At 49.1% G+C, this 123,688-nt stretch overlaps 1 protein-coding gene and 1 long non-coding RNA gene across 28 annotated transcripts; one reads left to right on the top strand and one right to left on the bottom strand.

Annotated features, from left to right (window-relative positions):
* Positions 1 to 2,095: 2,095 nt before the first annotated feature.
* MAPT (microtubule associated protein tau) lies at positions 2,096 to 119,879 on the bottom strand. Of its 27 annotated transcripts, XM_081576467.1 has the most exons (16): positions 88,636 to 88,865; positions 65,312 to 65,414; positions 52,769 to 52,885; positions 47,350 to 47,436; positions 44,035 to 44,121; positions 39,595 to 39,660; positions 34,603 to 35,700; positions 31,715 to 31,770; positions 28,432 to 28,629; positions 27,281 to 27,413; positions 25,759 to 25,812; positions 22,932 to 23,197; positions 11,917 to 12,009; positions 8,499 to 8,580; positions 6,887 to 6,999; positions 2,096 to 2,572 (listed from the first exon to the last, which is right to left on the bottom strand). In XM_081576467.1, exons 3-16 carry the CDS (start codon positions 52,866 to 52,868, stop codon positions 2,357 to 2,359), a joined length of 2,649 nt encoding a protein of 882 aa, XP_081432593.1. In that variant the 5' UTR covers positions 52,869 to 52,885; positions 65,312 to 65,414; positions 88,636 to 88,865; the 3' UTR covers positions 2,096 to 2,356. The 27 variants fall into 27 exon arrangements, with proteins under 27 accessions (XP_081432593.1, XP_081432605.1, XP_081432592.1 ...); XM_081576479.1 differs by lacking the exons at positions 34,603 to 35,700; positions 65,312 to 65,414; positions 88,636 to 88,865 and adding exons at positions 35,852 to 35,961; positions 119,538 to 119,725 and having other exon boundaries at positions 28,432 to 28,528; XM_081576466.1 differs by lacking the exons at positions 65,312 to 65,414; positions 88,636 to 88,865 and adding an exon at positions 119,538 to 119,725.
* On the top strand, positions 9,494 to 17,576 carry LOC145541085 (uncharacterized). The gene is made up of 3 exons (XR_014078768.1): positions 9,494 to 9,693; positions 16,293 to 16,442; positions 16,550 to 17,576. It is a non-coding gene; the product is annotated as an uncharacterized LOC145541085 (long non-coding RNA).
* Positions 119,880 to 123,688: the final 3,809 nt, after the last annotated feature.

The following is a 123,688-nucleotide window of genomic DNA, read 5'->3' as shown; positions in this document are numbered from 1 at the left end:
ACTCCGACCCTCCTAGCCCCACAGGGTTGCCTTTGTCCCCACACCAAAAGTGGCAGACCTGGACCGAGGCTGAGATTTCCTTTAAACAGCAGATTTTGACAAAGGCTGCTTCCCTTGTCCCCGTGGCAGGAGAGAGTCGGCAAGCGTTTCCTGACTTGTTACCGTGTCAGGAAGCTGGGGCCCCTGGGGCCAGTCGTTCGTCCCAGGCCCTGCTGTGGCCGTAGGGCCCCGGGTGGGCGGCTGGACCATCCTTCCTGAGGGAGAGCTTAGAGCTGAGGGGTGGGCTGCAGACCTTGCCCCAGTGGTCACTCGTGATGCGGGGAGCTGTCCGACCCTCTTTCAGGGCTGCTATGGGGCTTCTCTGGGGCCATCTTCACCGCAAGGCACATGCCCTCTGCCTGACAGAAGGGAGCCCTGGGTCAGGGAGGGGGTACCGGAGCTGCTGTCCTCTCCTGGGCTTCAGGTCTTCACGGCCAAGGGTTCTCCAATGTCAGGATCTGGTCTCTGTTGGGTCCCCAATGTGGACGGAAATCTTTCATCAACTGGGAGGGCCCCCCAGGGGAGAGCCACATGGGCCTTCTGGATCTGAGTCCCCACTGGGGGCTGAGAGACACCTAGGACTCCCACGAGGGCGGGTTAGAAACCTCTTTACAAGCATTTCAAGATACATGCGTCCTTTTTTTTTTTCTTTTCACTATCATAGTCACTCCGGTGAATCCAAGCATAAACAGACAAATCCGACTACAAGGCGACAGGGTGTGGACGGGGAGGGAAGGGTGACATCTATGTATACGTTCAGCTGCTCCAGGACAGACCACCTTGCTTCCCGCTGGGACGGGGGGAAGAACCAGTTCCGAGGGGGCATGTTTCCCTTTTCGGGGTGCGGCTGGCCTCTGAGAGGCTGGCAGTCACAAGCTGGGGCAGAAGTGGGGGACGAGGGCGTGGCCCTGCCCTGGGGGGCCTTGCCTGCCTGCCCCAGTGCCATTGCTGGCATCCGGGACGGCCAGCCTGCTGCCAGCTCGGCACTGGACGGGGACCAGACCCAGACAAGGCATGAACATCCAGGGTCACTGCGAATCCCACCCTGGCTTGTTACTGTGATGGTGGCGGGGTCCACTGTGAGGGACACAGCTGGATGCCTATAACTCAGAGAGATGGATGGTCCCCAGGGTCCAGACCTCACCCTCCTTGACTCCCCTTGGTATAGAGCAGGTGTCTCCCCCTCGGAACAATGTCCATGACCGAGAAGGGGTGGGTGGTGAGGCGGGGAACTCGGGACAGCGTGATGTAGTGAGGGGACAGGCAGTGACCAGGCTCCGCACGGCAGACACACAGGCGTGGTGGGGGCAGACGGGGGGCTGCGTGGCCGTGGGAAGGAGGAGAGGTTTAGGACCGGAGGCCCAAGCTTGGGAACAGGCAGGTGCTCCCAAGAGGCACACAAGTCCTTACAAAGAGAACTGGTTAGCCCTAAGTCCCAGATCTGTGAGGTGGCCAAAAACGTGGCTGTAGTTCCCACCTTCAGAACTCAATAAAACGGGGCTTCCAGGGGGTTGAGGGAAGCCCCTCAGCTCAGGAGCCCCCACCCACCCTGCGAGAAGCAAGGAAGAGGCCAGCGGTCGGTGGTCTTTTCCAAGGAGGTGACCCACACCTTCCCATCACCTTACTTCTCCTGCCCTGTCCCTTCTCCCTGCAGAGGGTAGGGACCTCAGCCAATCTGAGCCGCCAAGAACGGGAAGCCGCTTGGTCCAGAGTTTTCGGTGGGTGGTGGAGGCTGTGCCCCGCCCGCTGCCCTCCAGGCAGGCCTCCGCACCCCCCCACCCCCCCGCAGGCCCTTTCTGCTTCCCTCCCCTCCCCCCGCCCACCCCATCCTGCTCCAAAGGTGGCCCCGTGCGTCTGTGGCTCCACCAATATGCCAAGTTTCAAGTCCCTTGCTGCCACTGCTGCCTCGGGGACACCCCCAGAATGGGGCACATCCCCCAGGCCTGGAGAGCCCCCGGAAGCAGCTTTCAGAGCCTCCCTTCTCCCTCTTCCACTCAGAGGGGGAAAAAAAAAGAATCAAAAGTAACTGCCCAAGGAAGTTCTGGGTGGGGCCCTCTTTTGGAGTGTTTTTAAAAATACTTTATTATGATTGGCCCACCCATCAATTTGGAAAGCTGAACTTGGCTCTGTTCCGGTCACTGATTTGGAAGCCCCGAGCCAGAGCTGAGCGACAAGCAGGTTAGTGATTAACCGATGAACCGATCTGTGAGGAGCAGCTGGGGGAGGGCAGAGGGCGAAGGGCCAGAGCATTATTCTTTTTTTTTCCACACTCTCTCATTCTCTCCTCTCCACGATTATTGACTGCCCCGGGGCCTGATCACAAACCCTGCTTGGCCAGGGAGGCAGACACCTCGTCAGCGAGGGTGGCGAGCTGCGGCGAGTCCACCATGTCGATGCTGCCGGTGGAGGACACGTTGCTGAGGTGCCGGGGGGAAGTGTCCCCCGACACCACAGGTGACTTGTACACGATCTCTGCCCCATGGTCGGTCTTGGCTTTGGCATTCTCGCGGAAGGTCAGCTTGTGGGTTTCAATCTGTAAGAGAAGAGCAGGCAGGGTAAGGAGGAGAGCTGGGTCAGGTGACGGCCCGCTGGCCTTGGGAGGGAGGGAGCCGTGGTGGCCACAATGGTTTATGGCTTCCCAACAGCTAAGCTGCAGCATCCTAATCACCTGCCAGCCAGCCCCCCAGGTCCCCTCTCCAGAAGCAGTGACCATTGTGGATTTCTTCTGTACCCTTCTAGGAATAGCCCACACATGCAAACATGTGTATGTGTGAGTAGAGAAAAAAATACATATACATGTACATATATGCATATATATGGCAACAGTATCCACATGCTTTGCACTCTGGTGTTTAGGCTTAATACCTTGCATTGTCCCTACATAGCTCCCTCACCGCTTGTTGAGGCTGTGTGCTTTCCCATCACAGCAGATGTACCAAAATGTATCTACTCCCCTGTGGGTGGATATTCAGGTTGTTTCAATCTTTTGCTCTCACAGACAATGCTGTGTATGAAAAATGTTGAATAACCTTGTACTCACATCATTTCACATATGTACCGTGTCTCCTAGAAGTGGGATTGCTAGTAGGTCAAAAGGCATGCACATTTCACGTTGATGTGCACACACCCTTTGCCAGATAGCAGATGAAAGTGTGGAAAGAGAAGCTGGAGGAGATACAGGGAGGGGGGCCCAGATCCCCAGCCATCCAGTTGTGAGCCGAACACATTCCTCCCCTTTGCCAATGACTGATGAGGACCCTGGAGGTGGCAGCTGCTGTGGGCAGCGCTGGCAGGTGTACCAGAAAGCATGATGCAATGGAGCCCTGTTCAAAGCAGTGCATTGTTTTGAAATATACTAACAGCTCATACAACTCGTTATCAAAAAAGCAAACAACTCAGTCAAAAATTAGGCAGATGATCTAAAAAGACATTTCTCTAAAGAAGACAAGGATGGCCAAAAAGCACGTGAAAAGGTGCTCAACATGGCTAATTATTAGAGAAATGCAAGTCAAAAGCCACACGAGGTATCACCTCACTCTAGTTATAATGGCCATCAACAAAAAGTCTACAAATAAGAGTTGCCATATGATCCAGCAGTCCTATGTTCACAGCAGCACTATTCACAATAGCCAAAACGTGGAAACAACCTCAATGTCCATTGACAAATGAATAAAGAAGATATGGGAACTGAATTCAGCCACAAAAAGAATGAAATATTGCCATTTGCAGCAACATGGATGCAACTAGAGAGTATCATACTAAGTGAAGTAAGTCAGAAAGAGACAAATACTATATATATCATTTGTATGTGGAATTTAAAATATGGCACAAATGAACCCATCTACAAAACAGAAACAGACTCACAGACAGAAACAGACTCACAGACACAGATCAGACTTGTGGTTACCAAGAAGGTGTGGGGGAGGGATGGATTGGGGGTTTGGGATTAGCGGGTGCAAACTAGTATATATAGAATGGATAAACAACAAGGTCCTTCTGTATGGCATAGGGAATTCTATTCAGTATCCTGTGATAAACCATAACGGAAAGGAATACAATAAAAAAAGGATGTATGTATATAACTGAGTCATTTTGCTATACAGCATAGATTGATTGGCACAAGATCATGATTTGCAATTAAAAAAAAAAAGATACAAATGAACTTCTTTCCAAAACAGAAAGAGACTCACAGACAGAAAACAAACTTATGGTTACCAAAGGGGAAGGGGATAAATCAGGAGGTTACGATCAACATATACCCTACTACATATAAAATAGATAAGCAACAAGAACCTAGCACAGGGAACTAACTATAGTCAATACTTTGCAATAACCTATAAAGGAAAAGAATCCAAAAAAGAATATATGTATGTATGTATAACTAAATCACTGTGCTCTACACATGAAACTAACATGACACTGTAAATCAACTAGACTTCAATTTAAAAATAAAGAAAAAAATATGTAGAGCATCCTTGACCTGGAGGTCTTAGCTCCAAACGATACCTGGAAAGCTCAGAAGCAGACAGTTTAGCTGCAGATGCCAAGCAGTACATAGTTATTCTCTCCTGATGAGCTTTGAAGTGGTGGACACAGTAATCCTCAAACTTTTGAGGGTCTTAGGACCTCCTTGGGGGCTTCCCAGGTGGCGCTAGTGATAAAGGGTCTGCCTGCCAGTGCAGGAGATTTGAGAGACACAGGTTCGATCCCTAGATCAGAAAGATCCCCTGGAGGAGAGCATGGGAACCCACTCCAGTATTCTTGCCTGGAAAATCCCATGGACAGAGGAGCCTGGTGGGCTACGGTCCGTAGAGTCACAAAGAGTCCGACACAACTGAAGTGACTTAGCACAAACACAAGACCTTCATGAGCATCTGATGAGACCAGGAAAATGTATACACCTGCCTGCCTGCTCTCACACACATATGACAACTTCTCCCCACAAGTTCAGAAGTCCCTGGATCCCAAGAAAAGAGCCCCTATAGTAGGGGCATTGAATGTAGAGAAAAATCAGGCTCCCATCTAAGCTATATGCTTATTTGGGGTGACTGCTTTGAAAAAAGGACTCTTCCTTATTACTGTAACTGAAAGACCATTTTGTCGTACGTTTATGTTAAAAAAAAATGTGACAGCCTCCTGGGAATGTCCCCAAACTCCCCAAGCTGAAAGGAACTCGGGTGGTGGGGTTCCTGTACTCCACTGCTTGTCAGCAGTGTTGCTCATCACAGAGGGAAATGGGACTGAACACAAGGAAACCCTCTGGGACCAGGACAATGTCTTGCAGGCAATGGGCAGGGCCCTCCCTTTCTGAGGCATCACAGAGATGAGTGAAAACAGAAGTCCAGACCTGGATTTACATCTAACTCCTGTTGTTTGATGACTACAGAGCTCCAGGCAGCCCCCTGAACCCTGCCTCACCCGGGGACGGGGATGTTTCCGTCTGTTTTGCTGAAGGAGAACCCGAGGCTGAGAGGGCTCACGGAGCTTCCCTGGGTCACGCCTCCAAGCAGAGTCAAGCCCAGAGCTTTCCCCCAGAAAGAGAAGCTTCCAGAGTCGGGTAGAGGCCTTCCTTCACCCGGAATCACCAACACCCAGCCCTACCCACTCATTCCATATATAATCAGTCAGACTCTCCAGGGTGGGACGAAGTTTCATTAAGCTCCCCAGGGCAGGGAGGCCCTGTGTTAAACAGGGTGGGGGCCAGCGATGGAAACAAGCTGGCCTTTTGCAAAAAAAAACCTTCTCACCTCCCTGGGTCTCATGTCTGATGGGAGACTCAGGCACCCTGTATGTAAAAGCGTGATGGTCAGGGAGACCTGTGGGGAGCCTGGACCCCACCCTCCCCTCAGCCTTCGCGGGACTCCATCACTGGTCATCAGGGCAGCCCCGAGGTCTCAGTGCCAACCGCTGCTTTAAGCACACACAGTCCAGCAAGTGCCACTCAGAAACCACGCAGTCAGGCTTTCACCGCAAAGGTGGAGTGTGTCTGTCGGTCCAGACCAGAGGAGGAGGCGGTGGTGGGCAGGTTGGGGGGGAGGGAGGTGACTGCATGGGGACCCCGGCTCCTGCCAAGCTTGGCCCAGCTGCCACTTCCAACTAGTGGGCCCCTTTGCACCGCACTGCTGGGTTGGCCCTTCCTTCTCCCATCCTCCTCAGTCAGCTGCTGGGAGGTACTGAACCACTTGCAGAACTTCAGGGCAGGCATGGGCAGGAAACCCCAGAGGGCATTTCGCTGAATTTATGAGGAGAAAAAGCGTCACCACATGACAGAATTCTGTGATGAGCCCAGAGGGAGGCACTGGGGTTCCCCAGCCCCCACTGCACACAGACATCCAGACCCAGGGCTTCTAGGAACCATGGGGAACACCCAGGTTCTCGGTCCAGTGCCTCCTCATGGACACCTGCAGAAGCTTTGTTGAAACCTGGATTCCAGCATCACTGTTTGGCTCTAACTGCCTAGTGACCTATTTAGAAAATTAGGTTATGTTCCCATGACTGGCTCTTGGTGACTGAGGCTGGCTTTGGCTATGGCTACTTCCTTTTGGGGGTGCTGGCCAACCACGGGGCCGAGGGCAGTAGCTCTCACCTTTAACTGCACTGAAGAGTCACCTGGGGGATTTAAAAGCTCCACTCCAGGTACCCAGATGGCTCCTGAGACAAACTAGTCAGAATCTCCAAGGTGGGGCCTGGCATCAAGGCTGTTAAAGCTCCCAAGGACGGCAAAGGGCAGCCCAGGTGGAGCCCCGCAAGTAGTTGAGAATCCACATCAAGCCAGTCAATACGAGACCCTCAGCTCTCCTGCTCTGGGACACTGGACTCTGTTACAGCCTTTGCTCCGCCCCTTTACCTTTTTATGCCCTCCGCCAGGGACGTGCGTGATATTATCCAGGGACCCAATCTTCGACTGGACTCTATCCTTGAAGTCCAGCTTCTCAGATTTTACTTCCACTTGGCCACCTCCTGGAACACAACACACACAGGGCACTGAGGCTTGAGTGAGGGCTAACCCGGTGACTGCATGCAGACGCCAACCTTGAGGAGGAGCTAAGACCAGTTTTTATTTAGAGTGTGGTTTGGAACAAGTAGGTACTTCCAAACGGCTTGAAAACAATTTGCTTCATCTTCATTTTTTTCTTTTTATCTCACTAATCGGGGTGTACATCAAATATCTACTCAGCAAACTCTTCCTCCTTAGTGCAAAGGTAAAGGACAGCTCAGTTCAGGAAAAATTATTCTAAATTCTAAATTAGTCGGCTTCCAAGGACTCGAGCCTTTCTATGCCAACATCCTGTAAGATCTCAGAATTAAACTAAAGGGCAAAATGCACCCTTCATAAGGAAGGGCCCTGACACTTTCTCCCTCCTCAGACAGTCGATGCCCTGTCCAAGTGTGGGAGACATGACCTGAGGAAGAGATGAACTACATTACTTTTTTTGGAAGGATAAAGCCACTCAACAAAATTGCTCCACAGCGTGATGGGATGGTGGCCCCACGAGAGACATAGAGACTCAACTCCCCCAAAATGTCCAAGGGAGACAGAAAATAATGACATTCTAGACTATACTTCTGACCATCTCTCTTCCTGCTGTAACGGTTCAAGCCCCAGGGAGGACCTAAGGCAGAAGCCCTGCTCTGGACTCTCAGGCGGGAGTTAGAATCTAGGTCTGGGCTCTCCAAGATGGTAGCCTGTGGCTACTTAAATTTTATTTATTTTTAAATTTTAATTTTTTTGGCTGCACCGCACGGCTTGTGGGATCTTAGTTCCCGGATCAGGGAACGAACCTGGAACCGGCAGTGAAAGCGCCAAGACCTAACCTTTGGACGGCCAGGGAATTTCCCAAATTTCATTAAATAAAATTGGTTCATTTCCTCAACTGCACCGGCCACATTTCAAATGCTCAGCAGCCGTATATGGTGAATGGCTACCACAGTGAACAGGACAGGTACAGAACGTTTTCACTGTTGCAGAAAGATCTACAGGCAGCACCAATTTCTGCATGGCATGAGATAGAGAGGGGAAGGGTGCGCACGGAGAGTTCCACAGTATCATTTCGGCAGAGACATGGCCATGACCCAGGAGTCCCATGTTGTAGCTGGAGGGTGAAATGTCCCTCCTGTTGGCTGAGGACCAAACTGGGGACCAAATCCATGGAGGCAGTCTTTGCGGGCCAGATCAGGTCCTTCCTCAGCTTCAGAGGCCCTGTGCGCAGCCAGCTTGGAGAGCCGCAGGTCAGGGTTTAGATCAGCATCTGCCCTCCCTTCTTACCTTGTCTTGGGCAGCCTGGTCCCACTCAGGAGCTACACACAGAGCCACACCTCCCACCAGTAAGCTCCACCCCCAACACTCTCCTTGATGGCCCATCCCGTCCGTCCTTCCCAGCCACTTCCGGAGAAGGCACCGCCCCATCCGGTCCCGCCCCCTGACCACCCCGCCCCGTCTTGCCTTCTACTAGGGCTACCTGGCTTATGATGGATGTTGCCTAATGAGCCACACTTGGAGGTCACCTTGCTCAGATCCACTGGTTTGTAGACTATTTGCACCTGGAGGGGAGAAAGAACGAGAGAGAATAAAACAGGATTATTTTGTTGGGATTAAAACAGTGAAAAGCAGCAGGCCCTGCTCGGACAGCATTTCCGGTCTGCCAGGAGGAACACATCCTAGTACTGATGGGAAAATGTGTTGGAATTCTGCCAACCCTGCCCTGGGACTGAAATAAATGGAGTGGCTTCGATCCCATAGGACAAGGACCCTCAGAGAAATACAGGGCTACCTCCCCACTGGGGCAGGGCCCATGCCACTGGTTTGGCAGACACACGTGAAAAGGTCATTCTCTTTCCTGACATGAAATCGATAGATCGCATTCAGTGAAGACAGAAAGAAAAAAGGGGTCCGTGTGTGCAGCATCTGAAAAATCTTGGCAAAGCAAGAGTCTGCTGGGCCTCTCAGAGCAGAGGGCGGGGTGGGGTGGTTAGGAGCACCTTCTCCCAGGAACCCCACGAACCCCAGCACCCCTACAGCAGAACAACGATGGTCAGCGAGCGGGGCCCAGAGCACTTCGGCGACCCGAGAGGAGTGAAGCGCCAAGCGGCGCTCTGGGCACACAACGTCCTGGACGGTTTGGTTCTTTACCGAAAAGAGCAAAGCAACGCGAGCAGGACGGTCAGGCGGCACAGCAGGAATCACGGGTTTAGTGTCTCAGGGAGGGTCAGCAGACACACGCGGGGAGGCCTAAGGGCCCCAGGGCTCAGAGCCGGCCTGAGGGTCCAGCATGTGGCCCAGCCACACAGCCACCCCCCGGCCGCCTGGAGGAGACACCCCACAGGGACCCAGCGTCAGCAGAGGGGGTCTCCTTGAGGAAGTCTCCACAAAGCCATGACTGTGGGGGCCCCCGATGGTTACGGGGTGACACGTCCCTTGTGTGAGGTCACCTGAGGACACAGGCCAATCACCACTGAGCCAGTGGGCTCCTGCTCCCCGCCCTGGAGTTACCTGGAGAGAGGCATGGCCTCGTGCCCAAGAATGGGTTTAACAAGCACATCAAGCAGTTTTTACTTAGGTCTAAATCATCTGGAATAATCCCAATCACGTTCATCAAAATCATGTTGGCGTTTGTCAATTACTGGCAGAGAGCTGATGGAGGCTGACAAGGGGAGGTAGCCTGTGTGCGTAGGTGTGGGGAGGGAGGCGCGGGGAGCCCGCGCCTGTGGGGGTGGGTGGGTTAATGAGGGGTTCTGAGCCTGCGCTCCAGGTGGGGTGCTGGAGATGGGGGGCGAGAGGGCTGTGGAAACTACCCCCTCTTTCCTCGCAGGAGCAAGATGAAAGCAAAGGCTGGTGTGTGCCAGGCTTCCCTCTCTTTTCAGCCTCAGTTTGGGGGGGGGGGGTGTAACCAGTTGCCAGGAGGAGGGTGGCGCTGTGTAGAAGGGAGAGCCTGGATTGGCCGGGAGGAAGGGGGGAGGTATGATGGAGGGGGAGTGAAGAGGAGGGGAGGATGGGAGCCAGGACCAGGAGGTGCTCAGGCCGTTGAGGCTGGGGAGGGAGGAAGCCAGGCTCCGGAGTAAAGCCGGGAGTCAATCAGGAGGCAGGGAGAACCTCAGGAAGGAGCAGGGCCTGCCTGCTGGGGAGTTACATCTAAGCTGAGGAGGGGCACCCTGCCAGGCCAGGGGCCCACCGCTGCACAAGCGCCTGAGGCTGACATTGCGCAGGGACTTATCACCCTCAGCCACTTTTCACCAGAAGAGCTATGACAACTCCTACTGCAGCGGTCACGAGCCAACATCCTGTGGCTCTCTGCCGGGTCCCAGGCTCGTCCACCAGCCTGCAGAGTGCTCCTGGGGAAGTCCCTTGAGGTCGTAGGCACTGCCCTCCCAGCAGCAGGCATGTACCCCCTCCCCCAAGCTTCCGCTGGAAGGAGCGGTCTGCTGACTGTGGCCACTGGACCCCACGGCTCCAGCCCCAGCAGCACAACCTCCCATCAGCCGACCAGACACGAGTTAAACCGGAAAGCACATGTCTTTCCTGCTCTGGCTGAAGCCCGCTGTTGGCAGGGAAGCCAGGAGTCAAAGCTTAAACAGCAATGTCACCCAGAGCCTGCGGTCAGGCCGGGAGCGGGTGCGGGTGGTCTTCACCTCTTCTCTTGGCAGAAGACAAGGTGGCAGTGGGACAGGAGAGCAGGGACGGGGGGGCACCGGTGGGGGGGACACTGAGCAGACACTGGTGAGGAAGCGTTAGTGAAGCACCATGCAGCAGCCTCGGGGTGAGTGCCCACCACTCCGGGGGCAACAAGGAGTCAGTGGCAGAGCCTGCCCCAGGTGCTCAGGGCAGGAGGCAGCAGCACATTGCAAGAATAAACCCTCAGGTCTGGATGTGGATGATGTATGGGTAGAGGCTGGGCACTTTCTGGACAGGGAGCACACCCCCAGGGCTTCCACTGTCATATAAACCACCCCCCTCCCCAGCGCTGCCAGCTGGGGACCAGATGCCTGCTCTCACAAGCCATCCTCCTCCCCAGGGGTGGACCTCAAAGGGGCTTGAATCTCCTGCTCCCCAGAATGTTTCAATATTTGCCTACGGCCGACCAAGAGAAGCTGGGGGAGCAAGGGGGCTGTGGAGAAGGGGGGCCGAGCCTCAGGATGCCGAATCTGCACCCAGTTTGGTCACTTAGAAGATACTGGTAGAGCTGATCAAGTGGGCAGGCGAGAATGAGGATGCCAGCCCCAAATCTCAGAGATGCATCCAGTGGGGACTCAGGGAGTCCCCAGGGACACCTGGAGGCGGCCAAATTTCAAAGGGCTCCAAGCAGGCTGCAGGCCGCCCCCTGGTGTACTTTTGTTGGGCTCTTTCGCATCTGGAGCTTCCGCCAGGGGTGAAACTGGTTTCAAACAAGAGCCAAGAGGCTTACGAATCAGCTCATCCCTCGCAGACGCAGAAGACAAACGGGAGCAGAGGCTGGCTGGCCTCTGTTTGTCCCGAGGCAGGACTGTAAAGACCTTGGTGTGGGCCAGCTGTTCCCAGTGGAGCCCCTTAAAGTGAACCTACCCAGCTGATGGAGGAGGTGGTGTCAGAGCCCAGTCTCAGGTGCCACCACCTTCAGCTCTAACTCAGATGGGCTGCGGGGCTCCCCGTGAGCAAGCACGATGATGGGGCTGGGAGGACCCTGCTTCCAGGAGTGGGTCGGAGGGCCAGTCACTCGATCTGCCCATGCAACAGGGCACCCCTCCTGGACCCGTGGGTGCGGGGAGTCTGGGCTGCGTTTCCTTGGGGACCTGGATAGACTCCGAGCCTGAGCGTGGTTTATGCTATGCAATGTCTCCCAAGTACAAACACTCATGCCACTTCTCAAACCCGGAACCACAGCTGGAAAGTGTGACGGTACTCACACTGCCGCCTCCTGGCACGTGTTTGATATTATCCTTTGAGCCACACTTGGACTGGACGTTGCTAAGATCCAGCTTCTTATTAATTATCTGCACCTTTGACAGCCAGAAAAAAGGATGAGTGACACACCACACCCAGACGCGACTGCCCCGCACAAACACACTCGCCGCTTGGCTGCAGGCCGGGGGAGAGGAGGGCAGGCTGATTCACATCTCCCCAGGGAGCATTCCAGAACTGTGAGTGGTTGGAGATGGACCCCACCTTACAGCCCTGGGCTTACAAAACACAGCCATCAGAAGCGGCTCTTCCCTTCCCGGGAGGACTGCAGTAGGGAGGCCTCCCCCGTCAGAGACCACCTCAGAGGTGGGGGGCCACCTAGTTGGGATGGAGCCAAATGTGCTCACATTATTAAATGAATGAATAAAAGGTCCCCACTGTGGCCTCATTCATATACCTACCAGACACATCTGAACATTCACCGAGACCTTTACCTGGCTGTTCTCAAGTCTGTTAGGCATTGAAATCACCTGCAGGTATATTGTTAAAATCCCAGATCCCACTTCTGACCTTAGAATCTCGGGCTTCTGAAAAGCTCCCCTGGTGTTTCGTTCTGGTTCAAGAATCCCGGACTTCATGGGGAGGACACGGGTAGATTTACAGAGAAGGTAAATCCAGAGCCCTTCAGGGAAGGCCTGTGTCTCTTGGAAGGCAGGGTGAGTGCCTGCCCTTCCATCCATCAGCTGGTCCTCATCCATGAACCCCCAGGCGCTCAGAGGGAACAGCGCTCCCAGGCAACCTTCCCTAAGTTTTCCCGAGCAGGTGTGGGGATGGTAGAGACCACACTGTATTTCTGCGAGGCTTCTTTTTTTCCAGGCACCGTGGGAAAAAGTGTGAGGCTATTAACATTGGGCGGGGGGGATGATTTTTATCCAATTCGTCTGTGTATGAAATACACAGAGGAGAGGAGCTGAAGAACTCCACTATTTGTCTGCGAGAGCGGCGATCCATCATCACCAGGTGTCCCTCATCAGGAGGCTCACTATTTGCAAACAGCAGGCCTTAGTTTTTATCAATCACAGGTATGAACAACTGCCAACTGAAGTTCCCAATGAAGTACCAGCACACCCTCTAAAATTCTGGAAATGGCAGCAAGACCTCAGTTGCTGCCAGGAGGCCCACTAACCCTGAGGCCAGGGGATGGTCAGAGCCTGGGCCTGACCCATCTCGGGAGAAGGGTCCCAAATCTGACCCCAGAGCCGGCCATCAGGGGTCCACAGGTCCTCAGCCAATGGAGGAAATAAGGACGTGATAACAAAAGTTATCCATCCTACCTTCTGATCTTAAAATGGCCTTTTCCTCCAATAAGATAAATAAAATAAAATGGCTTTCCCTTTATTAAATTGTTAATTATTAAATTACATTGGTAATAGATAATATTTATTTTTAGATATCATTAACCTGGCAAACTAAAGTAATTTAGGCTCCCTGTTTTCCTTAATTTCATTGATCTGGATTGAAAAACCTGGGAAATACATATCTAACCCACATCTTTGTTTTCTTTTATGTCCTTTTAAAGTAAAAAGCTGTGTATTTTTTTCATTAAGTAACATTTTTGAAAAACAGAGGTTCAAGAAAAAGTTTTCTTGCTACTCTAACACAGTCACTACTACATTTTCTTATACTCTTGAACTCTCATATATAAAAATGAAACTACCATTGTAGACATACCAATGTATGAATACTATTTTATATCTTGCTTTACCAAGTATTTGCCGTGTTCTACAGTCATCAGAAGCATTAATTTAAAAAATGTCCCATTCCATTTTGTGTTATCTGTGCTGTCAGATATTTATATTGATTTCATTTTTAATAATACAAACTGTGGACATCGTTCTGCAAGTTTTTCCCATTCTGTGGATTATTTTCAGACACAAAGTCCCAGAAATACAATTTCTGGGCCAAAGTTGTAAATACTCTAAAAACCCTCCACACAATCCTCCAAATGGCTTTTTAAAGAGTCGGATTAATTTCTCCTGTGAGCACTGTTGAGAAAGTTTCACTATATTGACACCAGCATTGTGCAATTAAAAGAAATTGTTTTTCTTATTTTCTTGATTAAAATAAATAGATTTGTATTGCTGGCTTATTCTGCATTTCTTTGATTATTATTAAAATTGTTCCTTTGTCCTTTTTCCTTTTTTTGTTAGTAGTTGTATTTGTTGTATTTATATTTCTAGCATACAAATGCTGACATTTTAATATACTTCCCTTGTAACATTTCTTCCTCTGTAACTTCTCTGTTGTTTTTTTGGGTCGTGTCACGGGGCACCTGGGATCTTAGGTCTCCAACCAGGGATCAAGCCTGGGCCCCCTGCATTGGATGCGTAGAGTCGTAACCACTGAACCACCAGGGAAGTCCAACTTATCTGGTTTTTAAGTGTAAAAATCATCCCTCATTTAGAGGCTGCATAAATACCTAATTCCATGTCACCCTTTTAACCTGTCACCTTACTGATGAAGAGGCCATTTAAAACCCAGAGAAGTTCAGTGACTTTCTCAAATCAGCAACAGAATCCACACAGGAATCGAGATCTGGGTGTTTCTGCGGCCATGGACACCTATGTAACAACAACAGTTCGCCTGAGTTGTCCTCAAGCCTGTTGTCGCATAAACTAAATAGAAACAAGACTCTCTCTAGGTGAACGGTGATGTCTCTCCTCCCAGCAAGGAGACAGTAGGCGGCACCTCAGCCCAGGTTGCAGCTGAGACGAGGCGGTAGAACAGATTTTCTCACCTGCTTCATAGGGAGTTGCTGTCACTGTCTGCATAATGTCTTTGAATCGTTTTGTCCCACCCTCAAATTTCAAGGAGTCCCACATGCACTCCTGCTTTGGGGATCATTTTTTATTCATAACTTTCCACCGAATAAGTTCCAGAAGCAGACTTGCCTACTTTCACAAGAGAACTGGAGCAGTTTAGAATTAGAAAGCACATACATACACAGACAAAATAAGAAAATAAGAAAATTGAAAAGACAGTTAAGAGAAGGGGAGGTCATCAGGACTGAGAGTTATAAGACTGATCGTTACATTCAGCTCTGTGGAGAAGGAAATGGCAACTCACTCCAGTATTCTTGCCTAGGAAATTCCATGGACAGAGGAGCCTGGTAGGCTACAATACATGGGGTCACAAAAGAGTCAGACACGACTTAGCGACTAAACAACATTTAGCTCTGAGCTTCCAGGAAGTCAAAGCAAAAAGGGAAACATGATGGGTTACATAACTCTCTAATCTGACGAAGAACACTGACCAGTTTTTCAAGAAGGATAGCCTTGTTTTCTGTACTAATCCATTCAAGAAAGTCATCAAATGACTCGAAGAGACATGAGGCAATACCACAACATGCAACAGACACACAGAAATGTTTTCTCCAGGCTTCTTCTTGTTCCCACAAAAAAGGCAACAAACTTTTGTGGGATTTGGCAAGAGACATAAGGATACTTAGTAAGCAGACCTGAATTACTGTTAGTCCTCAAATTAAGTCAACACCCTTTACAGAATGGTAGATTTACAGAAAGGAAAAATAAAAAGGGCAATGGTTGGCATTATGAAATTGGAATCCTGAAACTTAATTTCTCAACTAGAGTAAATGTGTGACATTGAGCCTCAGCTCCGGGCGGACACTGCAAATAGCCAAAGGGAAAAGCAATGTTTTGGAAGCTTCAGATTTTGATCCAGGAGACCACCAGGCAAGGGACAAATTCCTGTGGTCAGGGTTTGACCCTGGAGGAGAGGTTGGGGTGGCATGAGGCTGGGAGCAGGTCCATTTCGGTTTAATCCATTTCCTGGAGAACCCGAAATGGTTCCAAACCCACAGCAGATCTTGTTCTGGTTCTGTTTGGGCTCAGATTTCTCGAGGTGCTCCAGATGGCCCAGCCCTCCCTCCACCCTCAGCAGCTCCCAGGCTGGCCAAGTGTCCTTGGGCCGCCCCTGGAGAGGCCTGTCTCCTACACTGTCTTGTGCTGAGCCCGGCTTGGCCTCACTAGGGTCAACAGGCCCAATGCTGAGGACTGGGGGCTGGGATGTTCTGGAGGGAATCTAACCTGGGGTGAGCACTGGACACCCACAGCAAGCCTTCTCTTCAAGTCCAAAATGGTCAGCTTGAGAACTGACACTAGAGATCAAATATTAGGGGAGTCGATTCCATAGACAAACGAGCTTGGCGGGCTACAGTCCAGAGGGTTGCAAAGAGTGGGACACGACTTAGCACACAGAGCACCTCTTTACAACTGTTTATACTGTTCCTTTAAACAGTGACTGATCCAAGAATCTTTAAAATGATGGAATTTACACAAGATTTTTTTTTTCATAAACACAGATGCTGTGTACGGGAAGAGATGTCCAGAGGGTCTCCGAGTTACAAGGCTGTCCCCCAGGAGGGGCCCCGCCTGGCTCTGCACAGCCCAACACCTCAGGTCAAGTTCAGTTGAGTCTCCGGCCCTGATCCAGGACAAGCAAACTATCCTAGGTACAGACTGACTTTATTTACTCCGCATAGATGTTCTACACTTGTACTTTTAAAAACCAGACTTGAAACTTTGTCAACAAATGTAACAAATTTTTAAAACACTTCAGGGCTCCGGAGCCAGACACTTACAGCGTGCTATTGCCATCTTGTGGCCATCTGGAATATCGCAGCCCAAGCCTTTCCAAGCCCCGCAGCTCGGGTGGGTTTCAGTCCTGCCCGGGGGGACCTTTGCATCCCAGCTCCTGGCCTGCACATTCTCAGAGGAAGTGACTTTAGCTCCATCCGCTCAAAGCCAACCAGATCACGTCCCACTCTCTGGTCATGACTCTGCATGTCCCTTTTCACCTTGGAAACCACAAAGATCCCCCCCAGTTCACCTTACCTGGCCGCCTCAGCCCCGATGGACTCCTCTCTCATTCTGGGAGGTACCTGGGACCTCTGCTGTCCACTGACCCCACAGGGAGGCTGTTGAGGTTGGTGCTGCTTTAACCTCGGCTGGGCCCACACTCACCCTCTTATTCAACACCCTCTACACGACTGACTGTGGAGCCTGAGGCTCTGCGGAGGGTGCCCTCCACTCTCCCTTTGTCTTCTCTACCCTGTGCTGTCCTATCTGCACACAAGAGACCCAGCAGGGACCTCCTCCTATCAGCTGTTAACTCTCCAAAGCTCACATGTAAACAAACAAAGCTCCACCCTAACCCACACCGCTCTGCCACCCCAGCTGGTGCCAGTTTGAGCTTTATTTTGCTTTCCTTCTCAGTATCTCCAGGTGCAGTTTCCCACGAGTCTTTCTCGGTCTGCGTCCCCAGCAGTATATGTGTGTGGGGGGTGGGGGCATGGGCACGGGAACTGTCCTTTTAAAGACTTGATGATGGTCCCAAACAAGGATCTGTCTTGTCTTCTCTGCTTTGTTGGTGACAATTGTGTGCAACACTCCACAACACAGGTGACCCTCAGTGTGTGGAACCCTCAGTGGTGCAGGCTGCTCCCTCCTGCATTAGCTTCCCTGGCCAACCTCTCCTTTTGCCTCTGCTTAATCAGCTCAGTGTCTCTCTCTCCTGCCTGGGCCTGGCGCTCAAAGGTACCCCAGAAATGCTGCATGAATGAATAAAGGAAAGAAGGAAGGAATCAGTTTTTGATAGTATTGTATGCTCCATTTTCTAAATTTATTTCTGTCTTCTCTTTGTGTATTATTTCTTTGCTTGTATTCTTTTTCCCCACCAATAAGAACATAATTTATATGCTGCAGTCAATTTTTTAAAAAAGTAAAGCATTTAAAATGATGAATTCCTTCTAAGTATAATTTGGGGGCATTGTCACATAATTTATGGCATTTGTAACAAAGACGCTTGGAAAAGGCATTTTCATTTCTAAGCTGAATGAGCAGTGACAAAGGAAAATTTGATTTTTGAGTATTTGTGGTTATGTTAACAATATGCATACAATGAAGTTCGTGTATCACACTGAGGTTAAAAATGAGAAGCAATTTCTGCTTCTCTATAGGTATTTTTCTTTCTGGACTAAATAGATTATTGACACATCTAAACTCTTAACAGTTAAACCCTTTCCCTACAGTTTGATTCCTCATATTTATTTTTCCTTTTCAATTATATGAACTAGGTCCTTTTATTGTTTTTGTTTTACTAATAAAAACATAGATATTTTACTAATATCTACTGTGACACTTCCAGTCACAACTGTATTTCTATCCAGTTTTTTTTTTTAATTCTTTTTGATTACACTGAATGGCATTTGAGATCTTAGTTCCCAGACCAGTGGAAGCACAAAGTCTTAACACCGGACCACCAGGGAAGTCCCTCCATTTTTTTTTTTCTAATTAGAAATGGTTTCACTATAAAAAATTTAGGAAGAAAGGGAAAAATAGAGAAAAAGAATCAGTCACAATTTCCCTGAGCCACTATTAGCGTTTTGTCATATTTGTCTTCTATACATGGCTTTTGTACAGGTGGTAGATATAACTTACAAAATTTATACAATTTTATTTTTAACTTATTTATGTTTTTTATAATTGTAAAAATTATTTTCAAAGATAATTATTAATGACTGCAAATATTTTATAGTATGGCATCACTATTATTTCTAACTTAGACTTATGAGTTGTTTTGTTTTGCAATTATTAATAAAGCACAATGTGCATTTTTGTGCATGAAACTTTTTCTGAATTTAGAGACTTCTTTCCTTGATTTTGAGTATACAGCATTTACTGTACATCAAGTGTGAAGCCAGAGGGACACAAAGATCTCAAGGTGACCTTCAATCTAGTCCAGAGGAAGGGAACATGAGATCCTTCAACAGACCATTGATTTAGCAGAATTAAACTGTGAAAACTATGAATAATCCTTTATTATATCCAAAAGGACTGCAGAGATTCACACCCTCATCAGGATAGAAGGATGTCAATTTTGTATCGCTTACACCTGCAGTGGGTCCTTTTTGTTTTCGTTTTTTCAGGTGTTTTAAACGCTGGTTCTTCGTGTCTGAACTCCCCCCTCCACGATCCCCCTAACAGGACTGGGAAAAACTCTTGGGGAGGGGGTGCAGGACCTAGGGCCTGACCTGAGTTGTCTCAGGAGCCAGGTGCTTGGAATCTGAAAATAGGGGCAGGGGCAGGACCAGAAGAGGAAAAAAAATCAGTCCCAGATCCAGGGCTCGTGAGAGGCTCTAGCAGTCAAGGTTGAGACCAGAGGTCAGTAGGTAAGAATTCAGGGACATGGGGTTTCAGCCTGGACTGCTGAACTCCTGGGAACCCCTGGGGTGGCCCCCTCAAGATTCTCAAGGTTCAGGGTAAGACCATGGCACTAGGATTTTTTAAAAACACAAGTTCTGTTTCCTTTTTAATTTTATTTTAGGTTGCACTGGGTCTTTGTTGCTGCGAACAGGGCTGGGGGGGGCTATTCTTCCCTGTGGTGCACAGGCTCTGGGCACACGGGCTTAGCTGCTCCCTAGTATGTGAGATCTTCCCAGACCAGGGATCAGTACCCATGTCCCCTGCTTTGGCAGGTAGACTCTTATCCACTGTAACACCAGGGTAGTCTAGGCATTAGGATTTTTAAAAGAATCCTTCCCCTTCCCTACCCCAGGTGATTCTCCTTTGCAGTCACAGGAGAACTGCTGCTCCTTCCTCCCCTTCCCACTTCTGGTGGATCCAGCTGGTTAGGTTAAAGTGGCCAAGTGATTATTTGTATTTTTCTTTCAAAGTAATTTTGTTTTGGACTCCTCATGTTCACTGTAGCAAATCATGAAATCAGAGAAGAGTACGAAGCAGAAAACGGACGTTTTACATTTTTTTTCCAACCAACAAGTTAGACTGGTGTGCGGTTTTCAGTCTCTGCAGGTTTACAAACCTGTCCTGCTCCTCCTTCTTCAGCATGTCACCTACTCAGAAAGTTGGGTTATTCTTCAGACTCTTGAAGTGTTGTCCCTTTTACTATATATGCTGGGCCAAATGAGAGGCCACAGGGACCCAGAGATCTCACAAGGACCTCCAGGGACCTTCAGTCCAGTCATTTTTCTCTTTTTAATTTTGGCTGATCTCGGTCTTCGCTGTGGCACGCAGGCCTCTTCTGTTGCCATGTGTGGGCTGCTTGTGTTACAGGGCACAGGCTCTAGGGTGCACTGGCTCAGTAGTTGAGGCACACAGGCTTAGCTGCCCCGAAACATGTGGGATCTAAGTCCCCGGACCAGGGATCCTCTGCATTCGAAAGTGAAGTTGCTCAGTCATGTTTGACTCTTTGCGAGTCCATGGAGTGTAGCCCGCAAGGCTCCTCTGTCCACGGAATTTTCCAGGCAAGGATACTGGAGTGGGTTGTCATTTCCTTCTCCAGGGGATCTTCCTGACCCAGGGATCGAACCTGGGTCTCCCACACTGCAGGCAGACTCTTTACCATCTGAGCCACCAGGGAAGCCTTTGGAAGGTGGATTCTTAACCACTGGACCACCGGTGAAGTCCCCATTCGAGTCACCTCAAGAGGCCTTCTGCATGGATCCCAGGGACCTTTTTTCCCTTTTCTTTTCTTTTTTTTTTTTAATTTATCTACTTTGTTTTTGTTTTCCCCAGAGATTAATGTGTTGATCTTTGTTGTTATGGCTCAGGTTTTCTTTGTTTCACACAGTTTTCTAAGTTTTGCATGGAATTTACAAGGATGCTATTACTCCCCTCTTGGCCACTTCCCCACATCTCCTTCCCCAATAAACCCCGAGAAAAGTCACCTTTCTCCTTTAACCATCAAGTCTGTAGCTGTGGACACACATCTGCGCCCACGTGGTACAGCCATAACCTGGGGGCAACCTCTCGCTTTCCATCCTAAGCATCGAGTCACTGGCCCTCAGGCCACTGGACTCCTCTCCCCAAGCCACTGGGCCTGGGCAGCTCAGGTGCGAGGGGTGGGGTCCTCCCTGCTCAGCCCTGTCACTGCGGCTCTCAGTAGGGTTTCGAGAACAGGGCCAAATGGTGCCCAAACCCTCCCAGCCGACCTGGGGTGAACTCAGGGCTGACGGGGTGCAGCCTGGGCTGGGGGGAGCCGGTGTGTGACAGAGCCCCGCAGGCTGGGAGACGCTGCCCGTCACAAGTTTCCTCTCGCCGTGAGCCTGCTGGTCATAGCCCCACAGTCTTCTCAGTGATTTTGTTTTTCAGCTTTCAAAACAGAGGCGAACACTCTGTGCCATGAAAACAGGACACACGCGGGACAGCCACAGCGCTGGGGGAGGGGTGCGAATGCCAGTGGGAAACATCCCATCACCTTGGAAACCCTCTCCCTGGGGGTCCCTCTGCCCCCCTCCCCCGAAGCCTCACCAGGGGGTCAGCTTCAAGCCAGCTGCAACAGAGTCCCCTCCATAAGGAGACAGGCATTGTGTCTTTAAGTAGCACAGCAAACACTGCAGGGGGCTCAACACTGCTCAGGCCCAGCCCTGTGGCCCAAAGACCCCAAGAGGCACCCAGACCTCCCTGCTGGGCAGGACCCTTTGGGCCCCAAGGATGGGAAAGGCCAGCAGGAGGTCCTGAAGCTCCACGGGGAGCAAAGGGTAGCGTTTCAGGCAAAGGCCACTGACTTGGACCAAAGGTCTATGAGACCCCTCCCTCCACGGTGACCCAGGCCCCAGGCAAGCGCGATTAATAAAATCGAGTGCAGAGGCCGGGCTCGCGGGTGGGGGTGGGGGAGTGCTCTGGACGGAAGGGAAATGTTGACCCTTGCCCACCAGGAGGCGCTCTGCTCCCAAAACAGTCCAGCTGGGAAGGCCCAACACAAGAGGTGGTGGGGTGTCCTTGTCCTCTGCTCCCCACCGCACCCTCTTCTCTCTGCTCCATCCCCCTCCCCCGGTGCTTGGGGGCGGGGAGCGCTGTCATGGTCTGAACTGTGTTCCCCAAATCCACAGGCTGCAGTCCTAACTCCCAGTACCTCCCAACGGGACTGTGTTTGGAATAGGGTCTCTAAAGAGGTCATTAAGTTAAAATGAGCTCACTGGGGTGGGCCCTAAGCCAATAGAACTTGTGTCCTTACAGGAGGTGGGACTGGGACATAGTGACATCCAGAGAGGGACCAGCGAGGACATGAGGGGAAAGCAGCACCTGCAGGCACATGAGACAGGCCTCAGAGGAAACCAACACCTTGACCTTGGACTTCTGGGCGCTAGGAGGAATTACATCTCTGTTGTATAAGCCACCCAGTCCGTGTTAGTTTTTTTTTTTTTTTTGGTGGGACCCAAAGTTCCCACGACCAGGGATCAAACCCATGCCCTCTGCAGCAGAAATGTGAGGTGTTAACCACTGGACCACCAGGCAAGTCCCCAGTCGGTGGCATTTTGTATGTCAACCCTAGGAAACTCACACGACGGGGGGAGGTGGTCAAAGAGAGGGGGAGGGGTCCAGGCTGTGCCCACATTCCTCCACCCAGACTCCTGGAAGTTCATTTTCTCCACCTTTGGGAGACCCAGAGATGACGTGAGCACCCATTTGTCCCTGGAAGAATCAGTTGTTCAAAATGGTATCACGAATTTCCCCAGAATTGGGACCTAACAAATGTTCAACCAATGCCAGAGACACCCACCTGTACACTGGTTGTCTCATGGTCTCAACCACAAGGCAGCTGGGGAACCCCCTGCAGGCACCCACTTTGAGAACCCCCCAGTCGTGGGGCTACCACGCTGTCACCTGTGATCGATCCATCAGCAGGCGCTGAGGTGACCGAGCGAAGTGACGTCTCTCCTCTGAGATGGCACTCACAGCCTGCTGGTGACCCCAGCACAGAACAGAACCCTAACCCACCGTCTTTCCTTCAAGAGGTCGGGGAGGGGCCTGTGCTATGGGGCGGGGGCGGGATCCAGGCTGGTGGTGGGAGCAGAGGGGCTCCCCCGCCTCCGCCCCAGGTGTACCTCCCCCTGCCCCCTGCCCCACGCCCACCCCCGCCACGCCCGCTCCGGGCGCCCCGGGGCGGACACACGCACAGCCCGTCTCCCACACGCCCTTACCTTGCCGCCTCCTGGCTGGTGCTTCAGGTTTTCCGTGGAGCCGATTTTGGACTTGACGTTCTTCAGGTCTGGCATGGGCCCGGGGGCGGCCTGCAGGCGGCTCTTGGCTGCAGATGGCGACTTGGGGGGAGTGCGGACCACCGCCACCTTCTTGGGCTCCCGGGTGGGAGGGGTCGGCAGGGAGGGGGTGCGGGAGCGGCTACCGGGAGTGCCTGGGGAGCCGGGGCTGCTGTAGCCGCTGCGGTCCCCGGATTTCCCAGATTCACCTGGAAAGGAAGGCGGGCGTGAGACCAGGGCCCAGCGGGGCGGGAGTCAGAAAAAGGGTCTCTGTCCTGCGGTCCATTCCCAGAGTCAGGGCTGGACCAGGCCGGTGGGAACAAGGTCGGAAGCTCAGTCAATCCGGCGGGAGGCTGCCCTTGCCTCCATTTCTAGAGAAATGTCCCCTCTTCCCAGCCTCATTGCTTTGGGACAAAAATATCCTGCTTCCCAGGGAAGCAACAGAGTGGTCGCCAAGGACCACTCAGGACTACTTCCCAGAGGGGAGCAACTCTGCCCAGTGGCCCTGGGGTCGGGAGCGGCTCCAGCCAGCTGAGTGATCTCAGACAAGTCACTTTCCTTCTCTGAGCTCAGAGGAAATAAATATAATGCCGACTCACAGAGGCTGGGCAGGGATAGGTGGCCTTTGCCCTGAATAAGGGTAATGTGATGGTGCTGCTGCTAAGTCGCTTCAGTCGTGTCCGACTCTGTGCGACCCCATAGACGGCAGCCCACCAGGCTCCCCCGTCCCTGGGATTCTCCAGGCAAGAACACTGGAGTGGGTTGCCATTTCCTTCTCCAGTGCATGAAAGTGAAAAGTGAAAGTGAAGTCGCTCAGTCGTGTCCGACTCTTTGCGACCCCATGGACTGCAGCTTGCCAGGCTCCTCCGTCCATGGGATTTTTCAGGCAAGAGTACTGGAGTGGGCTGCCATTGCCTTCTCCGGAAATAGCTATAAGCATAGGAAAAAACAAAATACCTGTATCCCCGCCCTCTTGAGCCTCCCTCCCACCCCACATCCTTCCCCTCTAGGTCATCCCAGAGCACTGAGCTGAGCTCCCTGTGCTATAGCAGCTTCCCACTAGCTATCTATTTTACACATGGTTCCACTGGACTCTAACCACAGGGTGGATTTTGAGCCGTTTTCATCAAGTTCCAGGCCCCTTCCCTGCTAGACCCCTATCCAACCTCCCGACTCCTCTCTGGTACCTGGGTTCCAGAATGGTATGCCTGCATCGTGTGCATCAGTCCCTGGCTTTCCAAACAAACCATGCCGCTTCACAGCCTCCCTGCCCTCCCCAGGAACGCCCTCTCCGAAAAGGCGCTGCTCCGCAAATAGCAGTGAGCCTTTCCGGGCACAGGGCGGAGGCCACGCCCTCCAGGAAGGCTGCGGACACCGCCCCTCTCCCAGCTGACCAGCCCTGGGCTCCTAACACGGGTCTCTTCCTGCACTCTTCAACCCCCCATCACTCTTCCTGGTTGGCTATTCTGTCTGCCTCTTGGATCCGTGTTTCACCAAATGTGGCCCAGGCACTTCTGCGTCGGGATCTCCAGAGCCGCCACCACCACCGTGGCGGTGGCCTTGGGGGAGGGGTGGGGAGGAGGTGGGACCTGTAAGATACAGATTCCGGGGCCCCATCTAGACCGGATAGGATAGAATCTCTAGGGGCTGGGCCTGCAAAACTGGTGGTTCCCTTGCTCCCAGGGATTCTAAAGCAGACTCCTGATTCTTGATTCTTAAGCAGGATTCTTGAGTCTGAGAGCCACCCGGCTGGACACTGTGCCCAAGTGGCGGCCTTGCTCCCCTCCATTTCTGAGGGTGGCCGATGCCCCCCACCACCCAGGAACCATGTGTACCAAACGGGGACCTACTGGGCCCCAAGCAGAAAAGGGCAGCTCTCTGTGGGGAGCAGTGTCTTCTCTTGTCAAAGGGAGGATGAGCACGAGGTTCTTGGTTGAATCTCAGTATCTGTTGGAAATTCCTCAAGGAGTCAAGCTCTGCAGCAACAGGATGAGTAAAGCCTCCAGGCTCAGCGCCACCCCCCTCCTGCCCCCCCCGCCCTCTGCCCCCTGGCACACAGGCTGCCTGGTGGACCTGGTGGTGGCTTCGCACCCCTTCTGCGCCACTGAACTACAGAACGACCTCAGGCAAGTCCCTCGACCTCCCTCCCTAAGCCTGTGTGCTCATCTGGAGAACGGGGCCAGCGGCCGGAGCCCACAGGACAGGGTCCCTATCACTTGCCAGTGCAACCTTCCCCTCCCCTCCTGCCCCCCCCGCCCTCTGCCCCCTGGCACACAGGCTGCCTGGTGGACCTGGTGGTGGCTTCGCACCCCTTCTGCGCCACTGAACTACAGAACGACCTCAGGCAAGTCCCTCGACCTCCCTCCCTAAGCCTGTGTGCTCATCTGGAGAACGGGGCCAGCGGCCGGAGCCCACAGGACAGGGTCCCTATCACTTGCCAGTGCAACCTTCCCCTCACCTGGTTAGGGCCGGTCCTGACTCCAGCACCCGCATCAGCTCGAGGCACCTGCTCCCCTGGCCCCACCCAGAGCCCCCGGCTGACGCTGAGAACACGCAGGATTAGAAAGCCCATTGGACAGACACATCTGCACAAACCACGCGAGAAGAGGAGCAGGAATTCTGCCTGTTCCAACTTCAGGCCCAATGTGGTAAGCCTACTTTTCAAAAGCAGGTCTTCCCGGCTCTAACCACCTCCCTCCCCCACAGCCAACCAACAAGCTGCACGTGCAAAAGGCATGACCCCAGCTGGGCGAGGCAGGCTCAGAATTACCTCTCTCAGATTTTGCCCCTGCAGGGGGTGGTTTTTTCTGCACTTGCATGGTCGCTTAAAAAGAAAAATCCACAGAAAGCCTCATTATTATCAAGGTTGAAAAGGCCTCAATGAGAGTTTGTTTTTTATGCAGCGGGTCAGTGGGGTGGGGGATGGGTGGGGAATGGGGTTAGGGAGCACGGGCACCGGCTGGCAGGAAGCAAGGTCAACTTAGGGGAGGTCTGTCCACTCGAGAGCAGTTAAGATCCAGAGAGAAACACAGGTTCTTGCTTCCAGTTATGACTGCAGTTGCATGAATCAACTGGCATAATGTCAAGTGAAGAAAAGCAGGATCAAAATCATATATGAAATCCAGTCAGGAGTCCGTGAATTCCCCTTGTATCATATGTACTCTATACATGAGGAGAAACCCGGGCTTCCCTGGAGGTCCAGTGGTGAAGAATCCTCCTGGTCAATGCAGGGGACACAGGTTTGACCCCTGGTCCAGAAAGATCCTGCATGCTGCTGAGCAAATAAGCCCATGCTCTGCAACAAGAGAAGCCACCGCAAGGAGAAGTGCATACACCACAACTAGAGTAGCCCCCACTTGCTGCAAGTAGAGAAAGTCCGAGTGCAGCAATGAAGACCCAGTGCAGCGAAAATATAAATAAATAATCATTTTAAAAAATAAATAAAATGAATCCTATGGGAGAAAGTCAACCAACGGGCCTTAGTGAGCGGGTATGCATGCAGGCCCCACCCTATGGCAACCTCACTAAACACCACGGCCAAGACATGCAGGAGACCAGGACTCTGGGCAGCCATCCCTGGAGCAGCAGAGACCCTGTGGTGCCGGCCCAGGCCTCACACAGAGCCCATATAAGATCCACAGGCCCCTGGAGCGCTGCCCTGGATCAGACACCCCGAGTCATGCACAGTCTAAACCCAGGTGCCTGGGACAGTCATCAGGGCAGTGGGAAGGGTGGACCCAGCCTGGCTGTCCCCACTGGAAGCAAAATGGCTCGACTAAAGCTGGTACTCAGAACTCAGTGTGTTTTACTCACAGGAGCCCAGGAGATGGGCCCAGCCTGTGAGTGCTCAGCTAAGACCCTTAGGTTCTGTCAGAAGGTCCCTAACATCTCAGCAAGTTAGCAGGGGCTGCCCCCTGTGTGAGGTCACCCATAGTGACCCACCCCTCATTTGGGGGCTGAAAAATACCTCCCGGTGGGGTGGGCGTCATGGGATTCGAGAAGCTCAGAGAAGCCCCTTCTCCATCAGTTATTAGACTTATGGCTGTATTTTCCTCATGCTTAAAAGGCTGGTTAGACTTAGTCATGCAAACTCTCAGAGCCTCGATTTCTTCACGGTAGAAAGTGGGAATTCAGTATCTAGCTCAGAAAATTAAAAGAATTAGAAAATGAACATTTGGTGCTTCCTGAACCACAGGCATCAGTTGGCTACCAGAGGTTAACCGTCAGGGCCTCCATGGCGAGCTCTCCCCATCCCACCCCCCAACTAGGATTCCAGAGAAAGCCCTTCTCACCAGTGCCTGGCGAGGTCTTCGGGGTGGGAGTTGTTTTTGCTGGAATCCGGGTGGCGTTGGCCTGGCCTTTCTGGCCCGGAGGGGCTGCTCCCCGGGGTGTGGCAATCTTCGTTCCAGGCTTACCATCCGCCCCCTGTAAACCAATGCACAGTAGAGTGTTATTTTTTTACAGCTGGGAAAGGTTTCTGCCACCTGGCATCAGTGCCAGCTCCACTCTACCAGCTTAACTCAAAATGGGGCTAAGATTGGGGTGACGCTCTGCCAGCCACATACAAGTGTCCTTTACCATGACAAAGACACACAAATCCACAGCCCCTCCTAAACTCCTGAGTACCATTTCCTCCTGGACGAACTGTTTACATGAGTTGTCTGCACAAGTGGAGCCAATATATTTCATAAAAAGTCAACAGAGCTCATAGCAACGATCGAGGTCAACATCCACCAGTGTTTGCAGGCAGGATGTCTGAAGACTTCCTACACCATTCTCTGACTCTCTTAGCGGGGTTTATCTGCCTGGTGGTGGTTGGTTTCAGAGGCACGTGGAGACACAGTTTGTTGAACCTGACCGAGAATGCTAAGAGAGCTAGTCCTATCCTTCCATTTGCTCTCAAACAGGTCTCGGGGTTCAGTAACACCTCAGGTGTGCTAACAGCCCTTGGCGGGTGACACCAGCATCAGTTAGCAGATGGGCCAAAGGTGGAGCTCAGGTGCACAAGCACGGTCAGCTGACTGGGGGCAGTGACTTTGACACATAACACAAACTCAAAAAAGAGACTGACGTGAACCGGGGACCACGGGATGGTTCAGGAGGGAGTGAGCTACTGGGACAGGTGTGGGTGCAAGGGATGCTGTCCAACCCAAATGAAGGCAACCCGGGAGCATCCCCGAGTTACTAAAGCCAGGAACAGACCAAGGAAACCCACAGTGATTTTCAAACCAGGGTCCCCTCCCGTGCCTTAGGGGATGAAGGGGAGTTGAAAAGGACGATACTGTGCCTCCTTTCCCCTGTTTTAACCAGAGAGTTTTAACTGTTCTACATGGTGCTTCTAGGTGAGAGCTTATCTAAAGAAAGGTCTTTGCGACTAGAAAAGCATGCTTTTGAAAACTACAGCAGAACAGCCTGATTCTTTCCAAAGGTGGGTTCCTCTTACCTTGACTTTCATCTCCTTTGCTCCAGAACTGCCAGTTCGGGGTGTGACAGAAGAGACGTGTTTAGGAGAGGAAGATGGCTCTGAGCACACGGCAGGGCTGGAGGGTTTGATCAAAGGGTCTGAGCTACCAGGAGTGGGGCGTTTGGGGCTAAGGCAAGGCCTATTTTTCAGGGTTTTAGCGGAAGAAGGTGTGGATGGCTTAAACATAAACATAAATAAAATCAAAATAAAAGTCAGCACATGGGACAAAGGTACAAACTGAAAAAGGACAGTAACTAAAAACAAATAAGGCAGGTAATGGTTTAAAGGCATGATCTCCAAACCATGTGGATCATTTACCCTTAACAGTCATTATCAGGAAGACCAGAAAGTGACCATGAACTTGTAGTTATTCATCAGCTAATGCATTTACTACAATGCTAGCATATGATGTGCATTATGAAACTTACATATGGCAGAGCTGGAGAAAATGATAGGCGTGTTGCTATGTTCTTTCTCCAGCCCACTGGATCTATTTCAGCTCCGCACTTTGGAGACCACTGGTTAAAAGGTGGCTCGCACCCAGAGAGTCAATGGAGATTGCCAAAAGTATATGATTCTTAGAATGTTTCTCAAGAAAACATCTCTAGTGTGTCATGGGTCAGAAGTGCCCCTGGTTCTGCTCAATTCCAGGTGGGGGTCTCATGCTGGCCCCCTAACCCCTCTCCCTCTTCCACTACACTGATAGAATCGTCCTTGCCAACATCAGGACTGTACCTGATTAGGCAGGTCTTGAAGATTCTGTCTGACACCACTTAGAACACACACACACACACCCTTACTTTCTGATTAAAGTCTCAAAACTAAACTGTCTGGTAAATCTCCCCCCAATATTTTTATTTTTATTTTACTTATTTTTTTAAATTTTTTTCCCTAATATTTTTAAAATTAAGTTTTCTTGGAGTGTAGTTGCTTTGCAGTATTGTTTCTACTGTACAGCACAGTGAATCAAGTATATGTATACATATATCCCCTCTTTTTTGGATTTCCTTCCCATTTAGGTCACCACAGAGCACTGAGTAGAGATCCCTGAGCCACACAGTGAAACTGTTAGTTGATCAGTCTTGTCCGACTCTTTGTGATCCTGTGGACTGTTAGCCCGCCAGCCTCCTCTGTCCAAGGAATTCTCCAGGCAAGAACACTGGAGTGGGTTGCTATTTTCCTTCTCCAGGGAATCTTCCTGACCCAGGGATCAAACCTGGACCTCCTGCATCGCAGGCAAATTCTTTACCATCCGAGCCACCAGGGAAGCTATACCGTAGGGTTTGCACTAGTTACTTTATACATAGTATCAATAGTGTATTATGTCTATCCCAATCTCCCAATGTCTGATCAATCTTAATCAGGCCAGTGGTTACTCTTGAGTACCATCTACCTAATGAAGTAGCCTGGGTGGTGTGGGCAGCCAGTGGGAAGGTGTCTGTCAGGTGGACGACCTCATGGAGATGAGAGCGCATGAAGGAGGCTGGACAGCACCTGTGGTTTGTCTGGACCACCTCTGGGGACCTTGGACTGGGATCCATGGCCCTGGTGGAGGAGGCTGGTCTGAGAGCGAGAAGGGCCACGCCTTCAGGAATAAAACCAAGAGGCCAAGTCCAAAGGTGTTCCAAAGAGGGAGTCAGAGCTACACAGGAGAGTCCTGACCAGAGACCACTTCGTTATTGAGATTCGCCACTAAGGTGACTGAGGCTGTCTCTGCACCCAGCCTTGGGAAGGAGTGCAAGAGGGATGGAGCAGGGGTATGAGGGGAGCGATGCGGGCTGAGGCCCTGGGGCTGCTAGCAAGAAAAGATGAGGGTGGGTCCTGGCAAGCCCTCCTTCCCCAGCTTCACAAGGTCCCCCTCCGCTGGCATTGCTCCCTACCTGGCCAAGTGGCCTAGGTTTGTGACAGATCTCACCTCTTGCTGCAAGGCTGTGAGCAACTCCAGGGCAGGGACAGCTTACGAATGGATGAATGAACCAAATGCACATGGGCATGAGGACAGGATTCCCCTGAATGGGCACTGCAGTTGGCAAGGAGCTATTGCAACCGCCCTCCCGCCCCAGCCAAGTCCCTGCAGTAAGTACCCTCAGCTGCCCCACTGGGGTCCTGTGATGGCGAACCCTGACTTCCTCCAGGGCAGGCACTTTGGGCAGCCACCCTCAACACACAAGACCAAACCCTAGGGCTTGATTCTGCATTTGGGGACTCCATCAGGCCTCCAGGACTGATGAACACCCAGGCGTTTCAGGCAGCATAGATAGGTGGCCTCTTGGACGCCTATAAGAAAAACAGGTCTTCGTCTGGGGCCCCAGCGAGGTTTTCCTGAAAAAACACTACTGTGCAGCTATGGGAGCTTTCTCCAAGACGCCCCCTTATGGAGGAGAGTGACAGGGAGCGTGAGAAGGACTGTGCGGTCCTGGGTGCAGTTTGGGTGGTGAGCAGGCTGCTCGGCGTTCTGGTCCTTGGTGGGGGAGGATCTTAAGACTGGCTGGCAGGATTTCAGGACAGCCTCTAGGGCACCACAGCCCACGTGTCCACTCAGCATGTAGGGTGTGTATCAGGCTTCCCTCCTCTGGCCTGCCTCAGCCCTACTCCGAGCTTGGCAGCAACTGAGCCGATTTGCTCAGAACTCCCAAACACGTGATTTGTCTCCTCCTCCTGTTCCCCCACCCTCCCTTTACCTCCACTGATCTTACTCCTCAGAATGTCTCTTCTCACCCCTATTCACCAACCCCACTTCATCTCTCCTTCTCGGCCTGCCTCACAGGTCCTCTCCTCTAGGGCTTTCCAGAACCCTCCACTTTAGGTTGGATGTCCCATTTTTGCTCAACACTCCCTCAGCCCCTTAAGTAAATGGTATTTTCTAGACAGATCTTAAATATATCTCTCTGTGTATATACACATATATCTTTGCTGTGCCTAGACCTGTAGCAGGAAGCATAAAATTCAAACTTCACTGCAGAAAATTCAAACATACCTTCATTTACCATGGAAATCTTAATTCAAACAATGCTGGTACAACTATAATTAGGAGCATTCATTCATTCATTAACCTGCTGACTGCCCTTCCCTGGCAGAAGTATCCAAGGACAAATGCTGGAATTTTAAACGTTTGCATGAAAACACAAAGCACTTTGAATGACAGCTGTACCTCGGGGACCAATGATTTCCACGTCTCATATACAGATTTATTCAGATACAAAGCATGGCTTCTTGGTGAACTTGATGGCAGCAGAGAGGTGCCATGGTTTTCTCAGCTTACCTTGGTTTTTTTGTCATCGGGTCCAGTCCCATCTTTGCCTTTACTGACCATGCGAGCTGATAAAATACAAAATGAGAATGCATGTTACACCCATCAGCACAGCTCATGAGAGCCTGATGGAGGGAAAATGGTTTCTCAGAAACTGGAATGTGTCTTGTTCAGTTGGGCCAGTGGAAACCCAGTTGATTTCTTTCCCCTTGAATCTGTTAGGTGTCTCGTTGTTAGTATCAACACAGCACACTGGGGTCGTTGCTTGCAACATCCTGACAAGAGGGGGCAGCAGGCTGGCCAAGGGCGGGGACATGCAGAGGGGACGCAGAGGAAACTGTTATGGGCATGTGTTGGTACAGGGGTGGTCAGGGAAGGTAGACGGTGCAGGACCACCTCTCACAGGCTCTGCTGGGGTCAGCCTCCCCTGACTGGGGCCAACCCCGCTCCGAGGAGGGGCATTTGGAAGCCCCAGGGCCATGGGCAGGGCAGGTCAGCCAGGCTCTGGCCCCTGCAGGACCCCTTGCTCACATTGTCACCCAAGGGCCAGGGGGAGTGGGCCGCTTTCCCAGAACCTGCCCCTCACTCATGGGGGCTTGGGTGACCAGTCCTAGCTGGCTCTCTGACAAGTCCAAGCCACTCCTGACCCAACCCTGGAGGGTCTTCTCACCACTTACAGACTCTCCCAAGGAGGACTAATGCTTTTCCTTTCTCCAAATTAGCAACAAACTAGCTGCCATCAAATATCCTATAGATCAGCAGTCCCCAAACTCTTTATTTCATGGAAGATGATTTTCCATGGACTGGGGGTGGGGAGGGGATGGTTTCAGGATGATTCAAGTACATTACATTTATTGTGCACTTTAAATCTAATGCCATCACCGATCTGACAGGAGGTATTGAGCTGTAGCCTGGAGGTTAGAGACCCCTGCTATAGATAATCTCTGGATTTTAGGACCAAACCATTGATAGCTTTTGTGTTTGGAAAGCCACACCCCTTGGTGAAACCAATCTGCTTTTCTACCAGCATAACTTCTCACTCACTCTTTCCTGCTATTGGCATTCATTATTGAAAACTGATCATAGGTTTTCATCTGTGGCTTCAATATCATATTTCTCCAAGGACAGTGGAAGCATCTCACTGATTTCTGGAGACCGGATTTCTAGAGTGACCAGCACTGATGATCTAGCCCAGAGATTTTCAAACTTTGTTATGCAGCAGAACCAGTAGGACAGATTCTTGAAATACAGAATCCCAGGTTCACTCTGAGACAGTAAGCCTAAGGTGGGGAACTTGCATTTTAATGAGAGCCCCGGGTGGACCTGATTCACATCCTTTGCCCCAACGGCCATCATCATCTATGTCACAACAAAAGCATTTGCTAGATCAGCATTTCCCAAATTGGAGAAATGGCTACTATGTATCCTTCTCAGAGGGTCAGAATGTACATTAGAATATTAAAGGCTCTGACAAGTTCCCCAGTAGCAAACCCCATTTAACTTTGTTTTACCTGTTTTTTTCCCCCCAAACTAACTAGATCATGGAACTCTTTTTTCCCTGGACACATCTATCAACATCTAGTGGATCAGCATTCAATACAAAACAACATTTCAGGAAACATGTTGTCATCTGTCGAGTCACAGTTACGTGTCCCATATTAGTTTGGAGTTTAGGAGATTTTAAAGTAGGATTCTTTTTCTGTCTTAAATTTTAAAATACAGGTTCCTTCATCTATAACATTTCAAAGTTTTCGTGACAACATTTAACAGATGTCTGCGATTAACAGTTTAAGTAGCATCAATTTCTGGGCCCCGCAAATAATTTTAAAATGCTACAGGACCTAAACATATGAATACGGCTGATATGTGGCCATGAGGCCTCCTCTGGGGTATAAACTGTCCTCCCCAAAACAGGACACAGAGACCCCCAACCTTGGGAACCTCCCTTCCCATCTCTTCAGCCCCTGAAAGGCTGCTGTGGTCACGCTTCCCAGGGCTCGAGACGGGTATGGGGCTAAGATCCCTCCCTGCGATCCCATCAGGGGGACTTGCCCCAGCTCTGCCAAGGGAAGAAGAAGGGCTTCCTTCCACGAGGAGATTTTGTTTCTGCTCACTGTCTCTTCTGCCACAAGGCAGACAGAATAGGGTGGAGCGGTTGTTGGGCCAAAAGTTCAGCATGGGCTCTGGGTCACCTCCAAATGCTTGTGTGTGTGTATGTGTGTGGCCTGCTACATGTGAAGTGCTGTCCACTGACACAGTCGCAGAGGACAGACATGTGTCCTCTGAGTCTCTGGGCTAGGAGGGCACACCTCAGGCAGGACCTCCTGGAAGGCACTTGCAGGGTAGATGGAAGTGCCTGACAAAGCAGACCTACTTGGGTTCCACACCTGGTTCCATTGCCTACTACTCAATGACTTTCAGCAAGATACTCTACCGCTTGGAGCCTCAGTTTTCTCATCTGCAAATCAGGGCTAATTATGTCCACTTGGGAAGGTCGGGAGGGCCCTAGACCACCAATTTGAGACACATAGTGAGCCCTCCGAAGTGGGAGCAGCTGCTATGTTCTTTGTGGAGTGCAGCCCACCAGCCTCCACTGGGCTGAAGAGCCTTGCAGATAAGTCAAGGGGCCAGAGGAGTGAACGGGGCAGAAAGCACTGGGCGGGGGCGTTGGTGACATGCACGACGGTGGGCAAGCGTGAGAGGAGCATGAGCTACCAATGCCTGAGGGACAGGAGGTGGCTGGGAGGGTGAGCAAAGGCCCAGGTGGCTGGTTGGTGCTGTCCCTGGGGGCCTCAGAAGCGGCAGGAGCCAAGGAGGAGCCGGAAGCTGAGTGGCAGTGCCCGCAGCCTGGGTGGCACACGAGGTCGCCAGGCGGGAGCGAAGGGGCTTAAGACACAGACCTTTGAGTTGAGGCACCCTGCTGACGGGCTTCCCTGGCAGACCAGCTGCAGGCTGCTTTCCAGAAGGTTCTGGAAGATCAGTCTTTTTTGTGTCCTCGGCCTCAGAGGGGCTCCGGGGCTCTTGCTCCTCTCCAGGAGCCCCGGGAAGTGCAGTCCCTTCCAAATCCACCTCCGAGGGGGGTCCCTGCTCCTTCTGCAGGTTGGCTGTGATTTCCACGTGGAATGTGAACTCGGGGGACCCAACATGCCCTTCTCCCGGGGGCCCCTCGCTGGGCCCGTCGGGCTCTGGGACTCGGGTCTCTGCAGATGCTTTAGAGAGGAAATCGACAGGAAGCGGGATGGCACTCCTGGCTGGGGACCCCGGGGTTCCAGGGGCTTCTCCGGAAACTGCCTGCGGGGCTGGCCCGCCTCGGGTAGGGGAGATCTGGGAGGGCGGGGAGCCCTGGGGCGAGGACTCATCAATGTCCCGGTCTTCATCCACCTCCTCACCCCCCTGCCTCTCTTTGCCCTGTGCCCCCTTCAGAGGTGGCCCCTCCTGGGGCAGGCCTCCCCAAAGCTGGAACTCTGGCAGCTCAGAGCCGCAGCGGCTGCCCTCTGCAACCTCAGGTCCTGTCCCCAAAGGCTGGCATGTGGCCTCTCTGGGGCCTGCAAGCAGGGTGGGGGCCCCAAACATGTCAGATGCGTGCTGGCGGGTCAGACCTGAGGTCCTCGGCTCCACAGCCTCACCTCGATGGTGGCCCGGCTCCCCGAGGAAGCTTGCCTGGACAACCTCGGCACTCCCAGGCTCCGTCTGCTGACGTCCAGGGGAGGGGGGCTTCGGAAAGGCCAGGCCCTCCTCAGCCCGCTGCCCTGGTTTTGGTCCCCACTCCCAGTGGGGCTCCTGAGGGCCTCCTGGTGGAGGAGGCACTTGGCAGACAGGGTGATGCTGGGAAGGGCGAGAGGTCACCAGGACAGGAGCTTCGGGCTCTTTCTCCCCCAGAGGCAGCTCGGAGACCCCAGAAGCTTCTTGGCCGTGTGCAAGCTGGACCTGAGACCTAAGCCCATGGGCCAGAGGCCTCTCAGACGCTTCCCTCTGCTGACCCGGAACTCTCCTCTCCTCTAGGTTTGAAGAGGCAGCAGCGGCAAAAGGTTAGCAAGAGCGAGTTAGGTGTTTTAAGAGAGGGACACACGTTTGAAAGAAAAAAAGGACATTTAAATGGCATCTCAAGCCCACCTAACAAAGGAAAAGGAGCCCACACTCTGAGCTCACCCGTGTTGCTTTTCTTTGCTCAGAATGAAACGGCTCTTGGTCAATCTGCCAACAATTAGCTGGGTGACCGTGGGTGAGCACCTCCTGTCTTTGAGCCTCAGTTTTCTTATCTGTAAAAGGGGAGCTTAGATCAAGACCCCGTCTAGTGCTGGTGTTCGTCTTCTGCCTATGTTGGGTCTGGCTGGGCTCCGAGCATCCTGCCATATCCCGGGCTGCCTTAGGCTAACTCCACCAGCAGCAGAAACTTGTCCTCCTCTCCAGGGACTGTGAGCCTCCTGAAGACTCTGGCCTCTAGCTGGGACCTGGTTGGGGTGCAGGGAGGGTCTCCTTTCCTCTCCTTCTCTCTCTGGCCCCCCTTTCTGCCCAATAAAACCAGCAGGTACCTACAAACCCACCCTGACTTGGAAAACCCCAAATGCATCATAATCAGGGCTCAGTCTTTCCTAACTGACCTGCCATGAGACCTCTACAAACAGAAACACGGTTCAGATTTGTCCATATTGGGGATTATGAACAGCCTTCTGCACGAGGTGAGGTGACCACCATGGCAGTTAAGGTGGTCTGCACAGCAAAGACGCGGCCAGCCCTGCGGGATGACTGCTTCACCCCTGTCACACTACCTCTCGTGTGCCAGCCCAGTGGATAGAGGGCACACTTCCCTTTTTTTCTGCTTCATTCATGCCGTATTCACGTGACGTGTTAGTCGCTCAATCATGTCTGACTTTCTGTGACCCCATGGACTGTAGCCCACCAGGCTCCTTTGTCCATGGAACCATTTCCTTCTCCAAGGGATCTTCCTGACCCAGGGATCAAACCTGGGTCTCCTGCATGGCAGGTAGATTCTTTACCATCTGAGCCACCAGAAAAGCCACATTCACATGAATCCCTCCTTAAAATATCTGTGTATTGAGGACAGGAGATTTTTTTTCTGTTGGTTCTCCTAATATCCTGTATTTTTTCTAACTCCCAACTCTTCAAACATCCTGCCTAGTTCCAGGACAACTTTGCAGCTCTCCTCTAAATAAACCCTGGAACCCCAAAGGATTGAGGGTCTTGGAAGAGAAAGAGACTGGATGAGGGGAGGGGTGGGAGAACACAGGGGTCCACACACATGGCTAACACATGATGGTCCCTCTAGTCCCAGCTCTACTCAGAGTCTGTGGAGCTGCCCAGCAGCCCCTTATCAAGAGGCCAGCTCTCTCACCTCCCACCCCTATGCTGGGGCCTTGAGCTCACGGTCTCAGTTATCTTGTGTTCCTAGCATAGCCCCAGAGCCTGCCATGTGGCCAGAGCTACACATGATGTCATCAGGGAAACGAGCTGATTTCTGCCTTCCGAGGGGTCTGCAGGAGACTCTCTGGGGCTCTTGGTGAATCTTGGGGATGAACAGACCAAATGACAGAGATGCAAGAAACCAGCTGGCAAGAGGCAACCTGAGCAATCTTCTCCTCACCCCAACTTCTTCCCAACCCACCACTCAACAGACCAGAAGTGGCAGCAGCTGCTGGTCCCTATACCTCTCATCAGGTATAGGGTCTCCAGCACTTTCTGGAAAAATCTTTCCTCCCAGAGCTCCCTAGAAATTGCTTGTGATGTGGATGTTACTGTTATACTGCAGGGCTTTAAAAGACCCTCACTGAAAAAGAGACCAGGGCACCAAACTTGCGTATTAAACATACCCTGAAAAGCTATCAATATAGGATAGTACAGCATGTGTGTGTGTGTGTGTGTGTGTGTGTGTGCTCGCAAGCATGCGTGTGTGTGTGGAACCTGCCATCATGCTGTTACTCTCCTGGAGGAAGGAGCTGGGCCGGGAGAACATTCTATTCAGCTCCCAGAAGACTGAAAAGTGCTCAGTAACTACTGAGTTGGCCAAAAAGTTCATTTGGTTTTTTTTCATACTATCTTATGGATAGCGTGAAAAATATCCAGTATTTTTCAAGTCAATACTAAAGGTACTAAAGGTAGTAATCATCGGGGCTGGATCCAAGGTAAGCAATATCTGGGGAAACACAGCTGGGTGGCCTCAGTAGTGCAGATGAATTGTGTCCCCACACTCCCCAGGAGGCCTGGTCCTGGTGACACTCCCAGAAGAAAGGTCTACTCCTGGTGTGAGCAGGGTGTGGTGGGCCGGGCCCTCCCCACACCCTGCTCCTCTTAGCTCCTCGTAGCTCCATCCTGAAACATCTTTGCTCTCTTAGTCCTTCATGAACACAGGCTGCCAGAGGTTTTCCTTCTGCCGCAGGAAAACAAGGAAGAGATAACAGCTGTGCTTCTGTGTACATGGTTCTTCCTAAATCTGATCGCTTTAGCACAGAACAGACTGCAGGTCTGTGGCAATGCAACGTGTCTGTGGATCGCCAGGGTGTCTGGATTGCCCAAGGCCCCACTGCAGGGAGCTGGGCTTGGCCATTTGGATCAGCAGCTCCAGATGAGACATGAAACACTGGCCTGGGCAGCACAGAGGTAGAAACCTCCACAGGTTCACAGATTTGGTGCCAGTGTCCCATTGCAGATGCTACCTGGTGTTCGTCTATACAGCTCTATGATACTAAGCCAGTGCTGGGAAAGTTAAAAATCCAGTTAGCCCCAAAGGAAGGTTTCTAGGAAAGCTGCTGGCCTGATCTTTTTGTTCCATGGAATATGTTTCAGGGGTATGGAGACATAGCCTACAATAAAAATTTGTAAGAAAAACTCAAATTCACTTCTTTTTATGGAAATAGATGGTCATTTCCAGAGGTTATAAAAACCTCTCATTTTACCTAAAAGCTAGAAATCATGACCTAAAAGAAATAGGAGGCAAGATTCTAGTTATTTAACACATAGACTGAGATTCCCCATTTATAATGATCATTGCTTCTAATATTTTTTTGAAGCTCTTTGTAAACCTAAGAATGAGAACATGTCTTTCCCTGCTGTGTGAGACGAGAAACACTAGCGCACTATGCGGCAGGGAACCCTGGGAGACAGAAATGTGTAGTTAGGCTTCCAAGCACCCTCAAGGAGGCATTTCTTCAGGGCCCAGAGTCTCCCTAAAGCCAGATGGCCCAGTGGCCGTGCTAAACAATGAACAAATCCCAAATCACTTTGTGGGGAAAAGACCAGTACTTCCCGGCTCTCTCACAGTCTAAAAGCTTCCACATTATACAGCAGACTCTCAAGGTCATTTATGCAGCCAATGACAGAAAACATAACTCAGCTGGGTTGTGTTGGAGGTCTCCATTTCCAAAGATAAGGAATCTCTAGGCTTTACAATTTAAGTTCTTAGAAACATTTATGCTCAGTGTTTATACGAAGTTGTTTTTCTTGAGCACAATAATTTTGGTCCCTGAGAAGAAAATCACAATAAAATTTGAAGGCTGAACAGAAGAAATAGTTTGGTGGCGACCGAGTTGAGGCTTTGCTCCTGGGATGGGCCAGAGGGCCGCCGACAGGGAGGATCACTCATCGTACACATTTGTGTTTCTGTTGGTCACTGATTCTCGAGTTCCCAAGCTGGGCAAGGCCAGCTTCTTTCAGAACAAACACGTTGGGAAGGACTCAGAAATGACTAGAAAGACCTAAAGCTCTTTCTCTACCTGAAGAGCCCACCTTTGATGAAAAATCAACTCCTAAAGATCTGGACCCTGGAATTAAGGCCCCGGTCCAAATTCTCTTCTCAGGGTACGGTTCACTTGAGTGTTGCCACCCCCTCTTCCCAACCCCCCACGTCAATGTGTGGCAGGCAATACTAGCCCACTGACCTTGGGTCACATGTCCAGCAGCTTGGTCTTCCAGGTTGGAGGTGTCGCCAATGCCTGCTTCTTCAGCTGGTTTGTACGTCAGCAAATGAAGAGGGTAAAAAGCAGACACGGTTATTGTTTGCCAGAAACAGAGCTCCGTGCCCCTCCCAACAGTTTTCTGAAGTGCTGCACCTCTGGCAAAGGTGACTGCTGGGGATATGGATGAAAACAGTCTACTAAACAACCCCCACACACACACACCCACACACCTTCGGGCAACACAGTCCAGTAGGAAAGAGACCTTCCCCACCGTGGGCCCTGGGTCCTCAGTCCCCCCTCGACAAAGACACAGGGCAGGTGAGGTCGGAGAAGCACTCTGCTGCTCAGCCACTGCTGTGGAGCTGTGTCCTAGTGGAGGCCGCCCTCCCAGTGCCGCCAGCGCTCCTGGGGGAGCCGAAGGTGCAGGAAGGACTAGGTGTGTGGGCTGTGGAGTCCGGCTGGGGTTCAAGCTCAGGTGCCACCATTACTTAGCCTCTCTGAGCTTTAGCTTTCCATCTCTAGAACCCCAAAGTGATAACACCAGCCTGTCTTGTAGGAGAGCAGTGAGGGTTCCTATGAAACTGTGTGCATGCGTTCACCAAAGTGTCTGGTACATGGTAGGAGCCCCCTAGAGGTTCAGTTTCTTTCCTCCAAACTACTGGGCAAACTCCTTCAACTGCCTGCTAAGAATAGGTGCCTTCTGATTAAAGGGGGGTGGCAGTGTCAGTGAGCAGCTTTTGGGGTATCTTGGGCTCCCACTTAGGGAGCCCACTGTCCCTCCCGTCCCTCCCGAACAAAAAAAGATTGAGACAAACTCCTGATCACGTCATCAATGGTACCAAAGTCGGTAAGCTTTCATACAATGCCAATTTCTGCATCATGAAGAAATGGGGATATCACTGCAGGACAAAGGGTATGACTGTCCAGAAGAAAGACCCTCTAAGGCAAGTTGGTCACACACTGACGTGGGTGTGACCCCACACCCCAGGAGGGCCAATGTGCCCTGATGGACAGGGACAGGGAGGCCACCAGCCTGAGAAACGCCCACCAGTGGCTGGCTGGGCCGCCAGTTTTTTTCTTCCAGACCTGTGATGACTCAGTCTCTACAACTAAATCAGAAATGCCAAGTTAGCACCACTTGCCATGCAGGCTCACAACAGAGAACACGGAGGAAGCAAAGGAAAGACTCTCTGGGTCGCTGGACAGATGTATGACGGCCTGATAAGATGCCCAGCCCACTGGCTGGCCCAGGGCCATTGTGGCGAGGGACAGGGGGCTGGCAAGGGGCTCGGCAGCTTCCCCAATGGTAGTTCCTAGGCACGAACACCTCTGGGTGCCCTGCACGCTGATGCTGTACAGCCCATGAGGTCTAACGGTGATAGCTCCATGTCACTTGACAACAGATGTCTGTCAGGGAAGCACTGCTCCGAGCATAGGCTTGGTCTGAGTTTCTGACGAGGTTACAGAAGAGAGGTCCAGGGAGACAGCAAATCAGCAAATCCAGCTACATGGCATGGAGTCCCGAAGACAAGACACAAGGCGCCGTGGTGATGACATCACTGCCATGGCTCTGGGAAGCCCATCGCTTTCACACACCAATGCAGTGTCATGATACGCTGGTCCTGATGCAAATTAGAAACTGCAGGCTGCTGGTATCTCTGACACCCCTTGATCCCAGCAAGAGAGATGCTCAGAGACGCCAGAGAGAGGGAGGGTGTGAGCCAGTGGTTGGGCCATCACCAGCCTATATGGCTTCTCTGACTCCCTGGAGCCCCAGGACGGCTCCATGCAGGGACATCTGCAGGGGGATGGCCACACTGCACTCCCAAATGGACCTCAAATGGGAAGTTTCACAGGAGAACCAAGATACAAACAAAGACATGTGCCCAAGTCAGGTGCTTGACTAAGTAAGGCGTGTTAGTCGCTCAGTCGTGTCTGACTCTTTGCGACCCCACAGACTGTAACCCACCAGGCTCTTCTGTCCATGGAATTCTCTAGGCAAGAATAGTGGAGTGGGTAACCATTCCCTTCTCCAGGGGATCTTCCCGACCCAGGGACTGAACCTGGGTCTCCCACATTGCAGGCAGATTCTTTACCGTCTGAGCCAACAGGGAAGCCCGAAACTAAGGTACCTATTGTTAAAGCCACCAGCCGGAAAAAATGTCCCCTCAACTCTAAAACCTCCCACTTCATTCAGGATGTAAAAGGGTGGAGGGGGAGAGAACTTTTAAGAAGGATTTCTTTAGAGAGAGCAGCTTGGGTGGGTGGGGTGCTGGCTGCCTGGCCGCCTCCCATCTCAGGCCCACTGAAAGGGTTTCAAGGCATCAAGTGGAGACAGGTGGTGTGTGTCCCCTAGGGTTGGGGACACGGTGGAGGGCTGTCAGAACTCCACCTGGGAAAACTCAAGGAGGACAGGCAGACTGGCCCCACCTCGGTGGCGGAGCAAAGCCCGTGGGCTGTCTGCATATGCGTGGTTTGTTCAGGCAAGGAACACCCATGTCCCCCGTGGACCTGTGGTGGGCACAGGGCAGCCATAGTGGAGGGGGCACCTCAGGCCACGTCCAGCAGGGCCACCGATGTGAGCAAGCCGACCTTGGCAGAGGAGAGATGAGACGGATCTTCAGACCCCAAGGGACCCAAGAGAGAGGAATGTCTACTGGAATTGAGAGCAGAGGGAGGGAACTTCAGGAGGACGATGGGGATGGTGGGGGAGGGGGGGCATCTGGAAGAATTAAAAAAAACCCACAGGGAAAGACTCAACTTGCAACGCCTGCAGAAACTGCATGGAGCCAGCTCACAGCAGCCCCAGTGCAGGAATAATTTCCCTGCCCCACTCCTGGTTCTTGCCCCACTCCAGTCCCAGAGAGGAGGATGGACCTGCAGCCTTGAGTGTTACCCTGACTGGACATTCCTTTTTTAAAAATTAATTGATTATTTTTTGGCTGCTCTGGGTCTTCGTTGCTGCGTGCAGTTTTTCTCTAGTTGTGGCCAGGGGCTGGGGGCTACTCTCTAATTGTGGGGCTTGGGCTTCTCATTGTGGTGGCTTCTCTGGCTGCAGAGCAAGGACTCAGTAGTGGCGGCTCTAGAGCACAGGCTCAGGGCATGGGCTTAGTTGCTCCAAGGCACGTGGGAATCTTCCCAGATCAGGGGTTGAACTGTGTCCCCTGCATTGGCACGGGGGTTTCTTAGCCACTGGATCACATGGGAAGTCCCAGACTGCACATTCTCATCAGCATTTACAGACTGCGTTGTGTGTCAGTGGAGACTAAAACACTCGATAACCCAGGAGTGGTGAAAAGTCAAGAGTTCCTTAGAGTTTTTGTCCCAGGCAGAAGAAGAGCTTTGCCCACTGAAAAGTTATAAAGGGACAGTGAGAGACAAAAGTCAAGCTACCGTAATCTCATCCCACAAGTTGTTGGTTCCATGGCCTTCAAATGACTTTCACTGTCAAGGATGAGGCCTGTCAGTACCCAGAACATCCCCCTCCATCCATCTCTGGAGAGCAACTTGCGGACTGGAAACTACTTGGAGAAGTGTGTGGCTCTGCTTGGCCCCTGCCCAGCATCCTTAACCCATACGACTGGGGACAAGGCTGCAGACTTCCCAAACGGCTGCCATTGAGTCCCGCCTTTAGGAAGGAAAAGAACTCCTGCCGGGGGACATTTCCCCACTCTCCACTGCTGCTGAAACACCATCCAGAGCTTGTCCTGCATTTCTTGCTGAGCACCGTCCCCATTGCCAAGCCAATGGCTGGAGTCATGCCTAGCCCAGGGAGGTGGACGTGAAGGAAGTGACATCCAGAGCTCTGGGCTCTGCTTGCTGTTTCCTAAGGGCCCGGGCAGCTTACGGTGACTCTGGTGGCCCCGAGTTCAGTGCTATTCCTGGTCAGTGCCCTGTCTGGGCTGCTCACCATCATTGATGTTGACAGGACAGTCTCATCACGTCTGTTCTATGCTGATATGTTTGAAAAGATCGTCCTAAAATTGGATGCTAGAGTGCATCACTGAGTTCCTGGGGGGTTATCCAGTTACGATCCTCCAAAGATGTGGGTGGGCCATCTGGATGCTGTGACACGCTCAGGTGCTCCCCCCAGGGAGCTGTTTACCCCCTAGGAAGTGACCCTGTCACTGGGCAGAGTCCCAGCAGGACCGTGGACTGACCTTGGCCGCCAGCCTGCCTCCAAGAACTCTCCGGAGCTAAGACAAGGACAGGAGAGGCTGCAAGGAATCCAGAAGGTTCTCTGTCCTCCAGGAGATGGGCAGGCAGCCATGGAGACAACTGGGCATCAAGCTCAGAATAACCCGAGATTTCGGGAGGCTGGCATCCACCCGCATTCCCACCTCATTTGGAGATGGGCAGAACCCCACGTGCTCCCATCGTACAGTTGGGGAGCCCAGCACCCAGCCCGGGAGTCACCCTCACCTGTGGTTCCTTCTGGGATCTCCGTGGGGGCCTGAGCGGCCGCCTGCTCACCAGGGGCTCCCTCATCCACTAAGGGTGCTGTCACGTCTGGAAACCACCAAGAGTGGAAACCACCTTAGGGGCTGGGATGTGCTGTGCCACGCCCCTCACCTTGTGCTCTTTGGGGATGCAAAGGTGCAGGAATGGGGAGGCAGGAAGGGGACTTAGCCGCATGCAAAAAAGCAACCCCACAAAGCAGGGCCCAGAGCCGTGCTCCCGCTTGAAATCTCCCCAGAAAACATGAATACTCTGTCCAAGAGGCAACTGCTTATGACACAACCGGGCCCTCTACCAGGAAAGCCAGAACAGCCCTCCTCTAAACACTGCAGTGAAAGGGACTGCTGGGGATGGTCGCCAGTATTTTTAAGGAAGAAACATTGAAAATCAGGTGACTGGTCACAGATGTTTGATCCTTACAGCAGCGCAGAACAGGAGAAGGCAAACTCTGCAGTCAGGGCTGAAGGCTATGGTTCTGCTGGGAGACCAGCTTTGGGCAAGTCCTTTGTCCTCTTAGGGTCTCGGTTTCCTCATCTGCAAAATGGGAGGTGCCTTGACCTCCAAGTTTTCTTCCAGTTCTAATCCCCCAGCAGTCATGTATAGATGTGAGAGTAGGACCAGAAAGAAGGCTGAGCACCGAAGAATTGATGCTTTTGAACTGTTGGTGTTGGAGAAGACTCTTGAGAGTCCTTTGGACAGCAAGGAGATCAAACCAGTCAATCCTAAAGGAAATCAACCCTGAATATTCATTTGAAAGACTTATGCTGAAACTGAAGCTCCAATACTTTGTCCACCTGATGCAAAGAGTCGACCCGTTAGAAAAGACTCTGATTCTGGGAAAGATGGAAGGCAGGAGGAGAAGGGTGAGATGGTTGGATGGCATCAACAACTCAATGGACGTGAGTTTGAGCAAGCTCTAGGAGATGAAGGACAGGCAAGCCTGGTGTGCTGCAGTCCATGGGGTCGCAGAGAGTCAGACACGACTGAGCGACTGAACAACATCATCAATTCCCTTGTCTCCTGGAGCCCATGACCCTTGGTGATAAAAGCACAGACTCCCCTGGGTGGCAATGAACAGGCCAGCTCTGTCTGAGGTCAGGTGCTTGACAACAGGCTGACAGATGGATCCACCTTCAGAGCAAAGGCCAGAGGGAAAGATTCACCACCAGGAGTTGCTGTCGGTCTCTCATCAAGGTGAACACTTCCAGATTAGCATTCCTCCCCGAGCAATGCGCTGGCATACTACCAAACTGTTCTGGGCAAACAGGAGGAGGTGTCAGCTTTAAACACTTTCCAAGAGCCTGAGTCAGGTTCGTCAATTGGAGTCCTTTTTATTGTGGTTGTCTCAGGAGCAGCCTGGCAGAGCTCCACCCCAGCAGCTCCCCGTCATTCCCCAAGCCATGAGAGCTGAAGCTCTTGGGACCCTCACACGGACAGGGTCCAGAGTGTAGCAAGATGTGGTGGGAAGATTTTCCCAGAATAAAGTAGATTTGGAAGGCTGGCCTAAAATCTGGCATGAGTGCTTCAGGATTTTCTCAGGGCACTAGGCAACCTGTAAAACTGTCTGAACAGGATCAGCAGGCTATGTCTTGCATCACTGGTTCTAAGAAGGAGAGCAAGGAGCATTTGGTCTGGTTTTCTCCTCACTAGTAGGCTGAGAACCTTGGAGGAGGCAGGGAGGGGAGAGAGGGGAAGGGCCACATCCACTATATCCTTATACCATCAATTGGCAAGGAACTTGACAGCCACTTTTTGAATTCATCCAAAGGTGGACACCTGGGGAGATGCTGGGGCCAGGTTCTCACCAAAGTCATGAGCGGGGCCCAGGGAAGTGCTGAGAATAGAATCTTGGAGAGGATGGAAAGATGGAGGGGCATACTCTGCAGACTAGTTACACAAAAGCCATTCTCAATGCCCCTCTCCCTTGATTTTTCCTATGAAGGAAGCTGAAAGGCACAATACTCAATGTTGTAGCCTCCCTTACAGCCAGAAGGTGTCAGAAAACCCAGTTCCAGCCAATGAGACATAGATGGAAGTTGGTCAGGTGGGGCATGTAGAAAAACCCTTGTTTTCCTAATAAAAAGGGAATATATTTGGATTCCGGGCTCTTTCGGTCACTTTGCTTTGCTACTTTCTCCTTGCTTTGAGGTAGATGTGATGCCTGGAGGTGCAGCAGTCATTCTGTGACCATGAGGCAATAATTCAGCCATTAAAGATGGAAGAAGATAAAGACAGAAGAGCACTGATGACACTGAGGAGCTGCTACTCGAGTCCAGATGTTTTATTATGTGAGACAAATAAACCTCTTCATATGCCACAGTTAGTTAGGTTTTCTGTTACCTGTGATCAAACACAGTCTTTTTTTTTTGGCTGTGCTGGGTCTTCCTTGATGCACGGGGGCTTTTTCTAGTTGCCGTGAGCCAGGGCTACTCTCTAATTGCAGTACACGGGCTTCTCATTATGGTAGCTTCTCTTGTTGCGGCTCACGGGCCCTGAAGCGTGGGGGCTTCAGTACTTGTGGCACACAGGCTTAGTTGTCCTGTATGGGATCTTCCCGGACCAGGGATTGAACCCATGTCTCTTACATTGGCAGGCAGAATTTTTACAACTAGACCACCAGGGAAGTTCCTCAAACATAGTCTTGATTGATATAGATGGGAAGCAAGAGAAGATGGTCAGGACCAAGGAACACTTCAGGAAATACATCAGAAGCTTTATAATAATAACCTAGATACCAAATGTCTACAGAGGAAAGGTTAGAAAAGATGGGCTGGAGCTAACACCATGGCCAAAGCCCAGAGGCCCAGGCCCAGCTCAAGAAATGAAGGATACTAAACCAAGAGCAGTCCCAAAGTGTGAGCTTGGAGATGTGCACTGACCTGCCCTTTCCTGAACCAAACCACTGCTCGGGGACCTGGTGGCTCATGGGAGAAGTGTGGAGAGGACAATGGACAAGGAGCAGGGGCTTTGTGGAACTGAGATCAGGCCCTGCCCTGCCACACATCCCAGACTGTTCAAGTGTGGCTGCTTTGAAGCTCACACATGACGAAGCTGCCCGTCCCTGGCACTAGCGAGCAAGGCATGAAGACAGAGCATGGCTCCAACAACATTTGGGGCCCAAGCCCATCCGCAAAGCACTGAGCAGGCATATCTCTCAGCCAGGGGCAGCGGCAAGTGCAGCCAGGAAGGGTGGCACGTATGAGCTCAAAACGTGGCTAAGCGCAGGCTGGAGCATGGAAGGAGCTGTTTGAATGAAGCTGTAAGAGGAGGGGGCCCCACCTTCCGCCGTCGGAGTGCTCTTAGCATCAGAGGTTTCAGAGCCTGGTTCCTCAGATCCATCATCGGCCGGGGTCTGCAGGGGAGACTCTGGAACATACACAATGAACCCCTCAGAATGGCTGCCTCGCTCCATCCCAATTTCGACCTCAGAGGAACTGGGGAACAGTGTCTTTTGGAGCCAAAATCACCCAGTATGGACCCCAGATAGATGGTCTGTGGTCTCGTGATAAAACCACGAAGGGGACCAACCCCACCCCCACCCCACAACTGGGCCCCCACACCAGGGTCATCAGGAAAGACGCAGGTGATGTTTACCTGTTCTGGGGCAAGAAGAGAAATTGCCTTTTAATTAGCTTGTGGTTCCAACTGAGACAAAGGCTCTGATATTGACAAATGGGCAGCAGACACCAGAGAGCTAAGCCACAAGTAAACTTGGGGCTTTGTCTTTCCTTACTGGAGAGGTTCACAGGAGATCATTGCCATGAATTCATGACAAGCAACACCTGGGAAAACACTCAGAAATCAAATTGCTTCCTCTGCAGAGAAATTAGCTCAGGGCAGACACAGGGCCTACTTCTAACCGGACATTGGGTTGTGTCTCCCAGTCCTGCCCAACAAACCTTGAGTTATACCTGAAATGTCAGTCATCACTATTTACAGGAAAACTGCCAGATCAGAATCCAAAGCCAGGGTATCTCTGATGGACTCTGCAAAAGCCACACTACCTGGCAGGGGAGTGGGGGTGGGGTGGGGTTGGGGAGCCTTGGAGGTAGAGGACAGGGAACTGGTTCTGCACGAAGCAGACCCCAGAGATGAAAAGAGGCAAGGGGTGTTTTAGTACACTTTGGGATCAGACATCTTGAATCCTCTGCTGGAATGCCATCCCTGGACACCCACCCTGGCTGCACTGATACAGCCAAAGAAGGACTGATTCTAAAGAAGCTTCTGGTCCTGAAGCTTGGGAAAACCTGCCAACTCCCTCAAGCAGGCTTTGAACACATGGTGAGGAATCATCACGCAGACTGTCTGCTGGGTCTCTTTTTGTGTGTGTGAGCTGAGATTCTTTTATTGGTATAAAATCACAACTTCACATCTATCACTTTAACCACAATTCAGTGGCATTAAATACATTCACCAGCTGTGTAACCATCACCACTATCTATATTCTAAAACTTTTTCATCTTCCCCAACAAAACTCTGTACCTATTAAGCAATAACTCTCTCTCCCTCCCTCCCAACCCCTGGAAGCCTCTATCTACTTTCTGTCTCTATGAATTTGCCTCTTCTAGATATCCTATAAAACTGTACAACATTTGTCCTCTTATACCTGGCTTATTTCACAAAGCATAATATTTTCAGGGTCCATCCATCTAGCATCTACCACAGTGTCATTTCTTTTCCTGGTTGAATAACATTTCATCATATGTATATACCATCTTTTGTTTATCCGTTCATCTGTTGATGGACACTTGGATTGCTCCAGCCTTTTGGCTATTTTGAATAATGCTGCTATGAACAGTGGTGTACAAATATGTGTTCTAGTTCCTAGTTTCGATCCTTTTGGATATACCCTTAGGAGTGAAATTGCTGGATCGTGTGGTAGTTCTATGTGCAATTTTTTAGAAAACCATCAAATTGTTTGCTACAGCTGCTGCATCATTTTACACTCCCACCTGCAATATACAAGAGGTCCAATTTCTCCATATCCTCACTGACACTTGTTATTTTCCATTTTTAATGTTATAGCCATCTTAGTAAATATGAAGTGGTATCTCATGGCAGTTTTGGTTTTGTCTGCTGGGTCTTATTACTCACCAGCCTCGACTGCCAAAGCACAGGAGCCTATGGGTGTGATGGTGCCTCAAGCACTTGCCCCCCAAACACCCCTCTCCCAGTCCATCCCCAGCCTGCCACTGTGATCATCCGCATTATCCATGTTAAATTTTTTGGATGGAGGGAGGAAAGGTGGAAGAAGCCTCTTCTGACTGTCTTAGTTGGAAGGTCTAACAAGTTAACTCATTAACACCTTTTAATGCATGTGGGTGCATTGTTTTATCAGTTAACCAACTTTCACCCACTACGCAGCTCTCTTTGGCTCCATCTAATCCTATTCCAACTTTTAGCATCTACTCAGATGCTCTCTGTTCTAGTATTTTACATGTGGTTTCTTGTCATTATTCAAAAAAGTCTCTGTCGCCTATCTGAAATGTTGCTTGTAAAGTGACACCTTCTGTCAAGTCACACCTTTCACTCTCCATATAAAAACAATTCATTCTAAATCCTTAGAAGCAAGAACAAATTTGAGGAGAACTCTGAAAATCTCTTAGGTATCACTTGCTTTCTTGGCAAGTATATTGTTTGGGTAAGTTTGTTTAAACTATCTTCAAACACTTTCACAGCAGTGACAAAAATGTTAACAACTTAAAATCTGCATTCAGTTCAGTTCAGTTCAGTCGCTCAGTCGTGTCCAACTCTTTGCGACCCCATGAACTGCAGCATGCCAGGCCTCCCTGTCCATCACCAACTCCCGGAGTTTACTCAGACTAACGTCCATTGAGTTGGTGATGCCATCCAACCATCTCATCTTCAAATCTGCATATATATATATATATATATATATATATAATATATTTACACATGTATCTGTTTTAGCATAGAACTTCCAATGACGTTTTATGTTAAAAGAACTGAGGAATTTCAGCAACCTTACTTTAAGCACCTCTAAGGCACAAAATAACTTGGTAAACTTGTTCTTACTTTATAAATTGAATTTAGTTTCCCCTTCAAAAAATAAAAGTGGTTAAAAACCACTTTTTTTTTGGACTTTAAAAAAATTGAAGTTTTTATTTGAGATCAGTTTTAGATTTACAGAAAAATTGCAAAGATAGAACAGAGGATACCCCACTGCTAGTTTCCCTAGTTAATAACATCCTACATTATTATGGTACATTTGTTTCAACATGATATATATTTTTTAACTTAATTTTTAAGCCAGGTCACCCTAAACAGAGCATAATTTTTCACTGGCACAATTAATTCACCTGGGGCAGAATTCAATATGTTAGGATCCTAAGTTGGATGCTCTCCCACGCTAGTGGTAAAGAACCTGCCTGCCAATGCAGGAGACACAAGTTCAGTCCTTGGGTCAGGAATATTCCCTGGAGAAGGAAATGGTAACCCACTCCAGTATTTCTGCCTGGAGAATTCCATGGACAGAAGCCTGGTGGACTACAGTCCATGGGATCGCAAAGAATTGGACACAACTGAAGGCAACTTAGCACACATGAAGACTTCAGTAACTGAAGTTCCAGGAGGACTTGGCTGAGAGTGACCAGAGGCAGAAACAGCTGATGTGGAGTGGAAGGCTATACTACCTCGTGACCTCAGAGAGACAATTGTCATCTGTAAACTAGGGAAGGTAACCTCCATCCTCACTGGTTACTGTGAGCAGCGCACAAGATGTTGTTGGCTGAAGCCCTTTGCCAGCTTTTTAGAGTTTTACAAAAATGTCTGAATCGTCATTTTAAGCAAGTCCCATTATAAGTAGGGTGGCTCATGCTTGTGGTCAGTCGTGTCCCACTCTTTGCGACTCTATGGACTGTAGCCCGCCAGGCTCTTCTGTCCATGGGATTCTCCAGGCAAGAATACTAGAGTGCATTGCCATTTCCTCCTCCAGGGGATCCTCCCCACCCAGGGATCGAACCCATGTCTCCTGCACTGGCAAGCAGATTCTTTACCACTGAGCCACCCAGGAAGCCCCATAAGTAGGGTAGTTATATTCTTTACCACCCAAATCAGGACACTTGAAAGTGAAAGCAGCAATACTGCTAATGAGGCAGAAGAGACAAACTGAGAGATAGTGGGCTCAAGTCCTCTGCTGAGGGAGATCTCAGGGCCCAGCTGCCCCCCACCCTCCATGGGGAGCTGAAAAGTAGCAGCTCTGGCCTGAGTCAGGTTGCGGCCCAGGAGAGGTCAGAAAGTAATTCTTGCCACCATTTGGTTCCTGACACTGGGAAGGGAGGTTTGGGCCAATTGGGACCGCTAGGTGGAGCAGGCATTTTCCCCTCCAAGCCCCTCACCCAGAGCTTCAGGCTGGGGGCTCCCAAGAAGGCCAGAGGGCAGCCTCTGAGCTCCCAGGACAGTCCATGCCTTCCTTCACCTCCCCCAACTTGGAGCCCATTTGTCTGATTTCCAAGCTCTGCCTCCGGTGTGTTCTCTGCTTAAACAGGTACAGAGAAGTTAGCCTTTGAAACAAGGGTCCCCAGTGAGTCCTGAAACATCTCCAAGGTGGGAATGATAGCTCTGCGTGCTTCCCCAACCCAGGGCTCCTCCTGGTGACCCTGCCTCTTCCAGGGACCCTTCTCTGATGGATGTACCTGGAAGAGGTTCCCTCCCACCTTGGAACTTCACCACTTCCACACCCAGGCTGCAAAGTGTTTTTATTACTTGCAGCATTTAAAGAGAAAAGTATACTGCCATTTTGTCTCCTTAGAAATGGGTTTGGAGGACAGGGACCTAGTCTTTCTTACCCTGCTCTAAGGGCTGCTCCAGGGAGCACTGGCCACCAGGGACACTGTGGGGAGAAGGGTTCCTTGCAGCACAACCCAGTGCTCCACGGGCCGGCCTGCGGCTCCAGGCACCAACATAAGGATTGGCATTCAGAGCTGGAAAGAGGGCTCTGTGTGCCCCACAGGGCTCCCCAAACTAGGTGGGGATGAGAGGCAGAGAAGAAGCCAAGCCAATTTAGCCAAAAGACTGTATTATAGAACATTTAGAAGTTGATATGGTTTAGTACTATAGGTACAGTAATAGGAAACCCAGATCTAATCAACTATGGCCAAATAGGGACATTACAGGCCTATTCAGGAAGAGAAAAAAAAATGTATAAAGTCATGCATTTTAAAATATATATTTATTTATTTTTATTGATTTGGCTGTGCCAGTTCTTAGTTGTGCATGTGGGATCTAGTTCCCTGACCTGGGATCGAACTCAGGCCCTCTGCACTGGGAGCAAGGAGTCTTAGCCACTGGGCCACCAGGGAAGGCCCTAAAGTTATGTATTTTGGATGCTAATGAATTCTGCTGATTTATAGGTTCATGAGTGTGGCTAAAGACTCAACAGATTGCCCTTGTATTAATTAGACTAACAAGCCCCCTGCAGTCTTTGTCACAATACATCCATACATTGTGGCAAACTCTGCTTTGCAAAGGCAGATTTTCAAATAGCCTCACATTTTGAGTTCTGTTAGCTCATTTAAATGAATGAGGTTTCAAATCTATGGATAATCTAAAATAATAAAGTATTTAAAACTCCTTTAAATATCAGGATGCAAACCCTTCCTGCCAGCCCTTTCCAAAGCAGTAGGGTTGGCTGTGATCCCCAGGGTGCCTGGCCCACTAGGCAGGGCTGTGCACTAACCTTTCAGGCCGGGGTCCATGTCACCCTCCTGGTCTTGCAGGGTGTAGTCCCCCTGAGCGTGATCTTCCATCACTTCGAACTCCTGGCGGGGCTCAGCCATCCTGGTTCAAGACCCACCTGGGGAAAGAAGGTGGGATGTGAGGGCTGGATGCTGTGCTCAGGCTAAGTGCTGGGGCAGGGTGAGGGGGCACAGGGAGACAGAGGTGCCCCTCCCCACTTCATGGGAGGCAGATTTCTACCTCTCCTTTCCGTTCTCCAACAGGTAAGAGTACCCAACCTCATCTGTGGAGGGGTAGCTCTGCCCAAGTGTTATTAACATGTGTGTGTGCACTTTTCATTCACTAACATCACATCAGTTCATATCGAAAACCACCAGGCGGGCAGGTTCAAGGGGCTTGATTTGTTTCTATGCCCAATGTTCTTTCTACTTCATTATAGACTAAATGCTGCTGACCAGTACTTTGATGGTTTTATGTTTTTGATTTTTACAGAGAGGGAAGGCATCGGCTGGGCAGTGCTGGTAAGGAAAAGGAGGTGCAGAGAAGCAACGTGATTGCTCAATCACACCCAGGTGTCCTGACGCCCCAGCTCTGAGCCAGGTGGCCCCACTAGGAGTCAGAGTGGGGCTTCCACTCACCTCATTGGGTCCCATCAGAACCCTTATGTGTGCATTCCAAGGGCTGGGCTAAGTCCCTAACAGGGCACAGTGGGAGGTGTGAATTTGGGGCTAAAGAGCAGCAGCCTAGCCTATACTCAGCCCCAGCCTATACTCAGCTTCAGCTCAACAGAGCCCACCAGAAACAATTTCTTAAAATTAATTTTTAATGGAGTATAGTTGATTCACGCGGAGAAGGCAATGGCACCCCACTCCAGTACTCTTGCCTGGAAAATCCCATGGACGGAGGAGCCTGGTAGGCTACAGTCCATGGGGTCGCTGAGAGTCAGACATGACTGAGCGACTTCACTTTCACTTTTCCCTTTCATGCATTGGAGGAGGAAATGGCAACCCACTCCAGTATTCTTGCCTGGAGAATCCTAGGGACAGCGGAGCCTGGTGAGCTGTCGTCTATGGGGTCGCACAGAGTCGGACATGACTGAAGCGACTTAGCAGCAGCAGCAGTTGATTCACTATGTTGTGTTAGTTACTACTATGCGGCAAGGTGAATCAGTTATACATATACATTTATCCCCGCCCTTTTGGTCTTCCTTCCCATTCAGGTCACCTAAGCAGAGTTCCCTGTACTATTCTTAGTCTTGCATTCCTATACACTAACAATGAAAGATCAGAAAGAGAAATTAAGGAAGCAATCCCTTTTACCATTGCAACAAAAAGAGTAAAATACCTGCAAATAAACTTAGGAGGCAAGAGACCTGTGTGCAGAAAACTATATGACACTGATGAAACAAATCAAAGATGACCCTAACAGATGGAGAGATAAACCATGTTCTTGGATCAGAAACAATCATTTAATCATACTCTGCCCTCATTGGCTTTTTTTTTCTGTGACCCATGACTTGCAGGACTTAGTTCCTAGACCAGGGATTGAACCCAGGCCACCAGCAATAAGAGCTCAGAGTCCCAACCACTGGACTGCCAGGGAATTCCCTGCCCTCATCTTTACTAAGAATATTTTATTCTTTATCTTAAAATAACTCATAAACTTGAATTTCTGAATTTTTGAGTATGCCATTTTGCTTTGGTACATTCATGCTACTCTGGTGGATTATTCCAGGTTTTACACTTTTATCTCTTGTAACTTGAGTCTTCTTTTACTTTGATATCTTCCTTTTAAATTATCTAATTATTTCATATTATTTATTTTCTACTATATTTATCATATTTGAAACTCCCCTGTTCTAGTTGCTTTTACTTCCTGCCTTTAAACTTTTATAATTTTAATCCTTTAAAATTTAAAGATTTAAAAAATTCTTTTAAAAATCTCAGCTGTGTTTTGATTTATTTTACATGTTTATTTGATTTATTACATATATTTATTTTATTACATATATACATATAAAGACATGTAATACATGTATGTATTAAAATACATGTAATAAAACATATCTAAACAACCATTTATTTATATGTATTTATTTATTGTATTATTTATTTATTTATTGTATTGATTTATTGTACATATATTTATTTAAATCCTTACATTGTTTCATTTTTTTACTTTGAATTTTCACTCCAGATTCATGTTAGTGTTTCACTTTTTATGTTAACTTTTTTAGATAATTTTAGACTTATAGAAAGATTGTAGAAGTTCCCCAGAGGGTCGTTAGCCTTTGTAATCTATTTAAAATGTATTTCCCTGTTATCTTCCATTTTTCTAATCTTTCAGGTGACTTTAAAAAAAAAATCTCTCCTTTTTATAATTGTAACTTTTATCATTTTTCATAATTTTAACCTAAATCTAATCTTTAATTTTTATTTTTAAAGTTTGGGCTGCCATTTCCCTTTCTTTGTTTTCATTTGTTCTTACCTTCTAACTTTGTTTACATTCTTTATTTTTATTTTTTGACTGTGCCACACAGCTGGTGGGATATTAATTCTCTGACCAGGGACTGATTTCACATCCCCTGCAGCAGAAGCGCAGAGAGCAGAAGCACAGTCTTAACCACTGGATCGACAGGGAAACCCCTGCATTCTTTACTTTAAATCTCTAGTTTTCTGTTATAATTTGTTAATAGTTACCCTCTCACATTTCTGATCTAATTCCACAGCTGTTTTTCAGTGGCCGTGATTGAGCTGGTAACACAAGCTGGTAAGGGCAGGGCCCTTCTCCTTCCTGCCTCCACTATACTTGCTCTGGCTTCTGTGATCAGTGAGTGAAGTCTGCCACGGGCAAGGTGTGGAGGGTGGACGTGATGTCATGTACTGTCTAAATGTATTATGAGTTGCAGAATGTTCTCACCTCTGACAAGTATTGCACAATCTTGGGCTACAGGGTGGGAGGGTCCACCTGGGGCCGACCTTCCACCTAACGCTTGACTGACGTGGGTGGAGGGGACAGCCAGGCTTCTGACACTGTGTTTACACCAGTTGGCCGCTGGCATATTCACGTCCAGCTCCATGTCTCTCCCTTCTAGGCAGGACACGCTGGTGTGGGTGTCTGAGCTCCCTTCTCCCTCCATTATGTAGGATAAGAAGCTGGGATGGCTTAGGAGGGTTCTAAGAATGAGGTCAGTGAGACCTCTTCTGGGTGAGGCAGAGGGTGGGAGGCCTGGCCCCGCTTTGGCAGCTGCTGTCTATAGAGAAGGGGTGCCTTTTCATTCTGACTGAGGTCCCTGACCCTCAAGGAGCTCTTGGGGGAGGCTCCTGAGGCTGAACATCTCCAAGCCTTTGATATCTCCCCAAGGACGAGCAGGATGTTATCCTGGGAAGATCCAAGTCCTCATTCATCCTTCAAGACTTAGGATTTGGTGGTGATATTCTCTACCCTGAGATATTCTGATGGTCTGTTTCCCCTAGAAAGCCCTCAAACATAAGAACCCCTGTGCTAAGAGGAGCCAGTTTTATTACCCAAGGAGTCAAGTGTTGCTCCCCACCCAACCCTAGGAAGCAACACTTCCCTCACCGCCTCTTAACGAAGTCTGTCTCAGGACCTGCCTGATCACTGCCCAACTGCTAGTCCCCGAGACTGATCCACGAGTCACCTCGTCTGCTGACTCACCAGGAGCCCCACCTGGGAACAGTGACGACAGCCCAGAAGCACGAGGCCTCCCAAACTGGCTGGAGATGCTTCCCCTGGCCCAGGTGAGCCAGGCCAACCAAATCAGGTCATCCTGTTCAACCTGCAGCTGGTTTTAGTGAATACTCCAGGTGGTGCTAGTGGTAAAGAACCCGCCTGCCAGTAAACAGGAGACATAAGAGATGGTTGCTCATATTTTAAAATCATGGGTTTTGGGGACTTCGCTGGCAGTCTAGTGGTTAAAACTTCGCCTTCCAGTGCAGGGCATGTGTGTTCGATCCCCGGTCAGGGAAATAAGGTCCTACATGTCTCGAAGCCCCAAAACCAAAACACATAAAACAAGAAGCAATATTGTAGCAAATTCAATAAAGACTTAAAAAATGGCCCACATCAATATGTATACTTAAAGTTGATTCACGTTGTACAGCAGAAACCAATATTGTAAAACAATTACATTCCAATTAAAAATAAATTTTTAAAAATGGTCCACATTAAAAAAAAAAAAAGACAAACTTAAAAAACATGGATTTTGGAGAAAGCAGCTCTTCCCATGAAGCCTGGGAGGTGTGAGGAGCTAGGGACCCACACACGCAGTAGCTCACCACCCTCTGCTCATCACTAAGTCCCAAAGCCCATACTCTAGCTATGCCTGAAAAGACGGGCTCACTGATGAACGTTGTCTTCTGATTACTCAGTGCTGCCACCCCAGCCCTCCTGCAGAGCTTCCCCACAGCCCAAGCACTGGTGTCTCCATCTGTCAGCTCATTCCTTTGCACGAAGTGAGGACGGCAAAATGCACCAGGTGGCAGCCAGAATCAACACAGGTCTGATAATAAGCATGAACTACAAGTAGACCCCAGTGACCTCAAAGGGATCGAGATGGTACTTAATAGGCAAACTTGGCATCAGTGAAAGTCGAAGCAGTGTTTGTGCAGCGTGAACCACTTTCCCTTTGGGCTTCCACTCTATTTTCCAAGGTGATTCCCACCCCCCTGGCTTATGTCCAGCTCAGAGAGGCTGCTTGTCCTGTGGCTGCCCTGGTCCCTTCCCTGCCCATCTGCACAACGGATGGGATGTCACATGTGACGTGGTGGCTGCTTTTCACTCGGATGAGTTTGGAGGTGGGCAAGGTGGCCAGTGTGGACTTTGTTCACAGGCATGAGCAGGAAAGCATCAAAGAGGCTCTCAAAGGTCACTTGGGCAGTGGTTGACAGGGCCAATTGGACAGGTAAGAAAGGACTGTTGGCAGGGAGGTGACTGCGCTGGTCCAGGCAAACAGCAAAGAGGCCGGAACCGGACTGTAGGCAGAGGGCATGGAAAGGAAGTGATAGATCCAAGAAGTGTATTTTAGACAACATTAAACTGGGTTTCGTCAGAGAGAGAGATCAGAGTCCAGAATTACACTAGAGGTGGGGGCTTGGATGGCTGGGAAAGAGGGAGGGAGAGACACAGTCAGAGGGAACAACATCAGGGGCTAAAACAGCTGGTCAACAAGAGTGGGTTCTGTCTGTAAAATATCACTGCTCAGAAGAATCCCCCACACCTCATTTTACTAACTCATGATTGATTTGATTTAATAAGCTCTAGAAAATAGATTCTGCTCTCCCTCTTGATTTCCATTATAATTTAATTTTTTTAAGTAGTCAAGTTTTATTTCTATTTATTTATTTAAAAATATTTTTTGACCTTGCTGCATAGCATGTGGGATCTTAGTTCCCTGACCAGGGATTGAACTCATGCCCCTTGCAGTAGAAGTGCAGAGTCCTAACCATTGGGCAGCCAGGGAAGTCCTTATAATTTGAAATTGTTATGGGATTTGAAAGGCTTCCCAGGTGGTGCTAGGGATAAAGAATCTGCCTGCCAATGCAAGAGACACAAGAGACGCCGGTTTGACCCCTGGGTCGGGAAGATGCCTTGGAGTAGGAAATGGCACCCCACTCTAGTATCCTTTATGTGGAAAATTCCACGGACAGAGGACCCTGGTGGACTGGACATGACTGAGAACACTCACTATGGATTTGAAACAAATGGATTTACAACAGAACAGTATTCCACTTTAGTTTCAGGTCAAGAGTCAGCAATTTGTTTCCCCAAAGGACCAGATAGTAAATATTTTAGGTTTGTGGGCCGTGCCTTCTGTTACAACTACCTACCTCTGCAGCAGGGGAGCAGACATTGGTAATAGATGTATAAATGAATAAGCATGGCTGTGTCTCAATTAAAGTTTATTTACAGACACTGAAATTTGAGTTGCATAAAATATCGTGTGTCACAAAATATTTTTCTCTTCTTTTTTGTCACCATTTGAAAATGTAAACACCATCCTTAGCTAACACCAGACTTGGCCTGCGGACCATAGTTTATAGACTCCTGCTTCTGGCTTTTCCAGTACTTATTCTCCTCTCTCTCTCTCTCTCTCTCTATATATATATATATAGTGAAGTTTTTTAACATTGTACATTTTGGTCTCCTCCTATTTTCTCAGTGTGGATTTTTGGAGTGATGTTGTTTTTTTGTTTGCTTGTTTTTATAAATAGTATTGTTTTTTAAATTAATTATCTATTTTTGGCTGCACTGGGTCTTTGCTGATGAGTGGGCTTTCTCTAGTTGCGGCAAGTGGGGGCTATTCTCTAGTTGAGGTTTGAGGGCTTCTCATTTCAGTAGTTTCTTTTGCGGTGAAGCACAGGTTCTAGGGCATGGGGGCTTCAGTAGCTGCAGCACACGGGCTCAGTAGCTGCAGTTCGTGGGCAATAGAGTGTGGACTCAGTAGTTGTGGCACATGGGCCTAGTTGCCCTGTGGCATATGGGATCTTCCCAGACCAGGGACCTTCCCAAACTGGTGTCCCTTGCATTGGTAGACAGATTCTTAACCACTGGACCACCAGGGAAGCCCCCTGATGTTGATTTTTCTTCAGCTGCTTCCAGAGGTGTCAGGGCAGGAGCAGGAGAACTAAGGGTCATTCTGGGGCTTGAGGAAGTGCCCCACTGTTCTGGAGACTGGGGACAGCATCTGTGGAATAAGCCCGTATTATGAGCCAGGCTGCTTTAGCTCCACAGAGCAAATGACAAGGCAGTGGGTCTCACTACCCTGGTTCCAATGATCCCCCACTTCCCTACCACCAACACCACCCAGCAAGGCTGGAGAAAGTCAGAAGCACTAAAAGGAAGTTGAAGGAATTTCAAGCAGAAATGAAATCATTCTTAAAAACAGGCTACTATTCAGTATGCAAAATAAACTGGGAGTCTCAAGTGCCAATATTTTCCTTTGGGATAAAAAGTGGAATGCATGGGAAGACCTCTCTAAAGGAGGGAGGCACCCCACCCCTGCCCCTCCTGCCAACTCCAGGACAGCAAGTGGCCTTAGGTTCATGGACCTCCTGATTCAGTGAGGCCACTAGAGCTGTCTCTCCAACTCATCTGGGCTGGGCCACTTTCTCCTTGCGAATGCTTTGGTACCAACAGGTCATATTAAGAAAGACAAGTCCAGGGGACTTCCCTGGTGGTCTGGGATAAAGAATCTGCCTTCCAATGCAGGGGGCATGGGTTTGATTGGTTCAATCCCTGGGTTGGGAAGATCCCCTTGAGAAGGGAATGGCAGCCCACTCCAGTATTCTTATTTATTTATTTATCTGGCTGTACCTGGTCTTAGTTGCAGCATATGGGATCTAGTTCCCTGACCAGGGATCGAACCCAGGTATCCTGCATTGTGAGCTTGGAGTCTTAGCCACTGGACCACCAGGGAAGTCCTCGCTCCGGTATTCTCGCCTGGAGAATTCCCTGGACTAGAGGAGACTGTAGCGGGCTACAGTCCATGGGGTCACAAAGGGTCAGACACCACTGAGCAACTAACACTTTCACCTGCACGAGGAACTGAGATCCCACAGGCCTCAGGGCAACAAATCCCACGTGCCACAACTAGAGAGGCCCGCGTGCCGCAGCGAACACCCATCTCAATCAAAAAAAAAAGACAAGTCTGAGTTCTAGAGCATCTGTTTGGAGGCTCTAGACATAAGCAGAAAATAGAACCCAGAGGAGGATGTCCTCTGAAAGTAAAATGAAGTAGCTCTTCTGAGTCTCAGGACAGATGCTGAGCACGAGAAGGCAAGTGCCGTCGGGTGGGACCTGTCTGGGTCACTTGCGAACAGGTGAGGAATCTGGAAGGTAACCCACCCAAGGTCACACAGCCAGGAAGAGGCGATGCCAGGATTCAAAGCCTGTGTCCTGACAGAGCACTCAGCAGCCCTCACTGCCGGTTCTTCTGGCCAGGACTATCAGACGGCCCCCAGTTTCCCGTCGTGGCAGCACAGGTCTGGGGTGTGAAAGCAGCACCATCCAGGGCTCACACCCCGAAGCTGTGACTTAGTCACTTCTCCCAGCCTCCTGCCTGTCACCCGGTGACCCCGAGCGCCTTTCCTGCTCCAACATTTTATTCTAAGTGAATTGACCAGGCCTGCGTCCTCCGTCTTGGGAGCCCTAGGAAGGTCGATCACAGGACAGCAGGAGTCTCTAGCCCAGGCCTGGTTGAGAGGCGGGAGGCCCTGGCATCCCAGCCGAGGGTCTGTACGCCCAGCCCTGCCTCCCTCCTTTCCCACTGTCACTGATCCCTGGCGTCTTCCTCTGTGAGATCCAAGGGCAGAATGACTTCTCTGGGAGAACTGGACAAAGAACACATAAACCAACTGACAAATGGTACAGATGCACGACAAAGACAGCAGACTGAAAAGACAAAAATAAGCATGACCCTGAGGTGGGTACACAACCCAGACAAGCTGTGGTCACCACCCCCTCACAGATCCCTATAATCTAAGAGACGCGCAGACAGGAAAGTAAACATGCCAAGAGCTGTTGTCCTAAGGCCATGCTCTGCTTTCTTATTCTTCTAAATCAACCCATCTCTTTCTCAATCTCTCTGATCTCCTCCGTTCTGTTTTCCCAGGCAGTGACCCAGAGGCGCTGGGGTGGAAGGTAAGGAAGAAATTTTAGAGCGGCGGCACAAAAGTTAAGTTAAACTAGGAAATGAAAACGGGCCCCGTTTTTTAGGGACCCTTGGAAAAGCACAGCCACCTGACAAGAGAGAGCAAGAACCAGAGGGTCCTGGAGTCTCTGTGTGTCATTTTGTAGCTGGTAACCTGAGTCCCGTGATGGGGAAGGGGCTTGTTGAGCTGTTCATGGTGTTTGGTCCTATAGGATCACAACCCCCTAGACCCAATGGGGGCTTGGGGGCAGTGGGGGAGGTCAGGAAAAGGCAGAGAAGTGTCTGCAGGGCTGAGAAGGGGAGACAGAGGAACAAAGCGGACAATGCAGGTGATGAGAGGCTAAGGGAGAGGGGAAGGGGCCGAAGGCAAAGGGATGTAGGAACCCCCTGAATCAAACATGACTGCTGCAGGCCAGTCTTTTTTTTTTTTTAAAACAATTCTCAACTTTTAGGTTGAGCTTTTTTTTTTCTTTCTTTTTTTAGCACCTATCTATTGAGCTCTTCCTATGAATGAGGCATAGTGCTTGCTTTTTAAAAATAATTAATTATTTTGGCTGTGCTGGGTCTTTGTTGCTGTGTGGACTTCTCTCTAAGTTGCGGCGAGCAGGGGTTACTCTAGTTGCGGTGCACGGGCTTCTCACTGCGATTGCTTCTCCTGTTGCGGAGGACAGGCTCTAGGGCAGGCAGGCTTCAGTAGTTGCCGGTCACAGGCTCTAGAGCACAGGCTCAATAATTACAGTGCATGGGCTTAGCTGCTCTTTGGTCCCGGTCCAGGAATCCAATTCGTGTCTCCTGCATTGGCAGGTGAATTCTTTACTACTGAGCCACCAGGAAAACCCCAACCCAGTCTTTTTATTTAATTTTTCTGATTGAAGTAAAATCCACACAACACATAAGTCATTTTTACGTTTTTTCTTTGTGGCCACACTTTGCAGCATGTGGATCTTAGTTCCCCGACCAGGGATTGAACCGGCACCCCCTCCAGTGGAAGCTTGGAGTCTTAACCACTGGACCACCATGGAAGTCTGCACAAGTCATCATTTTAAAGTGAACAACCATCACCTCTATCTCGTTCCGAAACACTTTCATCACCCCAGAAAGAAACCCTGTGTCCATTAAGCACTTCCTCATCCTCCTCCATCCCCCATGCCCTGCCAACCACTAATCTATTTTCTGTCTCTGTGGATTTACCAGTTTTGGAGATTACACATAAATGGAATCATCTAATATCTGGGCTTCTGTGTCTTGCTTCCTTCGCTTAGCGTGATGTCTTTAGGATTCACTCGCGTTGTAGCACGTGTCAGGGCTTCATTCCTCAAATGATATTTCATTGTATGAATGCACCACATTTTGCTTATCCATGTATCCAATGATGATTACCCACAGTCTTTTAAGTTTGGAAACAAGATAATATAGAGCTTTTTTTAGTGTGACATTTGTCTGATAATGGTAAAACCAGGTTGGAGGGAGAGAAAAGGTGAGGGCAGGAAGGGGTGGGAAGGTGGAAGAGGGGGATGACAAGGTCCCTCAAATAAACCTCAGCTTCTTCCTCATCTTGCCAAGGCTTCCCCCGGCCCCTCGACCCTCAGGGGCACAGGCATGTGCAGGTGAGACCTCGGGTCCCTTTTGCTCCTGAGGCACAGAGCTTTCCCAGGCTGCACGATGGATAAATTTTCCACTTGGTAGAGTTTATGTGCTCTGCATGCTAAGCTCTGCTTAGCTGCAGAGGCAGCTTTTTTTTTGATCATTCCAGGCCACCCTCTGAGGCATGCAGAGGTGGATGACGGAACCCCAGGCACCCAGCCCAGCTCAGAGGTGACTTCTGCAGCATCACCAAGAGACCCTGCTCACTATTTGAAGTACACCTGCATTTTCCTGGACACTTTCCCATGACAAAACATTTGTAGGCTCACCACAAACCTGTGAGATGGGCAGGATGCAAACGCCAGCCAGGTAAAGGGCCCCAAGAGCCTAAGTGACTTGCCTGAGACCACCAGGGCAGCCTGAGACCTGACTTCCCTCTGGAATATAGACTTCTGGCATTTCAGATGCCTCTCTCTGTTTTCGGTCCCAGGCCTCTGCTCCTACCCAGTTCTCCAAGGGGGTCTGCGGGTTTCAGCTGACCTGGGGCCGTATCTCCCTGAAGGAGATGAAGACCAAATAGCCTTCCTATGCCTACTGCCATTCTTCCTATTCCTTCTAATTGTCTTACCCACAGCAATGCATTCTGATTCTAGAAAGCTCCTGGAGTAAGCCAGGGCAACAGTGGACACCATTGCTCGCTTTGGAATATGAACAACATCTGTTTATTAGAGTCCTGACTATAAGCCAGTCGCAGAGGCTTCAGAGGAAGGGAGGAAGCAGGGGAGAGAGAGAAATGGAATCTCTAATACAACAGTCCCATGAGAGGAATTGTTCTCCCCACTTTCTGGATGAGGAAACAGCCTCAGAGAGGTTCAGGAACCTACTGAGGGTCACACAGCTGGTAAGAGGCAGAGTAGGATAGGATGTGAACTCTGATCTTCTGATGCTAAACCCATCTTTCAGATACTGTATCATATTATTGCCTTCCCAACAAAGAGTTTAAAAACAGCCCTTTTCTCCTCTGCTGTACCCATGTAAATGATCTTGTCCCTGCTGGATAAAGTTAAGAGTCAAGGAGGGAAGAAAAAAGCCTGTGTCAGGGGCTGGTCCGGCACCCTGGCTCACTGGGCTCCATGCAGGATGCACTGTCCTTGCAGTCCATGCCCAGGAGGAGCTTTTTTGTGTCCAAGAGTCCCCCTCCCTGGAGGCGCCGTGTGGTCCGTGTCCGGCGTGGCTGCAGCCCTCGCTAGGGGGCAGCACGTGCCAGGGTCGCGGTGCCCGCTTGCTGCAGCCCAGCCGGCCGCCCAGCTTCTCCGGGAGGCAGCACCGCAGGCTCTGGGCCGCTGCCGTGACTCAGCGGAATTACTGCCACGAGGTCCGGTAGCGCCATCCAAAAAAAGGACGATCGCCCTTAGACCCCCTCAGATAAAAAACTCAACTGGAATTCCAGAGTAGTGATACTGGACAACTTTGGGACTATACTGAAGTCACTGAATTATACACTTCAAAGGGTGGATTTTATGGCATGTGACATATCTCGGTAAAGCTGTTATAAAAAAACAAACACCCTAAATGGAGCTCTCAGATAGTGGAAGATCAAGTAGGGAGAAATCTAAAAATAACCTTATAATGAACTTGGTTCTCCAGGGTTATTTTTGGCCCCTTCATCCCCTGTTTCCTTTGCTCTGGTCCCTTTTCTGCTCCTTCATGAATTTGCTGTGTGTTCTGGTGAAAAACAGGATTCCTCATAATGACAGGAGCCATGTTTCAAGCATTTTCAAGTATTGGCTTATTCAATTCACACAACTGCCTCTATTATTATGTCTACTTCTACAGGTGGGGAAACTGAGGCACAGAGAGGTTGAGTAACTCAGCCAGGGTTACACAGCAGACATGTAATGGAGTCACGGCTCTGGTGCCAAGCAGCCTGGCCCCAGAATCAGACTTTGTGAAGCCAACTGACAACAGTGATTCAATCAAGCAGTGATAGAGATAACCCATTTTAGGAACATCAGGATCTGCTCAACTGAGCAAAAGCTTTTCTTCTGAAAATTTTCTCTTTTATTTACATTCTATTTTTTAAAAAATATTTATTTGGCCATGCCACATCTTAGTAGCAGCACATGGGATCTTTAGTTGCACCATATGGGATCTAGTTCCCTGACCAGGGATTGAACCCAGGCCCCCTGCATTGGGAGCGCAGAGTCTTAGCCACTGGACTACCTGGTAACCCATTACACTTTATTCTTTAATATTTACGGTCCAATTGTTTTACTTTAAGATATTTACATTTAAGATGAGTGAAGGGCAGGCATAGTAGTCCCCCTGGGGGAGGTGAAGTCTGGGCTCCAGGTCAGCAGGAAATCCCTCTGCTTAGGAAGCGGGAAGCCAACTGCATGAAAGAAAGAGAAAGAGTCTCTGGGGTTCAAGTAAACACTGGGCTGGCTCGTGGCAGCTCTGATGCTTCAGATGCTCTTCCCTGACAGCTGGTCCCAACTGGGAGCTGCGTCTCTGTGTTGCTGCCTTCCTCTCACGCCCCCGGCAGACAGGTGGCATCCAGCGCCCCCGCAGCACAGAGAAGTTCTCAGAAGACTTGCTGGAGGGAATACGGCCTGGCAATCCTCAAAGGAACTCTAAAGTGTGAGCTGTGCTCACATCCCATCACAGGGTACCAGAGAATGTTCTAGAACCAAACCTGACCAACAATACCGATAATGATAATTCCTGGATTTCAAGCAGAATCGCCAAATTAAGTGGAGAGAAGATGAAGGAGCCCAGAGAGAGGAAAGACTTAGGTTGGTGAGAAGAAACTGGAATAATCCCGGGCCTCAATCCAAAGAGAACAATCAACAATTGTACGAAAGCATGAATGAAGCTGCTTTCTGGGGGGAGGTGGTGCTGCCGTGCACACACGATGTGTCATGGCTGATGTCAGCTGGCTCATGTCCACCACTCAGAAAACCCACAGACTGTGTTGGAGAGGACAATTCTGGTCTTAAGCTCAAAGTTTCTGTTTTCTTTTTTTCAACTCCTTTGTAACTGCTGGTGTAGCTAAACAGTGCTGTAGCGTCTATTAGGGTGATACAGCATGCTTGGGTGGCCTTTGTTTTCAGAACTGCAGTAGTTTTCCCTCCAAACCCCTTTCTGATAAATGACTGATCAGTTAGCCTTCAATGAGGACACCACTGCCACATGTGGAGGTGGCCTCTGCCCCTGTCCCATTCAGAGACTGCCAGGGGCCCTGGTCACCACTTTCATGCTGAGATGAATCCCCTGAACTCAGAGCACCAAATGGATAAAAAGGAATCTCTTCTGATGTCAAAGCCAAGAAAATCAGAGCAAAAAAATGGCTTTTTTTTCCCCCTTGGGCAAGCCACCCTTAACTGAGAGAGAGAGAGAGGAGAGAATTTATTGTTTTATGAAAGTGATTCATGCCATGCTGTACTCAGTCCCTTCAGTCATGTCTGACTCTTTGCGACCCTATGGACTGTAGCTGGCCAGGCTCCTCTGTCCATGAGATTCTCCAGGCAAGAATACTGGAGTGGGTTGCCATGCCCTCCTCCAAAGGATCTTCTCAACCCAGGGATCGAACCCATGTCTCCTATGTCTCCTGCATTGCAGGCAGATTCTTTACTACTGAGCCACCAGGAAACCCCAGAGTGATTCATAGTCATTATTAAAACGTCAAATACAAAAACGTGAAAAAAGGAAGCAAAATAACCACTGTTAACATTCTAGGGAACTTCCTTGCAACCACCTCTCCTATACACACATATAATTTTCCCTAAATGAGACCATAATATACCAATAGTTCTGTAGCCTACTTTATTTGCTTAATAAATATGCTGACATTTATAAGCTTTATCTTAATTTCTGGTTGATCTCCAATGGATACAATTTCTAGCTTTGCTGTTGTATCTCTGCTCTCCGGCTCTGACAGGCAGCAAGTGGTTCACGACCCAACAGAAGATTACACTTACAAAGTGCTGGGGTGAGGGGGCCTTTGAAGTCCCTCCACCTTTTTTTAGCCACCCATAATCTTCCCATTTATTAATGGGATACTGTTAACACATATTACATCCCATTAGTGCTCATAACAACCTATGTAAAGGGAGGGTATGTTATTATCTTATTTTCCCATCTTATACACTGATGCTCAGTAGCCCACGTTGAGGGAGGGCATGTCATGGCTTTGAATCTGCAGTCTCAGCCTCCAGTCTGACACAGGGTGGGTCTTTGGACATCTTTACCGATAAATTACGAAGCCCCACTCCAAAGCTATGAAGTAAGAGGAGGCATTCTAACCACGTCTCTTCACATGCATGGGTCATCTTAGCCCCATTTTGAAGCTGGAGAAACTGAGGCACAGAGAGGCCCAAGTGGACTTAGAGGTCATGCCAGAGTTGGGGACAGAGTCTGGTGTGCAGTGATTTGCCGGGAAGCTCAGCTTAGGGATGGGAAGTCGCTGGGAAAGAACACGGGGTGGGAGATGTCACAGACGTGAGGACACGGCTGTATCTGATGATGAATGGACCCCTGAGGCCAGGATCTTGCCTCAGCGGCACATCGGGCGCTGGGAGGCCTCTCAGAGGCACCTCGGGCCATTTGCCAAAGAGCATTATGGGTTCTCAGAAGCACCTGCCCCTCATCAGCCATTCCTGGGACTGATGAATAGCGCTTGGGCTGCCTCCTCTCAAGGCCCTTCGAGAGCACTGCACGGCCTTCCCCTCACAGCAGGGGCTGGGGAGGCACCTCCATCTGGCACCCAAGGTGAGCTTGGAGGGTCCCTGGCTTCGCTTTCCCTTGACCCTGGGGCTCTCCCGTGAAACGAGGTCTCATGATCCTGCAGCGACCCCTTTAGAGGCCGCTCAGCTCTAACTCCCCTCCAGGAATGCACCAAGTTCAGCCTTGTCAGCTGCATGAGTAGCTGGACTCCTTGAGCCCTCGGTTTCCAAGGTGTGGGCGTGCACGTGCATGCTCAATTGCTAAGTCGTGTCCAACTCTTTGCGACCCTGTGGACTGTAACCTTCCAGGCTTCTCTGTCCATGGGATTTCCTAGGCAAGAATACTGGAGTGGGTTGCCATTTCCTCCTCCAGGGGATCTTCTCGACCTAGGGATCGAACCCGAGTCTCCTGCCTTGGCAGGCAGATTCTTTACCACTGAGCCACCTGGGAAGCCCCAAGGTGTAGGCACTGGCTCCATATCTTGAGGAACTGGACCCTTGTTCCCAGTTCAGATGGATGTGGGTAGAAAGGACACGTGGTGTGGAGTCCAAAGCACTGGGTTCAAGGCGTAATAGGGACCACTCTCTGGCTGGTCGATGCTGGGCCAGCCACTTGCCCTCTCCGAACCACAGATTCTTCATTTGTAACCCGGGCATGAGGACACCTGTGTCGCAGGGTGGCTGTGAGGTTCACTGGAAAAATGCATGTGAGAGCATTCGAACTGTGATGTTCTAGACTAATGTTTGGTATGGTTTTCATGACACGTGGGTTTTGAGCAAGGGGAAGATATTTGAGGTTGGGGAAGTGGAGGCCCAACCTGAAGGGATAAAAACTGGGGTCAATACAAGAGCCTGTGTGCTTCTGCCCTGAAGGAGGAAGAGGAACAGCATGAAGGTGCGAGAGGCAGCTCTGGGTCAGCCCCGGGAGAGGAGAAGACTGAGGGTCTCAGAGGGCCTCGGAGGTAATGGAATGAAGGTGTTAGGGAAGAACTGCGGGGTCTCTGCTCCCTGCCCCTCCCAGCACTGGCGCCTGGAGCATGAGAAGACAGGGGAGATGGTGAGGGAGGTGATGCCAAGGAGATGATGCGGGAGGTGATGCTGGGGAGGTGATGCAGGGAGAGATGAACCATCCGCACCAGGCTCGGCAGCGAGGGAGGCGGGGGTTTGAGAGGCCATCTGGAATGACCAGAAACTGGCTCTTTGTGCCACAACATTTCATTAGATGGAACAACAAGGAAGAAATGGAGGGGTAAGGAAGTGAGGACAGGGAGGTGATCATTCTGAGGATGTTTTCATTTCTATTTTTTGAGTCTGAGGACACACCCTGAAGAACTCGGGGCACAGAGGGATGGTGGAGACTGTCTCTAATCAGCACTGTCCCTCAGTAATGAGCAACCTGAACTCAGCACGGCTCGAAGGACGGAAAATAAACAGTGTCTTCAGAACACACATAAGATATGCCACCAGGTCAAGAATACTGTCCCTGAAATCGCCTCCTTGACAGGGGTGCCCACATGGCATCAGGGCCGGACTGAACAATAGGGCAGTGTGGGGGCAGGGAGCACACACACACTGGGGCCAGGCTGTCTGGGTTCCCAGCCGGGTGACCTTGGGTAAGTCTCTCAACCTCTCAGAGCCTCTGCTGCCTCATCTATAAAATGTGGGGATTAACTGAGTTGGTTTATATCAAGTGCTTAGGACCATCACCGGCTAACAGTAAACGTGATTGATGTGCCAGCTGTGGTTATTATCAGGACAACCTTATCAACTATTATCTGAGCCAAACCTTCCTGTATCCTGTTAGCATTTTCAGACTAAACAGCATCTCAGGGCTCAGAGCCCCACCCCACTTTGGATCCAACAACACGTGGTGCCCCCTTGGCCGTCCCCGAGGCAGCCTCTGGCCAGGCAGGGCAGATGGTGTGCCCAGTGAGATCATTCCCGGATCCCGTGACGCCTGGAGACCGGGCCAAAACCGTGTCCCAGGGCACCCTGTGTGAAGCTGACCCCTGTGTGAGGAGGAGGACAGGGGAGAAAACAAACACACTGGCATAGAGAGCACTTCATCCTGTATCACCAAGGGGAAAAAGCCGTTTTGGAAATGTGCACGCACAGAATGTTTATAAACAAGAAAATAGCGCAGATAGGCATATGTGCAAACCAGAAATCATAAAGGATTATATGCTCTGGGAAGGGAGGTGGAATCAGGGAGGCTTTCTCTTGTTGTTGTATACATTTTGGTTTTATTACACTGTTTTCCAGACATGCATTATGTTTTAAATCTGATGAAAAGCAACAAATACATTCTCCTTTTGGCAAAATAAAGCACCCTGTGACAAAGTCAAGGGTTTGTCCCACAGTGTGCTGCTCCTTTAAAAAATAAATTTATTATTTTTTAAAAATTTATTTATTTATGTGGCTGTGCCAGGTCTTAGTTGCAGCTTGTGGGATCTAGTTCCCTGACCGGGGATTGAACCCAGGCCCCCTGCATTGGGAGTGAGGAATCTTGGCCACTGGATCACCAGAGAAGTCCCTGTGCTACTCCTTTTATGCACAAATCACAAATTGCCTCTAGCCACCGGCCTGGCTGACGGCTCAAGGTGAATAAGAGGCTTAACACTGGTTCTAGGCATCAGTATGACGTGATTAATCATATCTGTGATCAATCACAAAGTCAGAGGCTGCTTAGGGGGACACTGTGTGGGGGTGTTCTTACCTGGGGCCGGAGAACCACCACCAGAGGTGCCTGATGAGGGGGTGAGGGGCATTGGGGAAGGCCTACAGGGCCAGCGGGGGCCCCTGGATGGGGAAGCGTCACACGCTGGAAGGAAAGTCATGACACAAAGAGACAGGCTCCGCTAGCAGCTGACATGCAGTCTTTCAGGTACACATTTAATGCAGAGAACCAGGGACACCTGGACACAGCACTCTGTCACAAACCCTTGCCTATCACAAGCCTAATTCTCTGAGATCTAGTGACATGTCTGAACACACTGGGGAGCTGTAGTTGTTGATCTACTAACATCTGCTGTCGTTGTTTAGTCACTAAGTTGTGTCTGACTCTTTTTGACCCCATGGACTGTAGCCAGGCTCCTCTGACCATGTGATTTCCCAGGCAAGAATACTGGAGTGGGTTGCCATTTCCTTCTCCAGGGGATTTTCCCGACCCAGGGATTGAACCTGTGTCTCCTGCATTGGTAGGCGGATTCTTTACTGCTGAACCACCTGGGGAAGCCTGTATTTTTATCTGCTGCTGCTGCTAAGTCTCTTCAGTCGTGGCCGACTCTGTGCGACCCCATAGATGGCAGCCCACCAGGCTCCCCCGTCCTTGGGATTCTCCAGGCAAGAACACTGGAGTGGGGTGCCATTGCCTTCTCCGGTATTTTCATCTACCTTGTTCCAAAAGGTGTTCTAGAAAAGCAGGGAAGTGAGGAGACCCACCAAAGCTGAAGGTACAGCCTTATGAGCCCTAGAAAATGTAAGTTCCAAATGCAATGTGTGAGTAAGTGTCCATGGCCACGTAAGAATACAAAAATAAAGGCTCTTTAGATAAAGGGGAAAACCAGGCAATTTTGCCACATCTACTGAGGTTGGGAAAGTCGTTTCAATATTTGTCAATAAAACTTCTCATTGAAATTAAAATAAGAAAATGAAAATATTATCCAGCATGGGACCCTGGGGCATGCTCTCTTATTTGGATAAAATAACTGAGCTTGACAAAATGGAGTACAGTGGAAAACAGAAAGTTGTATGGAGTGAAGAAATGATCTTGAAAGAAAGAATTTCAACACAGCTTTGGAACCAGAGCCAGTCCAGGCGTACACATATCTGGATCAATTAAAATGGACACATGAGAAATTCAGATCCGGGAGAAACAGGCAATGAGACCAAGGTCACATATTTAAGCTCTGGGCCCCCCAGGTATGTATTTCAGAAAAAAGCACAGAAAAGGCAGCCTAGGTTGGTTGCAAAACACCCATTATTCAACAGAAAGACCAGGACATCGTTTCTGTCCAGAAATAGAAATTACAGTCAGGGAGGGAAGACAGAACGAGCATATGAGAGAGAAAAGGCTGGCGAGAAAGAAGAACTAAGAACTTAGAAACATAAGAGGAAACAAAATCCTTCTTGGAAAAGGAGAAAACGCTACACCTGGGGGCAGAGGCCCAGGGGCCCCTGCGGGCCTGCCAGTCATGAGGCAGAGAACAGGGCTGACTCAGAGCTGTCGCCCCGCCCTCTTCTGAGTTGCTCCTAGGTCTCTTAGAGTCTCATAAATTGCCATCAAAATCGAAATTGTACAGGAATACTAAAACCCACTGCATTGTAACTTTAAATGGGTGGTTTTTACAGTATTTGAAACATCATCGCAATAAAGATGTTTTTAAAACATTACAGAAGAGGTTCAAGGTCAAATTTATTTTCTTTTGCTAAATATAAAAATTCATTTGCCCTCCAATCTTCCCATAAGGAGGTAGAGCCCTCTACCAGGTTGGGTAACAAGAGGGTCTCTCTGAGCAAAGGCCAAGATGAAGCAGCGTGTGCACAAACCTTCTCTCTGCTGGGCCATCCAGCTTTGGCCCAAATCTAACCCCCCGGGGGGAGTCTGGGGTAAACCATGTAGGTGGCCTTGCAGTGTTTGTATGGTCTGAGAAGCTTTACCTTCTGGTGGGCAACAACCTTTCCCGCCCCCCATTCAGTGATCATGAAAGTGTAAGCTGCTCAGTTGTGTCTGACTCTTTGCAACCCCATGGACTATACAGTCCATGGAATTCTCCAGGCCAGAGTACTGGAGTGGGTAGCCTTTCCCTGGGCTTTCCTTGTGGCTTAGCTGGTAAAGAATCTGCCTGCAACGTGGGAGACCTGGGTTTGATCCCTGGGTTGGGAAGATTCCCTGGAGAAGGGAAAGGCTACCCACTTCAGTATTCTGGCCTGGAGAATTTCATGGGCAAAGAGTCAGACACGACTGAGTGACTTTCAATGGTCCTAGTCTCCATAGAATGAGGGGTCATGGATGCAGAGGGGCACCACGGAAAGCACTTGCCCAAAGGGCCCCTTCCCAGGGGGGCAGGCAGGCTGTCAGGGGTGGGAGGTCAACACATCTTCACAGGGGAGCTGCAAAGTCCTCCCCGTTAAAACCCAGAGTTGGAAACACACAGCAGAAAGAGGAAAAATGAACTTCCCTGGCAGTCCAGTGGTTAAGCCTTTGCCTTCCAATGCAGGGGGTGAGGGTTTGATCCCTGGTCGAGGAGCTAAGACCCCACATGCCTCACAGCCAAAAAACCAAAACATAAAACAGAAGCAGTATTGTAACAAATTCAATAAAGACTTCTAAAATGGTCCATATTAAAAAAAAAAATCTTAAAAAAAAGTGGGAAAATGAATGAATGAACTGCTTGCCTGGGGAAGCTGTTGTGCTACAGATATGGAGAGTGGGTGTCTGAGGGACCCCTCTAGCTCAATGAGCCCAGGCAGCATTCACCATCCCATCCTTGCAAAGCTCAGGGCGAGCGGAGGATGAGAGGCAGGACACAGACACACATACACACACACACACACACACACACACACTCACACACTAGGTGACTTGGGGAAACAGAAACATCACAACTCCCTCACCTGCAAAGAATTCACCAGGTACATCTCCCTGACCTCACCCCTGAGATTAGGCTGGAAACATGCGTTCTCAAGACGTGGGTAGGAATCTATTACCTACCTGGCCTTCTTCCACTTAACATTTGAGCTGGTCTTTCCTGTTGTACCTGTCATATCATATTCTAATTGTACCCATTTAGTCTCTCCATTAGAATGAAAACTCCTGGAGGGTGAAGACTCCTGTACTTATTTTTTTTAAACTACTGTAAACAATTCAGTGGGCTTCCCCAGTGTCTCAGTGGTAAACAATCCACCTGCCAATGCAGGAGACTCAGGTTCAATCCCTGGGTTGGGAAGATCCCCTGGAGGAGGAAATGGCAACCCACTCCAGTATTCTTGCCTGGGAAATCCCATAGTCAGAGGAGCCTGGTGGGCTACAGTCCATGGGGTGGCAAAGAGTCAGGCATGACTGAGTGACTGAATACAAACAACTCAGGACATAGTGTAGAGCTCGGTATGGAGTCTGTGCTCAATATATCTTCCCCGATGGATGGATTGAAAGCCCTCCATGTGCAACCCTAAGTGCTGCACGTTCTCACCCCCAGGCCTTTGCTCCATCTGGTCTCTCTGTCAGGAGAATCCTCTCTTCTGTGCCTCTTCCCCTTTGTCTGGCTAACTCCTACTCAAGCTTTAGGCTCCATCAAAGCAGTCATTGCTTCTAGAAGCCCTTCCTGACTCTGCCAAACTCCTTCACGTGCGCCCCTCACAAACATTCACCTTGTGCTGTAATCCTCTGGGATGTTGATGCTCTTAGGATGGAAGGGCCATAGCCACCCCCTCCACCATCATGTCTTCAGCACCTGGCCTCATACCTGGCAGGAGTATGGCCCCAGTAATGCTGCTGAACCAAGGAGTTCAGGGGCGGGAGAGGGTTTTGGTGGGATGGAGAAGGAGACAACGTTAATAGATGACACTTCCCAAGCTCAGTCAGTTGCAGATCTGACAGCTGACCTGCTCTCTTGCGTAGGCCACCCCAGCTCCCTGGATAACTCTCTCTCATACCTCGTTGGAGAGCATATTCCTCTGTGATGGGGGAAGAGCCTCAAACTCTCTCCCCTCTTTGTAAACCTCAAGGGACCAAAATAAATGAGATATAACTGCCGTGTCAGCAGGGTGTTAGTTAACCAGGAATGACCTTGAGTTTGTCATCTTTGTCATCAAGGTCTCTCCTACTCTGGTTCCTTCTCCTCCTGCAAAACGGATTTGTTCTTCAGCATCTGTCTGGGGGTCCCTGCTTGACTAGGTTAGAATCACAGAATCCTGGATTCTAAGCTTGCAATGGACCTTAAAGAAAGAGCCCCACAGGGACTTCCCTGGTGGTTCAGTGGTTAAGAATCTGCTTGCCAAAGCAGGGGATGCAGGTTCGATCCCTGGTCCGGGAAGATCCCACATGACACAGAGCAACTAAGCCCATGGGCCACAACTACTGAACCCTTGAGCTCTAGAGCCCGTGTTCTGCAACAGGAGTAACCACTGCAATGAGAAGCCAGCACACTGCAACTGAAGAGTAGCCCCTGCTTGCTGCAACTAGAGAAAGGCCATGAGCAACAACAAAGCCCCAGTGCAGCCAAAAAAGAAAGAAAGAGCCCCACAGTAGCACAGAGGGGTGAAGTAACTTGCTCTAAGTCACACAGTTAGGCAGGGGTGAAGCCAGGATTCAAACCTGTCAGTAGCACATTCCACTGAAGACACCCCAAGACATAAACATTGTTTTCCACACATCAGATCTGTGCATTTGATAATACAAGTCAAGTGCAGTTCTGTTTATGTAGAAAATACCACAATGTTTTTGCCATCAAATTAGGAACTTGTGGTCTAGAGGCCATCTTTATCCCTTTTCATAGGTTTTTCTACTCTCTGTTCTCCGAGAGTCCCTACTACAAGTCTAGGACATCTCATCTGTGCTTCCTGTCCTGTGTGCTCTGTCGCTCGGTCATATCTAACTCTTTGAGACCCCATGGAGTGTATCCCGCCAGGCTCCTCTGTCCATGGGGTTCTCCAGGTAAGAATACTGGAGTGGGTTGCCATTTCCTCTTCCAGGGGACCTTCCCGACCCAGGGATTGAACAGGCATCTCCTGCGTTGGCAGGTGGATTCTTTTACCACCGGGCCACCTTTTGGGGAGGAGGAAAATAATCTGATTCCTCCAAGTTACACACAGGATGAACAAATACACAAGAAAATGAGGTCACTGAGAACAGAGTAAAGATCAGTGAACACCTCTTTCCACTGAAGAAACAAAGGACACCAGAGTCTGAAACATACTCAGAGGAACCCTCGTTAATGCAGGCTGTGCACGAAATCCAGGGTTCTCTTCAGGTGTGGCCCCAGGGACATTTTGGGAATGGGTATCTCTGCCCTGTGACAGGGTCCAAGATGCTCAGGATGAAGCCACATCATACGATTCTCTGTCACCAACACTTCAATTCCTCAGCTCAAGAGAAAAAGCAAAAGTAATTTGAAACCTCCTTGTAAAAGACCATTTGCAATTAAAGAGCACTGTGCTTTCCTTTTTATCCTGTGGCTTATTGTTTAGACAATATTTTCCAGTGAGCCATGAAATGTTGATTGATAAGCAATATCCCAGGGACAAAGAATGTCTAAGCACCTTAAGCCAGTGATTTAAAGGCTTGTTCTAGGTGAAAGAATACAAGATGGGATACTGCAAAAGGGATGCAAAGGATCTGATTTTATTTAGGAAAATCTAGTTTTAAAAAAAGTGCAATGAAACTAAGGATATTATAGATATAACTCAGATTACTTGCATCTTAATTTAAATATTTATCCCATCTCTTTCAGATCTTGTTTAAAAAGATGAGTTAGTAATCTTCTATTAAGTAAAAATATGTGTTTACATTTAGTTAACATGTTAGACAGAATAAAGGCATCTTAAAGATGTCCACATCCACGTCCTAATCCCCTTGTTACTTTATGCAGCAAGCTTTATGCAGGATTAAGGTTGCAGATGGAATTAAGGTTGCTAATCAGTTGACTTTAAGATTATTCTGGATTATCCAGCTGGGCCCAATGTAATCACAAGGGCCCATGTGAAAGATGGAGGTAGGGGAGTGGTGTCAGAGTGATGGAACTTGAGAATCAACCAACCAGTCAAGCTGACTTTGAAGATGGAAGGGGCCATGAGCCAAGGAAGTTGGAAAAGGCAAGAAATTCTTCCCTAGACCTTCCAGAAAGAATGCAGCCTGCCATCACCTTGATTTTAGCCCTGTAACACCCTTGTCAGACCTCTGACACCTCCACAACTGTCAGATAAAATAACTGTGTTCATCTGACAGATAAAATAACTTAGTTTAAGCCACTAAGTCTGTGGTAGTTTGTTACCAAAGCAAACAGAAAACTGTCAGTTAATTTCTGTAAGTCTGCTCATTAATGTGGACCAGCACATTCATAACAACTTGATTCGGGGAAAATGGAGGAAAGAAATGGACATGGACGGCGCACCTGCCATGTGGCAGGCATCACGCCAGGCCCTGTGGCACGGACTACCACATGGTCTCCCCCACCCTCGGGCCAGGTCAGCACTGACAGCTCCAGCGTGCAGACAATGGCTATGAACCTCCGGGAGGTTAAGGTGCTGTCTAACAGTTCAGCTGGTAAAGTGGTGGAGCCAGGGTGTGAACCAGGTTTGCTTGCCTCCAGAACACTTTCTGTTTTTTTTTTTTTTTTGGCCATGCTGTGTGGCATCCAGGATCCTGGCTCCCGGACCAGGGACCGAACTCAAACCCCACTGAAGTGAAAGCATGGATTCATAACCACTGGACCAGCAGGAATGTCCCAAAGAGTGCTTTCTATTTCATGGTATCACCTTCCTTTCGACTCAAGTTAAAGGGTACAAAAGCCCACGGGGCCTGCTCTGTCCGACTGTACACATGGATGCCCTAGTGTGGTGGCCACATCCTCTCCACGTGCCTTGCGGGGCTCCTCCTCCCTTCTCTCTTCCCTGTCAGCACCCATCACCTTCCCAGAGGGACTGAGGTTGGAGACCAGGGCAGAGGTGGAGGGGGCTTCTCCCCACAGCTCTGGTCCTTCCATGGCCCCACCCTCTGCACTGTGGAGAAGCACAGAGACAGAAGTAGTACAATGCACTGTGGTCTGTGCTGGAGGGAGGAGGTAACCGCAGGGGCAGAGTCTGACCCATAAGACACACTGATGACAGCCCCTGGAGGAGCTGTCATACCACGCACATATTTGCAGACTAGGAGTGGGCATGCATGGGACAAGGAAAGCTCCTTTTCCACTCTGAACGGTGGATTGGATGGAAGAACGCTCGTCTCTCAAGTGGGGAGAGATGGAATCGAAACCATCTCTCTGGACGTCTCACACCCACTAGACAACCCCAAACACGCATGTCCCGTGTAACCAGGTGGCTCTCGCTGCCTCCTGAGCATTCAGGTAACACACCTGAGATTTGCTCTGGGCACAAATGTGGATAGTTAATGATGCAAGGAGGGGAGAGCCTGTTCCAACCAAAGGACAGAATCCAGTTAATTAAGAGCAACGCTTTGTGCTTAAAAGGCACACATTCAGACCCATCCATTAGTCTCCTTGGTTTAAGATGACGTTTAAATCAAAGCTATCAAGCTGAGGCTGTAAGAAGAGAGCAAAGTGGGCCAAGTGTCAGGCTCACCAATCACCACATGCTTGGTGGTGGATTTGGGAGCCAATTCAGACATGTCAGCTGTGTCATAAATAAAGTTTATAGCAGCTTTCAGTGTATAAAATGCATTACTGATGCTGAGCTCAGGGGCTGTGTCTATCAGCACCATGCCCATGCATGTGTACATATGCACTGCAGTCCCAAAGGCATACTTTTGGGCAGGAGGGTGAGTCAGGCAGGGAGAGGATGCTCTAAACAGGACAGAGACATCCTACTGGCCCAGCCATGGGTGAGCAGTTAGGGGAAACTCAGGGACCAGGGTAGTGGGCAGATTATGAGAAAGGCAGGTACCAGCCCCCACCAGGGAGCAGAGGTGGCCCCTGCCCTTGGATATACTCAGTCTGGCCACAGAGATACATAGGCAAATACTGAGTGACACAAGGATAATTTCAGAGCAACTATATGGTCAGTTCCATTTTTGGAATGCTGCCTCCTATGGGTGGGGGCTCCAGGCTGGACAAAGGGATAGAAGACTTCTTGAGGTCTAGTTTGGGAGGGGAGACAAAGATAAATACAGATCAAGGCCATGGGTCAGAAGAGAGAAGGCAAATTGCCTTGTGTCCCAAGAGTCTGTGATTCTGTGAGCTGAGAATGGAATAGGTGCCACAGACAAAGCTGTAGCACCTGAAAAGAGATGGGGGTCGAGAAGGCTTGAGGAAGCTCTGGAAAGAATGTGGGCTTGAAGGACTTCCCTGGAGGTCCAGTGGTTAAGACTTCGCCTTCCAATGAAGGGGGTGAGGGTTCAATCCCTGGCAGGGAGTTAAACCCCACATGCCTCCGGGCCAAAAAACTAAAACATAAAACAGAAGCAATCTTGTAACAGATTCAATAAAGACTTTAAAAATGGTCCACATCAAAAAATATCTTTTAGTAAAAGGTGAGCTTGAGCTAAGACTTGAAGGGAAGGCAGGCTTAGAGGGACAAACTCCTTCCTCTGGGCTGGTGAGTGGTAGAGACTGGGTTATTACCAGGCAAAGTGGGGGTCATCAGCGGGCAAAGGGACATCATTGATCAAAGGGGTGATGCTTCAGAGACAAGACATTTTGGGGGAGCCCAGCTCTGAGAGACTTGAGGCCAGAAGCTAACTAGGAGCCAACATCAGAGGAACAGCTCCCAACAGGCTTCTCTGAGGCAGCCTTGCTAGTTGGAATTTAACAAGGAACAAAAAGCATGCATCCTGCACATTTGGCTCTGGGGAAAGTGTTGGAGCTGTTAATTCCTGCCGAGTCCAAATTCCTGCACTGCGTCTAAGTTCCAAGGGGGTGGTAAGTAGACTGGCCCTGGCTGTGTGCCCACCTCTGACCCCCTTCCAGGGTGATCCCTGGACCACAAGCAGCAGCAGGTTACATAACCAAGCCATGGAGAGGCCTTGGCCATAACCTCCTCATTAGAAAAGGCTGCAGCAGCAAAAAGGTTTGTGAGGAAAATGAGGGGGTTGGGGCCAGAAGGAGAGGGAACAGTTGGGGTGGGGGGTTGAGACAGGAGACAGCATCATGGTGCAGGGAATGGAATGCCTTTCTGAAGAGACAGGGCTCAGCACATCATTAGTTGTTAAGGTCAGCAGACCCTAGGGGATTCTTTGATGGTCCAGTGGTTAGGACTGCGTGCTCTCACTGCTGAGGGGAGGACCCAGATTCCATCCTTGGCCAGGGAATTAAAATAGTATAAGTTGCAGGGCATGGACAAAAATAAAGTAAATAAATAAATAAGCAGGTCAGCAAACCCTACAACAATTAGTTTTCAAATTCTGGTAAAGGGGTCCTGAGCACAGTGACCTTCCCTAGAGAGGTCAGCCCTGGGAGGCTGCCACTGCACGCAGTTACCTCCTCACTCTCACTTACATCTTTCCAACAAGAAAAGCAGAAAAACATGCATAATTATCTAAATAGAAGTGTTCTCTCTGTTTTTCCCAATTATTATTATTTTTTTCTTTTTTTGTGTGTGCTCAGTTGTGCCCAACTCTTTGCAACCCCATGGACTGTAGCCTACCAGGCTCCTCTGTTCATGGGGTTCTCCAGGCAAGAATACTGGAGTGGGTTGCCATGCACTCCTCCAGAGCATCTTCCTGACCCAGGGATTGAACCTGTGTCTCTTGCATCTCCTACATTGGCAGATGGATTCTTTACCACTGACCCACCCAGGAAGCCCTGCTTTTCCCAATTATTAACCTGTGATTGTTAAATATCTGGAAGGATCAGCAGTCCTTCTAAGAGGGTGAAAACAGTCAGCCTCGGGCTCAGGGTCCATCTTCTGTCTGGTAAAGAGATGATTCCACTTTGCAGAGGAGGCAAAAGAGAAGCTGAGCAAGTTGCCCAAAGTCACCTGGCTGGTCAATGGCCAAGTAAGGCAAGACATTAGCTTCTGCCTCTGACATTGTTTTAATTTAGTAGAGAGCTCCTTTGGCTCCACAGGCTCAGAAAGCAGCTGTCCATTTTCCAGAAGTTTCCAGATTGACTTTATATCAACGGAGATGTGCTCCAGCCATGCTTGTTCTGTGCTGCCTGCAATCTCTAGCCGGCGGCTGTCAGCAAGCAAAAGGTTAGGAGGCACCTATAGGCCTCACATTCTCAACTATATGTCTGGTATCATTTGGGCAATTGTCCAAGAAAAGGGTTGTTTTTTTTTAAGTTAAAGTAAAACCCAAAATATAAACTACTCTGCAGAAAAGAATACATGCATCATTAGATCCAACACACCCCACTGAAATATCCTAATGAGCACCAAGGCTCATAAATTAAAGAAACAAATGAATAATGCAAAGTATAAACAACAAATGAAACCTCTCTCTGAATTCAGAATAAATCTACTGCAAGTGGCTGGAGATGATAATATTATTCCTAAGAAAAATCTGCTAGGATTTAGTTCAAGCTCATTTTGTAGCTCAATTGCTCACGTCAACCTTCTCAAACCTAACATTTTATTGTTTGTCTTTTTTTTTTTTTTAAGGAAATCCACAGGGACTGGACTTCCCCAGTGGCTCAGTGGTAAAGCATCTGCCTACAATACAAGAGACACACGGGTTCGATCCTGGGTTGGAAAGATCTTCCAGAGGAGGGCATGGCAACCCACTCCAGTATTATCGCCTGGAGAATCCCATGGACAAGGCTACAGTCCATGGGGTTGCAAAGAGTCAGATATGACTGAAGTGACACATGCACGCACACAGGGGCTTCCCTGCTGGTCTGGTGGCAGACCCCTAGCTCCCAATGCAGGGGGCCCAGGGTTCGATCCCTAGTCAGGAAGCTAGATCCCACATGCCACAACTAAAGATCCCACATACCGTAACTAAGACCTGGTACAGCCAAATAAATAAATACTTTTTTAAAAAAAAGGAAATTAAAAAAAAAAAACCCTCAAACCACACACACACACACAAAAGGAAATACACATAACAGTGCAAAAGTTCCATCAGAAACATGTTAGGATGCAGAGACTCTTAGGAGCACGAGGAGAGCTGGTCCTGTCCAGAGAGAAGCTCTAGGGACCTGGGATCTAGCAAGCAGACTAACCTTTTCTGAACACACCAGCATTGCCTCAGTTTCCTCAGTCCTAGGAGGATTGCCTGAGATGTTCTATCATCTCCCTTCAGCTCCACCAGGAGGACCAGGGCCTGGATATGATCCTGGGACCAAGTCTGGGGTGGAGGGAGGGCTGCACATGACAAGCTAGAAAAGGGTGGACTGACTGTAGAGAGTTCGAAAACAATAATAAAACTGATGAGAAGTCCGCCTGCTTCCTACGAGCATCACGTGTTGGAAATCCTCAACAACATCAGTGATAACATTCTCCTCCCTGAAAAATGTCTTTATGCTCTAGGCTATGAACAACTGGTGCCAATGCTCTTGAGTGTCAATAATACATATGTATGTTCAAATTCGGACATGTAAAAATGAGTCCTTTCTTCTCCGTGGAAGTCATTTGGAGAATTCCTAGTTACTCAGTCAGCCCCAGCATATTCGGAGTCGGCTCCATACGGCTGTTGGGAAGAAATCCTTAACAGTTCAGCATTTCAAGCCTGTTTCAGGCAACTTTTGCGTTTCCAACCTTAAATATGTCTGCATTTAAGCAGTAGGTTGTAAATTTGAACAGTGGTAGCACCATGATCATAAAGAAGCTGAATTACTTCAATTCTGTCATTCCATGCGGCCACTTGGAGATTTTGTGTTTAAAACTGAAAACAGTGAGGGTTTCCCTGGTGATCCAGTGGTTAAGAATCCACCTTTCAATGCAAGGAACATCGGTTTGATCCCTGGTCCGGGAAGATCCCACATGCCACGGAGCAACTGGGTCCGTGGTTCACAACTACGGAAGCCTGCACTCTAGAGCCTGTGGGTCTACAAGAGAAGCCCCCACAGTAAGAAGCCCCTACACTGCAACTAGAGAAAGCCACATGCAGCAACAAGACCCACCACAGACAAAAAATAAAATGAATATATCTCAAAAAAATAAGTCAATAAAATTGAAAGCAGTGAGACTGAATGTGAACAGCAAAGTGTATTATTTTTGCTTAGTACATACAATGTTTACTCCATATGTGACATATTTTATTGCATTTGTAGAGTATTTTTTAATGGAAATTTAGTCTTTTAAAATTGTGAGTTGTAACTTTTAAAACTAAAGAGTTAAGCAAGAAAATAAAGCAGTGTATCAGTGGTACGACTAAGTATTAATAGTTTTTAAAGTATAGACAACTTTTACAGATGTCTTGCTTTATTAAAGTTCACCTATTAGTAACAAATGATAATTTACATAAAATATCATTATATTAGGCTACAACCAAAGAATCAAAACTCATTAGATAAAACAAATTTTTAATAAATAGTTGTGCTTTTTTCCCCTCCATTTTTTTGTACTATAGTATTTACTTTTATTTAAAAAATCATGGTGGGACGTCCCTGGTGGTTCAGTGGTTAGGACTCTGCACTGTTACCACTGAGTTCCCAGGTTCAATCCTTGGTCGGGGAACTATGATCATACAAGCCATGAGGTGTGGCCAAAAACAAACAAAAAATCCTGGCATAATTATTATATGTACAGAGTTCAAGACATATTTTATTATCTGTGTTTCTTTTCTGGCCATTATGATTGCTTCCCTTCATGATTCTTTCTTTTTTTTTTTAATTAGTTCATGATTATTTCTAAAGATAATTTTGTCACATAAAGGAGGAGACAGTTAAATGGCTAGGTGTCAAGGGGCTTGGTTCCTCTCTTCTGAAAAGTGGCATATGATGGTGGGCAAACCCCTTCAATCAACTAGCTCCAATCACCCACAGATCTACAAGAGAGGGAAGATTAATTTCTGCCCTAACCCTAACCCTGATGTTTCTTTCTCTAAATACCACCTCACACAGCAGCCACAGTAACAGTGAATTCTAGAATCTAAGGCAATGATATGAAGGTTTGTGATGGCTTCTCAGGGCCAGGGATGAGAAATCCAAGCAGGGCCAGCATAGGGTGATGCTCCCAGTGAGGTCTGGCCCCTGTCCAGCCCCAAAACCAGAGGCTGGCCCTCACAGCAGCCAGAGCCTGTGGTCCCTGCAGCCATGACCTACTTCCCAGTCTATCAGCTGAGAACCGGGCAGCCATGACGAAGCAAAATTAAGTGGATTTGAAGTGAGCCCGTGCTAAAAAAAAAAGTCTGAGCAGTGTGCAACTTTTTCTGGGGATGGGGGGCAGGTGTCATGGAGAGAGGAAGAGTTTAAACTTGGAAATTAAAAAATTAATCAGGGGGGTCATAGAATTAACAGGCTTTGAAACTGAAAGATCTGGGCTCAAATCTGGTTCTGCAGTTTATTGGCTGTGTGATCTTGAGCAAGTGACAGTCATTCTGAGCTTCAGCTTCCTTATCCATAATGTGGGGCATATATAACCCCACCTCTAGAGGCTGACCCAAGATGAAGCCAAACCTCTGTTTTCTGAGTACTGGGTACCATCTTAGTTCTCTCTCCTTCAGTTTTCAATGATGACATAAAATACTCTACAGACAGAGCCAAAGTCTGGTAGGGCCTAGGCATCCCACTTCAGGGCTGCCTGATGATCAGGCAAAGAAACCTCTTTGGGAGTGAAGAGTATGTCAAACTTTATCCAAGAAGAAACTTGCTTGCCAGAAAGTGGATAGCCTGCCAGTAGGGACTGAGTACCTATTACCATTTCCCCTGGGAGCCCGGACTTCAGAGATATATCAGCAGCTAACAAAGGCCAGGCAATCCTGGCCTTTTAAATAAACATGCACAAACTGTGGGTAATGAAGGATAAATCACCAGAACACTCTATACCTAGGATTAGGAGACTGGATTGCAGGTGGGAGAGAATAATAAGGAAAGAAGGAAGGTCTAAGCTGCGATTTAAAAATAATGAAGGTTTTGTTTTTGTTTTCTGGTAGAACATTTATTGAGATCTCTCTATAAATCCCTACTAAACAGGACACAAGACTAGAGGTACCGATGGCCATTTTTACCACTACCTGGGGAAAGCTAAGACCCCCGGGTCGATTCCTGGGTTGGGAAGAACCCTTGGAGAAGGGATAGGCTATCCACTCCAGTATTCTTGGGCTTCCTTGGTGCCTCAGCTGGTAAAGAATCCACCTGCATTGCGGGAGACATGGGTTTGATCCCTGGGTTGGGAAGATCCCCTGGAGAAGGGAATGGCTACCCACTCCAGTATTCTGGCCGGAGAATTCCATGGACTGTATAGTCCATGGGGTTGCAAAGAGTTGGACACAACTGAGCAACTTTCACTGAAGACTGGGGAAGGCTATTCAGAGAAAGTAGAGTCAAGAGAGGGTGCATTCCAGGTTCTTGTTGATTTCATTTGGATGACTGGATCCAGTCATACCTGTGAGATCTATCCCTGACTTTTTAAAATCTGAAAACCAATAAACTATCTTTTTTGTTTATGTCAGTTTCTTTGGGCTTTAGACGTTTGCAATTGAAAGAAAAATACACCCTGGCTCAAACCTGAAATCCTCTAATGCCTCCCTCTACCTCAAGTTGGGCTTCCCAGGTAGCTCTAGTGGTAAAGAATTCATCTGCCAATGCAGAAGACATAAGAGACGTGGGCTTGATCCCTGGGTCAGGAAGATCCCCTGGAGGAGGGCGTGGCAAACCACTCCAGTATTCTTGGCTGGAGAATCCCATGGACAGAGGAGCCTGGCAGGCTATGATCCATAGGGTTGCAAAGAGTTGGATACAACTGAAGTGACTTAGCATGCATGCAAACCTAAAGTTACCTATAGTAACTTCTTGTCTGTATAGTGGATATAAATCACACCCTTCCCAGTCACTGGGCCTGTCCCATGTAGGGGCATAATGACGTTTGGTTGAAATTAAATATGAAATTTCATGAAATATGATGTTAACATATTATAATCTAGCTAAATATCCTTAGCTTCCTGTCTTCTGGAGGAGTTTGGGGAGATTAAATTTTTAGAGATTGATATACTCATTCAAGAAAAGTTGAGTGTTAAGCACAATGCAGGTCGGTGGTTCAAGCTTGTGCATTAAAATTCCCTATGGTGCTGTACAAAGATACCTATTGCTGGCGGGGCCCACATCAAATTGGAATTCATATGGCCTGGGGTAGGGCCTGGCCATGATGAGTTTTAAAAGCTCCTCAGGTGATTCTCGGGACTTTCTTGGTAGTCCAGTGGCTAAGATTCCAAACTTCCAATGCAGGGGACCCAGATTCGATCCCTAGTCAGGCAACTAGAGCCCACATGCTACAACTAATGCCGCAGCTAGAGATCCCGTATGCTGCAGTGAAGATGGAAGAGCCCGCATGCTGCCACTAAGACCCAGCACAGACAAATAAATAAATAAAAGCTCCTCGGGTGATTCTCATGTGTAATTAAGGTGGGCAATCTGAGTGCAGCGTCTGGGACCATAGCAGTGACACAGACATGACCCCACTTTTGCGAAGGCGCCTCACAAAGGAGACAGTCGGCAATCCAAGTGTCACAAGGAAACGATGGCAGGTCATATGAGTCTAAGACGGGCACTTGTTAGTCTTGGGGGTGGGGGTTGAAGAAAACTTCCCTGAAAAAATGATGCTTATACTGAGACATAAGGGACAAGTACAAGTGAGCAAAGTGAAGGGAGAGGGTAGGAAGGAACATTCCATGCAGAGGGAATAGTGCATGCAAAGGCCCTGAGGCAGGAAACTGCAGAGAATTTTCAAGGAACTAAAAGATGACCCATAAGGCTGGAAGATGAGAGAAGCTGTAGTGCCAGAGGGGTGAAGCCACTGGAATTTGGGACTTTTTTGCTACTGCAGAATAAACCTGGCCTCATTGACTAATACATGGATTTTAGTTGAAAGACAGTGGGTGGAGTCCAGCTTGGATTCAGCTAAGGAGAGCAGGTATGTGGGGAGAAAATGGAAAAGTGCCAATGATGCTTTAAAAAAAGTCTGTCTGGGAAGAGGAGGACAGAAATAGAGTGATGGACTGGGGGGGGCATTTGTTTTGCTTTAAAGAGGGGACTCACTTAAACCTCCTGAACGCCGACAGGAAGGAATCAGGAGAGGAGGAGAGGACAGGAACAGGAGAAGGGGGAAATAAAAGCTAAGCAAGCTTCCTGAATGATGGCGAGGTGGATGAATGGAATCCAGGGCATGGGGTTGGGGAGGGCCTGGCCTTAGCAAAGTCACCCACGAGCTGCAGGAGAGGTGCACCAAGCGAACTCTGGCTGGGAACACAACGGTGCTGAACTAGCATGTAAGATGCTTGGGCCACCGGCACAGGTCAGCCCTGCAAAAGGCCCTGACCCCTGGGGGTCCTTCCTAAAACTGCCAAAACCCAGTATACCCCGCCCCAACATTCAAAGACCATTTTCCTACAACAGAAAACAAATGAAACTGTCAAATCGCATTGGTTATATTTCCAGTATTTCAAAAGAGAGCTCAAAGGTGGTCTGTACTCTCCCCTCCCCCAATCTTTTACTTTGAAAAATTTCAAACTTACAGAAAAATTGTACAAATGACACAGTCAGCACCTCTATATTCTTTTCCTAGACTCACCAACTGTTAGTATATGCGACATTTTCTTTCTCTGTCACTCTCTGCCTATCCATGTATAACTATATACAAAACTTAATTTTATTTATTTTGAAATTTTCTTTCTTTGGCTGAGCTGGGTCTTAGTGGCAACAAGCAGGATCTTTGATTTTCATTGCAGCATGTGGGATCTAGTTCGCTGACTAGGGATCCAACCTGGGCCCCCTACATTGGGAGCACGGAGTATTAGCCACTTGACTGCCAGAAAAGTCCCATAAAACTTAATTTAAACAATATTTTTCTTACTGTAAAATCAACATGTGGGGACTTTCCTGGTGGACCAGTGTTTAGGACTCTGTGCTCTCACTGCCAAGGGCCAAGGTTTGATCCCTGGTCGGGAAACTAGGATCCCATAAGCCAAAAAAAAGCAACATGTATGTGTAATCTAGTACAGCAAAGTATAAAGTACTTACCTATAATCCTAACACCAGAAACATCACTATCAATATATTCACATATTTTCTTTCCGGTTTTCCCCATGCATTTTCAAAAATAGTCAAGATTATTTTGAATATGCAATTTATACCCTACTCTTTTGTCAGATGTATTCTCTTGATAATTTAAAATTCCATAGACATCACTTTCTAATGGCTACCTACTATTCTATGTAACTGTTTCCCAGAGATTGGATGTGTAGCCTGCTTCTGAGATTTCCTATTATTAACAACTTTTTGATGAACATTGGAGAAGGGAATGCCAGCCCCTCCAGTATTCTAGCCTGGAGAATTCCATGGACAGAGGAGCCTGGCGGGCTTCAGTCCATGGGGTCGCAAAGAGTGGGACACACTCTTGATGATTAACACACTTGATGAACATCTTAGTGTTTTCATTCTTTTTGTATTTCTCATTATTTCCTTAAGACAGATTCCTAGAAGCAATATTCTGGGTCACAGGGCAGCAATATTTTATAGCCTCTCTTTACATCCTGCCAAACGGCTTCTTGGAAACTGGTCCAAACTTTTACTCCCACTAGCCAGACTTGAGTAAATGCTATTGTTGAGTCGGGAAGGGGCCCAGGCACAGCTGGGAGAGGGGTGGCCCCCAAGAGGAGAATGGATCACAAATCACCTTTCACAGAGTAAACCAGGAGAGGGGGTGGAGAAACCCCAGTCTCCTCGGGCCTCCCATTGTGCCTGGCCCACTGCAGACACTTGAGACACCATTGCTCCATGAATAAACAAATCCACAAACATGTATTTCTGCATTCCCATCACGTGTCCAGCACAAGAGACAAAGAAAAGAAAATAGTGAGGGTTTCCGGGGTGAACCACGCCAGTGGGACACACAAGAGTCAAAACGAAACCCACCCCACAGGCAGGCAATACGGCAAGTTTTCTTAGGACAGGCTGATCTCTGCTTAGGCTGATCATCTGTAGTCCTCCCTTCCCCACAAGACAAGCTCCAATCTCACTCAGCTCCCAAACCATGCAGCTAAGAAGATGCAGGACAAAGAGTCAGGGGTGTATTAAAGGGCAGCGACGTTACCTAAGGTAACAGTGGGGTCTTTCGTACCTCCTTCTCTGCTGGGAGCTGGTTGACAAAATGGGCCTCAGCTACACAGAGGAAAGGCAGCTTCCCAGCCCAGTGGTTTGCAGCCGAAGAGCTATCCCTCCATTGGAACGGTTTTCCATAAGCAACTCCTGGTTGTCTAAACAAGTGGGAGCAATCCGTATTGGCGGAGATGGCCTGAGCGAGGCCTGCAGGGAGGCTGTGGGCACAGACGGGCACACAGGCACACGTGTGATGGAACTAACCAGCTGTGCCCCTCAAGGGCTGAGTGGTCAGAGAGGGCAGGTGTGACATCACAGTCACCCTGGGAGAAAAGCCAGGTCTGTAAAGTCATGGGGCTCTGGGGCCTTTCTTATCCTACTTTGTGCAGTTTTGGGGCCTTGTTTATTTACCTGCAAAGAGGAAGTGATGGAAGACCAGGCAAAGAGGAGTGGTGTGGAGGGGGGCTGGGATCTAGCCCATTGCGCTCCAATAAGCACCCCACCACTCCCCAGAACCTGATAATGGTGATGCATGGAGCAAAGCAGCCTTTGGAGAACAGACGACTCACACTCACAAGCTCAACACCTGCATTTGAGGTGGGTTTTGGTTTTGGAGACTCCACACTTTGAGCCCCTGTTGGGTGGTAAGAACGCTGTACCCTGGTTTCACCATCTGGACGAGGGGCTGCTTTCTCTCCTCTTTGTGCACACCTGCTGGGCCTGTTGCACAGCTGTGAAGCAGATCTTGGGCTAGATCCCATGGGAGAGCAGACTTGGATGTGAAATGCAAAATAAAGGGCTTGTGAATCCACAGAGGATGTACTTAAGGATCTTTTATTTATTTATTTTCTTAAGCTATTTATTTTTAAAGCCAAGTTCTTTTTTTTTTTTTTGGCTGCACTGGGTCTTCGTTGAGGCTGGCGGGCTTCTCTTGTTGTGGCACTTGAGCTTAGTTGCCTCAGGGCATGTGGGATCTTAGTTCCCTGATCAAGGATCGAACTGTCATCCTCTGCATTGGAAGGCTGATTCTTAACCACTGGACCACCAGGGAAGTACCAAAGATCTCTTAAATCTAAATTCTTAGCTAATAGTTGCTACCTGCAAGGCTCATTCTATGCACTTTACAAATCTTAGTTTATTTAATTCTCTTTCAAACCCTATGAGGTAGGTATTATCATTATTCTGATTTTCTAGGAGGAAACTCAGGCAGAGGGGCTGAATGACCTGGCTGAGTTCATACCGCTAGAACACCGCAGAGCTAGGATTTGAATCCAGGCCACCTGGCTCCACAGTGTGTGCAGAGATCAAGGTCTCATGAAACGTGAAACTGGCTGAGTCAATGACAGCTGCAGTCCCATCATGAGCTGCAGAGTGAGGAAGGCTCTCATAAGAAAGACCGTGGTTACCTTTTACGGGACCAACTCAGAATGACACAGAGCCTTGAAATGGAGGCTGGCTGGCCCTGGGCATTTGGCCAAGTGCCCACAAGTCAACCTGGGACAGCCAGACCACATTCAGGCTGTCCTTTGCTGCCCATGTCTCGTGCTCTTAAACCAGGAGTAAGCTCTGTGGGATTGCTAAGCTAAACCAGACATGAAGGGGCTGCTGTATCGTGCTGGGTTCGGGGGAATCTGCCCTAGCTTGGCCCGACATCCTCGTGGAGATCCAGTCCCAACGTCGGCCCCACCTTTGGACCACATTCTGATCCCGTTAGTGAAAAATCTGAGTCATGATAGATCACAACCAATGGTGGAGGAAAGCTTCAGGTAACACCAGTTCTAGGAGTATTCTCTTTTAAGAGAATCTGTATATCAAGATGCCTCAACATAATAACACCTTTATTGTACATGTTGAACTGACTTATAAAACCACAATGTGTGTGTGTATATGTGTGTGTACACTAGCTAGACTCTGAACTTCTCAAGGATCAGGACTGAGTGATTCCCAAGTAGCCCGGTGCCTTGCACACAGCAGGCATCCAAACCGACATGTTGGGCCTTCTCAAATTTTAAGGTATAATTTGTCTGGACACTTTGGGAATTTTGATACAACATCCCTTGACCTTGAAAGTTAAAAGATGGTGATCAACAGGCATCAGATGAAAGGAATCCTCAAAAAGCAAAACACAAGGCCTTTGGATGAGAGTCACACACCTGCCCAAAGCGTCCATTATGCAGAGTCAGAGAGAGGACTCAAGGAGTGTCTATCTGTCAAAAAACATTTGCCAGTGGTCCTGGGCTAAGTGCTCTGAACCTCCTTGAGGAATCTTCTAGTCTCTAACCCTTACTGCCAGCAGGATAGTGTCAGAACACTCCAAAGACACACCCCTTTTTCCCCAAGGTCTCAAAACTCCACCCCAGGAAGTTCTTCCTGCTGTCTAGCTTGAACTACTCCAGACAGAGTTTAAACCAGACCAACAGCCCAGGATTATATCACAGAGTTAAATGGATTTAATAAGTCACACTTGAAAACATTTAATCAAAGGACAATTTCTGATGTATCTTGAAAAGCTGGAATGACCTGGCCAGGAATGGTCCACATGCCCACAAGACACCATCACTGACTGGTGTCTCCCCAGGCCCCCCTCCTACAATGACATTGGGTGACAGGATGCTTGCCTGGGCTCTTTACCCCTTGTCCCTTGGGGTAACAAGTGATCTGTTGCCACCCATTTAACTAAGCAATCTGTGAACCCCTCAGCTTTCCCTGCAAGCCTGATGAACCCAGGCCAGGCACCAAGCTTCCTCCAGGGCAAGCTGTCCCAATGGGATTATTTTTTTGTTTGCTTGTCTTGTTTTTTTATGAAAATTCTGTGGGTTTTTTTAAAATTTATTTTTATTTATTTATCTGTGCCGGGTCTTAATTGTGGAATGCAGGATCTTTTAGTTGCAGCGTGTGGGCTCTAGTTGCCCGACCAAGGATCAAACCCAGGCCCCCTGAATTGGGAGCACAGAGACTTAGCTGCTGGACCAGCAGGGAAGTCCCTGATGGGGTGGTTAAGGCAAAGAGGGGCTGCAGCATGTGTGGGCTGTGAGGCTCTCTGACCCCCTGTGATCTTAGAGGACACGCCCTCAAGATGGCTGCCAGATCATGGGATCTGGGTCCCAGGAATAGAAATTTTCTGCAAGGGATGTTGACTGCCCATTCCAGAAATCTTCCCCAGGCCTGCTCTGTTATCAGCCCTCACCAGTGAGGAACACTCCAAATTTCGCCCAGATCTACATGAAGAAGTGCATAAAGATTTTCATCCTAGTTCTTTTCATGATAAATCCTACTACAAGGACAATTGAAAAGAAATGATCCCTAAACTTTCATTTAAAAATCTGGGGAGGGAAGGAAGGAGTGAAAAAAATCTCTGCAATCAGATGTTTCTCACATTCATTTTTATTCCTGATTAACCATTAATGGCTTGCTCATTATGCTGTATAACAATTGTGCAAAGATGCATACATTTACCACATGCTGGCCTTTCTGACGTTCATTATGACTTTAATTATTATTAAGTACCCGTGGTGTGCCAGGTGCTAACCGCCAGACGAGGGGCAGGACAGGATGAAGGCTCCTTGTCGCCAGTCAGCTGTTAACAGAACCGCTCAGCTTTGCCCCTAGCGTTCCTGGAGAGCCACCCTCGCCATTTCAGTGACTTCAGATGTGTCCCCTGTGAGTTGGTGGGAGACTGAGGAGGGTGTGTCTGTGGGAATCCAGGCACTGGGCAGCCACCCCTTACTTTGCCAGAGCGCTCCAGTCTGGTGTCCCTGTGGGACAGGGGAGGGTCAGGGGCCAGAGCTGAGCCCTCGAAAGTGAGCAGGATGATGGAGCCACCAGGCAGGCAGGAAGCCCACACCTGGGGAGAGGAGGCCCCTCGGGGCAGCAAGGCTCCAGCGGAGGGTCCTCCGGGCTGTGCTGCTGAGAGTGGCCCCTGAGAGCTGAGAAACCATCTGGGAAGATTACCTCGCCGCTCTGAGCCTCAGTTTCCCCAGGGGAAAAAATGGAGGTGGAATCTGCAAATTCAGTAGGTGACAGTGATGAAATGTGATGAAGCAGGAAGACACCAGCCATTACTCTTCTGTTGCCCTTGTCACGGTCAGCTCTGGCCCGGCAGCTGGTCAACAGCTTCAAGTGCCAGATGGGTGGCAGGGGAGCAGAGGGCTGGGGGGAAAAGCCAAATCCATCCTCCCACATACAATAAATAAATAAACAAATAAACCTGAGGCCTAGGATCTGCACAGAGCCAGAGTGCTGCCCGGCGTGTTACAGGTGTGCACAGGCACATTACTGGAACCTGTGTTCTCTGCCCGCAGCTCATGTGAAAGGTTCTTCTGTCTCAGGCAGCCAGGTGCGCAGGCCAGCCCACAAAGACCTAGTAACACAGGCATGTGTCTGAGATGGAGCTTAGTGTCTTTGAGCTGCTGGGCCCATCCTGAGCCCCTTTAAATGCTTTGGAGCTTTAAGGCCCACCTGCCTCCAGCTGAGCCTAGCAGTCGGAGGGGTAGGGGAAAGAAACGCAACCAGGCAGAGGAATGAGAGCCAGCTCTGGTGACGAACCCACTGTTTCCCACAAGATTGACTGTGGGTCCAGTCGTGGGAACTAAGCGTGAGCAGAGCCCTCGGTGCCAGGGCTTCCACCTGCTGCAGGAAGCGGCAGGTGAGGGGCCAGGATGAGGGCTGTGTCCTCGGCTGGGGTGAGGATTCCCTGGGAGGAGAGCATCCTTTCCTTCCTCCAGTTCTGTGAGTCCTGGCATGCTGGATGTAAGAGGACACACAGCCTCCCCAGGAAGAAACATCTCCAGGGAGACCCTGCAGGCAGTTGGAGGGAGGTATATAGCCCAGCTGGAGCTGGAGAGGGTTAAGAGGCAGGGCTTGAGAGGTGCTTGTTGCTGGTAGGTGGAGGGAGCAGCAAAGACATGACATGGGAAGGGTGGAAAGTGGAGTTGATGAGATGGAGCTTTTCAAAATGTTATTTGTATGTTTCTTCCTGATGATAAAAGTAATTCATGCTGCTGTCTGAATTGCTGATGGGAATATATTCATGCACTACTTATGTAATATTAAAAAAATTCCTCAACACACAAACAAAAGAAATATGGACCTACTGAATTTAAGGGAAAAAAAGTGCAGAAAGTAGAAAGCGACAGGCTTCTGTAACCCCCATTCAGTTCTACAACCACCCTCCAAAAGCTTATCAAAGCTGGGCATGTTTCCAGGTCACCACCTATGGGTCTGGCTTCCATGGTGGCTCAGTAGTAAAGGATGTGCCTGTCAGTGCAGGAGACACAGGTTCGATCTCTGATCCAGGAAGACCCCCTGGGGAAGGAAATGGCAACCCACTCCAGTAATTCTGCCTGAAAAATCCCCATGGACAGAGGAGCCTGATGTGCTACAGTCCATGGGGTCAAAAAGAGTCAGACACAACTTAGAAACTGAACAATAACAACCTATGGGTCTATCGTGACGACTGGTTAGCATGGTAGGTATTCAGTAGTGTGGCTAAGGGCCAGTCACTTATTGTGCTTTGTGGTCTACAGACATCACTGCCTCTCCTTAGAGCAGCCTGGAAAGAGAGGTGCTACTATTCATGTTTTTCAGATGAGGAACCAGGCTCAGAGAGGTTGAACTACTTACCCAAGGTCACACAGCTAGCAGGAAACAGCCAAAAGTCAACCCCTGTCAGCCCTCCTCCAAGGCTTGGGCTCTTCCTATCACATTTCATCTACAATCAGGGATGGCACGGAAAGGTGGGTAAACTGCATCTCATGTCCATTTCTTAAGTAAGTCATAGTAATGACATAACAATTAAAACAACACTTGGGGAACAGGCCAGGTAAGTGCAGAAAGAGACGACCACTGAGGAGCCCCCTTAGCTTTTGTGCCAATAGTGAGATGGGCTGATTTTGGAAAGGAAGATTGGCTCCAGGAGACAGTAAGGGAAGAAATGACCAAAAGGGATGGAAAAAGCAAGGGCTCTGGAATCAGACCGCCCAGGGTCTCCTGCGGCTCACCCCATGGGTGGGCTGAGTGACCTGGCAGTTCTGCCTTTCTTTCCCATTACGGAGCGTCCATTATTGGGAACTACTTCATTTCCGTGGGCAAGGAAAACCTCATAAACCTAACTAATATTTTCCAACAACAAATGTTGCTTCTATTACTTCAACAGCAGGGGCTGTTCCACTTGGGACACCCATGCATCTTCCAAGAATGGTGGATGTTCTCTAGGAAAATTAACATTTTTAATTTTATGTATTTATTTTTGGCTGCACTGGGTCTTTTTTATTATTATTAATTTATTTTAATTGGAGTCTAATTACTTTACAATGTTGTGGCAGTTTTTGCCATACATTGACATGAATCAGCCATGGGTGTACATGTGTCCGCTCATCCCAAACCCTTCTCCCACCTCCCTCCCCATCCCTTATCTCTGGGTCATCCCAGTACACCCGCTTTGAGTGTCCTGTTTCATGCATCAAACTTGGACTGGTCATCTATTTCACATATGGTAATCGACATGTTTCAATACATGTTTCTCAAATCATCCCACCCTCGGCTCCTCCCACAGATCCAAAAGTCTGTTTTTTGTATCTGTGCCTCTTTTACTGTCTTGCACATAGGGTACTCATTACCATCTTTCTAAATTCCATATATATGTGTTAATATACTGTGTTGGTGTTTTTCTGACTTACTTCACTCTGTATAATAGGTTCCAGTTTCATCTACCTCATTAGAACTGACTCAAATGTGTCCTTTTTAACAGCTGAGTAATATTCCATTGTGTATATGTACCACAGCTTTCTTATCCATTCCTCTACCAATGGACATCTAGGTTGCTTCCATGTCCTGGCTACTATAAACAGTGCTGCGATGAACATTGGAGTACACATATCTCTTCCAATTCTGGTTTCCTCGGTGTGTATGCCCAGCAGTGAGATTGCTGGGTTGTATGGCAGTTCTATTTCCAGTTTTGTAAGGAATCTCCACACTGTTCTCCACAGTGGCTGTACTAGTTTGCATTCGCACCAACAGTGTAAGAGGGTTCCCTTTTTTCCACACCCTCTCCTGCGCTGGGTCTTTGTTATTGCATACAAGCTTTCTCTAACTGTGGCGAGTGGGGGCTCCCCTTCACTGCAGTGCTGTTGTGGTGGCTTCTCTTGTTGCGGAGCACAGGCTCTAGGGCCACAGGCTTCTGTCGTTGCAGGATGTGGACAGAGTAGTTGTGGCCCATGGGCTTAGTTGCTCCGAGGCATGTGGAATCTTCCCGGATCAGGGATTGAACTTGTGTCCCTTGCATTAGCAGGTGGATTCCTATCCACTGTGTCACCAGAGAAGTCCAGAATTTCTTTTTAAGTCAGGTATATGCTTACCATTTTTAAAGGAATGAAGACAGTTCAGCCTGGCCACTCTAGTGAAAGGACACAACCCTGACTCAGAGCCAGTCCTCCAGAGCCATCTTTTTGTTGTTGTTTTTGTTTTATTTTTCACCCTGAAGGCAAGTCCCAGTCACCAGGCATAATCCACTCTAGCTGCCGCCCTTGCTCTTCTGAGGGGTAACTACCTGGCCTTAGGGTTGGTTAGTCAACACAGGCTCATGTAACCCTTTAAAGCTCATACTCGCTGTGGAGTGAAATTGTTCATTAAAATCAGTGAAACACCACCTTCGCTGATGGTCCAGTGATTAAGACTCCAGAGCTCCCCCTTCAGGGGACAAGGGTTCAATCCCTGGTCAGGGTACTAAGATCTCACATGCTGCATGGCATGACCAAAAAAAGTCAGTGAAACAAGGGATCCTCAGGAGGAGAGAAGCAGGACATTGCAGGAGAAGAGGTCTTCATACTATGGAAGAAAGTGGGAATGTTCCAGAAAGCTGCTGCCAGAGGGACGCATCTGTAAACCAGACTGTGTGTCCCAGAGACTGGCCTCCACCATCTGAGAGGCTCCTCCTTCACTTCCTGGGATCTCAAATACTGTTGTTTCCCAGTCAGGCCTCAGTCATGGGTCTGTCCTGCTGGCCAGTTGCGTCTGAGGGTCCTTCTCTGACCACCACAGCCCTAGGAGTGAGGCGAGATGGGGCCCGGGAGGAGAAGGGGGACAGGGCAAGAGTAAGAGACCTGGGCTAGTCCAGCTTTGCCATGAACTCACTGTGTGACTCTGGGGGGGTCACTTCACAACTCTGGGCTGTTACCTCATTTCTCAAGTGGCTCTGGTATCTGTTAAATTGTGGTCCTCAACACCTTGTGCTGGAGCCTCTGTTGGTTTTTCTCAGTATAACCACAGAAAGCGGGGAGGTAGGGGGAAGGGAGGTCCCCACAGGATCAGGAACAGCTGAAGGGAAGGTGGCGACCCACTCTCAGAATGTCACCTGCTTGGAGGCTGCTCCCAACCCTTTCATTGTCCTCTTCTAGCCCCTTCTTTCTCCTCCCCGCCAGCCCCCTCATCAGGCTATGAGCAGCCTTCACAGCAAAGCTGGGGTGACTCTGTCGGGAAGGCAGAGGAGTTTGGGTGGTGGGTAGGAGGGGGAGCCCGGTGGGCTCTGGGGGTTCTTCCACCTCCGTGGTTCTGGGAGGTCCAGGTTCCCCAGGCCAGGCAGAGGGACCCTTCACTAACCAACAATAGGAGGTGCTCGGGCCTTGGGGTCAGGAGATTTACATTCTAGCCATGGCTGTGCCACGGACAGCTTCTCTGGAGAGAACCACAGGACAACATGCTAATTAAAACTGAAACGAGGCCCTCAGAGGATTGGCTGGACTGCAGTTCTGTGTCTGAAAGAGACCAGCCCTGACTTTTGGCTTCCCTGGGCGTGGGAGGCGTTCCCAAGGAGCAGGGTCTCGGGCTGAGCTTTGCATCCTTCAGGGAGTGAGGGGGGATTCTGGAGAAACTCTGGGAACTGCACCACGGAAGTCACTCTGGAAGAGACCGGCCCGGCCCGAAACCCCTCACCCCGTCTCCCTGACTGAGGTTCCGTTTCTTCCTTTCCCCGACAGGAAGTGCCACCCAGCCTGGAATGGCTGGGAGGATGAAATGAGATCATTTCTGTCTAAAGCACAAAGAGAAAAAATAGCACTGAGGTTGCTTTTGATATAAAAGGATGGGACATTTTGAAGTGGCCCATCACTCATCTTGGCCTCAGGGAACTTGTTTTCGGGGGTATCACTTGGAACGCAGGCCACCAGGCGCTCCGGGGACCTCTCGGGGCTACTCTGCGTTGTCAGAAACCACAAGGATTAGTCACTTTCATAACACGGGAGCCCACCTCCCCTTGTCTTCCTCTACTTCCAAGGGAACATTCTAGAAGGTGCTGTCTGTGTTCCATTACACACTTTGTATATGCTTCACACAGGTGCACGCACACACACACACTGTGCTCCTGCTAAGTCCTGCTCCTTCAGCTCATCTGGAAGGCTCTTCACACACACACACACACACACACACACACACACACACACACACACACAGTGTTTCTGCTAACTCCTACTCGTTTAGCTCATCTGGAAGGCTCCCCTGTAGGATGCATGCAGTGCCCAGGCTGGCAGGCCAGCTAATAGAGTTTCTGCCCTTCTGGGAAATGAGGGTAAGGACAGATCAGAGCTTCTCCACCAGGGGGTGTCATGCATCACCTGGGGAGGCTCTGAAAGAACCTTCTTATGGATGAGCTTACCCTTTTGAAGTGAGCTGGGGCCTGAGCATATATATAAATTTATCTTTTTTCTTTTGGCTGCACCGCAGCTCCAAGTGGGATCTTAGTTGCCCGTTCTGGAATCGAATGTGTGTCCCCTGAATTGGAAGCTCAAGAGTCTTAACCACTGGACTGCCAGAGAAGTCCCCATAAATTTATCTTAAAAAAAAAAGGTAATGTGTACACAAGATAAAAGACAATAGTGAAAATGATGTCTTCTACCCCCACCCACAGTTTCTCCCCCCAGAGGCTTCCATCAAAGCCTAATTTTCATCTTTCTTCCCAGAGTCAGGTTCCATATAGGTGACTCATTCACCATCCAACCTTAAACACAAACAGCAACACACAATGCCCGCCTTGCTCCCTGCTTAACAAGGTGTCTGAGGGAGTAGCCAGAGCCACACCTCTGGATCCAGTGCATTTCTCCAGGGACCACGGTTTATTTAACCAGTTGCATCCTGACTATTTTCAGACTTTTGCATAACAGATAATTCCCCAATGAACCCCCACATATAAGTCTTTGCTTGTATAGAACGACTAGATTCTCAGAAGGAGCGATGCTCTGCCAAAGGACATCTAATCAACGGTCACACTTCTCTCCAGAAGGGATGGTTTTCCAACCCCTCTGGATCATGGCCATCTCATCCATGTAACAGTGGCATCTCATTATGGTTTTATCAGCAGTCCTTTAATTATGGGTCAGGTCAAGCATCTTTTTCATGTTTGTGGCTCAGACGGTAAAGAATCTGCCTGCAATGCATAACTAGGTTCGATTCCTGGGTTCAACAAGATCCTCTGGAGAAGGGAATAGTGACCCATTTTAGTATTCCTGCCTGGAGAATCCCAAGGACAGAGGATCCTAGTGGGCTATAGTCCATGGGGTCGCAAAAGAGTCAGATATGATTGAGAGACTAACACACTCTACATCCCCCACTTTTTTTTTCCTCCTGTAAACCATATGTTTTTCTCTTTTCCTAGGCATGGGTATTTTGGTAAAGCATCTGGGGCAATTCTGAGGTATCCTAGGACCCCCCTGCCTATTCTGGACGACCCAAGGCTCCTTGAAGCTCTAACACTGTGGATTCTCGGAGCATCTTTAAAAGTCTGGGGTCCAGGGACTGTTCAGGTTTCAGAGAGCCTGACAGTAAGCTGGAGAAGCCCAGCCATGAGCCTGAGCCTGAGCCTCTGAACACTGATGTCCAATCCTGGTTGGGGTGGCCCTCTCTGCATGGGAGAACGGGCCAGTGTGTCTTTAACTCACCTTAGGATGTGAGGGCACAGAAGATGATGGAGATATTTTGTATCTACTTCCATTGAGAGTTCTTTCTGGGAACCCAGAGCCAGCTTGTTCCTGCAACATCCACCCGCTTCCCTCCATTTCAGATCTGCCTGTGAAGTCCTCTCTTTCAGCAACCGGGATTTACCCAGCTGTTCTGCTTGGCGCCGCCCCCCACCCATCCAACAATGAAAGGGTGCAAGATTCCCAGGGGTGGCTCAAGTGTCAGCGGCACATTGCAACATCACTCGAGCTCTGCTAATGGCCATGTGTCATGTGATGTAGCTGGAATGGTTTGTAACTTAGCCTAGATGCACCAGATTAATGGCTAACTCCTTCACCCTTAAACACAGAGCTTCTGTTTTATAGGAAGTGCTCAAATGACTGTTGAAAAAATAAATCATTAACACCTGTCTAATTGCTCCCCCCTCTTTTGTCCAGAGGGTAGTTAATAAAAGTTCAAATTGGTTCAATTGAACTGTGCTTACAAAGACTCCCAGCATAGGGAGGTCCACTTCCTGACAGCCTCAACCAGCTTTCTTGCAAATTCAAAAGCCCCTTTCTTTGGTCCTGGGAGTGAGGATTGCCGTCTAAAATATAGGATGCCTAGTTAAATTTGAATTTCAGATAAACAACAAATAATTTTTTTTTTAGTATGTCCCAAATCTTGCATGGGACATACTTAATTGTATTGGTTTTCTGTGGCTGCTGTAACCAATGACCACAAACCACGGCTTAAGCCACAAATAGTGGCTTAAAACAACAGGTATTTATTCACTTGTAAGTGTGAATGCCGGAAGTCCAAACTCAGTCTCACTGGGCTGAAAGCAAGGGGTTGGCAGGGCCATGCTCCCTCTAGGAGAAAATCCCTTGCTTGTTTCTTGTAGCTGCTGGTGGCTGCAGGCATCCATAATGCCCTCATCTCTGCCGCCATCATTACATCATCTTTTCTTCCGTGTTTTTAATCTCTCTCTGCCTGGCTCTTATAAAACACATGCAATTGTATTTAGGACCCAGATGATACCGGACAATCTCATTGCAAGGTCCTTAATTTAATCACAGCTGCAAAGATCCTTTTCCCAAACAAGGTCATAATCACAGGTTCTGCAGCCTAGGATCTGATATCTCCTAGAGGAGGAGCATTATGTAGCCTAGCGCACTTATATTTTTTAAAAATGGTTGTTTATCTGAAATCCAAATTTAACTAAGCATGCTGTGTCTTAATATGCTAATGCTGACAGCCCTACCTGGGCTGGAGCCTCTGCTCATGAAATGGCAGAGATTTAAGTGGTTTGTCTTGAACGGCTCACTGCCCTTCTTGCTATGCTTGTGGGGTTGTGGCTGGTCATTAAAGTAGGGCTCATGGTTTATGGCGGCATTCTGGTTTCCAAGAGGATCCAACGGCTTAAGCTTCCCAGGTGGCGCTAGTGGTAAAGAACTCGCCTGCCAATTCAGGAGATGTAAGAGACTTGGGTTCAATACCTGGGTGGAGAAGATCCCCTGGAGGAGGAAATAGCACAGACAATCCAAAGGCTTAGATTAATATAACGATTTAACTTTTAAAAAGATTATGGCATAGTACATGTAGTTCCACTTTTAGCACTCAAAACACCAAATGCAGATGCGTACCCCTCCATCCTCCAGAAAGGTAAAAGGATGAACAAATACACAAGTTATATTTCTGTTATATGTTCTGTTCTTTCTGTTCTCAAGTCTTTTCTCTCTGGCTACACTGCTTGGCTTGTGGAATCTTAGCTCCTCGACCAGGCATTGAATCCGGGCCTCAGCAGTGAAAGCACCAACTCCTAATCACTGGACAGCCAAGGAATTCCCAGGTCTCAAGTCTTTTTAAAAGAAATCTTAAGTTTTAATCAGTGTTGAATTCACTTAGTCATCTATTTATTCATTCACTAAACAGTGACTGAGCATTTACTCTGTGCCATGTACTGTGCCAGGCACTGAAGATACAAAGATGAATAAAACATCACCTGAGAGATGAATGCATTAGGGAGCCTGGTCCCCAGGGAAGCCCCTCAAAATAGAATCAGACAAAGTTGTGGAAATTAAACACAAAATAATGGACCCCAGTAATGCGAAAGCAGAAAATTTTAATGTTTGCTTCAAAACAAGTGGTAGAAAGAAACCCAATTAATTTACTAATTATCTTTAAATTCAAGTGACTATTTTTAGACTTTAGTTTGGGGGGAAATAACTTGTATTATAAGATGTGTTACTTAGCCAGGGCTGTCTGAACATGATGGAGCTGTTTCCTCTTTCCATGTTTTTCGGATCCCAGAAACATGGGTGACTGTGAGGCAGATCCTCTGGCCTCAACCCTGCCATCATGGGCTCTGCTTCGGGTTGCACAGACTTGGTGATGTCACCCTTCACCTGCAGCTGCCTCCTGCTCCCTATTAACTGGGGCAGGAGCACACTGGGGGATAAATTATGCCCATCCCCCAAACGCTTCTTATGATAAACAGGATTTTTTTTATAAGAGGAAAAAAGCAATCTGTTCATCTATTCATGGCAAGGCACAAGCCCTCAAACTGAAATTCCAGGTCTCTACCCTATTAAAAAAAGAAATCAAAAACTTTTTCTGGGGGTGAGGGAAAGATGGATTGAGAGTTTGGGATTAGCAGATGCAAACTATTATATATATAGAATATAATGCATATATATAAGTATATATATAATGCATATATACAAGGTTCTACTCTATAGCACACGGAACTATTAATATACCCAATGCATGTGTGCATGCTAAGTTGCTTCAGTCGTGTCTGACTCTGTGCGACGCTATGGACAGCAGCCCACCAGGCTCCTCTGTCCATAGCATTCTCCAGGCAAGAATATTGGAATGGGTTGCCATGCTCTCCTCCAGGGGATCTTCCAGATCCAGGGATCAAACATGTGTCTCTTATGTCTCTTGAATTGGTAGGTGGGTTCTTTACTACTAGTGCCACCTGGGAAGCCCCAATACATATGTGATAAATCATAATGCAAAGAATATGAAAAAGAATGTATATGTATAACTAAACCAATTTGCTGTACAGCAGAAATTAACACAACATTGTAAATCAACTATACTTCTATAAAATACATTTTAAAGAACTTTTTCTTTGTCCCTGCTGGGGGAAAAGCAGTGTCTCTTCTTTCCCTTCTGCCCAGGCACTGGCAGTTGAACTAACTGGCAGGTCCCCTCAGACTCAGTCAGTGAATGAATAAGTCAGGGTGAGGCTTGATCTTAACAGCAGCAGCCCAGGGTTGAGAAACAGAAGTCCTGGGTTCAAATCCCTTGTCAGCCCAAACTAGCCATGTGATTTCAGGTGTCACTGAACTCTCCTGAACTCTGCCTGATTATAGTGCTGGGTATCTATTAATTCTATACTCCTAATTTAACCCCTCTCCTCTCTATTCCCCTTTGGTAAACATAAGTTTGTTTTCTATATCTGTGAGTCTGTTTCTGTTTTGTAAATTAGTTGATTCGTGTTATTTTGTTAGATTCCACATATAACTGATATACAATATTTGTCTTTCTCTGCCCGAAAATAAGTCAGATTTTTAACTGAGATTGACCATTCCTGAAGTCATCCAAATCAGAACAATATTAGTGTATCCAGAAAGCCAGGTCAACCCAATGTTCTTTGCAAACACTGAGCCCTTTGGGGTCGGGGTTTGTTCCGCTCAAAGGTGGCTGTTCCAGGGGTCTCGGCAGGGGAGACCCAGTGATGTAGGGTCTGGTGCCCATTACGTGGCCACAGCCTTTGAGGATGAGGTCCTTGAACCTGGGGACAGAGATATGACCAGCATGCCCTGGGCTGTCCAAGCATTCCTGTGCTCCTAGCTTTTCATCCAGAGCCATTTGCAAAGGGGCCACATCCCTCAGCTTCTGCCCAGAACCACGGAACTACCCAGGTCTGGGTCCAGTGCTGAGTACCACCATGTACTCCATCTTTCAGTTCGGGGTCCTTTTAATAATTTTCTTTCTCTCAAAAAATATTTTTTATGTTGTTTATTTGGCTGCACCAGGTCTTAGTTGCAGCACACATGATCTTCCATCTTCATTGCCACATTCAAGATCTTTACTTGTAACATGCAAACTCTTAGTTGTGTCATGTGGGATCTAGTTTCCTGACCCTGAATTGAACCCGGGTCCCCTGCATTGGGAGAGCAGAGTCTTAGCCACTGGATCACCAGGGAAGTCCCTTTAAGAACTTTCTTGAAGAAATATTTACTACTCACCCTGAAAACAACTTATAGACTGAAATGATCCCTTTCCCTCCCCTGGGGAAAAAAGAAAAACAACAGAACAGAAACTAGAGCGGGATCTCACCTATGGTATCTTGGCTTTATAGCTAGTGACTTTTTTTTTTAATTTAGGGGAGAAGGTGGGAGGCAAGAACAGAACTGAGAACTGATTCCTGTCATAGATGGAAGGGTGGCTGTGGGGAATGTATTTCAACATCATCAAAGTGCCTGGTGAGGTTGCAGATGCTAAATAATGCCGTACATGTGACCCCAACCTCATTGGTGTGTGTCCCTCCCGTCTCTGGTTCCCCTCCCTTTTCCTGGTTCTAGAGTGAGAGCCACCGCGGAGACCTGTGTGTGTGCTCAGTCCCTCAGTTGTGTCCAACTCTTTGTGACCCCATGGACTGTAGCCTGCCAGACTCCTCTGTCTATGGAATTCTCCAGGCAAGAATACTGGAGTGGTTAGCCATTCCCTTCTCCAGGGGATCTTCCCAACCCAGGGATCAAACCCAGGTCTCCCTCATTGCAGGTGGATTTTTTACTGTCTGAGCCACAGTGGAGACCTGGGGGGAAATAAAGTGGATTGCTGACTAAGGGGGATCGGGCAGTACCCCTGGGTGGCTTGGGATATAGGTTTGCCTCCCCCCCACCACTGGGACCCTTTTTCCTAACAGCAGGGGACTTGCTTTGTCTGCCCAGGGAAACCACCCACATTCAGTTAAATTCGTCCCTGGGGTCACTGCCTGGGAACCTGAATGTCATTTTCCCTCCTGAGTCTATACACCAGGGTTCCTCTGGGACCACATTTTCCAGTCTTTTGGTCCCACCTACCCCTCCATGGAAATGGTGAGTGTGAACATTTTTCAAGCTGGAAGAAAAATGAGCTTCACTATTTGGTAAGTGTGGACCTGCCCACGACACTAAATTTGGTTCTGCCGTCACCGGAGTCATGAAGCAACAGCCCAGTTTAGAGACTGGCTTTTAGTCTTAAATATTTTCTCTGGGCTCATGTTACATATGACTGGATCACGGAGGCTGGAAGGCACGGCTTCTTCGGTCATTAGCACTAAAGACATGTCTGTTGGCATGGAGAATGGAATCAGAGGCGGAGGGTCGAGGGCTCTGAGGACCTGGAGGGAGCAAGACAAGGTCCTGGACTGGGGCACCATCTGGCTGCCTCCCCAGCTGTGAACTCTCTGAACCTTGGTTTGCTCCTCTGCAAAATGAGGATGGTAAGCCCTGCCTCACAGAGGAGTGAAGGTTAAATGCAGCAATATTTTTAATAAAAGCCACCTGCTCCTACCATTATTATCAGCATCTTTGTATAGCAAAATAATGGACTAACAATTAAGTTGGCCTGAATGAAGTAAGGCAAAGTGGAAATTTTAGAATATTTCAAAGGAAGTATGACTTTTATTTTCAAGTCTGTAGAACAACAGAACCATGAACTAGGAGGTGGAGAAGGTACTTTAAACAGATAAAACTCATCTGACATCAGCCTGTTTGACTTATTAGTATCCAGCTACATGAATCAAGAGTGATTATTTTGAGCTTTGCATGTGCCCAGCTCTGTGACTGGGCAAGACACCCAGGGGAGCAGGAAAGCCACACAAGACACAAGACTCGCCCTCAGAGGACATACCACCTGTGGAAAGATGAGAGCAGCACAGACAAGAGGGAAAATAATTAAGTCAACCACTGCGGTGCTGAGGACTGCTGAGAAATGAAATGTGTTGCTGTTGGGATCTTGTGGAGCGCAGTAGCTGGAGGTGATTTTCAGGGAAGACGGTGATCAGGGAAGGTCAGGGTGACTTAAAGAGGGGGAGCGGAAGGGAGAGGGGACATTCTCAACAAAGGTACCATGGGTGAGCTAGAAGCAGAAAGGGCATGATGTGTACGAAGGAGCCGAGAGGCAGGCTGGCCCGAGGTGGGGCTGGACCAGTAGGACTAGACAGGGAGGCCAAGTTGTGGCATGTGGAGGCGGGCAGGCAGTGAGAGGTGGGGCCTGGCTCAGCAAGGGACAGAAGAGGCAATCGTGGACTCATGCTTGGATGGGGGCAGGGCAGATGACAGGGCTGCTCTGGGAAGAGGAGTTTGACAATGGCCTGCCAAAGGGATTGGGCGTCAGTTTCAGAACTGAACTCGAGAGCAATTCATTATCATTTTCACAATGATCCAGGGGTGAAGTGACAAAGGCGGACGTTTCTTTTAGCACTGGTGCAGAGGGATTGGAAAAGGAGAGCAGATCCAAGAGATGTAGAGGAAGGAACTGATGGTTAAGTCTGTTCCAGGATATGGCGGGAAGAAGAGTGTTAAGACTCCATGGATTGCCATACGGGGACTGGAGGATGAGGGGGTTCCAAGGAGCAAAGTGGATGGGACAATGGCGTAGTGAGGACAGTTTTGGGGACAGCAAACAAAGGCAGATGATGTAGGGACACTAAGTATGGTCAAGGCCAGCCACTCATTAGAGAAGCCAGGCTGTTGTCAGGGTGGGGGCAACATACCAGCCTGGAAATATCCATACTTCCCAGTCTATTTGCATGAAAAAAAAAAATCCTCCATTCCCAGGGCAAAAGCAAATAGACAGCAGCCCAGCTCCAGCTCAATTCAAATTCCAACTGCAAGTGTTCAATTAATGAGCCTGCACCATGCCTCTTACCACCAAATAGCCATTAGAATATTACACCATCAAAGTCAACTCCAGCCTTTAATTTAATCACTCTTGCCTTAATCGATTCCTGGCATGTGCTAAACACACTGGCGGGAAGAGGCTGCCCCAGGGCATAATTAGAATATGAGATTCGGCACCAAGTCCCTGTTTGACTAGGAGGAAACTGAAAACCCCAGAGGAGACAGAAAGGCTCCCAGGGAATTCATTCCCTCTGAGGGACACAGCATGAGCCCAGGAGGTCCCAGCCCATCTCCAAGAAGGGGGCACTGGCAGGGTGGGATATCACTTGAGGTCACACTAAAGCCACCCCACCCACTGTCCTGCACCTGGCTTTCAGCTTCCCCTGCAAAGAAGGGATAGATGAGACTGGTACAGGCTGGACTGTGGCTGGCTGTCCATGCATTCAGGCTCAGGCCCAGCTGACTGGGCGCTCATCCCTAGGAAGCAGTCTGTACCTACCGTCTGGTTGGTGCTAAAGGAGAGAGCGAGCGGTAGCCGCTATACCCTGCCAGGCTCAGCCGGAGAGAGACTTCAAATCAGGTGCTGGACTGTGGCTCTCAGGAGGCGCCCTCACCCCTACCCCTGCAGCACTTGTTTTCTGAAAAGCTCAAAGGAGTTCTCCAAGATGGTTGTATTTTAGTTCTCTGATTACCCAGTGAGAAGAAAGGACACATTATCGTCCATTCTCAGAAGGACAATTGAATAATCCCCATTTTACAAACGGAAAAATGAAGGCTCAGGAATTTTTTTCCTTTTTGCCAAAACTATTGGCTTGTGGGATATTAATTACCTGACTCTTAGTTCCCCAACCAGGGATTGACCCCAGACCCTTGGCAGTGAAAGTATGCCAAGTCCTAACCACTGGACCACAAGGGAATTCCAGGAACCCTTTTTATTTATTTATTTTGGCTGTGCTGGGTCTTCGCTGCTGAACCAGGGCTTTCTCTAGTTGTGGCAAGCAGGGGCTAGTATCTTGTTGCGGAGCACAGGCTCCAGGTTGCGCAAGCTTGAGTAGTTTCGGCACATGGGTCTAGTTGCTCTGAGGCATGTGGGGTCGATCTTTCCAGACCAGGGATCAAACCCGTGTCTCCTGCATTGGGAGGTAGATTCCTATCCACTGCACCATCAGGGAAGTCCTTCCAGGGACTTGACCCTCCAGGGAATCTTAATTATGGCCACAATTGGTAGATAAACAGGAAGGTTGCAATTACACTCAGGGCTGGGTAAGCCCAAGCAGTGGGTGATAACAGACCACCTTCCCCGACCACCACCACCAAAATGCTGCTGCTGCTAAGTCGCTTCAGTCGTGTCCGACTCTGTGCGATCCCATAGACGGCAGCCCACCAGGCTCCGCCGTCCCTGGGATTCTCCAGGCAAGAACACTGGAGTGGGTTGCCATTTCCTTCTCCAATGCATGAAAGTGAAAAATGAAAGTGAAGTTGCTCAGTCGTGTCCGACTCTTAGTGACCCCATGGACTGCAGCCTACCAGGCTCCTCCGTCCATGGGATTTTCCAGGCGAGAGTACTGGAGTGGGGTGCCATTGCCTTCTCCGACCACCAAAATAAAGGATGCCTAACTTTTGGAATTCAGTCTTGCTGGTAGATAAGGAGATGTTTTAAAAAGATTTTTGCTTGGCCCAGATTGTCAACTTATAACATGAATCCTGCCAGTTAAAAAAAAAATTTTCACTGCATTTCTCATGAGACATCAAGCCATTGGTTCATAATTATTTATAGAACTTTAGTGACATTGAAAGGGATTTATTTCAATGTATTCCATCTGCATTAATACTCTGCAGGGAACAGAGTGCTGCCACTACTCCTGGCTGCTAAGAAGGGAGGACCTTTGGACCTAGAGCAGGAAGAAATGAGCCCAGCACAGAGACCCCCAGGGGGCGCATCATACCCACAAGATTTAACCCTAGGGAAAAGATTAAATAGGTTTAGAGGAGGTTCAGGTGAGTCTGTGAATGATCAGTCCATTATTTAAGGGGATTTGGGGATGTTTTGAAAAATCCTTTGTTTCTAAGCCGGCCTCATGGAGATAGCAGAGGCAGAAGCTGAACTGCTGTGCCGTGGGCTGGGGCCAGCACAGAATTCCTGTTTTTAGCAAATAGACACGGCAGAAAATGAACAGCAGAAGGACAGGCGACTCTTCCAAACAGCTATTCCTGGCAATTCTTGGCAAGTGGCAGCTTTGAAAGGGACAGGTTTCATACGAAACAAACCATGAAGATTATCTTGCCCCAGGGTAGCAGGTTATGTACAACTATTTCAGTTTTATAGACAACTTTTGCTTGACTTATCAATGTGTGTGTGCATTTATGTGTGTTAACTCACTTCAGTTGTGTCCGACTCTTATGTTGATTTAAATTCTGACACACTACTAATACCAGCACTGAAAGTTGTACCAGTTTTCAGCAAACCCAATATAAAACACTCAGACATAAATAAGGTAGCGAATATTCACATTTAAATATAAAACCAAAGAGCTTCTGTAATCTGTAACCTTTCCTTGGGCACTTAAGCCTATATTATTTATTTGCTTCCTTTAATTTTCCCGAGTTCCAATTTGTCAATGTTTTCTTTTGTTTATTGTGCTTTTGGTATCATATTTAAGAAGTCATTGACAAATGTAATATTGTGAAGCTTTTATCCTCTGTTTTCTTCTAAGAGTTTTATAGTTTTGTTTTGTTTTTTCAGCCACACTGCAAGGCATGAAAAAACTTTCCCAATCAGGGATCAAGCCTATGCCCTCTGCATCAGAAACACAGAGTCTTAACCACTGGACCACCATGGAAGTCCTCAAGCCTTTAGATTATTAATTATCCAATAAACATCTTTTTAAAGAGATCATGAGAGAGGGAATGAGGTAAGACAGTAGTTTAGTATCACTGTCCAATCAAGAACAATTGGAAATAAGCATCTCTGAAATGCTCTGTAAATCAATGACAGAACTGGATATGATCCAAGACAACTCTGTTGACACATAATTTAGAATTCTGGTTCTAATTCAGGGGGAAGGGCTCTCGTTTATCCTGGAGGAGGGGCACAGTTCCATGATTCCATGAATTGGTCCTTTCTGCAACTCCCTTCTTGGCATTACTATATTGGCTGTGGATCACATCACAGGCAGCTGTAGACTCAGGGGTCTTCTGATATCTTTTGTGTCCTGAGGAGGAGGACACAAGGATGAAAGTGCCTCCTGAGGCTTTTTGTAGCAGGCTTAGGCTTCAAGACAATATCACCCACCCTTCCAAGGAAACCAGAAAACTAGGCCATAGGCTGGAAGGAAAACCAGCAGCTGGGACCAGAGATAATTCACGTCCTTCTTCCCTTTGATGCTTGATTTAGCAGTGGAGCAGACAGGACCAAAGGGAGACCAATGAATGAAACATCATTATCAATGTCTTCAGATTTAATTCAAATGTGCTGATTTAAAAATGCTTTTTAAAATTGCTAGACCTTGACCTAAAACTCCCTCACTAAGGAGAGTTAACATGGTAAAGAAAATTTTAATTTATGTTGAGTTTTGGGGGGGAATTTTGCAACATCCCCTTAAGTAGGGATTCTGTGTGAATGAATTCCTAGTGCCATGCTAGTCCTGGAAGACAGGCAGGAGATGCAGGGAAGACACAAAAGTCTCCACAGTAGGCCCTCTCCTGCCAGATACCACGTAAGAAGCAGAAATGAAGGGGGTAAATATTCAAGGCTGAGTCTCCAGGGACTGACGTCCACAGCCAGGGCCTCATCCTACCACAGTCAACCTTCTGGGTCCATCATATTTGTTACAATATTCACAGCACTTAAGTATGGTGCAAGCTGATTACATTCAAGGGTTAAATGAAAGATGAATTCTGAAAATCATTCATTGGCTTTAAGAAAACCAAGTTGAATACTTTGGAGAGATTTCATAAAGGTGAGTAATTTTTTAAGCTGTCAAACAGGATGTCAAAGATTATGAAAAAATATAGTAAAACTCTAGAAAGACTCTACATTCAGACTATACACAGTGTAACACCTTGTCCCTATAGCCGGAAGTACTAGGCAATGCATTACAGGTGCCACTTAGGCCAAAAAGACAAGGAACTCCAGCTAGCTGACCCAAACACCAAGAGTGCTGGACTCTACAGCAAAAGATGGTGAGAGGGGAATGAACAACTATCTGGTTAAATTAAATGTCTGAAAAAATATATGTATCATTTTTTTATGATTTTCTGATTTAATGACTTTTGAAAAAAATGTATTATGACTTCCATGGATAAAGTGTTAGTTGCTCAGTGTGTCTGACTCTTGGCAACCCCATGGACTGGGCTCTTCTGTCCATGGAATTCTCCAGGCAAGAATACTGGCGTGGGTAGCCATTCCCTTCTCCAGGGGATCTTGCCGACCCAGCGACTGAACCCAGGTCTCCTCCATTGCATGCAGATTCTTTACCGTCTGAGCTACGATAAGAAGGCTTCTTCTATTTATTTATTTGGCCACACTGAAAAGCTTGTGGGATCTTAGCTCCCTGATCAGGGATTGAACATGGTCCCTTAGCAGTGAAAGCATGGAGTCCTAACCACTGGACAACTAGGAAATTCCCAAGAAGGCTTCTTAAATCAGATTTATTAATTCAGATAGAACTCTGGTTATTGGAGGCTTGGCATTCCCTGGATTCAAAATACATTGAGTTTGCTTTATTTAACATTTTTTCTACTTGACTCTCAGCTGCCACCATGAATCAGCCTGCTTCCGAGTTTACTAAGTTCAGTGCTGCTTCATTATTTCATTTGTAATCTCTCTCCTGCACTGCCTTTCATTAATTCTGTTGCTTTCTCAGTCTTATCTGTGCTCACTTTTTATGCAATGAGTGAACAGTAAGATATTGGAGTGAAGTGAAAGTCGCTCGGTCATGTCAGACTCTTTGTGACTCCATGGACTATATAGTTCATGGCATTCTCCAGGCCAGAATACTGGAGTGGGTAGCCTTTCCCTTCTCCAGGGGGATCTTCCCAACCCAGGGATCAAACCCAGGTCTCCGGCATTGCAGGCGGATTCCTTACCAGCTGAGCCACAAGGAAAGCCCAAGAATACTGGAGTGGGTAACCTATCCCTTCTCTAGCGGATCTTCCTGACCCAGGATTTGAACTGGGGTCTCCATTGGTAAAGTGGATTCTTTACCAACTGAGCTATCAGGGAAGCCAGCAACCTGCTAAGCTGGCTCATCGGTAGTCCCAGGTTGGTGGGAGAGAGGGCGGTTCAGCTCAGGCTGGTGTGGACAGTACACAGCCTATTCCTGGTGTGCAGTGGATTTCAGGAAGGAAGAGGGCAGAAGCAGGGACAGCAGATCGTAAGTCACTCCACTTGCCCATGGCAAGAGTCCTGTGTGTACACTGACAAATGGGTGTGTGCGATTTTCCAGGGGGGGCTTCATTTCCATTCAAACGACACCACTTGCCTGGTTCCAGATGGGACAGCCTACTTCTCCTATCTTGATCCCCACTCAGTGTAACAATATATCTGTTTCAACTGATTCCATCATCAGGGTCAGTAGGAGCCTTTGCACATTCATCCAATCACGAGAGTCTACTCAGAAGCTGCTGGCCATGAAGCCATTTAATGAGCAATTATTATGTGCTGAGCCCTGGGCTAAGCATTACATCACTCCACTTAAACCCCACAGCAACCGGCGAGATAGGTACTATTGTACCCCAAGTTACAAACAAGAAAAAAACCTCTCTAAGAGGCTAAACAACCCAGCTTAGGGCTTGCAGTGAGTAGGGAAGGGAGATTTGCACCCAGGAGTTCTGATTTGAGACCCCATCCTCAACCATTAGGGCAAACCTGCGGCTTCTACATGCAAGACACTGTCCTGAGCCGGGGAACCCGCCGAGGGAAAACCAGCATCTGCCCTCCAGGCACTCACAAACCTTCCTTGAATAGCTGAGGCACAGAATGCATTTCTTGGGGATTAAGTCTTAGTCTTCCCAATCAGGGCAGGTGCAGAGCCCACTGAAATCTCAACCAAGCAAAAACAATTTCAGATAATGCACCTGGATGTCATTCAAGCTGGCATTTTGTGGAACCTGATTCCTGCTCCTATTCTGTGCTTATGCTCAGTCACTCAGTCGTGTCTGACTCTTTTGTGACCCCATGGACTGTAGCCAGCCAGGCTCCTCTGTCCATGGAATTTCCCAGGCAAGAATGCTGGAGTGGGTTGCCATTTCCTACTCCAGGAGATCTTCCTGATCCAGCAATCGAACCCGTGTCTCCTGTGTCTCCGGCATTGGCAGACAGATTCTTTACCACTGCACCATGAAATGTTTCCTAATCAAAGAACCCTCAAAGCTCAAAAACCACTCCGAGCTGGCCTCTAACTGTCTCCTTGCACTCAGATGGGGGCCATCTATGCAGAGAAGGAACCTGGCAGGAGTGTGGCACCTGAGACAGGAAAAGAAGTTTTGGACAGCAATCCCTTTGGCAAGGGAACAGAAGACAGTCCGGAGTGTGTGGTATGTGTCCAATCCCCCACACAGGAGGCTGTGCGAAGCAGCAGGATCATAGCTGGGTGGAGCGGCAGTGAGTCCTGTGGATGGAGGATTCCAGGTCGCCCCTCTACACCACAGTGTGACAGAATATTTACTGCAGAGCCTGGGCCCCAGGAAGTGAGAGAAGCCCCCAGGCCCGCCTTTGCTGAGGGGGACTGAGATTCTTGCCTAAAGTCCTTTCTATGCCCACCTCACTCCTCTCATACCCACAGGCTCAGAGCTGGGTCTCAGTGGCAGCTGCTAAAGCTTCAAACTCTCCAAGGTGCAGAACCTAAGATAGGGATCAGATGTCCCTAAAACTTCAGTAACTTGACTTTGACCATAGCTAAGTCTATGTCACGATCCCCTAATCTTGACTTCCAGCCTTCTTTGAGCCAAAAAGTCCTGGTTGCTCCTTTGTATACCCGAGAAGTCCCGATATCCTAGATTTAGGGGGAAGAGGTTTAAGATCCCCAGGGTATTTTCCCTGTTTTATAAACAGAGACACAGAGGTTGAGTGAAACCCTTTGCTCCAATTACAGACTCTTACAAAAGTTCATGTGTGAGTCAGTGGTTTTGGAATTAGAATATTCCACTGGGTCAATGTTATAGATTGTGCTTGGGTTCCTGCTAACCCACAAACGCCTATTAAGCCCACGTGCAGCTTAATAGGAGGGGGAGTCTACTGTCAGGCACTCAGCTCCACTACTCACTGGCTGTGTGACCTTTAGTGAGTTACTAAACCTCTCTGTACTCCAGTTTCCCCATATATAATACTGAGATAATGGAACCTGCCTACATAAAGGGGTTGTTGTGAGGATTAAATGAGGTAATCTCTGGGGAGCACCTGGGCTTCCCAGGTGGCTCAAGTGGTAAAGAATCCGCCTGCCAGTGCACAGACCTGGGTTTGACCCCTGGGGCGGGAAGATCCCCTGGATGAGGAAATAGCAACCCACTCCAGTATTCCTGCCAGGATAATTCCATGGACAGAGGAGCCTGGTAGACTATAGTCCATGGGGTGGCAAAGAGCCGGACACAACTGAATACATACCCTAGGGAGCACTTAGAACAGGGATGCCAAGAAGATACTCAAGGAACACGAAAGTGAAAGTCACTCAGTCGTATCCGACTCTTTGCAACTCGGTGGACTGTATAGTCCATGGAATTCTCTAGGCCAGAATACTGGAGTGGGTAGCCTTTCCCTTCTCCAAGGATCTTCCCAACCCAGGGATCGAACCCAGGTCTCCCACATTGCAGGCAGATTCTTTACCAGCTGAACCACAAGGGAAGCCCAAGAATACTGGAGTGGGTAGCCTATCCCTTCTCCAGTGGAGCTTCGCAACCCAGGAATCGAACCGGGGTCTCCTGCATTGCAGGCAGATTCTTTACCAACTGAGCTATGAAGGAAGCCCCATAAGATGCCACTAAGATGATGCTGCCAGGGTAACAGTGTTTCTGTAGCAGGGCTTCTCAACTCTGGCTCTAGGACTTTTGCGGCCAGGTCTCTGAGGCACTCTGGACCTTGTTCAGCAGCATCCATGGCCTCTATCCGCTAGATGCCAGTAGTACCCACCGCCCAGTTGTGGAAATAAAAAAGTGTCTCTAGACATCCCAGTGGCCCCAGGGGTTGAGAATCACTGTTTTACAGGAAGGCCGCTGACAGTCCCAGCTGAATGCTGGATTCCTCTTTCTGCTGCCGCCCACTGGTGATGCCGGGGTGTTCTCTTCCCCTCACTTGCTAAAATGCCCCTCCCATGCCAGCTCCAAGTCTAGTGGAAGCGCCTCAGCTGGCAAGTTAGGAATGGTTGGTCGGGGGGATTTTCTGGGGGTGTGGCGGGGTTGGGAGTCCTTTAAGTGGAATGATGAAAAATGGGAGGAAGAAGGAGAAGAGGCAAAGGGGCTTTTCCCTCTCTGACCCTCTGACCTGCACGAGGTGGTGGGGCAGGGTCTTCCTTACCCCGGGGGGAGTGTGGTCTCTCCCCTGTCTGCTCGTCTGGAAGATGAAGGCAAAGTGAGTGGGGGGGACCAGGCTGGGGAGCATAGGCAGCAGGAAGGAGGAAGGTGGGGAAGAAGAGGGGAGGGGAGGGTGTGGGGTGCATCGAGGGGCTCAGGCAGCGTTCTGGGTGTCATTTTGACACAGAGCAGCAGGGGACAAACTGGGTTGGATCTCTCTCCCAAATTTCTTTTTTTTAAAAATATCCATTTATTTGGGTGCACCGGGTCTTAGTTGCCACGTGTGGGATTTTTTAGTTGTGGCATGTGGGATCTAGATCCTGACCAGGAATCGAACCCCTGCATTGGGAACTCCATGTCTTAGCCACTGAACCATGGGGGAAGTCCCCCCAAAAGTTCTTTTTTAAAATTTACTTATGTTTAGTTGAAGGATAATTGCTTTGCAGTATTGTATTGGCCCCCAAGACTTCTTGATGTCATGACCTCGAATAAGGCCCTCCTCCCATTCTGCTTTCTTTTCAACTTGCATTTTCCCATTTTATCTATTTATTTGTTAAATGAGCATGGCCCAAAGACCTGCTGTATGTCTGGCACTGTATTAAGCTCCTGAGGGTGTTTTTGTTTTTGAGTGATTCTTTTTCAACGTAAGGTTGATTCTTTTTCAAGCCTAAGGAAGGTACTAATTAACTAAATGGAAGGCAAAATCTAACTGAAAACCAACATATGTTCATGTACATAGCTGTGGAGCCACCTAAATCATATACATAAATGATGAGGGAAGGTGGAATAAAACAGTTTCTTAAACTTCTCAACAAATAGGCTCCATGAACTCATGTTAAAAGGGCAGAAGGAAAATTCAGCATAAACAAAGGGCACCCCAATCCTGTAACATCTCCAGGCTGCCACAGCTCTCAAAGAGCATGTGGGTCAAAGGGCATATTCAAAAGAAGAGGCTCTTTTCCCAGCTGAAATAAATCTGACCCTTCTTCAATCAAACTGACTGTAAGTTGTTTTTTTTTTTTTTCCTTGTAATTTGTGGGAATAATCCATTTCTTTTGTTCCTGTCAGGGGATCTGTGCCAGTTACTAGAAACCACTCAAAAGCCACACCCTTCGGAGATGTGCAGAGGAGGTCAGACGGTCATGACTGTCATTCATTCCCCAAACCAGCAAAGCTGACACGTGCCTCTCCCAAACTGTCCCAAATTGAACCCCAAGAATTAAGCCAGGTTATTACAGTACACATAAACCTGTTATAGAAGCAAATGTTGGTCCAGAAATTGATTAGCTTCAAGAGTCACTCTGGAGGGGTCGCTGGGAGGAGGTGTGCTATTTATTTAGGGTAAAGTTTGGAGATGGAGGAATGGAAAGGCAATTCTTATCGGGCAAACATAAGCAGCACTGTAAAACACAAAATGATACTTTAATTACGGTAGGAAAGGCATTTCTCTTTTTGTTGTCGAACAGGTCAGCTGGAGGGACAAGGATCAGATAAAACCCGAAGCTGTCCTGCTGAGTCCAAAGGCGAGTGGCCCGGAGGGGCAGGCCGGCAGTCGCGTCCCAGGTCCCCTCAACCATTCCAACCCACACCAGCCAGAGACCCGCCCATGATCCCGAGTGCCTGACGCCAAGCAGGTCTCCCGGACTTAAAACAGCCCCCACCTGCTGGAGATTCCGGGACAGGAATCGATGGCCCTCGAATCGGTGCCGGGAAACCCTGACGCGGCGGCTGGCTCAGCGCTTCAGCGTCGGAGCGTGGGAGCAAACGGGGCATCCCTGGAGATCCCAGGTAGGCAAGCGCGCCCAGAGTCAGGGATGGAGTTTCTAGATGAGCGTAGGAAGGACCATCTCCTGGCCCCCGGATTCCCCTACTCACAACTCCTCCTGGCCTTGCAGACCCCAGAGCCCCATCAAATCTCCCAAACACCGCAAAGTAGAGTAAAATCGCGGACGCCTGTACTGCATTTTGTTTCTGGTACTGGGCTAAAGGCACTCGCCTCTGCCGGCTCTTTTTCCCCCAACCGACAGGAGATGACCTCTCTGCTCCAGGTACATCCCGGGCAGCGGTGGCCGCGGGCTCCCCGTTCCCAGGGCCTCTCGGAGACCCTCGCTCTGCCTGGTATCAGAATTTCTCGTCCAGCTCTATTGGGGGGGGGCGGCGGGGATGGTGCTCGAATTGATCCTTGAACCTCTCTCTCCAACCCAGCTTCGAACTTGAAGCCACGGGAAGGTTCAGCCTGGCGCGGGCAGGCTCTCGATCCCCAACCGAGTCATTCCCCGCCTATTCAGATAAATCTGCGCGTATCTATCTAGAAGACGATTTGGCCCCTAAAATGCTCATCCTTCTCAGAACTGCGCCCTCGCACCAGTTTCCAGCGATAGAATTAACCAGAAAGCCGGCCAGGATCCGGCAAATGGAAGGAAAGCGGGGCTCGGATATGTTCGCCAGGGCCGGTTCTCGCCTCTCTATCCCCTGCCCCCTCCCCCAACCCCCCCTCCCCCATCCTCACCTCCCAGTTCCAAGGCGGCGGCGAACTCGGACTCTTAAGCGAAAATCCCGCACAGTTCTAAAATAAAATTCGACTATAATAATAAAAACACGAGAGATGTCTATCTGGGTGGCTGCAGCCACCGGAGGCCAATTAAGAAGAGCCATGGGTTCAGGGTTTTGGGGGGAGGTCTCCCTCCATCATCCCCCAGGAGCCGGGGCTGGGGGCCTTGCCGTGCCTATCCCAGGTTCTCAATCTCTGTTCGGAAGGGGCGCGGCAACGCCCCAAGGTCCATTCCCCCGCCTCTTGTGGTCTCCTTGACAACCTCCCCCCTACTCCCCCCAGTCCTCTTAATAAAATGGGTGTGGCCCGCAGCCCCCGAGGAAACCTCTTGCCCCCTCCTCACAGTCTCCCTCCAGGCGAAGCAACAGGGCATGAAGGGAAGAGGGGCGCCGCCTTCGAGCTCCCACCGGGGGTCGCCGGTGCTCCTCTGTGTGCAGCCTGGTGGGGCGTGGCCCCCGGACGCTCCAGGTGTGGGGAGGGGCATCGTTCCTCTGCGGCCACCGGCAAGGCGCGCAGGGACCTCGGATCCCACCCCTTTGGCCCCTCGGAGGCTTTCTGGAGTGCGCCCCGGTTCTTGGAGGGGGCTGCGCCGGGTCACTCCCGGTCCATGCGTGCCCCCCGGGAGGACTAGAGTTCCTCGACCCCGGCGAGCTCCGAGATCTAACAAAGGGCTCGGAAATGAGGGGCAAAAAGCGGGGGGAGGGGCGGGAGCTCTGGTTAAACACCTTCATAGAATAAAAGCCAAAAATCAGGGCTGGCAACACAGATCACGTAAGCCCTACAAACAAAGCAGTCAAGTCCCCGAGGAAGATCTCCGGTGAACGCCCCCGGTACCCATGCAGCAAAATGCCAAGATTTCAGCGCTAATTGCTACCCCTCCCCTTAATGACAGTCCCCGCCCTGTCCTCCAAAGCTCAGCCATCCGGCTTGGCATGGCACTGTAAAGACGTGACACACCGCAAAAAGATGGCACCTCGCGATCGGAGGGGAAAAAAGCAGGGGTGGAAGTGGGAGGAGGCATAGCCTACCCTCCCCCTCCTCGCCCACCCGGGTCCACACCCACTGCCGCAGTGAGGGGCGAGCCCTGCGCGCCAGCCCCGCGCCTCCGGCAGGGAGCGCACACGCCGGACCCCCCGCGCAGAGCGCAGAGAAAGGGGCCCGCCCCGAAATGCACCTGCCGCCCCTGAGCGGGTTTGTGCGGGGCTGCGGCTGTGCGCACCCTCGAGCCGGGATCTGCAGCTGCGAAGTCCTTGCATATCCCAAGTCCAGGTGACCCCTGCCTTGCTGAGCCTCCACACGGGGATCCGCGCACTCCGTTCTCTCGGGCACTGCGCTGCTCGCGTCTCGGTGCCAGGCGCGCGCAGGGGGAAGGGCAACTAAAGTGACAGCTCCAAGACCCCTCCCCATCTCCCCGATTTCACTCCCAGCCCCCAAATGTCCCCTGCGGGTTTCTGAAGGAGGAAAACGAGAAGAGGGTGGGCCACCGCCTTAAACCAAGGGCAGCGAAAGCCCGGCTAGAATCGGGGCCGGGGAGGGGTAGGGAGGGGCAGGCAGGGAGTCATCTTTTCTAGAAACCGATCAATACCTTGTCTGCAAACCGAGGCAGAGAAATTGGATTACAGGTTCGGCTTCGGGGGTCGTCATTGGACCCCTCTCCACCCACCCCCCACAGAGTCACACGCCCATTGCGGCAAAAGACGGTGTTCGAGCGTGCAAAGCAGCCCCCTCCCCCAGATCACCGCCATCCGCGCCCCACCCTGTGGGCACGACCTCTGCCGGGTCCGCGTGAAGCGGGTCGTGTAGACTCCTCCCCCCCCGAACACACACACAGGACACACACACTCACACGCGTGCATCCCTTGCATAGGTCCCTTTCCAAATCACCCCAATCCCAGCGCCAGGGCGCAGAGGGCGCAAGGAGGGGCCGCCGCCGTTGCTCCCAACCAATGCCCACCTCATGAAACCCATCTCTGAGGCGAGGGGCGGCGGTATGCAGGTGCAGCCAGGCGGACCGGGAGGCAGATTTGGGAGCCTCGCACTTACCTGATGGTCGACAGAGGGCGAGGACAGTAGAGGGAGGCAGAGGAGAAAGTGGCTGTGGTAGCGGCGGCAGAAGGCGGGCGGCGGCGGCGGCGGCGGCGGCGCTGCTGGTGCCTGAGCTGGTGGGTGGCGGAGACTGCGAGCGCGCGCACGAGCGGAGAGGGCGCGCTCCAGCCGCCGGCTGGCGGCGCAGGCGCGAGCAGCGGGAGCGCGAGCCTCCCCAGGGGAGGGGCGGGCCGTGAGGCCTCGGTGGGCGTATTCTCCTCCGGCCACCAGTGGGCGCGCGCGAGCGCCCCAAGGTTCGGCCCTTCCCCGCCTCCCTGCTCTCTCCTCTCGGCGCTTCCCGTCCCGGGTCTCCCCTCCTCCCACGACTTGGGCCGCCGCGTGGACCGCAACGCGCACGCGCGTCCCTTGGCGCACGCGCACTCTGGGTCTCCCGTCGCGGTTGGAGCCTTTGTCTTATCTGAGGGGTCTCCTCCCTTGGGAGGGTGGCTTGGTTGCTCCCTAGGTGGAGAAGGCGCTGGGTGCTCCGCCCCCAGGTCCGCTGCCCCCTTTTTCCCCCTGAGGTCTTGGGAGTGATGTCCTATCTCGGGAAGGTTCTGGGCGGGTTTCCATATGGCCATCCCTCCAGTCTGTCCCGGAGAAGGCAATGGCACCCCACTCCAGTACTCTCGCCTGGAAAATCCCATGGACGGAGGAGTCTGGTAGGCTGCAGTCCATGGGGTCGTGAGGAGTCAGACACGACTGAGCGACTTCACTTTTTCTTTTCACTTTCATGCACTCGAGAAGGAAATGGCAACCCACTCCAGTGTTCTTGCCTGGAGAATCCCAGGGACGGGGGAGCCTGGTGGGCTGCCGTCTACGGGGTCGCACAGAGTCGGACACGACTGAAGCGACTTAGCAGCAGCAGCGGCCAGTCTGTCCCCCCCAGACCTCAAAACCTCCCCGGGCTTGCCCCTCTTATCGCTGGCACCCAGATCCTCCCCTGAATTTTCCGAAATGATTCCCCTTGTTGCTGATCAGTTTCCTTGGATCTGCTTCCTTTTGACCTGCTTTCTTTTCACCTTTTTTTTTGTTATTGATCAAGGTGAATTCTTGGCAAATCTACTTCAATTTGCTAAGACTTAACTGAGTTAAGGCTAACTTAAACTGAGTTAAGGCTAACTCAGTTGTAATAAGGTAGTGCAAGGTTTTGAAGGGTTTTGGTTTTTTTGGTTTAAAAAGGATCATTCACATCTATTATCTTCGACCTAAGAATAAAATCTTAAATTAGATGAAGTTTCACTTACCGCATTACAGAACATTTCACATATAAAGTTATTTTTGTCTTGTTTGTCAAACACTGTTACACTGTATAGAGTTTGAGATCTGAATTTCTAAGTGCCTGCTGGAGATGCTCACCTGGATAGCACTGCTTCAGTTTGAAACTGACCAGAGGCTTTCATCCTCTCAGTCAGCCAGTCTCTAGGCTTTGTCCTTAGCTGGTCTCCCCAACATCTAATTTAAGCCCTGACAGTCAGTGGGAGGCTTTAAATGTATGAGAGCTTGGGGACTGCTGTCTTGTACTAAAAGGACAGGAATTTGTCTTAAAGCTTTTATTTGCATAGCTCACATTTTTTCAAAGCAATGTTGTGTGTTATATGCTAAGTTACTTCAGTCGTGTCCGACTTTTTGCGGCCCTATGGACTGTAGCCCACCAGGCTCCTCTGTCCGTGGGATTTTCCAGGCAAGAATTGTGGAGTGGGTTGCCATGACCTCCTCCAGGGGATCTTCCCAACCCAGGGATTGAACCCGTGTCTCTTACGTCTCCTGCATTAGCGGGTGAGTTCTTTACCACTTGCGCCACCTGGGAAGCCCATGTATGTTGTAGATTAATACAAAAAGAAAGTAACTAAAGATTGTTTATTCACAAGGGTTTAATTAATATATACTGGGAGCACTGAGTGGATGATGTAGATGGGAGCCAGTTTCTTAAGTTCTGAGTCTCTAGAATTGACCCTTTGGTTGTTCTAACTTCCACCTTTACCCTAAAGACCATTTTCGTGGTTCTGAATACGTGGTGACCTTACTGGTCTCCCTTCTCTGTTTCTTTCTATGTCAGCCCACCGTGCCTAAAGGCTTCTAACCGCTCCATAAGTGAAATTAAACTCCTTCTCCTTAAACTCCTGTGCATCCCCTTCCCCAGCCCCTACTCCGCCCCTCAGCACATGATCTGAGCCTCCGTCCCCCCCAGTTTTCTCTCTCATCTACTCTATGGCCAACTGAGCTTGCCTGACTGAACTCTTACTCTCCTCTGGGGTTCTCCTTTGCCTGCACAGTCCTTACTCTTTCTCCATCCACCGATATCCTACCTAACTTTCAAACCCTAGTTCAAATTTTACCAAAGCCTCCCCTAATCATTCCAACTGGAAGGGATATTTCCAACCTGGCAAAGTATTAGGACAACCAGAAGGGCATTTGTTCTGCCTAATTGTGTGCTCAGCAAGGGTTTTGTTTGTGACTGTGTCATGTGTCTTGCAGTATTTAACCTGGGCCCACGGCAGTGAAAGCACCAAATCCTAACCACTAGACCACCAGGGAATTTCCTAGGCAAGATGCTTTGATGAGACACCTACATCCTCTCTCAAAGCCAACGTAGGGGAATATCTATGATATCTATAAACTAGATTAGAAAATTAGTTATTAACATTACGGACAAATGCTCCACTATACAAAAGGAACCGCATCCAAATTCCCCTAAATGTCAGTTCCCTATTGCATTTGAAATGTGAGTTGATCTACAGGCAAATTTGTAAACACTGCAATTATATAAAGGGAGGCCGATCCGTGCCTTAATTTCTCTGGACTTACCTCTCACTAATTATTGCTTAGGCCCACATTTTCCTTTCTGTCTTTTTATTTCCTGAATGGCCCACATTTTCCTTTCTGTCTTTTTATTTCCTGAATGCCTCTGATCCACCTCTCCTTCCCTCTATTATCCTGCTGAGAACATTGCCTCTTATCTAGGTTTTCTGGATTCCAACAAGAAGCAGGACGAACTGCAGATGGGGGTTTCAGTTACATGTGACTCAGCGGAGTAGCTCTATTGTCAAAAAAGCGAGGGTGATCCTGGGCCCCAGAAATAGGGACAAGGCATAACAGATCCATGAGATCAGCTTCTCCTTATATTTGGCTTTGCTCAGTCATACTGGATCTCCCCTCCTCGGGGAGTGTCAGGTGATTTGGGGAGTTCTCAGAGGGGTGCCCCAAATTTAGAGCTTGAAACCAAGTTGAGCATTAACTTTCACTTAAACCGTGCCATCACTGGCAAAATCCCACTCTATGGAAGATGTAGTCAGACTTCTGTAAGTAAGAAGTAATGTGCAACATGATGACTGTAGTTAACACTACTGCGTGGTGTGTTTGAAAATTGCTAAGAGAGTAAACGTTCTCACTGCAAGGAAAAAGACTTTTTTTTGTAACTAAACTTATTGTTGTAATCATCCCCCCCCATATATATATACACACATATTTAAAAAATGTTTTATTTTGGCTGCCCTGGGTCTTCATTATGGTACATGGCTTCTCTTGTTGCAGCACTCAGGCTTAGTAACCCCACAGCATGTGGGACCTTAATTCCCCAACCAGGAATGAAACCTGGCATATCCCCTGCATTGGAAAGCAGATTCTTAACCACTGGCCCCACCGGTGAAGTACCGCTGCTGTACACTTTAAACTTATACAGAGCAGTCTGTCAATTATATCTTAATAAAACTGGAAAAAATAAGAATTCTAAGTTGCCAAAATATTAAGATCTAAGTCACATCTCACTGGCTACAGGCTGGAGGTTGTACTTGACTTTATTTTTTACAAGCTGTTCTTGGTTCAGAGTGAATATCGTTATCACTTCTTTTTCTAACTAATACCAAGTTCTAAGTACTATTATTAGTGTCCTAATATTTTTTTAATCAGAGAAGGAGGTTGTTTATGCTTGCAATAAACACTTATATGCCTCCTTTCTGTGGAGAATTCAATGACAACCAGGATTATAAGGTGCTCTCAGTATAGTGATTTGCAGGTGACTTATTAATTGATATTGATCTTATACATTGAGGGCTGACCAATCTGGAAAGGATACATACTGTGTGATCCCCACTATATGACATTCTGGAAAA

Source organism: Giraffa tippelskirchi, chromosome 3, assembly GCF_054371585.1.
Source record: "Giraffa tippelskirchi isolate mGirTip1 chromosome 3, T2T-mGirTip1v1.2.pri, whole genome shotgun sequence".
Taxonomy (NCBI): domain Eukaryota; kingdom Metazoa; phylum Chordata; class Mammalia; order Artiodactyla; family Giraffidae; genus Giraffa; species Giraffa tippelskirchi.
Note: the sequence above shows the minus strand (reverse complement) of the source record. Positions and strands in the feature narration are given on the sequence as shown.

Bases quoted from the DNA above. Each gene is read 5' to 3' on its own strand.
- MAPT (XM_081576466.1), bottom strand. From the start codon at position 52,868: ATGGCTGAGCCCCGCCAGGAGTTCGAAGTGATGGAAGATCACGCTCAG. The intron at 47,437-52,768 runs GTTAGTGCACAG...TGTATGTTCCAG, and splicing joins CATGGACCCCGGCCTGAAAG to AGTCTCCCCTGCAGACCCCG. The intron at 23,198-25,758 runs GTAATTCTGAGC...CTTCCTTTCCAG, and splicing joins AGGGGCAAAATCTGAGAGAG to GTGAATCTGGGAAATCCGGG.